Source organism: Phodopus roborovskii, unplaced genomic scaffold (assembly GCF_943737965.1).
Source record: "Phodopus roborovskii unplaced genomic scaffold, PHOROB, whole genome shotgun sequence".
Taxonomy (NCBI): domain Eukaryota; kingdom Metazoa; phylum Chordata; class Mammalia; order Rodentia; family Cricetidae; genus Phodopus; species Phodopus roborovskii.
Window position 1 is genome coordinate 2,794,393 of NW_026126566.1, and position 122,600 is coordinate 2,916,992.

Consider the following 122,600-nt stretch of genomic DNA (forward strand, 5'->3'; position numbering starts at 1 on the left):
TGTTTGGTTGGTTTGGTTTGGTTTGGTTTTATGTGTCTGGATGTTTTACCTACCTGCAAGTCTGTATGAGGGTGTTGGATCCCGGAGTTACAGGCAGTAGCCATCTTTCCAGCCCCATTTTTAAAAGATATATGCAAGCACATCTGGCTCATTTTACTTTTTTGTTTGTTTTGTTTTTTTCAAGACAAGGTTTTTCTGTGTAGCTCTGGCTGTCTTGGAACTCAATCTGTAGACCAGGCTGGCCTTGAACTCACAGAGATCCACCTGCCTCTTGAGTGCTGGGATTAAAGGCCTGAGCCACCAGCATCCCAGTTGTAGCATGGATCTTAACATGGAGTAGAAAGTGCAGTCACTTTGATTATTCAAACTTTACATTCCTTGGCTTTTACTGCAAGATCATTCTTAGTCATTGCTATTTTGTACCCAGCACCCATCCTTGCATTCTCAGACACCCATGCACCTTGCTTCTTCCAAGTCTCTGTTCAAATGTCACCTTTCCTGTGTGGCCTTCCCTTATTTTGTTACCCCTTAATCTATTTTCTGCAAAGCATTTTGCAGCATTGAGGAATTCCCATGAGGGCAGTAGCTCCATCTGCTTTTCACCACCAGAACTTTACCCACTGCACACTCAATAAACATTATTAGTGAACAGTCTTTTGATATTTCATTCACTAATTAGTTTACCCAACACTGAGCCCTACTAGTTATGAGACATTACCAAATACCAGAGAATTAAAGATCAATAAGACCTAAATAAAGACATGCTTTAAGGGAAAGGTTGATAAGCAAAGCTAGCTTAAAATGTAGGGTAGTGGGCTTTATAGATATATGACTAGAGATCCAGGAGAGCTTTGTGGAAGATGAAGGTAATTATGACTTGCTGCCACATACTTAATGTCATCTCCTTGTTAAGCAACTGAATATAATATCATTAATGCTTAAGTTTTATAGCTTAAGTACTGATGTAGCTTTGGGGGATAACGAAGCTGATTCAGAAAAGCCTAGCATTCATAGAACTCAAACTTGGTGGATCTGAAATTCAAACATGGATCTTTCTGGTTCTAGCTCATTCTGCTTTTAAATCCATGTTTCTTTAAGTAACCCCACAACCCCATACTCCTGTAAGTAATCTCAATGAACTCACCGGTTCACCAAGTTGAACTTGGATGATGTCCTTACTTTGATCTGTTGTAGTAGGGGGGAGAGATGTAGGCCCAAAATTAATGTCAAGAATTTTCTTCAGTTGCTCTGCTATTTTATTCTCTGAAGCAAAGAGCTTGCCAGTAGAGCTAGTCTCACTGGGTAGCTTACTTTGAGAATCCTGTCACCACCTTCTTGAGACTGGTATTCTGTGGATCCTCACACTTAGGTGCAAATGCTTTTGTGGTGATATATTATTTTGATTTACTAAAGCTTGCCTGAGAATTCAGAAAGCATAGCCAGCCTCAAACTATAGAGATCGGGCAGTGGTGATATACACCTTTAATCCCAGGACTCAGGATTGAGAGGTAGACAGATCTCTGTTAGTTCAAGGCCACACTGACTACACAAAACTGATCCAGTTCTAAAAGAAACATCTCACTCAAAGTTTAATCTGTGTGATCTCAGCATTAGGGAGGCATGTAAGACAGGAGCAGAGTCTCAAGAGCTGGCATTCAGTCTGAGAGTTGGTTTCTAGCCACGTTGAGGAGAACATAGCAGTCTGAGTGAATCTTGGGAGCAGTTTGAGGATCACCCCTTTGGTAAGAGCTAGTGACTGGCAACTTTGCTTTTCTGATCTCTGGGTCTTTTATTTATCATGCTACATACTTCAATTGCTGAGCAATTTCTGTACTTCATAAAAATGCCTCCTGATTGCTTTTCTTTTAACTTGCTCTGATTGTCGTATTTGGCTTTTAGGTGTGCTTTGTTGTATAGAACACATTCCATGATTGAAGCAGAGGATGGACTAAATCATTGTAATAGACTGCTTGACTGAATCTCTGCCTTGGTGAATAAAACAGGAGAGCAACTGAATAGTTAAGGGATCCTTGATTAGCATAGTATCTGTGAGAAGGGAGGAAAGATGACAGGAATGAAGCAGACCTGTGGCTGATAGAGTTGAAGAGGCAAGAGACTGGGCTTCGGTGAGCTGGGTGACAGTTGTCTTTTAACTAGAAGTCAGCTTGTGGGAGGCCACATGGGAGCAGGAGATGAAGAGTGAGGCCAGCATGAAGGTTCTGTGTCTTACTGAGCAAAGAGCTGCCCAGTACTGGTCTGTACTAGAAGGCTGGAGCTCTGGGTAGAGTCACAGAAACTGAAGAACACCTTCTTGGAATCTGTTTCAGTTACTGCCCAGGAAAAGGCAAAAGGCTGGGCATATGTTCCTTATTAGTCCTAAGCAAGAGAGCTTTAGACTGGTATTAAGTTATATTCATATGCTTTGTGAATATAATGGTCAGATTTATTTAAAACTTTCATGTGTGTTTTTGGCATTTTCTTAGCTTTTTGTTATCTAGAGTTTGGTAATATAATGTTTATGATCTAATAAAGCCACTAAAGATTAGAAAAGCAAAGCAGCTAAGCTACCAGAGAGCTCTTACTTCTACCAGGGCTGGAGCGATCATGGCTGGACAGTAATTGCCCAAGACTGAATACTGAATGCCCTGCTCCTATCTTACCTACCTCTTTACTGCTGGAATTAAAGGTGTGAGCTCTGTTTCTCTTTTAGACTGATTCACTCTCATGTAGCCCTGGGTGGCCTTGAACTCACAGAGATCCTTCTGCCTCTGCTTCCTGAGTTCTGGGACTAAAGTGTGTGACACCACTGCCCAGCTTCTATGGGCATTTTCATCTTCAGGTAAGCCTTATTAGATTATAAACAATATATCATCACACTAGGGATTGGGAATTCATATAGTATATGACTTAGTTTATGAAATACTTGGCAAAAACACTTGAAGACATAATTTTAGATTTTGGATTGATTCTTTAGCGTGGATTCTACACCCATATAAAAATTTGGCTAGACCTTCAAGATGGCTCTGCAGGTGAAGGTGCTTTCTACCAGGCCTGACAAACTAAGGTATTCACATTGTGGAAAGAGAGAACCAACATCCATGAATTATCATCCTTCTACTTCCACATGTGTACGTGCGCACGCGCACACACACACATACACACACACACACACGAAACTAAAGAGTTAAGTTTATTTTTAAGTAAAGTAATACAGTTGTATATGTCTGTAAACCTAACACTGGGTAGGCAATGGCAGGAAGATCTAGGGCTCACTGGCCAGCCAGAATTAGTGAGAGACCTTGTCTCAAAACAGGGTCAAGAGTACCTGAGGAACACCATCCTTTGGTCTCTCTGTGCATTTGCACACACCCTAACTCATACATAGACCACACATACAAACAACCTACATACACAAAGTAAGTTCTGAAGGCATGAGGCCTCTCTCCATTAGTATTAACATCTGAGCCAATGGCAGGGTTAGAAGTTACTTTAGTTAAGGGGGCTTATCTGTTTCATTTGACTGTTATTTTTCCATTTCCTAGTGGCTTCCATATCAAGTATGAAGTCACAGCTAAATGATCTTACTTTTGCAATCTAATTGGAAACTCAGATATACACCTATTCTAGCTTAGTGTCCTTCTCAACACAAGCATATGTCAGGGACCATGTATTAGGTGAGACCCAATCCAGGTCCGTACTGTTGCCCCTGCCAGAGTCTGTCGCTGTTGGTAAGGATTTGGGTTGTATTTTTCTATCCACCCATGTCCACAAAGAAAGTATCTCCATTTGGCACCAGGCAGGACTTAGGCTGAAGTTAGACAGACAGTGGCGTCCTTGTCCTTCCCTCTGTGGTCAACAAGTGGAAGTAATTAGTTAACTTCTCTTGTTCCTATGACAACATACCTGACAAGGAAAGATTTGTTTACAGATCCTGATCTGGTCACAATGCATCTACAGTCAAGAAACAACTTGAACGGAATGCAGGGTGAAAACATAAAACCTCAAGGAAGGGTCCACCTCCTGAAGTTATACAACCTTGCTAAACTGCCATCAGCTGGGGACCAAGTGTTCAAATTCAGGAACCGGTTTCACATCCAGTTTCCAATAGAAAGGCAGTGGGGGAAGAACAGGTTTGTTTCAGAGCATTCCCTGCCATAGGCAGAGCAGGACCATGGCACCATTGCAAATGAAGAAGGGAATGAGTGTCTTTGGTAGTCTTACATCTACGTGGGACCTGGAGCTCACCAGTTAGGCTAGGGTGGTTGACCAGAAAGCTCTAGGGATCTGCCTATCTCCATTTCCTCAGCAGTGTGATTACAAGTGCACACTACTGTGTCTGGCTTTCTTAATGTGGCCTTCTGGGAAATGCAAACAATTTAAACTGTGCTATCTTTCCAGCTACATCTCTCTTAAAATATAGAAACTATTGAAACTAATGTCCATGCTTGTATAAATTTGCTGTTTTAACAGTCAAAGTTTGTTAGCAAGAACATCTGTGTCCTATAACACTTAAAAGATTTTTCTAAGTCTTAGAAATGGGCCAGAGTAAATATTATTCTGCTGAGTAGGGTAGAGGGAATAGCTGGAGAAGCATTATAGCTGAAACACGAGATACTCAATGCTAAACAATGGTAGTCTGCAGAAGCAGACTTGGCTTACTTCATGTCAAGTTGACTTTCTCTTTAGGTAAACACAGGTAGGGACTTAAGAGAAAAGCCGGATATGGGTTTAAAAAAAAAAAAAGTGAGGTGAGGTTATTTTAGTCTTTCAAAGTTAAATGCCTATAGAAAGAAAGATAGAAGATGGCTCAGTCAGTGGTAGAGTATGTGCCCAGCATCACAATTCCTGGGCCAGATCTTCATTCAAAAAAAAAAAAAAAAAAAAACCAAAAAAACAAACAGACAAACAAAAACATCCAAACTGACAACAAAAGTCAGATGCAATGGCAACTAGCTGAAGTTTGGCAAGCTTGGATGTATGGACATCCAGATCATTTTATGGAATGCTGGGCGTTTTAGTTAGGAAATGGAGTAGCCTGTGCTCTGTGAGGTATTTACACTTTCTGTAATTTAAAGGGAAGGTAATGACTTACCAAAGTGTGGGGGGGGGCGGTGCGGAGGAAGGCCCTTGGCACAGTGGCCTCTGGTATCATGATTTTTTTTTTTTAATCTGGCTATCAACTTGACTACATCCAGAACTGGTTAAAACCCAAGCAGCTGGGTACACCTGTGAGAGACTTTTCTTGATTGGATTATTCATTGGAGAAGACCCACCCCATGTCTGAACCACACTTTTAGGTGACAGCCCACACAAAAGGACATGGAAGAAGAAAGCACTTGGTCTTTTATTGGTATATATTAGTTATACATAATTGGTTTCATTACAACATTTCATATATGTATACAATGTATTTGATCATATTCACCTCCTTCCTTTATCCTTTTTACTCGCCTACCCTTCTAGTTTCATTCTATTGTGACTAATACCATGCCCAAGGCATTTGGAGGGAAGAAAGAGTTCTGAGTTGCAGTCCATCCCTGGAAAATCAGGATAGGAGCTGAAGCAGAAACCATGAAGGAATCTGCTTAGTAGTTGGCTCACTGGTTTGCTCAGCTAGCTTTCTTAACCTAGGCCCACCAGCCCAGGTGTGTGTGATAAGTATTTTGAAAATCCCCAGTTGTGGGTTTTTCTGCCAATGCAATTAACCATATCCAGCTGAATTTATAAGACCAGGTTTAATAAACAGAGCAAAACAAAACACTCCCAGGTGACTCTTGGAAGTGGGAGGAGGAGAAATCCTGTGACAGATCTGGGGTTGGACTTAAATATCCTGTTGGCTTGGTCTTGAACATCTCAGGGGAAGGAGCTGCCCCTTGGGCTTTCTGAGGAGTGGGATTTGGAGAGGCAGGGACTGAAGCAGAGCTTCCAGCTAAATAGCATACACAGTAAGCAGCCCACCCCCCATATCCAATCAAAACATGACCATAGGCCAATCTGATCAAGAATTCTTCAATTGATCCCTCTTCCCAGCTGTCTCTAGGTTGTGTCAGGTTGACAATAAAAACTAAGGAAGACAGCCACCCCTTCCCACTGACCCATCCATCTTCCCAACTAGTTCTACTTTTCCTAGGGGGGCGACCTAATGAGTTAGGGTATCTTGTCAGTTTGGGTAAGGGATTATACAGGAGCATTGGCACCTTACCAGTGGCTACACCACTGAAGAAAATGTCTTTCCTCTCCCAGCAACAGTTAACTACCTTCATTAGAGGTTAACAGATTATTTCGCAGATCCTTCATTAGGGCTGGGGCCTTGTGAGCCCCTCCCTCCATTTGATCAGATTTTGGTATATTGTGGTTCATGCTTTTAATCCCACCACAGAGGCAGGCAGATGTCTTGAGTTTAAGGCCAGCCTGGTCAACAGAGAAAGTTCCAGAACAACCAGAGAAACTTTGTCTCAAATAGCCAAAAGAAAGGCAACATCCATGTCATGCCTGGAAGAAAGTATTCTACAACATTCCACAGCTTCCTCCAGCTCTCAGGTTCTTTCTTCCCCTTCTGTTGTTCCCCGAGCATTGGAGGGTGTGATATGGATGTCTCATTATGGCTGAGCAGATAACAACTTATTCTTATTTTGACCAGTCTAAGCTTGAACTTAAGAATTTTATCTCCTTTCCCTCGTATATCATTGATATTGCTGAAAAGAACAAGATTGTGCAGTGACAGGAATGTCTGGTCAGCCACAGTCATGAGCTGTTTCAGAAACCACCGTTAATATTTGCCCAAACTGCTTTTGAAACAGTCCACCAATCTTCTGAAGATGAAAGTACAAACCTGTGTGTTTATCTGGAAGCTTTGTTCATAGAGTAATAAATGCACTTTCCACTCCCAGTAGCATATTGCTTCATACTTAAACCTCAACCCATGCTGTTCCATAAATGGCCCTAGTATCATGTAAAGTCATACTGTTGCCAAAATCATTTTGGAATAAGCATTCTAGTACCAATGTGAGTGGAAGAGAGATCTGACTAGTGATCCAAAGGCAGGACAGCTCCTGGAAGCCTTCAGTACTGTGGCCAGTTTGTATTCTCATTTTATACTCAAACCATCAGGTGAGATAATTTTACAGAAATATGTGAGGCAGTCACCAGGTTGTTAAGGACAGTGGCCTTTCAGCTCTTTCTCCCAGTCATTCTGTTCGAGGTAGCAATGAAGTCATGCTTGGCAAATAGGCGGTACAAACAGTGCTTTAAGTAAATCACTAAATAAATCAATAAACCAGTATCTAATAATAGTTGGTCTTTCCTACTTTATTCTACTTTAATATAAGCAAACATTTTTAAATTGTTTTATTATTCTGTATGTGTATGTTTATGATATATATGTATAAGTGGACATTTGTATACCATGGTATGTATATGGAGATCGGGCACAACTTTCGGGAGTTAGCATTGTTTCTCTTTGTTTTGAGGCAGGGTCACTCTTGTTGTTCTTCCATGCTGTATAATACAGGCTAGCTGGCCCACAAGCTTCCAGAAAGTTCTTTCTTAAAATGGCAGTGTTGGAATTATAGATGCATACTATTCCATCTGTCTGTTTCACATGGGCCACAGGCATGGGGATTTTGTTGCCAGGCCCATGCAGCAATTGTTCTTACCTGCTGAGTCATCTTGCTGCCCTGTAAACATTTTTGAATGGAAAATTCTGTTAAACAAATTTCCTACTTGGGGCTGGAGAAATGGCTCAGCCATTAATGGCACTTGTTGCTCTTGCAGAACAAGGGTTCAGTTCCCAGAACCCACATGCTAGATCACAACCATCCACAACTCCAGTGCCAAGTGAGCTAATGCCCTCTTCTGACCTCTATAGGCACTAGGCACAGTCATGGTGTACATATAAACATGCAGGCAAAACACGCCATACAAAATGAAATAATTCTTTGAAAAGTAAAAACGAAACAACAGAATTAAATATGCTGCTGCTTAGTAAGCAAAAATATGGCAGTTTGTTCTATGTAACTAGAGAATAAACCTTGAACAAACTGTGCCTGTCCAATGCCCTATATTTAAACTCCACAGCCCCTTACCCATCACTGCCATTGCCAAACTCAGTCACCCACTATGACCCACATCCTGATAACTGGGGCAAGGCAGTTTATAAAGACAAATATTTGGACAAACAACTCCAAGAGGGAGAAACTGCAGGCTTGTGTGTAACCGCAGCAGTTGTATTTACCAAATCTCCGACATAAACCCAAAGTATCCCTTGCCCCTTTGGCAGACACTCCTTTACCACTGTGCCTGCCCACTGATGTTTGATATGACCAGTCCAGTTTGTTGAGTCAGTCTCTCTCATTGATTTTCTGCTTCCTGAGTCTTTAAGCTGCCTCCAGTCTAATAAAATAGTGAAGGTTTCACTGATGATTGTTCCATGTTCAGTTGTTTTGTGACTGCACCTCACTATGTAACCTTAACAAGCCTAGAACTCTCTCTGTAGACCAGGCTGGCCTCAAACTCACAGAGATTCACCTGCCTCTGCCTACTAGTGTTGCAATTAAAGATGTGCATCACCATGCCTCGATAACAACAAGTTAAGTCCATGGAAAAGCCACTTTGTTCACAATGAGCCAAAAGTTAGAAAAATCAGAGAATGTGCTCTTTGTACCATTTTATTCCTTTCACAAATGAATAAACATCAGGAAAAGGGTAAAAAAAAAAAAAAACATTCCAGCCAGAAATGTGCATTGATTGTTGCTTGCTGCTTCAGTTCATGTAACTTGGATTTCTTTTCTCCTTTGGAATGGTAGCCAGGGATCGTTACACAGAATATTTATAAATGAGAGCATCTTGAGTTCTAGAAACCAACATATCCCTGTATCATAGTTTAAGTCCAGCCTTTTCAGAACCTGTTCCTGGACACTTCCAGCTATATACATCATACTACAAATTGACAACTCCTATAACAAAGTTGAGTTTTCTCAAGGTCTTATCTTTCATCAAATCTAATGCATTAGCTACTTAGCATGGTGAGTAGGTCATTTGCTACTGGGAGGACAAGTGCATTTATTACTCTATGAACAGAGCTTCCAGATAAACACACAGGTTTGTACTTTCATCTTCAGTAGATCAGTGGACTGTTTCAAAAGCAGTTAGGGCAAATATCAACTGTGGTTTCTGAAATAGCCCATGGCTGTGGCTGACCAGACATTCCTGTCGCTGCACAATCTTGTTCTTTTCAGCAATGTCAATGATACATGAGGAAAAGGAGATCAAATTCTTAAGTTCAAGCTTCAGAAAAAGGTGAAAGAGGCAGCAGGAGACCCCTTTGGGCAGATGGTGCAAAGCCATGGAAAGGATCAGGCAGAAGCCTGGATGTCAACTCCACTGGGAAGCTGTAGCCCAGGGAGAATGAGCAGGCTGCTTCCTGTTATGGAGTATTAGTTTAATATTTGTTCATGCTGTGAAATATTTGTTTCATGATGCAAAGATGTGTTGCATTCTCTTATGCTGCATTTATTTAACTCTCTGAAGCTGTGTTACTCTGCCTGCCTATAACACCTTATTGATGTAATAAAGAGCTAAATGGTCAATAGCTAGGCAAGAGAAAGAAATGGGTGGAGCTGCTAGGCAGAGAGAATAAATGGAGAACTCTAGGCGAGGGAGAAGAGGGAGATGTGAGAAAAGGGGGATGCCAGGGGCCAGCCACCCAGCCACACGGCCAGCTGCATTGTGAGAAGGAGAGAGGTATATAGAGTGGAGAAAGGAAAAAGCCCCAAGGCAAAAAAGTGAATGAGATAGTTTTAAAAATGGGATAATTTAAGAAAATATGGCTAGAAATAATGCCAAGCTAAGACTGGGCATTCATAAGTAAAAAGTATTTATTTGGGAGCAGGATGGTGGGCCCCCAAAGTGTAAAAAACAATATAAACAAAGAAAACCCACTATGTTTTGGCCTCCTAAGGTGGGCCCATACTTTCATGTAGGGCCTGAAAAAGGTGAGGGGGAATACAGGTCCCTTAAGAAACTGTGCTGTACAGTAGGACACTTAAGCAGCCCTTTTCACACTAAGTAGAAAAAAAGTAAAAAGCACCTGCCAGGGTGGCAGAGGACAGCCAGGGAGGCCGAACAGCCACAAGCTGAACAGACACGGTTTATATAGGGCTTCTTAGGGGGTAGAGTTTTCTAGGGAGATTTTCAGGGTGGGGATTGGTCAGATTTCAGTCCTTGAGCTCAGACTGGCTAGACCTTGTGCTCAGGGATTGGTTGGTTTTCTGCACAGGTTTAGGGTCAGATTTGGCTCTGGTTTCAGGGCTAAAGTATTTCTTTCACTGGTCCTTTTTGGCTCTAATTTTAGGACCAGGGTGTATTTCTTTCACTGGCTCTGATTCTAGGGACAAAGTGTGTTTCTTTGGCTCTGTTCAGGGTGTGTTTCTTTGGTTGGCCCTTTCCCTTACATTTAGGAAATTGAGTTTTCCCAAATCCATGTATTTGCCAGTATGTGCTTTGGACATCTTTCTGTGCACAAAGAAAGAAGGAAGGGAAGGAGAGAGGGGGAGGGAAGGCAGAAGAAAGGAAAGAAAGATAAAAAGGAGGGGGAAGGGGAAAAAGTACACTCACCAATGGGATGGGATATAAAGGACCCAGAAATAAATCCACACAGCTTAGCCACACACTTGTAGGCAAGCATGTCCAGTGTACAGACTGGCAAAAAGACCTCTTCAACATATGGAACTTGGAAAACTGGATTTCCACATGTAAAATAATGAAACTAACTCTCCCCTCCTTGAGGATCCACAGGCAGTTAGTGGTTGCTGGTGGAGAGAGACATTTTCTTCAGTGGGATAGACTGGTGAGGTGTCCATGTTCCTATCAGCAATCCTAATAAAACTCACCAGGTCATAATCACAGGAGGAGGAAGGAAACTTGTCTCTAGCCTTCCAACGTGGATAACACTTGTGCACTCAACAGCTCCCAGGTTCTCAGCCTCTTCCGTGTGTAGATGACCATTGCTGGATTACAAAGCCCCTGCAGTGTAAACAATCTTACAAATCCCCTTTGAGGATATAGAGTCATTCTCTAAGCTTATTACCCTAGAGAACTCAATACAATGTCCCAGCAACAGGAGAGAGAGAGGGGGAGGGAGAGAGACCTTCCCTCCCCTCTTAGTTTGACCTGGGCTAGTTGGGTGGAACAACACAGGTGACACAGATCATCCCCCTCAGCCCATGGACTCATACACCTGCCAGTGTCCTCCAGCAGGCACACCCAGCTTCTACAGTTTGGATATGGCATGAACCCCATGTGCTGGAAGCTGGCCAGAGCAGGGAGATGATGTGGCATCTTTAAGAGATGAATCCCAGGGGGAGGTCCTTAGGCTTCTGTAATCATCACCCTTGGAAGGCAGTGATTTTTCTGTCTCAATCTCCTAAACTCTCACAAAGCAAGCTGTTATGAGTCCTTCCCCCAAACTGCTGTATGCCTTCTTGTCAACTCTGTGACTCAGTACAAAGTCTCCTTATGGTGTCGCCATGATCAGCTGTTTTCAGGCCTTTCCAAGAGGCCAAACCAATGGTGAGGTAACAAAAACATCTGTTCTTAATAAAGTTATCCTACCTCAAGCCTTCTATTATAGTAGCCAAAAGTAGAATAGCATACCAGCTCACTGATTATTCCCTAATCCAGTCAAATTGACAACTAAACCATTGCAACCAGAGAAGAAAAGTTTTGCCCAGTTCAGAACCATAGAGAGCTGGACTAATTTCAAGACTACTGTCTAATTATCTCAGCTTTTTTTCCCCTGTAAATCCTGTCTCAATTATGCCTTTTTGGGGCCAGTGAGGTAGCTCAGCAGGTAAGGGAATTGGCTGACAAGGTGACAACCTGAGTTTGATTTCCCCAAACCCACATGTTGGAAGAAGTGACTATTGAAAGTTGTCCTCTGACCTCCACTCACGTGACATGGCACATGTCCCCCATCCCAAAAAACGATTCAAGAGTTTTGTTTTTTTTGTTTTTTTTTTTTTTTTTTTTTTTTTTGAGTCAGTGTTTTTCTGTAGCTTTGGAGCCTGTCCTGGAACTCACTCTGTAGACCAGGCTGGCCTCAAACTCACAGAGATCTGCCTCCTGAGTGCTGGAATTAAAGGCGTGTGCCACCAATGCCCGGCTGATAGATTTTTAAAGCCACACCAGGTCTGCAAAGATCAAGCCAATCTGCATTCTAACTTGAAATGGGAAATGCTCACAGTCCCATCTGTCCTGAGGAGCTACAGCCCGGAGCCGGGACAGGCTCACAGGCCCATCTGTCTGGAGGAGCTCTTTAAAACGGATGGCTGCTAGGCAAGGGGGACAGTTCTGCTCAGGGATGTGGAGTCCGGAAGTTACCCACGCTGCAGTGGTGATCTTACACCAGTGCCAGATGGGCAGCACTAACCAACCAGCCTTACTACTTTCCTCTCCTCCCTTTCCTTCCTCCTCACACTCCACCTCTTCCTTCTTTTTTTGCTCTTTTTAAGGGAAAGTGTTTTGCTGTGTTGCCCAGGCTGTCCTCCTGCCTCAGCCTCCTGAGCAGCAGGATCTACAGGTGCTGCTACTGCACCCAGCTTATAACTTCATTCTTAAACAGCTTCCTCAACAAGACTGGCAGGCTATTCTGAGCAGCACCTTCTGGGAGTCTGGCTACTTCCTTCCTCAGTGGGCTACTGACCCTCTGTCTCTGCTTGTCCTCTGTCCTCCACTCACGTGACATGGCACATGTCCCCATCCCAAAAAAAAAAAAACAATTCAGAGTTTTTTTTTGTTTGTTTGTTTTTTTTTTTTTGAGACAGTGTTTTTCTGTAGCATTGGAGCCTGTCCTGGAACTCACTCTGTAGACCAGGCTGGCCTCAAACTCTGAGGGTGGGGGTGGGGCTCACTGGCCAGCCAGCCTAGCCTATTACATAGATTTCAGGCCAGCTAGAGACAATGGATCAAAAAAAAAAGATAGTGCTTGAGAAACAACACATGGAGTTGTCCTCTGGCCTCTAAGCACACATATGTACATGCACACACATAATCACACACATATGCCAACCCCCATGCCACACCTCCAGCTGCTCCCAGGAGCAGTGGAGAAGAGAAGCTGCTGAGCTTGGGAGTGCATCCTTGGTTTGAATCCCAGGCTCCACTACATGGCCCTTCTGAGCCTTTAAGTAACAGAGGCCACCAGTAAGGTTTTCTGACCTGCAACTAGCATGGGCTCTTTCTGAGGCCCTGAGAAAGGCTCTAGTTTCTTGAAATAACACTTTAAAAACCTGTGTCTATTAAATACTACCCCCAAGTTATACCAGCCTCAGGTCTTACTGCATCCTCCCCTACCCCCACCCCGCCCTCAATCCACAGAACTGCTTTGGGAGTTCAGGTTCTTCTCATAAAGCACCTAGTATATAGTAGATGCTCACCTAATGTTAATTTTCTCCAGAATAGCCCATAAAAAGGATGGAAAGACACACAGGAACTCAGGTGGGTATGATTGTTGCATGCCCCTTTAATGTCCTCTGCCTTAGTATTCACTAGCCCAGCCTCACTTTAAGAGTGAGGTCCAAGGATGAGCAGGGAGGGTGCTACAGCCCCTGGGTCTTCAGGGCAGCATCCTTGTCGTCAATGTAGCTGTGGATCCATTCGAGGTAGCGGCTTACTTTGGTGTAGACACCATAGTTGTTGAGTTGCCCACAGCCCTCACCCCAACTCACCAGGCCCACCAGGAACCAGGTGCCCCGAAAGAAGACCACCATAGGTCCACCACTGTCACCTTCACAGGCATCTCTACTGTCACCAAGGATGCCTGCACACAGCATGTTCTCTGAGACCACATTGCTCATGACCTGCATGCATTCATTTCTTGGGGCCACGGGGATGCGGATGAAGGTTAGGACAGAGGTACGGTTTCTCCTGCCATCTTTGTCTTTGTCACTTTGATAGCCCCAGCCTGTCACCACCGTCTCCCGGCCAGCCTGAGTGAGCTCACGCTCTGCAAGGCCATTGTCCGGCAGGCAAATGGGCACTATAGTCTTAGAGAGAGTGGCTGGCTGGGCCAGGCGGAGCAGTGCAATGTCATTGTCACTCGTGCTCCGACTGTAGTTGGGGTGGATGAGGACCTCTTTGATGTCTAGGTCCAATTCCCAGTGGTCTCTGCGTCGCAGATCATACTCACCTGCAAGGCAAGGATGCTATCAGAGTAGGCTGAGGGAGCTTCTATGCGGCTGCATGAAGCCCTGAACTGGGTCCCTGTGCCTCAGATCCTTAGCAAAGGTGAGTGTTCCTGCCAGGAGCATGAGTAGTGGGCCCTAGGGCATAAGTTCCTAAGGGGCTGGTCTGAACTCAGAATTCCCAGACAGAACAGTACAAGATCAAAAGAGCAGAGACGCCAGAGACTCCTGTAGAGGGAGGGAACAAAGAGCAACACTGCTGGAGAGACTGGCTCCAGGGCAGCAAGATCCAAGGGGAAGCCCCAGAAGGTCCCAGGCACTGCTAGGAAGAATGCTCTGGACCAGAGAAGAGACAGATCCTCCCTACCAGCTGATGGCTGCAGGAAACAGAGCCACAGGCCACTGTTGACACTGAAGGCAGTACAGGAGGCCACTGTTGACACTGAAGGCAGTACAGCGTGTCAGTTTTGTCATTCTCAGCACACCCTTTCTTTTATTATGTACTTGTGTATGTATCATGTATATATGTACTTGTATTCACGGAAGACGCATGTGTGTGAGTGCATACAGAGGCCAAAGGTCAATGATTGGTGTCTTCCTCAATTGCTTTCCACCTTATATTTGAGTCAGAACCTCTCACTGAAGTTGAGGCTCACAGATTCAGCTAGACTGGCTGACCAGCAGGCCCCAGTGACTCTCCTCTGCCTGTCCAGCACCAGGGTTAGCTGTATGCTACCATGTCTGGATTCTATGTGGGTGCTAGGAATTGAACTCAAGTCTTCATTTTAACAACTAAGTATTCCTTGGCTCTTCTTTTTGATATAGTGTCTGCTAAAACCCCTCCAGAAATTGTCACACAGTAGGGCCTAGACTTGGGGACCCTCAGATTCCCAAGGAAGCAGTTAGCAAGGCAGACTAATGTTGCACAGCTCCACCTTGTCAGTCTGTGTGAAGTTCACACAGTGTCATGGGTCTGACCATGGTCAGGAGCTGAGGCTCACATAGAGCTGGATCCATAGGAGTGGGAGTGAGGAGACCTAGCTGTGTGACTCTCCTCACAAACATGTGGACCTAGATGTGAAATGATCACCAGCTGCCTGGAGTCCCAGTGTGAGCTGGGGCTAGCACAGATGCCTCTGTCCCCCAAGCATCCTCTGTGGAGCCTAAGGATATAACTGCCAGGGTTAACCACCCTGGAGAGCAAGCTTGCCTCCCCTGCTCCATCCCAGGCCTCCAGCTGCTCCTGCCTGGCTGCAGCCCTCACCGAGCCTTACGGTGAGCTTCTTGGTGTTCTCCATGCAATGGGCCGCCGTCAGCACCCAGGAAGCATGAATGAGCACCCCTCCGCAGGCCAGCTTCTTCTTGGAGTCCAGAAGGATGGCCTGAAAATAACATCACAGGCTGCCTCTGACTACTCCTAGCGCAGGACTCATGGCTCTCAGCAGTTTTCAAGCACTCCCCTGGCTTCCCAGTCCCACTGGCACACATAGACTTCAAGTCTTTTCCCAGTGCTTTCTTCTGGTTACACTGTCTGGTGTTGGCCTGTGTCAGGGCATCTCCCTGGCATAGCCTGTACAGCTCCTACAGTCACCTGCCAGTATCAGAGTGCTCTCAAGCTGGGGTTTGGGCCAGGTCTTACATCATCTGGGGAGCCTTCAGACTGCTTGGGGTACCTCTCGGGCCTCCCTCTGCTCTGATGGCCATCCTGGTTCTCATCCTACTAAAAAACTATTTCCAGAGTTACTAAGCTTCTCAAATCTGTGAACTATTAGTGTACTCCTGAGTTCAGAGCCTGGCGAAAATGAGAAACAACTAAATGTTTGCTCCATGCTGAAACTGGGGACCCTCAGGGTTAGCAATCCCTTCCAGCTCTCTCCCACACAAGACCCTTCTCCAGAAACATAGTCCCTGCCTCAGCTCCCACCCATATGAGCTCTGTCTCTCCATCTCTTTTCCAACACTGGAGCTCTTCCTTCTGGTTGCTCCCATTTATGCTATACTGGCTAGTTAGTTGAGACAAGCTAGTTATCTGAAAGGAGGGAAACACAATTGAGAAAATGCTTCCATTAGATCCAAATGGAGGTCACCTTCTTAATTTGCGATTGATGGAGGATGGCACAACCCAATGTGTGTGTGTGTGTGGGGGGGTGTCACATGTGGGCTGGTGTCCCGGTAGGCTGAAGCCAGGTGGTTCTGGGGTACAGCTTTAATCCCTACACTCAGGAGGCCAACCTGTCTACAGAGTGAGTTCCAGAACAGCCAGAACTGTTACACAGAGAAATCTTATCTCGAAAAAACAAAACAAAGTAAACAAACAAAACAAAGCATGCTGAGCAAGCACGGAGAGCAAGCCAGTAAGCAGCTCCCTTCCATGGCTTCTGCATCAGATTCTGCCTCCAGGTCCCTGTCCTGCTTGAGTCCCTGTCCTGATTCCCTTTGATGATGAATTGTGATGTAGAAATGTAAGCCAAACAAACTCTTTCCTTTCCAAGTTCCTTTGGTCATGTTGTTTCATCATAGCAACAGTAACTCTGACACATGCCTTTCCCAGCACAAGCCCATTGCTATCCTTACCAGCTTCGACCCAACCCCCCAAACAGCCACACTTCTCTCATGCCAGCAGGGGGCCCGGAAGGCTGTCTGCTCCCTCACCTGCCAAGGGCTGTCTCCCTGCTTCGTTAGAGTTCCGTTGATGATCCTTGGATCTTGGTCTAGTTCATCTTCTGGGTCTGCGTCCCTTTTGAAGTTCTTGCGTTTCTTCTCTATCCGCTTCCACAGCTTCCCACATGGATAATTCACTGCAAGTAAAAGATTGGAGGTAAAGGGCCTCCTAGTCATGACTCTGCATTGCTGGCTCATCTGTTCTCTGAGGAGTGCAGCTTGGAATTCAAAATCAAATAGTGCCACCTATTGGCAAGAACTGGGCATGCACGATCGCTACCAATGTGTCTCATAACTATGAGCAAAGATAACCTGGATTCAGCATATCTCAAAGTAGGTGGACAGGTTATGGAGAAAGAGCTAAGTATTCTCTTATTTTTCTTTTAAATGTGCATGAATCTTTGGCCTGCATGTATGCAAGTACACTGTATTTAAGTACACTGTGTGTGCCTGGTGCCCTCAGAGGCAGAAAGAGGTCGTCAGATCCTCTGGAGCTGGAACTAAGGACAGTTGTGAGCTGCCATGTAGGTGCTGGGAACCAAATCAGGTTCCCAAGTACTCTAAACTGCTGACCCTCTTTCCAGCTCCAGAAGGATGTGTGTGTGTGTGTGTGTGTGTGTGTGTGTGTGTGTGTGTGTGTGTGTTGTACATATGTGCAGCTGCACATGCATGTAGAAGCCAGAGGTCAACATTGAGTGCCTTTCTTGTTTCTACGTCTTATTTTTGAGACAGGCTTTCACTGAGTGTAGAGCTTCATTGATTGAGCAGTGACTCCTAGGGATCCTACTGTCTCTGCCCTCCCTCTTAGCACGCTGAGGTTACAGGTGCATACAACAATGTTTGGCTTTTTTTTTCTTTATGCAGATGTTGGGGATCCAAACTCAGGTCCCTGTGCTCATATGCGAGCTCTTTATCAACTGAGCTGTCTCTTCCCATAGCAATGGGCCCATCATGGAAACACAAGGGCTGATGGTCTGCAAGGTCTGCTCCTGTAAGTGCTGAATGCTAGTTCATCTTAGCTGATGGAGCAGAGGATCACCAGCAGCAAGTAAGGAATGGCAGGATGGAAAGCAGACAGCAGCACTAGATTCCAGAAGCTTCCCGGTAGGTAGACATAGTACCTGACTTGGCAAACTGAGAAGTGAAAGTCTCTCTTGGTAGCAAAGTTCCTAGAAACTGGGATTTCATATACAGCACCCTTTAGGAGTCCTCTAAACCTCTGGGGTGGGGGCAGTCCAGATGGAGCATAGTGTGAGCTGACAAGGGAGTTTTGGGAAGCCCTCCTCATGGCAGAGGCCTCGAGAAAAGGATTACAGACAGTTGTGTAGCAGAATGGCATGGCTAGAGGACCATAGGCTGCAAAGACGACAACGCCTCTGCCCATCCTGCTCCTGAGTGCTGTAAAGCAACTGAGAGCACCCACCAGCTTTGTGGGTGTGCTTTCCAAACCCCATCATGGGGTTAAGACCTAATCAAGTGAACCAAGTGTCTGCCAATGACTCTAGCCTTCAGGAAAGCCTGCAGGAAGGCAGGCCCATGGGGACTTCTTGAAACTTCCTGTAGATATTCAGTCAGTTCAGAATACAAAATTTAGGGCCTGGAGAAATGTCTTAGCATTTGGGAGCACTGGCTGCTCCTCTTGAAGACCCAAGTTTAATTCCCAGCTACCACACAGTGTCTCAAAACTGTCTGTAACTTCAGTTCCAGAAGATCCATGGCAACAAACATGCAAATGGTACACAATTGCATGCATGCAAACAAAATACCCATACTCATAAAATAAACATCTCTTTTTTAAATTACAGTTTAAAAGTGTGTTTCTGTATAGGAACCAGAATATAAAGTTGTAAATAGTTTTCTAAAAAACATGCAAAATCAGGGCTGGAAACAAAGCTCAATTGGTAGAGTGCTTGCCTGGCATGCTTAAAGCTCCGAGTTTCACTCCTAGCACCAAACAAAATAGGATGTGCACATCTGTAGTCCCAGCACTCTGGAGGCAGAGGCAGGAAGATAAGAAATCAGTCATCCCCAGTGACACAGTGAGTTCAAGGCCAGCTTGGGATACATGAGACTATTTCTGGGGCAGGGGAGGTCGGTCAGACACGGAAAATAGAGGAGGCAGGATCCTAGAAGCGTCCACTACCAGGCAACCCATAGCCATAGCACTCCTTAAGAACCAGAAAGAGCAACAGAACAACAGAAACCAAAGAAGAGAACACCACCATCAGCACCTAAAATTACAATCATTCCCCAACCCAGATGCTTAGTGTAAAAATACAACCAATAGCAGCCAGGACAAAAGTCTCCACTAAAGGCCAGCCACCCTAGCAGGCCATGAGCAATGCAATATAGTTAAAGCACCAGACAAGGATCTCAAAAATGGCCTTTATGAATATACTGAGAAGGTCCCTAAAGAGGAAGTAAACAAATCCATTAAAGGAATCTATGAGAACAAAAACAGTTTAATGACAGGAAGAAGACACTTCAAGACTTTACAAGTGTAAATCCAATCAATATAGAAAATTCAAACTGAGAGAAAACTGAAAATTAAAAATTCCTCACCAACAGAGTACAAGAGATGGAAGAGAAAATTTCAGGTATTGAAGATAAGATAGAAGAAATGGACACCTTGGTCAATGAAAATATTGAAGAGCAAAAATAAATCCGGCACAAAACATTCAGGAAATCTGGGATACATGAAAGGACCAAATCTAAGAATAATAGGAATAGAGAAAGGAAGGAGGAGCACAGGACAAAGACACACACAAAAATTTTCTTTTGTTTTTGTTTTTTGAAACAAGGTTTCTCTGTAGCTTTGGAGGCTGTCCTGGAACTCACCCAGTAAAGCAGGCTGGCCTTGAATTCACAGAAATCCACCTGCCTCTGCCTCCTGAGTGCTAGCATTAAAGGCGTGTACCACCACCACCCAGCAACAAAAGGTATTTTCAACAAACTCATAGAAGAAAATTTCCCCAGTCTAAAAAGGGAGATAACTATGTACAAGAAGCATACAGAACACCAAACAGAATGAACCAAAAAATGAATTACCCTCCTCACCTAATAATCAAAACAATAAATATACAGAACAAAAAATATTAAAAGCTGGAAAGGAAAACGATCAAGACATACAAAGGCAAACCTATAAGAATAATGTCTGGCTTTTCCATGAGACTCTAAAAGCCAGAAGGTTCTATAAACTCTAAGAGACAACAGATGCCAGCTAGACCACTATACCCATTAAAACGTTCAACCACAATAGATGGAGAAAAAAAGATAAATAGTGTTGGTCAAATTGGATGGCAGCATGTAGAAGAATGCAAATAGATCTATATTTAGCACTCTGCACAAAAATCAACTGCAAATAGATCAAATACCTTAACATAAAGACAGATAGAAGAGAAAGTATATAGTAGCCTTGAACTCATTTATTCAGGCAAGGACTTTCTGAACAGAACACCAACTACAGGCACTAAAACCAACATTAATAAGTGGGACTTCATGAAACCGAAAAATGTCTGCAAGGCAAAGGAGAATGGGAAAAGATCTTTACCAACTACATATATATACGAGGGCTGCGATTTAAATTGTGTAAAGAACTCAAAAAACTGGACATCAAGCAAATGAATAACCCAATTTAAAAATTGTGTGTGGATCTAAACAGAATTCTAAAAAAAAAAAAAAAGAAAAGAAAAAAGAAAAGAAAAACAAATAGCTGTAAAAAAAAAAAAAAAAAGCACTTAAAGAATTTTTTAACACCCTCAGTTAGGAAGGAAATGCAAATCAAAGCTACTTTGAACTTTCATCTTACACTAACCAGAATGGCCAAGTTCATTAAAAACAAATGACAGCTCATACTGTCAAAGATGTGAAGTAAGGGGAGCATGCATCCATTGCTGGTGAGAGTGCAAACTTGTACAGCCACTAAAGAAATCGGTGTAGCAATTCCTCAGGAAGATGGGAATCAGCTATACCACTCTTGCGCATATACCCAAAGGACACTTCATTCTACCTCAGAGATACCTACTCAACCATATTCCTAATAGCCAGAAACTGGAAACAACCTAGATTTTTGTCAGTGGATGAATGGATAAATATAATGTGTTATGTTTACACAATGAAATATTACTCAGCTTTAAAGTAAATAAATGAATAAAATCATGAAGTTCACAAGTAAATGGATGGAACTAGAAAAAAAAAATCATCCTGAGTGCGGTAACTCAGACCCAGAAAAACAAATATGGTCTGTCTTCTCTTATGTGGATGTTAGCTGTTAAGTCATTGACAAGCAAGCTACAGTTTATATAACCTCAGAGGTTGGGTAGAGAGTAAGGGACTGTAGGGGAGGGATGGGTCTCCTTAGGAAGTGGAAATAGCATAGATAGTTATAGATGGACTAGAAAAGGACTGGAATGGGAGGACCAAACAGGGATGCGAGGGAAGATGGGGAATATGAGGAAGGATGGCTAAAACTAAGGGCCATCTGAGGCATTTTGTGGAAACCTGGCACAGTAGAAGCTTGTGTGTGTGTGTGTGTGTGTGTGTGTGTGTGTGTGTGTGTGTGTGAATTTTTCTTGTCACCAAAGGAAGCTTTTAGTATCACAGATGGATTACATCTAAATGAATTCTTTGCCAAAGTTGTCCATGGGCAACCCTACTGCCAAGGATATTGGTGGTTCTTCACAAACTAATGGTAAAGTAAGTCGGTATTGCTGTGATAATACCTACAAAACTCATTGAGCATGAAGAATTCCAGCTGGTGCCTCGCTAGGGCCTTCACCACTATGGACTAGTGTTCATGGTACTGGAAGGTACTCTGCATGCTGACAAAGGAGAAAGGCAAAACCCAACCTAGCTACAAACCCTTCTATCTACAAGAGTGCCTGCAAGACACACTGGTACAATAGTGGCACAAAGCTTGTGGGAGTAACCAACCACTCTCTGACTTGAGTTAAGGTCCCTCCCTGAGAGGGCACTCACACCCAATGCTGCTTGGGTGGCTAAAAACTCGAGACTAGATAGGACAGGGACTAGGGGAAACCAAATACTACTGTTCTGCCAAAGGAACATACCAATAAAATGACTCCTTAATGACATTCTGTTATACTCATAAATCAGTGTCTTGCCCAGCCATCATCAGAGAAGCTTCCTCTTGCAGGAGAGAAAACAAATAGAGAGACCCACAGCCAGACAACAAGCAGAGAGTAGAATACTCAGCTCTAAAAGGGAAGTCTCTATCAAATACCACCACCACCCCCACCACCCCCTCCAGGGCTCAGGAAACTCTGGAAGAGGAGGCAAAAAGAGTGTAAGAGCCAGAGAGGATGAAGGACACCAAGGAATCAAGACCTAGACGCAACATATGAACTCATAGAGACTGGGGCAGCACGCACAGGGCCTGCTCAGGTCTGCACCAGCTGAGCAGAGAAGACACACACCTCATCCCGAGCTCAGAAGCTATCTCCAATTGATAGCCACTTGCAAGTGAAAAATTAGTTTTCTCCACAGGAGCCTTATTGGAGAAACAAACCACCCTTAATGGTTGGCTGCACACCTGGAAGTGAATGGTCAACACAAAATGAAGTCATTGGAGGGTCTTTCATAATGCTGAGTCAGGCCCCCACCCACCCACCTTCAGACCCTCAGCATATAAATCATGGCTTCCAGTTTGGGGTTCTTGTGGGATTCCTGTGTGTGCACATGTGTGTGTGTCTGCATCTGCATACATTTCTTGTGCTTTTTCTTTGGCTCTTTTTCTTGTTTTGTCATATTTCAATTTTTTAAATTTATCGTATTTTATTTCATTATTATTCTCCTGTTTTCTAAGGAGAGACAGAAAGGATGTGTTTCCAGATGGGAGGGAAGGTGGAGAGGAGCTGGGAAGAGTGTGGGGTGTGGGGTGTGATCATAATATATTGAATAAGAATCTTTTTTTTTTTTTTACAAATTACATGTTCACATATTTACTTTGTACATACAGATTATATTGAAACATTTTTAATTAAAAATTTAAATCTCAGGACTGTAGAGATGACTGCTCTTCCAGAGGTCCTGAGTTCAATTCCCAGCAATCACATGGTGGCTCACAGCTACCCCTAATGAGATGGGGTGCCCTCTTCTGGCATTGAGGTGTACATTACATGCAGGCATTACACTATACATACTAAATAAATACATAATTTTTTTTTTAAATCTTAAAACTCAGCTGGGTGGTGGTGGCACACACCTTTAGTACCAGCACTTCAGGTGCCTCTAGAGGCAGATGGATCTCTATGAGTTGGAGTCCAGCCTGGTCTACAGATAAGTTCCAGGACAGCCAGGGATACACACACACAAAATATACCTTGTCTCAAAAATATATTTTTAAACTCTTGATATTTTAATTCTAGTCATTGTAATACTTTATTACAGGATATTTTTAAAACAATATCCTGCTTTCTTTTTTTATCTTAGTTACTTTTTGTTTGTTGGTTCGTTTTGTTGTGTTTTTTGAGACAGGATTCCTTTGTACTGCCTTGGGTATCCTAGAAATCTGTCTGTCCTTGAACTCAAAGAGATCCACCTGCTTCTGCCTCCAGAGTGCTGAGATTAAAGACAAGTGTGACCACTTCCTGGGTACCCTGACTTCTGAAACTATGCACATAAGTAAACTCATTCGAAAGGAAAATCTTAGAGGAAGGCAGAACCAGGGTTCTGTGAGGAAGTAACACAACCAGAAAGGTAAAGGGAGAAGATCCTGATGACTTCGGTTCCTAGGTCACCTCAGAATGTGTGTGTGTGTGTAACATAGCAAGAGGCAGATGAGTTGTGCTCCAGGGGAGCCTGAAATCTGGCAAATAAGCAAGAGACTACATTCAGGGTTGGGGAGTGGGGTATGTCTACCTGTCTTGGGTCCCCAGGATGTGCTTGCTCTCGGGGCATGCCCTCCCTCCCGGCCTGTGTTAGGTCGGGTGCTCTTTTCAGGACTGCCTTGGCTCACCAGTGGACTTGCAGCGCATATGGTCGTCTGCCAGCTCGTAGCCCGGAGCACAGGTGCAGCGCCTATAGCCGCCCTCCTCTAGGCAGTAGTGCGCACAGCCGCCATTGTTCACCTGGCAGTCGTGAAAGCCCCGTTCTGTGTGAGACAGAAGAGTGCAGATAGCTCGTGGTGGCCCTATTGGTTCCAGATCCCACCTCACCCCACCGCGCTGCCTCACAGAGGTCTCTCACCCTGCTGGCAGAACTTGCCCTCCCAGCCCTTATCGCAGAAGCAGCTGAAGCTGCCCAGACTGTCGATACATGTGCCATGCCCACAGCATGGGCTGTTGCACTGGTGATCCAAGGGTGGAGCTGCACACTGGTCGCCATCTGTGAAAGACAGCGAGATGGGGAAGTAGAGCATGTGGATATCTCCATTTTCCTCTCCTACCTTCACCGACCCAGGAGCAAGCATCTACCATCCATCCATCCACCATCTACCATCCATCCATCCACCCACCCACCCACCCATCCATCCATCCATCCAGGTGTCTAGGACCCACTCACCAAAGTACTTGATCCAGAAGGCCAGCTGTGGCGGGAGAGAGGATAGAGAGTCAGGGCCCAGCACGCCTAGCAAGGGGAAGCCCACAAGGCATTGCCCACCCCTGGATATGAGCTGTCCAGGGAGTAGGAAGGGCTTTCAGACTAACAGCTGCCATAGTGTTCTTGGCTGCCCACCACAACCCCTCTCCATGCAGCAGAACTCTGTCCACTGGCCCATCTATTCTCGAGTTCTCAGTGGAAAAATCTAATTCCCCTTCAGGCTGTTCTGTCTCCGTCAGCCACTCCCACCCCCAGCTTTGGACCATCCAGGCTTGAGATGTGACTTGCTGGCTCAGTCTGTGTTTCTAAATAGGCCTCAAATGACTGAGGCTCAGAGTACCCTGTGGAGACAGACATTAGAAAGTCCTGGTCACACACCTAACCATAAGGTTCAGGGCAGCCTGGAGGAGAGAAAGAGTACCTGATCACAGGGAGGGAGAGACAGGAAGACAGGCAATAGTGGCCAGTGGCCACTGGAGGGTTGCCCAGATCATCTTCTCTCTGAGCTTAATTTCAGGGTCCAGGTTCATATACTCCCCTGTGTCCTGACCAAGCCTTTAAATAAGGCTAACATCTACACCGCCAACCAATTCTTATGACTCCAAATAGGGCCCCGGTGGTAATTGTCATGCCCACTGCTCCTCTAAGGTCTCATCCAGCCACCAGCCCACCCCCGAGTCCCACCCTCTGGATCTAGCCTTGTGGCCTTACTGTGTCCTCCACATTTTGGAAAATCTCCTTGGCCTCCTCAAAGTCACAGATCTCCTCCATACACTCCCGTTCCACGTTGCCTGGCCGCATCTCCTCCAGGAAGGTGTTGGCACGTTTGGCCCGCAACACCTGGTGGGCCTGCTCACTGCTGGAGAACACTGGGTCTGCTTTGGGAGGGGAGTCAGTGTGGTGGAGGCACCCAAGAGGGGTCAAGAAGGATGTAAAGAAACCCAGCTGGAGATAGCCTAGCAAGACCTCACCCTGGTCCCGCTGGTCTTATTCTTCAGAGCATCCCAGGGAGGATGCTGTGTCCTGCGTTTTTGCACTGTTCCCAGGTCCTCCTGGGAAAATAGCAGTATGGATCTTACAGAGCATGTGCTCTGAAACAAACAGATCTTCCTTTGAGGGATGCCTGGAACACCCAGCATTATCTGCAGTTCTTGTGCAGAATGAGGTACTTAGGGGCAAGGCCAGATCCCGGTGCTGTTAAAACTGAAGGTATGTGTACATGAAAATAGCCTTATATAATGTTATCCAATAATAAATAAGTAAATAGTAATAACAGAATCAGACTGCAGAGTGAAATCTGTCTCACACTGCTCCCAGCATAGCTGAGTGAGCCTTTCTTGTCTTACCTCTTGGTTTGCAACACCCTCTATCCTACAGTCCCCATCTCTTGCCCTTGAGCAGGGACACCTAAGAACAGAGACCTGTCACTCAGCTCTGAGAGATGTCTGTCTTGAGTAGGAGAAAAGCTAAGAGGGAGGAGCTGAGACAGAAGAACGCAGGAGGGGCTTGAGCAACGTGTAGAGGAGGACATGTCACCTGAGTTGAGGTGGCAGAGGAGCCAGAGCACTGGCGTGGGCAGGGCAGGCTAGAGAAGGACTTGGTAGGTAGATAGGGCACTCGAAAAAAGGACACAAGTCCAGGGGAGAGCTGAGGCATTCTAGAGAGGTCCTCTTATGCCAGTGACATGAGAAACCAGTGGAGGTTCTGAGGGTCTTGCAGGGGTGGAGACAGTCTTACCAAGAGGGGTCGGTGTGCTAGAAATCCCCCAGGTGGACACGAACAGCAGGAAGATTCTGACTTGCCACATCCTGGAGCTGTTGACACCTGTCTGAAGAGAACCTCTAAGCTCCCAGGACACCCACATCTGCTCTGGCCCCCAAACTCCGAAAGTGGAGCGAAAGGCTCATCCCTGAGCAGATACCTTAGTCACTAAAGCACTTGCCGTGCAAACCTGAAGACTTAAGTTTAATAGACCTCAGAACCCATGTAAAATTAAAACAGAAATCTAGGTGATGTTTGTGTAATCCTAAGACCGGGGAGGCAGAGACAAGCAGATCTCTGTGGATGGATGTCCAGGCAGCTTGAATTGCCAGCCTGCTTGACCAGCTCCAGCTGATCAGCTCCAGGCCAGCAGGAGGCCCTTTCTCTTAAAGGCAAGGTGAATAGCTCCTGAAGAAAATATCTGAAGTTTGTCTTTTGCCTCCCCATGTGAGCATGCATGCATGCTCACACACACAGACACACAGACACACAGACACACAGACACACAGACACACACACACACACACACACACACACACGGGAAAAGAAAAGCAAGAAAGAAAGGGAGGGAGGGAGGGAAGGATATCTCTCTGCTCATCATCTGTGTGGAAGCTGGGGCTGGGGGTGGGTTACACTGTTGACAGGCAGGCAATCATTTGGCCTTTAGAAGCTAGGCACACCCCAGCTACCTGAAAGCAGAAAAGTCACTGGGGGGCAAATTCCAGTTCATTCTGGAGGGAGGGAGGGAGAGAGGGAGGGAGGGAGGGAAGGAAGGAAGGAGGGAGAGAGCACAGTATTTGACAAGATGTATACCCACTCCATGCCTTAGTTTCCTCATTTGTAAAAAGGATAAACTCTCTTCCATAAAGTGTTGCTGGAAAAAAAAATAGTAGCCCACACGGAGCCTGTCATGTGAGCAGAGGCATGGGCATGTGTGGGGACCAAGGAGTGATCTTGGCTGTCCTTCCGCAGGCTCCCCAAGCATTGTCCACTTTCCTGCCAGGTTATTTTGTTTGTTTTTCTATGTAGACCAGGCTGGCCTTGAACTCATAGAGATCTGCCTGCCTCTGCCTCTGCCTCTGCCTCTTGAGTGGGGGAACTAAAGGGGTATGTCCCTATGCCTGGCTTCCACTTTATTTTTTGAGACAAAGTCTCTCTCAGCCTGGAGTTCATGAAGTAGGCTGGCTAGCCAGCAAGCCCAAGGGATCTACTTGTTTCTTCCCTCTAGGACTGGGATTTTAAGTGTGTGCCACTACATGTGACTTTTAAAATAATCAAAAAACAAACAAACAACAACAACAACAAAAAAAAACTGTTTTCTGGGAATTAAACTCAGGTTCTTACACTTACAAGGCAAGCACTTTTTCAACCAAGCCATCTTCCCAGTCTCCCCATACCTCCTCCAAGCTGCTAAATAGGTATTGCATACTGGTGCGGGGCGGTGGGGGGGGGGGTTGCAGCTCAGTACTTAAACATACTTAGCATGTTTAAGACTCTGGGTTCAATCGCCATCACTAGAACACACATGCACACACTGTCACCATTCACTGTTACTGGCTTAGTGTAGGTTTACAACCACCCAAGAGGTAGGCATTAATGTTCTCACCCTCGTTTTATGGGACAGAACCCAGAAGCTGGGAGGAGAGAAGTGGCTTATTACAAACCTACACCTAAGAGGAGGGCAGAGTTTGGCTTCAAGGCCAAGTCTATGTGGCCCTAGCTCTGGAACCTTAACTCCTGCCCCAAACCAATGGTCAATCTGCAAGGCCTCTAAGTCCCCAAGACTAGGTGGGCAGGCCTGCCTGTCCCAGCTGCACAGACCCACCCGGCCTTTTCCTTTGCTGACTTCCTGGTTCATAGGTTCCATCTTAGGGGGCAGGGTGGAGTGGAGTAGTGGGGGTTCTGGGTATTGAGAAGCCTCTGGATCATGGCGAACCCCTCCGCTGAGCTCCATGTGATCCGCAGAATCTGATGTGTGGAAAGGGCCACTTGGATTGTAGGGAACGCTAACTCATGCCTCGGTCTAGATAGAGTCTGGGCCCTCTTTCCCTCGGCCCCAAGTTTCAGTGCGCCTGGAGATCCTCTGCTCAAGGTTCTCCCCTTCCTCACAGCCCGACTCTCCTCCCCACCCCTTCCTCCACAGTCTTGCCTTGAGGGGGACTTACAGGGGTGGGCCAAGCAGAAACTGCGATTTCGTTCTGGTGTCGCCATGTCAGTCTGGGAGTCAGGTTAATCCATAACCACAAATATTTGCTTTAGCCCTTGCTGCTGAACCTCCCTCTCTCCAGACAAACAAACAAGAGGTCTTCCCGATCCCCACTCTGCAAGGCTCCTTGTGTCCAGCACTCACCTCTGCCCACCAAAGAAGTTGTCTAGAAGAGGGGGGGGGGGAGGGAGGATTGAGCATGTTTGGACACATCGGCAAATGTGGTCTCATTTTAGCCTTGTGATGGCTGAGAGAGGAATGGGAACCTTTAAAAACAAACATTGCAGTTTATTCATGGGCAGCACCCTGGGAAGTAATCCCATATTTCACCAATTCTAGGATGCTATAAGTGATAAGCTTCTCTTACTGTCCCCTCTATTTTAAAGGGGGGAACTCTCAGAAGTCTTTATTACTTGTCCAAATAGACAGAGTTGATGGGAAGCAGGCCTGCACTGGAAGGGTTCTGGTTCACCTGGCCCGGGAAAAGGGTGACTCAGAAGAGCTGCAGGGGACCCCCCAGCTAAGGTGTCTGGGAAAGAGAGGGGATGATATAGCCCTTGTTATGTTCTGCAAGCTGTCAGCATTTCCTAAGCACCGTTCTTCCTTGAGACTGGCTGGACCAGGGAGCTTGCCCTAATGCTCTTGGTGACTTTGCCCTGTTCCTACATGAAGTCTTTGTTATGAACTGAATCTTAGCCACATGGGGACGTTGTTTGACCCAGGCAGCCAATCAGATTCTCCATGTCAGTCCTGAGGAATAAGATCTTAGTGAACTAATCAGGTGTGCGGCTGAATTAGAAAATTTGAAGAGCAAGGAGGGCTGGTGTCACAGACACCCAAGGTGGGAGGGCTCCTAAGGCAGGCAGTAGGAAAGTACTGGGATGGGTGAAGCAGAAGCAAGATGGACTGTGAGGCACTTAGAAATAAAGTTATGGGAAGTGGAGAGGCAGTGGCTGTTTGTGAGCCAGCTGTGGTGGCGGACTGGAGAAGAACTTAGTTCCTGGTCACTCAGGCGTTAATGACCCAAATGCAAGACCACTCAAGGGTCCGCTTGTGCACCCTGGAGAACTTTTTGCTTTGTTTCTATGCAACAGTTCTCCTACCCAACTTTCCAGGAACTTGTGAAATAAACGCTAGTTGCCGATGCTCTTGCCCCAGATGTGGCTGCCCCACAATTCTGCTGCCTTTCTCCTGGCCTGGCAAGCACATGGGTTGCAGAAGTCGGCTGTCAGCAGCTTCCCTTCCCTTCACCACTTCCTACTTCACTCAAAAGGTCAGTTCCATTGCAAGTCCAGCAGGGTGCACACACCGACCCACCTGCATGCTGGACTCTGCCCAAGGTGGCAAAGTCCAAACCCAGGACCTTGAGAGTTGCAATACCGAGTGTCTGTTGCCTGGGAGTCATGTAGGCCAGGCAGACTGCCTGCAAAAGATCCTCAACCTTCCACAGCAAAGCTGCTTATGACTTCAGCATCTCTGTGGCCTCTGCACGGTGCTCTGTGGGTTTCTGGCAGGGGACACTGGGCCACCCAAGCACCACAACTACACTGCACCAGGTTGAGGTCCTGGGTGGAGTCAGCCACTGGTCCACCTTGATGGGAGAGTATCTGTCAAATGCTCCCCAATTCAGTCAGGCCTACTGCAAATCTCCAAGCAGGGCTTTGGGGCAGCAAGGCACGTGTGATTTCCCTAGCACAGCCTTGAACTCACCTTAGTAAAGATGTACTAAAGGCAAACGGGAAAGGAAACATTTGGAAGGTGGTGAGTGATGAGGTGGTCTGAAACCTTTCAGCTTGGGATCAGAATCCCACAGTGTTGAAGCTCAGCGTGGCTCCTTACTGACTGGACTTGTCAACTTTTCACTAGACATCTGTAACACCTGGTCAGTAGCAGTATCTGCCTCAGGTGGGGTATTTACATTTTTAAAAAAAGATTTATTTATTTAATTATTTATTAGGCACACAGTGTTCTGGCTGTATGTATGCCTGCAGGCCAGAAGAGGGTACCAGATCTCATTATAGATGGCTGTGAGCCACCATGTGGTTGCTGGGATTTGAACTCAGGACCTCTGGAAGAACAGCCAGGGTTCTTAATTTCTGAGCCATCTCTCCAGTCTAAATAGTGTGATGTTTGTGTATGTGCACGCATGTGTTTGTACATGTGAGCAGTTGTGTATGTGTATATGTGTGCCTGTGCCAGTGTTCATGTGTGCGTGTATGTCCATGTGTGTGCACAAAATAGTGTGTACTCATGCATGGATGTGTGCACATGTGTGCATGTAGGTCAGAGGACAACTTAGACAGTTGATTCTCTCATTCTGTCATCACATGGGTTCCAAGGACTGAACTCAGATCTTTGGGCTTGCCAGCAAGTGTCTGGGTGCAGACTCACTGAGTCATGTCATCAGCACCTAAAGGTTTTAACTAAATGTTTTACACAAAGTAAACGGGGCTTTGACTCAAGTGCTCAGGGGACAATTCTCATCCCAAGGACTTCTGTGGGTTTAAAGGTCAAGTGACTCTCCTGGGTGTAGGCAGAAAGGAAGCTGAGTCAGCATGGACATCTGCACATCCGGGTTTCTTGAGCTCTGCTCACAACGGCCCAGTTGTGAAACCAGCCATGTGTCATGTGTCAATCAACAGAGGTGTGCATAAGAAATGTGACATACATACACACTGTGGAGTTTTGTTTTATTTAGCCACAGAGGAATGGAATTATGTCATTCTCATGAAAATGAATACAACTGGAGAGCATCATATTGAGGGAAATAAGCCAGCTTGGAGGACAAATATCACTTACTTTCTCTTATATGAAGATTCATGCATACACACATATATGCATTTGCGTGTGACATGAAAGTCACATATATAAACATGGGTATGACATGAAGCTAGAAAGGAGAGCCTGTGGGAGGGAGGAAGGGAGGGGCCTAAGGGGAAGGGGGAGATGGTAATGGAGAGGAGTATATGTGATGCATGGATAGGCGGGTAATATAAAAGAGGGACAGGGACTATGAGGAGGAAGAAGGGACTAGGGCAAGGCAGGAGGAGTAAGGAAGGGTATGGGGAAGGTGTGGCCAAACAATGGCATACATGTATGAAAATATCACAATGTTGCATGTTAACTAAAAACATTGAAAATCACTTTTTACAAAAGACACCTGTCAACTGTTGTGAGTGCCTGTGAAGGTCAGGGACAAGGTAAAGGACAGCTGTCTTGTGTCCCCCCCCCCCTTAGCAGCTCACATTTTCAAGTAGCCAGGCACCCTTAATTACACCTGTGCCTCAGGCATGTGGGGGGTTTGTGGTTTGTTTGTTTTTATATTTTATATTTGATGTAGCCTAGGGTGGTCTCAACACTTGAAAATCCTCATGCCACAGCCTACTAAGCGCTGGGATGACAGACATGCAGCATCAAGACAGACTACAGAATGTTCTACATACCTTGGACCACTCTCACTCTGCTGGTAGCCACTAGAATCTCAATTTTGCAGGGTGAGCAGAGTGAGCTGTCTGTGGGAGGGTCAGCTGGCCCACTGAGCCTCGCTTACTCCAAGTTCTTGATCAGCCAATATCTGCTCCCCTGAATGCATTGTCCCTGGCTCTGCTGTGGAAAGCAGGGCAGGAGAGAAGCTATCCAAAGTCCAGTTAATAACTGGCAGTGGTGGCTGGAGATGTGTGCTTAGCGATGGAGTGCTGTCTTATCATGCAAAGAGCCCCACCTCTGGCCCAAACCACTCAAGTCAGGAAAGATGGAGCACAGCGCACCTGTAATCCCAGCACTCAGGCTGTAGAGGTAAGAGGATCAGAAATGAAAGTTCATCCTTGGCTACTACTAAGTTTGGTGGAAAGTTTGGACTATATGAGACCCCCAACACATTGTCTAACAAACAGAAAAGAAGTGGTGATGAATGGAGCCAATTCCAGTGGCATAAAAACTTTTATTTTTAAATTCAGATTGATTGAGGCATAGCTTATATGCAATAAAATCACCCCCTTTAAACACTTATTTCATTTATTTTTTTTTGTTTTATGTGTACTTTCAAATTATGTATATGTATGTATGTATGTCTATGTGAGCTAATATGCCAGTGAATGTAGGTGCCCACGGAGTCTGGAAGAGGGTGTCAGATCCCTTGGAGCTAGAGTTACAGGTAGGAACTGAACTCAGGTCCTCTGCAGGAGCACTCCTAACTGACCACCCTCTCTCCAGCCCCAACATCAGCCTTTTGAGTGTAATACTCAATCTGCTTTGACACAGTTGAACAAAGCCTACACTCAGGATATTATATATTTCTGTCATTCTCAGTTCTTTGGGGCCTGCCCTGGCCCTGACCACCACTGATGTGACTTCTGCCTCTGGGATTTTTGGTGTAAATGGGCTTCTCAGGAGACACCACTTGCAATGGCCTCCTCCATGCATGCTGGTCCCCTCTCTTTTTATTGCTGAGTTGCTCCATTGAGTGAATGCAGCACGGTTCATTTTCCATTCACTGGTTCTTGGCTCCTATTACATACAGATTCCGGAACATTCGTATGTAGGTCTTTGTGTAGGCATACATTTTCATTTCTCTTAGGTAAATATCTAGGAAAGTATTCGATGAATCATGCCATGATTTCATGTTTACATTCACACCATTATTTAAAGGTCAAATTGTTTGCCAGATGGCTACACGAAAAATGCATGCCCGCAGTGAAACACAGCTGTTCTACTTATCTTTTATTTTCCCCAGCATTAGATGTTGTCATTTATTTTCACTTTTTATTCCATTATTATTATTAAGTGTATGTGTGCACAAGTGTATGTGTGTGGAAGTCAGAAGACAACCTTGGCCAACAGAGAACAACAATGGGTCAATTCATCGCCACTTAGGCTAGGCTGACTGGCTAGTGAACTCTGAATCTGCTTGTCTCCACATCACCAGCTCTGGGATAACATGTGCATGCCACGCCCACCCACCCAGGGAATCTGATGATACCTTCAGTCAGCAGGGACTCATGTGGTGTACAGACATACATGCAAGCAAAACATCCATACACACACAATAATAAAATGAAAACTTTTGGAGGGGGAAATTAAGCCAAAATTAAGCCAAATGTCTTCAAGTTATTTTTGTCAGATCTTTTTGTCACAGCAATAAAACAAGTAACTAATACATCTAGGTTAGCCGCTATTGTTTGTGAACTAGGCAATTTCAGATATTTTATAATAGCAACAGAAAATGGACTCAGGGACTGTCAAGTTCAAACATATTAAGTTGTTCCTCCAAAACCACCAGAGGGTCTTGGAAGAGCCCTACAGGACAGAGTGACACTGTGAAAGACAACCAGGACTGTTTACCTATCTGAGACGCATACATGGTTCAAAAGGCCTGGAGACAAGCACCACAGGCCTAAGCTACCATTGCTACACAGTAGCATTCTAAGTGTGGCCAAGCCCACACCCTCTTCTCCAGAACACTCTTCTTGGGGGAAGTGCCAACACACTGAGCTGCTACCAGGCTCATCACTATGTGGGCTTACTAGGGGCGAATAACTGCATTCCCTACCTTTAGTCTGGTGGCTTCTGTGTCAGCTCTGTTTTCCTGTGACTGGGATAAGAAAAAAACACCCTGACAAAAGCAACTGAGGAAGAAAGGCTCATCTGGTTTACAGTTCCAGGTCAGAGTTGTGGGGAGGTCAAGGCGAGGAGTACTTGGGGCAGCTGGGCACATCACACCAACAGCTAAGAGCACCAAGGAATGAACATAAGTGTGTTTACACTCTGCCTACTTTCTCCTCTGTTACACAGTCCAGGACCCAAATCCAGAGAATGATGCTATCCTCTTATAGACTGTGCCTCACCACAGAAATCAATGCAATCAAGACAGTCCTCTTCAGACTTGGCTAGAGGCTAACCTGGACCATCCCTCACGGAGACTCACCTCCCAGATGATGCTAGATTATCAGGTTGACAACAAAACTCACCATCGCAGGTATCCTAAAAAAGAATGAAAATGTCCATCCCGGGACAGAATGACACTTGTGAGCGCGGCGACACTAGTGTATTAGTTACTGTTCTCATTCCTGAGACGGTTTGTTTTGCTCACACCTCCGGTGTGCAGGTCACCATGGTGGGGAAGGCATCATGGGGGGGGGGGGCTTGAGGCAGCTGGTCACATCACATTGTGTCCACAGTCAGGAGGCAGAGAGAGATGAATGCTGGTATTTAGTTGACTTTTCATTTTTATTCAGTCCAGGACCCCAATGAGGGAATACTATATCCCATGTTTTAAGGTGGGTCATCACTCATCTTAGTGAACTCAATCTAGAACATCCATCAAATTCACTATCCTCCTGCCTCAGCCTGCCCAGAGCTTATATATAAAATTTTAAGCATATTAATCTTATTGTATTATATACATACACATACTATACATATAACATATAACACTATATAGTATATAATACCATACATTATTACATTATATAGTGTATGCAATATTTTATATGTTACTATGTATTATGTAGGCAGGGGTTGGTCTGAGTAGCTGAGTATGCATCCTGGGGTTGAATATTTAATTCTGGCTACCCAAACACCAATGCCTCTGTCACAGCCCTGGCCAGCCTGGGAGGTTACAGAGCAAGCGAAGACGCTGTTGTTTCTTTCACTCGGCATAGCCTGGTGAAGAGACCAGAGATAAATCAGGCCAGGTCGAAGGTGCCCTACAGTTAGTTCTCCAAGGGGTCCTGGAGGAGCAGTCCGGACTGCACAGCGGGGTGGCTGTGCTCTAGGGATCAGGCTACAGGAAGAGGGCAGAACCAGCGCTTTAACCTCCATGGATAGTGATTGTCCCACCTTGGTGCGCTCAGGCCATGCTTTGGTCTCAGGTGTGAAATGAGCGCCCCTTGTAGAATCAAGACCCTCCACTCCTAGACACCTCCTAGTGCGGCGGGCATACACGGCTCCGCCAGGCGCCCCCTGGCTGCGTGCCTTGCACTGAGTCAGCTGTGAGTCAGTGTCCCCTGACCGCATCATGTCCTGCTCTAGAGGGACACAGAGGGCTGGAAAGGAGCGGATGGAAGAACAGAGTTACCCATTAACCAGCAAGTCGCCCCAGCAACTTTCTCGGAAGTCAGGCCTGCACATTTATTGCAGGAATGAGCCGTGAGTCCTCATCAGCAGAGCAGAGCAGACAGCCTTGTTGACCCAGGTTGTGGCTGTGTTTAGAGTCCACACTGGGGTCCGGCAGTGTCCTTCAGACTTTCCTTTTAACCCTCAGCCGGCAATCAAAAACACGTTTTTACAATGCAATGAAGTTTCACAAAACCCTCTTTTCTAGTTCTTCTTTAATCATCGTGAATTCTAAATTATGACTTGATGACCTATTAATAAGCTGTAACCTGTAGAATTGGATCCACAAGGCCATTCCCTGTTTCCTCCTGCTGCTCTCAGCCCAAGTTGGCCTAACTTCCTAGATCCTCAAGAGATGACCTTGAACTTCAGTGCCTCCCGGCTCCACCTTCTAAGTCTTGGCACTGAAGGCATTCATAATCACGCCTGGCTTTATGCCAAGCTGGGGTGCAAGCCCGGGCTTCCCGCATCTTGTTAATTCAGCTACATCTCTAACCCTGTCCTTCCATGCAGCAGTGGGAAGGACCTCACCCCTGAGCAGCCTGCTGAGGCTGTCTGGATTCAGTTGCTAGGAGTTACTTTGACTCCAAGATGGACCCCAGACCTGCAGGAGCAGTAAGTACCTGCTTGTGTTGGTTTAATGCACAGGGGAATCCTGGGGAGTGGGCCTGGGGAAAAGACTTAATTTCTTAGTTACACATTCATTGCCCAAGCATTTAGGTTAAAAAGCTTTGCAGACCTACAAAGAGAAGGCAGAAACAATGAATCCCACAACATTAGCCATCAATTCATCACTCGAGTTTTCCGGTCTCTACTCACTCACGGGTAACCTCCTTGGATGGGTGCTTCTCACTATGCAGTAAGAATCTGGCACCCTGGTTTCAGAATGGAATTCCCCTTTGGGTCGTGCTCCCCAAATGGAATGGACAACCTGAGCTGCTGGTCGACTTGTCCTGGAGACACCCATCTGGTTTACATGAAGTTAACTTCCTAGGATTCCCCTCATTGGCTATGTCCTGTTGCATTATCTACACAAGGAAAGGCTCAACCTATAGGATTCATGGAGAAGATGAACAACTATGGCATCCTTCTATGCTTGAACTCTCCGCCTGTGTTAACCTTCCATATACGCTACTGAATGGGATTCCCTCGATTCAAGAGACTGGGGGACACTTTAAAATCACTGGTACCAATTGAACCCTCTCTCTGTGTAAGTTCTTCCTTGCTTCTAAGAGCTCTCTTGCTGAGGCAGACTTCCTTTGATATGGCTGCTGTGTACCTTTATGATATATGATGCCATGAAGAGCTACAGGTTCTCCTTCAACTGCATCAGGCTATTACTAGAAGGCAGAGATTTTTAGGTCAGATTTTAACTAGCATTTTTGCAATAGCCACTGCGATAGCTTCTGCAAATCCTACTGGGAGAGAATAAGACCACTACCACAATTTTTGAGTCAAATTTGAAGCAAGCTTTATTAAATACAGACCAGGACAATGGACACTGGCCAGGTCCGTACCTGAGATCCCCAGAGTACAGCATTAAATTATGTCAGCTAAGGGCTTATAAAAGCAAAACCCACCAGGCTATGCACTTCTTGCCTTCATCCAACCAGGGGCAACCATATACCCTGAGGTATTTCCTACCTACATACCTCCAGCCTAGGTGTGATCAAACACATCCTGGGCAGTTGGGGCAACCAAGCTTGTTTACAGAAGTGAAAACACGTGGCTTGTTATCTCACACAGACAACAGCTCCGGCATTCCAGGAAGTTATCTGTCCTTAGGCAAATTTGGCTTATAGGTTAGAGGTTTTTTCTTTTTTCTTTTTTCTTTTCTTTTCTTTTCTTTCTTTATTTCTTTCTTTTTTTTTTTTTTTTTGTTACTGTTCTGTAGATCTCTTAAGCACAGTAATTTAAACTTAAAACATAACGTTAGCTCTCACACTTCCACAGTGACCCTTACCCAACAAGTGCAAACCACCCATTTTGCTAGTTAGCTTCTTTGGCAACACAAAGAGGCTAAATTAAATGCTTAGGAACTGTGGTGTTGCATTTAGGAGACGCAGCAGCTGCACAAACGATTCAACATCAGTCAACTTCAAAGTATCACGATGACTTTTGAAATGTCTGTGTCACTCCATTAAGTTATAACAAGTCTAAATAAAAATGAGATAGAATTAAAAATCATTTGCAAAGCCAAGTTCGGTAGCTCATGCCTTTAATCTCGGCACTCAGGAGGCAGAGGCAGGAGGATCTCTGTGAGTTGGAAGCCAGCCTCATCTACATAGTGATCTGTCAGGACTAACCTAACGTTTCCTCTTTGAAGAGACTGCAATTATCCCAAGGCCATTGTGTTCTTGGTCTGTGGCACACTTGAGATAATATCCTGTGTTCCCTTTGTGCAACGTTACTTGATGAGCTAGCTTCCTGATGACTCCATCCCATTTTACGATAGCTTCATTTCCCCCTGTGAACTGTATATAAGATGTACTTCTTAATACACTTACTCAGCACCACCACATTTGCAACACCTCCTGATCCCAACTTTCTATCTTTTTTATTTTCTCATCCCTGGTCCTCTCCTTCAGGACTGAAGATGGGCTTGCTGGTCCAGGTCACACCACAGATACATACTCAACTATAACGAGATTTCACAACACATTGTTCTGTCTTGCTATCAAGTGTGGCATTCTAGTTTCAGTTCTATACAGCTTATTTCCTGATAGTTTCATTTCACAACCTACAGTGAAAGAATCAGTACCTTCAGTTTGAAAAAGCTCAGGTAAGCTCATATTGTCTAAATGGAAAGCTGAGATGCCTAGTGCACCTGAGTTTTCAAGATACAGTTTTTAAAAAACCTTGAAAATAGTGACATACATACATACATACATACATATATAGTGTGTTATTGAGGGTGGTTAGGCTTAAATCATTAGGGGTATTTTGTGGATGTGTATTATTAGAGCTAGAACGCAAGCACATTAAGCAAGCGTCCACCACTGAGCTATGTTCACAGTCTGTTGTTTTGAGACAGGGTCTTGTTATGTAGACCTGGGCTAGCCTCAAACTTGCCATCCTCTTGTCTTGGCCTCTCAAGTGCTTTGCTTACAGGATTGCACCATCCATCTTGGGCTGAGCTGATTTTTTTTTTTTTTTTTTTTTTTTTTTTTTTAGTTTTATTACAGCCGGGCATTGGTGGGAAGCAGAGGCAGGTGGATCTCTGTGAGTTCAAGACCAGCCTGGTCTACAGAGTGAGGTCCAGGACAGCCAGAGCCACACAGAGAAACCCTGTCTCAGAAAAATAGTTTTATTACATTTATTATTATTATCTTTGTGTGTCTGTGTACATGTGTGTGTGTGTGTCTGTGTGTGTGTGTATGTGTGCATGAGTACCATAGTATGCAAATGGGAGTCAGAAGGAGTTGGTTCTCTCCTACCATGTGGGTTTATGTCATCCAGCTTAATGGCAAGTACCTTAACTGGCTGAACCATCTTGATGGCTCAAGATTTATGGTTTGGGGATTTTGTCTGTATGCTTGCCTTTTGAATTAGGATCTCACGTACTCCAGGCTGGCCTTGAATTTGTTATGAAGATGAACATGACTTGAACTTCCAATCCACCTGCTTCCAATTCTACAATGTTGGAATTAGAGGTGTGTGCCACCACATCATGTTAATGTGGTACTATGTCCAGAGTCCAGGGTTTTATCTATGCTAGGCAAAGCACCAGACCAACTGAGTCCAATCCCCAGGTTTATTTTTAAAAATTAATTTTATTCTTATTTTATGTGCATTGGTGTTTTGCATTGCATGTCTGTGTGAGGGTTTGGATCTTGGAGTTACAGACTCCAAGCTCCCATGTGGGTGCTCCCATGTGGGTGCTGGGAATCAAACCCAGTCCTCTGGGAGAGCAGTCTTAACCATTAAAGTCATCTCTCCAGCACCTCCCCAAGTTGATTTTTTTAAAGTATTAAGAGCAGAGTGAAATCAGAGTACGAGATCTAAAAACCAGAGTATTCCTGCCTTTACTTACACAGTAGCCCCAAATTTCTCATGCTAAAGGCCCATACTCTTTAAAATAGAACTAATTTGTTGTCCCTCATTGTCATCCATTTATTCAGCAAACACCCTCAGTATATGGCAGAGGGAGGCAGGAAGGAAGATGAAGATGCTGTTGAGGGCGAGTCAATCTAGGAGGGGTGATATTCAAGCACCAGCAATCTAGTGATGGAGGTATGCACAAGTGTGAGTACATAAGGTTCTTGGGAATGCTGACAGGTGGCTGGATGGCTTCAATGTGACTGGAGTATCCCTGAAGGGGTCATAGGTCAGAGTTTAATCACCATGTGAAACATTGTGGGGGAAACAGTCTGGTGTTCAGCGGTGGGCTTTGGGGAGGTGATTAGGATGGGATGGGGTTGTCAGGAGAGACATTCATGATTGGTTCTTGGTGGCTTTGTAAGAAAACACTGCTTACATAGAGCATGCTCCTTATTTCTTGCCATAAAATATCCCATTTCAATATCAAGGGCATCTTGGACTTTGACTCAGGATCATATGCTAAAATAATCCTGTGTTTGTAACGTTACTCTGACAGGCTGAGGAGACAGCTCAGTTGGTAAAGTGCTTGTCTTATGAGCATGAGGACATAAATTTGATTCTCAGGACCCACAAACAAACAAGCAAACCCTCTGGAAGCAGAGGCAGGAGGTTCTCTATGAGTTTAAGGTCAACCTGATCTACAGAGTGAGTTCCAAGACAGCCAGGGCAACACAGAGAAATCCTGTCTCAAGAAACCCCTCCCCCCAAAACCAAAAACAAAATAAAAAACCCAAAGACTTTAGGGAGTCAGGTAAATGCAAGGCCAGCCTGGTCAACATAGTGAGTACCAGGCTGACCAGGGTTACACAGTGAGAACTGTTTCAGATAAAACATAAAACAAAACAAAACCAATAAAATCCAAAATGGACTGTACCTGAGGAATAACAGCCAAGAGTGTCCTCTGAGCTGCACATGCACCTACACAAAATACATGAGACTGTACACACGCACGAAAGTGCATGCACACACATACACGCACACACACTCACAGTCATACACATATATTGTCATAGTAATGCAAAACAGATTGTCGGCCTTAGTCACGACATATTCCTGAGCCTGAAACAGAGATAGAGATCTGCCTCCTTGAGTTGTAGTGTGCAGGAAGCCTCCATCCCAGAACTCAGGTACTACGAGTAAAGCCTCCGGGCTTTGGAAAGCTTGTCCCAGAAGCTTGCAGGCTGAGCTATATTTTAACATTGGACCAGCAGGCCTGAGAGTGCCTGAGTTCAGAAGGACTTGGGTCTGAAAAACAGGTTCCAGTTGCTAGGAATGACAAAGAGCAGGGCTGGAGAGATTGCTCAGTGGTTAAGAACATTTGTTGCTCTTCCAGAGGACGCAGGGTTCGATACTCTGTGCCCACATATCAGCTCACAACTATGTAACTCCAGTCCCAGAAAATCCAGTACACCCTTCTAGCCTCCACAGGCACTAGGAACAGACGTGGTGTACAGACATACATTCAGGCAAAACACCCATGCATATAAAATAAAATAAAAGTTAGAAAAAGAAAGAATTAAAAAAGAGTGAACCAGAGGGCCTGTCATTGCCTTCTACCTCAAGTAGAGTTTAAATCCAGTGTACAGGGTGAGTATATGGCTCAGTGGCTCTTGGATCCATCCTCTTGAAAAATTGGGCACCAGGGGAACTTTTCCAGGATGGAAGAGGAGTGAGAGCTAGTCTTGGAACCTCCACTGACCTAGACACAGCATGTGTAGTCAGAAGTAGTCAAAATTGGACTTTGTGAAGTTCTTGTGAGACATCTGTTGGGTGACTCAGGCATCCAGCATAGGGCTGGCATTTCTAGCCAGTGGCCTACAGTGGGCCGGCAGGCTGATGCAGGAGGGCAGCTACACCCACTCACATTGGGAGGCCAACATCAGGGGAATTCTATAGGTTTCTATCCTTCCTCTGAGAGACTGCCCTGAGCACCTCAGCCCCAGAGCTCAAGATCTCCACAATGGTAAAGGTATGGCTCATGTGGTGCAGCTCCAAGTTCTGCTTCTTTGGATAATTTTGCATAACTGAGAAAGTGAACTTCCCCTGAAACTATAATTTCCTGATTGTCCCAGGGAGAGAATGGCAGCTGTGTGACTCGACCAGGGCATTTAAAGCATACTGTAAGGCTTTGAGATGTCATCTCACATTCTCCTTTCGGAAGGGAACGTTAGAGGTGTTAAATGGCCTGCCCAAGTTCAACCAACAGCAGAGCCAGGCGCCTGGTATGCGTGCTTGCTTTGGCTCTCTGCAAGCAGGTGAGAACTGGCTCTTTTCCATCTGGGAATTCCTCAGCCAGGTGGGTCTGGTCTCCAGGCCTGACTTGAATGTGTGCACCAGGCCCAGAGGAACTAACAACATAGGGTGAGTCATCCTGGCTCATTGCAGCAGGAGACCCCCTCCTCCCTGCCACTTGGGCCAAGGCCTGGTTGCCCAGCAACGAGACATAATATATATAAATAAAATGCAGCTTATTGCTTCAAGAGGGAGGCCTGATGTCTTCTTGCTTCTCCTGTCCATTTGCAGCCCCCTCCACCCCACCAGCTTGCCCTGGCTCATTGATTTGATGCTGAAAGCCCTCACTACAACAACCCATAGTGGACTCCTAATTGTGGGTGCTGGGTTCTGTGGGCACCCAATTAGATAAGTTGCCTCAGGGTGGTACAGAAGGGGATGGGCTTGGCAGGCACACTGGACTTTACCGCCTGGGTGACTGGGCGAGGGCGGTTTGGCTGGACATGAGTGCCTGACGCTGAATCCGAAGGGCAGGAGGTGCCCCAGGCTTCTGCAGGGAAGTGGTGTCCATTTCCCAGGCATGGGTGGAACTTATGCTATCATGGAAGTACCTGACTGCAGGGACAGCCTGAACTGGCACCTGCCCTTGTCACTGGTGACTCATTTTATTCAGGTGTAGAGCACCTGGTAGTGCGGATCCTTGGGTGGGCAGTACCTGAAAGTTAGTACCCAGTTAGAGATGCACATGGACACAACCATTAGTTTAGGAGCCTCTCTGGGTCAGCACTGAACTGGGGAAAACACATATATATCGCTATCCCCATCTCTCTCTCTCTCTCTCTCTCTCTCTCTCTCTCTCTCTCTCTCTCTCTCTCTCACACACACACACACACACACACATACACACATCACTTCATTAATCTTTACAATGGCGGGTCAACTTTACTATGGCTTAGTTTATACCTTGGAGATTTTGTTTTTCGAGGCAGGGTTTCTCTGTATTGCTTTGGAGCCTGTCCTGGAACTAGGTCTGTAGACCAGGCTGGCCTTGAACTCACAGAGATCCACCTGCCTCTGCCTCCTGAGTGCTGGGATTAAAGGCATGCGTCACCAATGCCCAGCACCTTGGAGATTATTCTAGTACACAAATTTGACATCACAGCCTTTGAGACACAGAGCATTGCTGCTTTCCAGAGTTTCCCTCATTGCCTTTCCTAGACAGCCTGCCAGTGGCCTTTAGATAGGTCTTGTTCTTAGAAGAATTCAGTATAAATGAAATCATACACGATGTAATGTTTTATCTGCTTCCTTTCACTTAGCACAATGCACTTGTTGGCTTATTTTTAAAATTACATTTAGCCTATTGTGCGTGCACGTGTGTGCGTGTGTGTGTGTGTGTGCCTGTGTGTGTGTGTGTGTGTGTACGTTCATGTATGTTCCAGGTCAGAGGGTGTGTGTGTATGTGTATGTATGTATCTATGTATGCTCCAGGTCAGAGGATGACTGTCAGAAGTCAGTCTCTCCTCTCATGTGGGTGCCTAGGATTGAACTCAGGTCCTCTGACTTGCAAGCAAACACCACTGAACCATCTCACCACCAGCCACATGAACTCTGTTCATGTTCTCCTTGACTTTTTCCTTTCTTTGTTAATCCACTTGTGAATATTCAAGTTGCTTGGAGCTATATGAACAGGATGGAACACACAGATACAAATCTTTGGACACAGCTTCATTTCTCCTGTGGAAATACCTATGAGAGGAAATGCTGGCTCAATGAAATGGGTATGTTGTAATCCCTATTCTATAGATGAATGGCACAATCTCAGAGAGGCTAAGCAGCTCCCAGTGATCTCTTCAGTCAGAGTTCACCCCACCAATATAATAAAACAGGTAAGTGTGTGTGTGTGTGTGTGTGTGTGTGTGAAAAATGCTCCTTTTTGCTAAATAATTACTACACATAGGCTGAATTCAAGTTTGCAGCTTGCATACCCTGACTCTTCGTGAGTATAAGTTGCAATCACAGCAAGTACATATATTGAGGACAATTCTGAAGGCAATTAGTCAAAGCATGAGCTGGAGGTCTACAGGGGATGAAGTTTTTTTTTTTTTTAAATTAGTTTTGTAAAGATAGAATTTGGTAGTTATATTCTTCTGTTAGAGTGTCTTTGTCTGGTTTTGCATTGCTATAACAAAATATCTAAGGCGGGGTAATTTATAAAGATTATAAATGTATTTGACTCACAGCATCCATGCTGCCAATGTTTGTTGGTAAGGCGCTTCTTATTGCACTACAGTAATGTAGATACCACAGTACCATGCTAGCTCTAGTCTCCTTATACACATGTTCATGTATTTGTGCCTGTGGAGACTGGAGGTCAACTTTGGGTGTCTTCCTTAGTTACTTCTCCGCTTCAAATAAAACAAAGTATTTATTTAATGTGTGTGTTTGCATAAGTTTATGTGTACCGAGTGGGTGCAAGAGCCAGTACAGAAGAGGGTGTCAGACACCTGGTACTGGAGTTATAGTGGCTATGAACCACCATGTGGGTGCTGGAGACCAAACCCAGGACCTCTGGAAGAGCAACAAGTCTGAGCCCTGCTTTTGTTTGTTTGTTGTTTTTTTGGTCAAGGTCTCATGTAGCCCAGGTTGGCCTAAAAGTTAATGTTTAGCCGAGACTAACCTTAAATGTCTCATTTTCCTGCCTTCACCTCTTAAGTGCTGGAATTATAGGCACAAGTCACCACACCTGGTTTATGTGCTGTTGGGAATCAAACCCAGAACTTTGCACATGCTAGCAAGCATACAATCAACTGAGCTACATCCCCCAGCCTATTATCATTGTTTTAATGTTGCACATGTTCCAAAATTGACCAAAACCAGTTCTGTTTCATATCATTTTAGAAGCTCCTGCCTTCTGAGCGTTTCCTTTCTCTTGGCTCTACAGGTTCTAAGTTTGTGTTCTTTTGTGCCACTGTTGGTTCTTTTTAGGGGAAACAACATTCAGAAAACAAGATAGGGTGCTAGATGAAGTTGATACTGAGATATCACAGCTTCTAAACCACCCCAGGCTACAGATTTTTAAGAGCCATGAGCCTGGACTTATGAGCTAAGAGCTTAGGTACACCAGGAGCCCATCAACAGGGAGTCAGTAGTTCACCAAGCTCATACATTTGTAGCCATCCCTGGTGGTTTGGAAGAAAATGGCCCCCAAAGGCAGTGGCACTATTAGGAGGTGTGGCCTTGTTGGAAGAAGTGTGTCACTGTGAGGACTGGCTTTGAGGTCTCTTTTGCTCAAGCTTCCCTCAGCGTGACTATCAGTTGACTTCCTGTTGCCTGCAAGATGTAGGACTCTCAGCTCCTCCAGCACCATGTCTGCCTGAATGCCGCCATGCTTCCCTCCATGATAATGGACTGAACCTCTGAAATTGTAAGGGAGCCTGATCAATTAAATGTTTTCCTTATAAGAGTTGCTGTGGTCATGGTGTCTCTTCACAGCAATAGTAACCCTAAGAGAACATCATTCACTTTTGCCTCAGCTTGAGCTATTTCCATAGAAAAGGACTTGGGTTCTTAGTGGGGGGGGGTGGAGTAGGGAAGGCATGGAGAGAAAGTGTGATCTCCAGGGCTCTGTGGTAGATCTGGGTCCCCCATAGAAACAGAAAGCTTCAGAGCTGTCTCCTGGCATGGAACATCTGCTATTATCAAGGTTATTTGATTGGCTTGCTTAAGAACTAGGGTGACTTGTGTGTGAGGGAGAGGGACTTAACTTGCAGGGCCACAGGTAAAGTCTGTATCCTTGAGAAGAACTCTGTTGTTTGTCAACTGGACACAAACTAGGATCTGAGAAGAGTCTCAATGAGCAATTATCTATACTGGCCATGGATTATCTTAAAGTTCATTGATATGGGATCCAGCCTACCTCAGATGGTACCCAGGGCAGGGGTTTCTAAGCTTTCTAAGAGCTGAGTGATGAAATGGAACACAAGCATATTTCTCTGCTTTTTGTTTGTCTGTTTTTGTTTTGTTTTGAGACAGGGTTTCTCTGTGTATCCCTGGCCATCCTGGAATTCATTCTGTAGACGAGGCTGGCCTGTCTCTGCCTCAATAGTTCTGGGATTAGAGGTGTGCATCACCACCATGGGGCTTATTTTACTGCTCTTAACTGTGGAAATGATGTGACTAGCTATTTGAAGTTTCTGCCTTGACTTCTCCAGAATGGTGGGTTACAAACTGGAAGTGTGAGCTGAAATAAACCCCTTTATTCTCTACGTTGCTTTTTGTCAAGTAATTTAATCACAGCCAATAGACATGAAAGTAGGCCAGAAGGTGACTCATCCTTCCCTCATCTCTGTCTGTATGACTTTCCATGATGGGGTAAGGAGAGGGCCGAGGGCCCTGCAATTCCCAAGAGGCTGGGGATGCTTGGAGTGAGGGGGGTGGGGACTAGTGTTTTTAAGATGGCGAAAATTATCTTGGGGATGAAGCTCCAGTGCTGGGAGAAGCAGCCGTGATGACAAGATGGAGGGGCACCCCAGGGCATTAGACAATGTGCATCTTGAAATGAGGATATCTTCCAGGTGGGTTCTACAGTCCCAAGGTCTTCTGAGTGTTCCAGTAGTGTCTCTGGTGCCTAGTGTGGCCACCAACCTTTCTCTGACACCTTTGCCTATATATCCCCTACAGCAATTGAAAGGACCCTGCACCTTGCCTGGGCAAAACAGAAGAGCATGGCTGAGCCGAATCTGAGGACCTGAGAGCAGGAAAACTGGCTCCACTCCTCGCTGCAGGCTGAATTGGATGAGCTAGATGAGGCAGTGTTAAGAGAATGGGGAAAGCTGGCAGGCTGACCAACCCAGCTACCACCCAGGCCCAGAACCAGAGCTAGGAGTTAGCCTGCCCCAACATCCACCACATCCATGAACTGTTGGAGCATGTGAAGGGGATGAACCTACAGATCCCAATTTGCAGGATCTCCATGACACAGGACAACAGGATATCCAAGAGAGCCTCAGAGACAGCCTGTTATTGACAGTGTAGCAGAAGTCATAGCAATGAACACTTAACAGGTAAAGATGAATGGACTAAAGGGCAAACTGTGACTCAACAGGCCACACTACAGCTCCCATGACAAGATTCTTCTCCTGGTTATTTATTTATTTATGTCTGGCTTTTAGTTTTTCTTTTAAGTTTTGTTTCGTTTTGGGGGAGAAATACTGGGTCAAAGAAGAACTAAAACCCAGCAGAGCAAATTTCAAAACTTGTAGCTTCAAGGCTGATGTCAAAGGGCTTAGGTGACTCTGCCTCTCCAGCTTTCCCGCCTGTAACATACTTCTCTCCTAGGCTGGCTCCACTCTTTGGCTGTAGCCTTCATTAGCAGACATTCCATGCCTCTGGCACCTTGAGCATCTTGGGCTCTCCAGTGCAATCCAGGCTTCACTTTTACAGCTTCACAAAATGGCCTCTCAGGGCTGCCATGCAGAGGCTAGCTTGCCACATGGTGCAAAGACTCACACCTTAACCTCAGAGGAAGATTCCATGACATCTTTACTCCTGCACCCTTCATGACTCTAAAGCCAAAGCCATGTGAACAACATTGCTGCATCTGGCTGCCCGCTGGCTTTCTTGAATCAGTAGGAACTGAAAATTCCTTAGGCCTTTCACTTTCACAAGATGATAGCTTATCTGGGTAGAGTCTTTCCTGAGGGCAACATTTCTACCCCCAATTCCATTTCAGATCTGGTCTCTCCTTAATTTCCTTTCAGCACAAGCCTGAAATCCAGCTACATTTTTGTTTTTCGAGACAGGGGTTCTCTGTGGCTTTGGTGGCTGTCCTGGAACTAGCTCAGTAGACCAGGCTGGCTTCAAACTCACAGAGATCTACCTGTTTCTGCCCCCTGAGTGCTGGGACTAAAAGTGTGTGCCACCACTGCCCAGCCAACATTACATTTTCTGATTCTCTTTTTCTCTTCAAACTGTACTTGTTCTTTTTCTTCTTCTGGTAGTAAAGCATAAGATTGATTACTAATAACAGTGAAAATAGGGTATGTTAGGGTATCTTGAAATCTCTTCTGCCAAAGAAATTAATCCATTATGTTCCAGTTTAGTTTCAGGGGAAAATTTTAGAACAAATGCAGAAACCAGCCACAGTCTTCGCCAAGATGTCACAAGAACATTCTTTAGCCCAGTTGTTAATATTGTTCTCTACTGACACTTGGAATTGGGCATCCATAGTTTACATTGCTCAGTCCTACTGACTCCCACACTCACACTAGCATTGCTCATTAAGCCCTGCTTACAGAATTCAATCATTTTTCTAGTTCAAAGTCCCCCAGAGTCTTCCATATTCTTCCAAAACTCTGCATGGTCGGGCTTATCATAGCAATACCCTACTCCTGGTACCAACTTCCACATTAGTTTCTTTTCTATTGCTGTGACAAAACACTATGACCAAGGCAACTTATAAATGAAGTGTTTAATTAGACTTACATTTCAGATGGTTGGAGTCCATGGTGACAGAGTGAAAGCATTGCAGTAAGAGAAGTTGAGGGCTTACATTTCAAATAATGGGGGGGGGTCACATGTCACATAATAATCAGGGGGCAGAGAGAACATTGGGGATAGCATACCTCTTTTGAAACCTCAAAGCCTCCCTCAGTGACACATGTATTTCAACAAGGCCACACCTTCTGATCTTTTTCAAATAAACAGTTCCTCCAACTGGAGATCCAGTATTCAAACATCTGAGCCTACTGGGGTCATTCTCATTCAGATCCCACAGATCCCAAGCTCACCTAGCAAGCACACCTAGCAAGCGCACTTGGCCAAGATGGTTTCAGTCTTTAATTTCTGACTCATCCCATAGTGGTGACTCATCCCATTGGTTGGAGCTTGACTTCATAACCTTACAAAATTGGTTAATTGGCACAAAGAGGAAAAGAAGTTCCAGGAAATATGAGTCATTGCCAGGCTAAGTACCTTTGACAGAAAAAAAAAAGGCAACATAATTACTTTAATAGAACATGACTTTCTCTAAAATTTCCCTCTTCTTTACAGTTTTTTCAAACATAGACAGCATATGTTGATCATCTGAAGATTCTAGAAAGAGTAAATTATTTAAAAATATTAAATTGTATGTTTATGGATGTTTTGCCTGAATGCACGCTTGATGGAGGTGGAGACCAGAACAGGACATTAGGTTCCCTGGACCTGGGATTACACATGGTTGTGAGCTGCCGGGTGGATACTGGGAGCTGAACTCTGGGTACTCTGGAAAAGTGGCAAATTCTCTTAGCCTCTAAGCCACCTCTCCAGCTCCAGAGTAAATTGTTATTATGGTATGTGATGTTCTAAGCATGTTTAAGGTGAATTTGCCTTAACCTTAGAGTCATTTAAGAACCAGATCTGAGACCAGGGTCCCCAAAGTACTTTTGGCATACCTGGTCTCTGGCAAGGAGGAGGTTTCCAAGAGACCTAAGGACATTTTTGGCGTTTGGCTAACAGAGAAACTGGCTACTTTTCTTTAACTGTCCAATTTATCTAGCCAATACCTACCTCTTCTTTTAATGGCCTGCAAGAGTCATTATAGAATGGCTGATGTGGCTTCTTCCAGATGAATTTAGGGTGTTAGTGTGCCAGTTTTGGGGTACCCCTCCAGCTGGTGTATTTAAACTGTTAGATGTAGAGAGAAAAGGAAGCTGTTGCTTGGTGTCTGGAAAAAGATGTGAGAAGGAAGTAAAGGGAAGAGTTACTAGCCTATGTGAAAATCCAGAGAAGACAGAGAAGGAGGTGTGTCCAAATCAAGGCAAACTTCTTGATGGATGCACATTCTTCTGCTGGCCCCTTCTCATTTTCCAGAGAGGCTGGACTCAACAGTAAACCAGGACTGGCACTTTGATAGCAGAGTGGCTAAGAATCACAGTGGGTGGTCCCTCTCAGATAGCTTCTAGAGAGGCAGACAGAAACAATGTAAATAATGATTTAAATTTAATTTAGTTGATTATTTAAATTATTTGATTTTTAGGTTAAAATAATTGTAGGTAAGTCTCCTTCTAGGAAGCACTGTAGTCTTTTTGTTTAAAAATAAGATTCACTCTACTAATATTTTGTGACAATAAAGCAGGTGCCACCTGCTCTGGGAATAGTCATAATAGATTTGCTGTAGGTCATTTAACCATTGCAGCCTGTGGGGCACCTAGTCAGTCTTTCCATATCCAGCCTCCACGCTTTCAAGGACAGAATCTGAAGGTCCTGTGAACATAAGGCATAGTAATCTGATGGAGTTCTGTAACTAAGTTGTCTTTGACAGAATATTATTTAGACAAACATAGCTTAATTATAAAAACTCTGTTTTCAATTTTATTAATATTTAATAACACTGGGGGTCAAGTGTAGCACCTTGCAAAGGGCTTTATCAATCAAGCACACCCTCAGATTTATTAAGCCTTTAAAAGCACAGTGGGTGGTTTGAATGAAAATGTCTTCCATAGGCTCTGGCATTTGAACATTTGGTTCCTAGTTACTGATGGTGTGGGGGACTTAGGAGTTGCGGCCTTGCTGGGGGATGTGTGCCACTGGGAGAGGTTTTGAGAATTTAAAGAAAGTATTTGAATTTGTTGTATCTGCTTCATGCTTGCAGTTTAAGGTGTGATCTTTCAGTTGCTGGTCCAGCCACCAAACCTTCCATGCTTCCTGGATGTGATAGTAATGGACTCATCCCCTTAGAGCTGTAAGCTCAAATAAACTTTTCCTTTTATAAGTTGCCTTGGCAATGGTAATAGAAAAGTAACTAACCCAGGTGATATCTTTGGCTTTGTAGCAAAAGAGGACATCAGAAAGAGATTCAATACACAGCATTCTCTCTTGCTAGCTAGAGAGGGGTAGGAACGCAAGTGGCTTAATCTAGAACCACAAGGAATTGAATTCTGCTAATATCATTGATAAGGGACGAAAACTTCCTGCAGGGCTTTCAAATGGGAATTCAGTCCCGTTATCTCTTAATTTTAGCCTGTGACACTTTAAGGACCATTTGGGACATTCCTGGTGGAAGACTCTCAGCTCAACACTGTGAACTAATTTACAGGTATTAAATGAAGTCATCAACCCAGTTTTTTCTTTTTTAGTATCTCTCTCTCTCTTTTTAAAATGTGATCTCTCTATGTAACTCTGGCTGGTCTTGAACTCTCCTTGAGTAGCTGGGATACAGGTATATGACAGCACCTCTGGCAGTCTGTGGTAACTTGTCATACAGCAATAGAAAACTCAGGTATCATGCCTCTTGTCTGAAACCTTCCCCTACTTCTTCAGGCACCCCTGTGACATCTTCCTTTTTACTGTGTGTCACAGGCTATCTCTGTCACAGTTCAAGTCATCCCGTGTCATAATTATCTCATCTTTTCTTTTTCTTAAATGTATTTTATGAATATGGGTGTTGCCAGTGTGCACGTTTGTGTACCACATGCATGCCTGGTGCTCACACAGATCAGAAGGAAGTGTGTCACTACCTAGGACTGTGGTTACAGGCAACTGTGAGCCACCACGTGGGTACTGGGAATTGATACTGGCTTCTTTGCAAGAGTAGCCAGCTCTCTTATCTGCTGAACCATCTCTCCAGCCTCCACAAATTTTGTATGTTTGAGACAGGATCTTACTATTCAACTCAGGCCAGCCTCGAACTTGTTACATAGCATAGGTTGGTCTTCAATTCCGAAGGATCCTGCCACTATAGCCTCTATAACGCTGGAGCTATAAGTGTGTGCCACCACACTTGAACTTAAATTTGTAATCACATATACTAAAATAACCAAAGAATTTAAGATTTAATGTCTAAGAGGAAAAATCACCCATATATAACACCTCACCTTGGATTTGTGGGATCGAATTTAGGCTGACATGACCTTTAACCGCTGAGCCATATCTCTGGTCCCCAAAAAGATTTCATTTGTTTTATGCATACATAACTTGAAAAGTCCCACTTTTTAAGCAAATGGAATTAAACTGATTTCCTACTTAGCTCTATATGTTTGGGGCAAATATCCTTCTTTTCCCACAGTTGATATCTCTGGAAGGAGATTCACAGTTTTAATAGAAGTCAACCTTGGCTCCCTGGAGCCTGTGGTCAGGCCAGCTCCTTGACAGTTTGGGTCTTTTCTTATACGTACCCGGGTTTTGTGTGTCAGCTACCATCTCTCTCAAGTCAGAAGCTGAAATGGAAAGGTGATCTGCTGGAAGCGGGAAAGGGGATCAGATAACCAAGAAGGAATGGTACAGGAAATCTGAAGGGGGATACTGGAGGCGAGGTGGGGCGGAGGTGTTTTGCGGGTCTGAGTCCAGTAAAAACATCAGGGTGCAGGTTAATTTGTATTTTATCTCTTGGGCCAAGGAAGACTTTGGTGAGAGGGATTTCACTATCTTTTGGTCCGGGGGTGGGGGGAATGGGGTGGTGGTGGTGTGTGATGGCAAGTCGTCTCCGGTAAACTGGAAAAACAATAACGTACTAGGCCAGCCAGAAAACGCTTAAAATTTCGCTTGCGACCAAGATGGTGGTTTGCGGTCAGGACGGTGATTGCTAAAGTCCTTTAAAAACTTGTGACATCTGTAGACGCGGACGGTAGCCAGGACTGGGAGACAGTCCCCGCCCCTCCGCGAGGTCTCCGCGATGTGGCTCCTTGCTCACCGAGGGGGAAAACCCTTAACTGCGCGTCTCCGACGGTGCACGCTTTGCGCATGCGCGGAACGCAATGCCTCCGCTGCGTGCGCACCCCGTGTGAAGCCTGGGAACGTCGCGCCGTCGGAGCCCGGCCTGAGTGGGCGGAGCCGGGTGTGCGGCGGCGAACCGGCACTGCGCAGGCGCCTGCTCTCTCGCCTCAGCCGGGCGCGCGGATGCGGCGGGTTCCGCTCCCGGCGGGCCGAGGGGTTGCGCGCACACGAGCGAGCCGCCGTGACGTGCTCCGCCGTGCTACGCCAGACATCACGGGTCTCTGTGTAGTGGCGGCCCGGCTGCTCTCAGCCGCATCGCCTGACGAGGGTGGCGCGGCGTTCGCGGCTCGCGCAGCCGGCGACAAAGACGACCCACGGCGGACGATCCCGTGGCAGAGTCGCCGCTTCCGCTTCGCTGCTTCTCCGGCCGCCGGTGACGCGGGCCGGTGGCTTCCTCCTCATCGGCCCAGCTTACCCCGCGGGCCCCGGGGCTGCAGCGATCCTGAAGCGGTAAAGAGGCCCCGGGCTGCGCGCCCGCTGCCCCATGAGAAGCAGGCTGGGCCTGGTCCCCGGCCCGCGCCCGGTTTCTCCTGCCACCCGTCGGGCCTCGGGGTCCCCGTGAGGCGCCGCTCCTGGGGGGGCGCGGTGACAGGCCGTGCGGGGGCGGAGGGGCCAGCTCGGTGGCCTCCTCTCGGCCCTCGGCTCCGTGATCCCCGCCCAGCGGACGGTAAGTACTTCTGGCTCAGCGTGCGACTGGGCCCAGGGACGGGAATTCCATTGCAGGGGGTCGGGGATGGGGGACAGCCCTGCTGGGCTAGGGCTGACCTTAGACCTCCAGGTCAGTGCGGTGTGGGCTGGGAAGCTGTCAGACTCGTACTCCGCGGGAATTTTGTTCAAACCAGAAGGTTGCAACTAGCCGATAGCAGGGAAGCAGGGACCGACGTGCTTTTAGCCACAAAAAAGAAAAAAAAAAGTGCTCTTTTTTGGGTGGTCGGTGTGGTAGGTTAGTGATGAAGGTTGTTTTCCTTTAACTTGGAGTGGTCAGCCAGCTCTCGAGATGCACATACTTTGCTCTCTGTAATTGTATGTCAACTCGTCTCTTCTTCCCAGTCCCCCGCCCCCCCGCAAGACGATTATGTAGTTTGTCAACTTTAAAAATAAAAAATTGAGGCTCAGCGAGATAAAGGTTTAACTTCCCAAGGTCATGCAAGTGGTCATCGAGGAAGTTCTTAGTTCACATAGGTAGATACGTTTCTGTGAGGACTGTGTTTCTCTGTCTTGCAAAAATAAGTATAGACTGAGATTGGCTGGAGAGTTTGTCCCTGTTTGTAAGTTCTAAGCACCTAGCTAGATAACGTCTACACTTTTTGACTTACATTGTTGGATGACTTGTTCCCAGTCAATTTAAGTTTCGAAGACATTATTTGTGAAGAAGTGGCTCTGAGCATCCTTTTATGTGTTAGGACTGTAGAGAAAACGTATACCATCTTAATTGAACAGAAGAAATATACTTGATAAAACTTCATATTTCTTGAGGTTATGTTTTATTTTTGCATGTTGTTGAGATATATGGGGAACTCGCAGGCTATTTTCTTTGCAAACTTTGTTTCAGTATTTCAGAGTTTAATGTCAAAAGTCAGTGTGTAGAATATAACAGAAAGTAGCCATTTGTTATCGTGGTTTATGTGTCTATATAAAATGCTGCTAACCAAGTTAATAAGCTGACAGAAAATTCTCATTTTAGTATCATACTGTAGTGTTAGATTACTGAGTAAGCAGGGTTGGAGCTCTCTGTACAGAAGAAAATGCTGATAAATTACTTTTAGTAATTGAAGCTTCATGTAACTACAAATGCTCCATTATAGTACTCACATTTCACTAGTGTATTACACCTTGAAGGAAACTTGTAGTTAACTGTGCTTGTAATAACCTATAGGAAAGACATTTACAGAGTTAAGAGGTGAATGGCTTAAGACGTGTTTCCTACTACAGTTACCGATGTATCTGTTGGGGCATGGTGGCAATTTCCTTTATTCCAGTGCTTGGGAGAAACACAGGTGGATCTCTGTGAGTTTGAGGCTAGATTAGTCTACATAGGAGTTCCAGGACAGCTAGGGCTAAATAGGGAAGCCTTTTCTCCTAAAAAAGAAAGAAAGAAAGATATTTGGGTCTATGGTAAATGACTACAGTGGTGGTTCTAGCCTGTTCTTCAATCATCTTTTAAGAATTAAGTTTTATGTGCTTGGGTGATTTACTTGCATACTGAACCATATGGGTACTTGGTGCCTGCAGAAGCCATAAGAGGGTGTTGGATTCTTTGAAATTTGAGTTACAGATCATTGTAAGCCATTGTATGGGTGCTGAGAATCTAATCCAGGTTTACTGGTAGAGCAGCCAGTGCTCTTAACCACAGAACCATCTCATCAACTCCTATGCAGTCATTTCACATACAAATTGTTGTAATGTGATCCTCCTTTCCTTGCAAGCTCACATGTGAATTCATTGTAATAATCTTGTGTTGGTCAATAGATGGAAAGAATTGTAAAGTATCCTGGGTGGCTGCTATATTAATTAAAATCTGATTTTGTGGATTTTTAAGATTTTTAGTGATGAATTTAAAGTATTACCTGTTTAGTGATGAATTCAAAGTACACTTGTGAATTGGAAAAGAAACTTGGCATGAGAAAAACTGGAAGAATCCATAACTGCCTTTTCCTGTCATGAGTACTTAGTAAAGAAGTTTGCTTAAATTTTAGGCAGTCAGTATTTGTTGCATAGGAGTATCCAGAAATATGGAGTTGAAGAATTGTAAGTTGTGGGTTGGGAGGAGCGATGTGTGTAGCTCACTGGTTGGGAAAATGCTTTGAGAGCACAGGGCCCAGTGCTTAAACCCTACCACTAAAAGCACAAGAGAAAACAAAAATTGTGGTTTTGAACTTTACTCTTATATTCACATTTCATAATGATTGTGTAAGTAAGCATTTGTGAATAAAGGATGAATGAACTTCTGCTAACGAGGCATATTAACTACATTTAGAGAAGGACCTCATTTTTATTAAGCCAGATATAAATAAGTAATATAAAAAAATCAAATTTATTTTTCAATGAATTTAGTATTTGATTGTTTTAATGGTTTCATAGTAAGATTTCCTTAAGTAGAACATTCTTTCATTAAAAATATTACTTAACTCTTGAAACAATTTTGAAGGTTTTTACATATATTTTTGTAGATCAAGATGGTCTATGTACACAGAAATGAAAAGCTTAACTGTTATTTTTAAAATGCTTTTGTAGTATATCTATATATCTACACACCTATACATGCATACTTAGAAGAAATGCTAACATAATTTTGTCTTGGATCCTTGTGTTCATTTTGAATATTGGTTGAATATTGGTACCATGGTTCCTCATGGTACATATTTGCATTGTGATATTTATTGAATTGTTGCTTTTGTTATTACTTACCTTAGATTTTTGTTTATTACTATTTTAAAAATTATGTATACAGTGCAGTTCAGACCCCTTTGAAGCTGAGTACCAGGCAGTTCTGTACCACTTGATGTGGATGCTGGAGCAAAGTCAGCTTCTCCGCAAGAGTGCTACTTGCTTGTAATGGCTGAGCTGTCTCTCCAGCCCCAAGATTTGCTTTTCTTGTGTGTGTATATGACTTTCAACACATGGAAAGCTAGGAACAAAATATTTTTTTAGATTCCCTATTATAATTAGAAGATTGCTTTTCTTCCGTTTTGCTTTTTCATTGAAAATATTTTTACATCATTTTCCCTCTCCACTTTTCCATGCCTCTCCCTCCCTCATTTATAGTCTTTTCTTTAATCGTCATTGTTAACATACATCAGACTGGTTTTCCTTTACTTTTTCTTTTTTGTTTGTTTTTTCAAGACAGGATTTCTCTGTGTAGCTCTGACTGTCTTGAACCTTGATCTGTAGAGCAGACTGGCCTTGAACTCAGAGAACCACTATGGTCTGGCTAGACTGACTTTTTTATATGTGCTTATCAGTTGTCTGTCTGAAATTTGTAGTACCCTAAATTTAAAAAGCTGTATATAGCTCATAAATTTTGGATTTTTTTTTTTTCTAAAGATAATTCTACCCTGGACATAATGCCACTTTGTATACACCTGTCTCTACCATCATTCTAACCAAATGCACTGTAATCATTTATGTTCTCCAGTGGGAAGTTAGCAATTCAAGGACAGAAGTAGTGTTTTGTTGATTTTGGTACCCACAAATCTAGCACAAGTAAACAGTAAAGGCTTCCTTTTTTCAATGTTTAAAGACTACTTAAAAGACATGAGTACCCCAAATCATTGCAGTATACAGTAGTTTTTTGTCTAATTTTCTGAGTTTCATTTTTCTCTTGTTCGATTTAATATGATTTTATGTAGCTGTATAGGTACTGATGTAAGTACTACTTTAAGTAACTTAATTCAGCTAATCCCTACACTAGCTCAGTGAGCTAGCAACCATTTTTATGTAAAGTTCTTTCCCCAGTCAAGGAGCTTTTGGCAGTTGATGGCTGCTGAGGGAGGGAGAGTCCATTTTCTCTAGGGATGTGGTCCCTGAGGTTAACCATGTCCCTGTAGATGGTTCTACAGCCATGCACATACAGGCAGCCATGTGTGAACTTAGTTAAAAAGCAAGACGAAACACATGAAGTTGGGAGGGGAAAGTGATAATGGGGATAGAGAAGAAATTGGAGGGGGAGGAATTTCATCAAAATACAGAAGTGCATGTATGAAATTCTCAAACAATGGTGTGTTGAAGCAAGAGTATGGCTTGGATGAGAAATGCTCCCATAGTCTCGGGCATTTGAATGCTTGGTCACCAGCTGGTAACACTAAATAAAGCCTTGCCCTACTTCTAGTGCTCTTTCTGCTTCGTGATGCCAGTTGATATAAGTGCTCAGTTTCCTGCTCTGGCTTCCATGCTTGCTGCCATGCTGTGTTGCTATGACAGACTCTTACCCTCTAGTACCTTAAGCCAAATAAATCTTCCTTCTGTAAGTTTCTTTGGTCATGGTGTTTTATCACAGCAACAGAAAAGTAACTAATATAAAAGTTGATTAAACTGGAGAGTGACCATGTCTGTTTCTGGAGAAAGTGGAAGAGTTTGGAATTCTGGATTAGAAAAGCAGTTGAATCAGAGTTTAAAGGGTTGTCCTAGAAGAAACTTGGAAGACAGTAGTGCTGAGAGTGTTTGACCTATGGAGATCCAGCTCAAGTGGTTTCAGAGAGGAACAATATTAGCAACCAGGCTAGAGGCCATTCCTATGAAATTTTGGCAGTCTGGCTGCCTTCTGCCCTTATCCTAAGAACTTGCCCAAGGCTAAATTAAAAAGTAATGGGCTAATTTCTCTGACATAGAGAATTTCAAGGCAGTGTGATACTGAATCTGAAGGGTTGTTATTAATGACTGTTAGGCAGATCCTCAGTGGAAAGAAAACAAGTGGGAAAGAAAGAAACACGGAGTGTTCAGTTTTAAGAGAAAGAATACCACTAAACTGAATTTTGTTTCAAGGCTTGTGCTGAAAGAGATACAGAGATTAAGATCAAGGTTTAGGAGAATCTTAAGCATTGGAATAAAAGGAGCCCCCCCCCCCGCCCCAGGCAAGACCTCCCCCCAGCTTTAAACATGGGAAAGAGTCTAAGGCATTAGCTGCTCCTAGACAGCAACTAAAACAGTGCTGTTAATGTAATGTGGTTCAAGAGACCAGGCTCCATCTCAAGCTGGCAGCAGAACTTGGAAGTGTTACCCGTTTGCTGCTGGCTCTAGAGACATGAAGGATGCAAGAGTGAAAGTGTTGTGGATTCCTCCTGTTTCAGAGAGCTGCTGAGGCTAGGCAATGCATGGGGAGAGCCTCTGCATGAAGGCCATGAGAAGAGCAAGGGGCTGTGAGAGGCCATTGTTGTCAGGTGTGAAAGTGATGCCTGGCTTGCTGTGGAGAACTCAAGACTTTGGAGATAACAGAGTCATGGGATTTCTGTAAAGGAGAGCTTCATACAGGAAGTCGGAGCAGCCTAAGTAGGGAGATGGTACTGTTTAAGCTTTTTTGTTGGTATTTGTTCTGCTGGGTTCTGGTCTTGCTTTGTTCCAATATTTTTTTTTCTTCCATTCTTCCTTTTTGGAGTAATAATGTTTATTCTGTGCCACTGTATGTTGGAAGTATATAATTTGTTTTCTGATTTCACAGAAGGTTACAATTAAGACATTGCCTTGAGTAGTGGTTCTCAACTTTCCTAATGCTGTGACTCTTTAATATAGTTCCTCATGTTGTGGTGACCCCAACTATAAAATTATTTTTGTTGTTAACTGTAATTTTGCTACTGTTATAAGTTGTAATTGTCTTAGAGTTTCTATTACTGTGAAGAGACACCATGACCATGGCAAATTCTATAAAGGAAAACATTTAATTGTGGTTGGCTTACAGTTTCAGAGGTTTAGTTCATTATTATGGAGGGAACCAGATATGGTATTGGAGAAATAGCTGAGAGTTCTACATCTGGATCAGTAGGCAACAGGAAGTGAATGGCTTGAGCATCTGAGACCTCAAAGCTCTCCTGAGTGACAACCTTCCTCCAACAAGGCCACACCTGCTCCAAAAAGGCCACATGTAATATGGGACTCTCTATGGGATTATAGGAATCATTCCTTTTTGTTTGTTTGTTTTTATGTTTTTTTGAGACAGGGTTTCTCCGTACCTTTGGAGCCATTCCTCAAACTTGTTCTGTAGACCAGCATAGGACCAGCCCAGACCCCCTGAATGTGGGTCTCAGTTAAAGGCCTAGGCACTCTATGGGACCTCTGACAGTGGAACCAGGATGTATCCCTGGTGCATGAAAGGACTTTGGGAGCACATTGCCTTTGGAGGGATACTCCCTTAGCCTAGAGACATGGGGGAGGGCCTAGGCCCTGCCCCAAATGATGTGACAGACTTTGATGATACCTTCCTGGAAGACCTCACCCTCCCTGGGGAGTTGATGGGGAATGGGAGGGGGGGTGTTGGGGCATGGGAGGATGGGAGGGAACTGATATTGATATGTAAAATGAGAAAATAAAACAAAAAAATAGAAAAAAAAAAAAAGAATATCCCTTCCCTCACAGGTGTGTCCCAACTGCCTGGGTTTTAGTTGATTCCAGTTGTAGTCAAGTTGAGAACTAACAGTAGGGATCACAAGACTGAAAGACTAAATGCATTTTGCCTTTGATACAACAATGAGGCTGTTGGGACCCAGGGAAGGGAATATGGTGATTTGAATGAGAAATGACCCTTACAGTCTTGAGTATTCAAACAGTTAATGGTGGTGCTCTTTGGGGTCATGTTTTGCTGGAGGAAGTATGTAATTGGATGTGGACTTTCAGAGTTTTAGTCCTCATCCTGCTTCTACTTTGTTCTCACTGTTTTGTGCTTATGGTTGACGATGTGAGCTCCCAGTTTCTTCTGGTTGCCAGGTTTGCTGCTTCTTCCATTCTTTCCCACCGTTGGATCCGTAAGCCTAAATAAATTCTTCCTTTTGTAAGTTTCCTTGGTCATGGTGTTTATCCCAACAGCAGAAAAGTAGCTAATACAGAATCTTTCAGGTATATGCCTAGGGGTGATGTAGCTGGGTTATTTGGTAGTGCTATTTTTAGTTTCTTAAGAAACTTCATATTAATTTCCATAGTGGCTACACATTTACATTCCCATTAGCAGTATGTAAAGATTCCTCTCAACCCACACATCCTTACCATCATTGGTTGTCAGTCCCTGACATCTCCTTTTGGCTGACAGTTTTCTGACTTGGGTGAAATGTAATCTCAAAGGAGTTTTAATTGCATTTGAACCCTTTCAAATATTTATTGGTTGTTTGTATTTCTTCTTTAGAGAGCTATCTGTTAATTTAATAGCCCATTTTTTGCATGGATGATAGCCATGTTTTGGTGTTTGTTACAGTTCTTTATATAGTCTAGGTATTAGATCCCTGTCCAGTGGGTAGTTGGCAAAGACTTTTTCTATACTACTGACTCCCCCCCCCCCACCTCCCATGATTGTTTGCTTTGCAGAATTTTTTTTTTTTTTTTTGTTTTGTAAACTGCATTTGACAACTCTTTGGGTTACTTTCTGTGCTATTATAGTCCTTTTCAGAAAGCCCTTACATCTAGCTATGTCTTTTTTTTTTGTTTTTGTTTTTCAAGACAGGGTTTCTCTGTATTGCTTTGTAGCCTTTCCTGGAACGCTCGCTGTAGACCAGGCTGGCCTTGAACTCACAAGATCCTCCTGCCTCCCGAGTGCTTGGATTAAAGTTGTGCGCCACCAACACCCAGCTATGTCTTGAAATGTTTTTCTAAAACAGTTTCAAATCTTCAGGTCTTAAGGTCTTTTGATCTATTAGAATTAATTTTTGTGCAAGGTTGAGAGAAATACAGACCTAATTTCATTTTTAGCAACAATAAAAGGTACCTGAACTAAGTAACAAAATAAATTCAAAATTTAGCACATAATACATCTGAAATGTTTCTGGTAGTGCTGCTGTCCTTATCACGTTAGGAGAGACCACATTACAACCTAATTTCTGAACATACAACATGTGCTTTCACACTATGTAATACCAGCGAATACTGTCTGGATTTAGATGCTAGAGAATAGTATAATAAGAATTGTGGTGTTTTTAACTGTACATACAAATTTTCTCTTATAGAAGCATAAAGTAAGTACTTGCTGTGTAAGCATGAAGACCTGAGTCAGTGCCCGGAACCTGTGTTAAGAGTTGGGTGTGGTGGCCCTGAGAAGTCCTGGAGTGGAGTGGGGGATCTATGAGGCTCTTGACCAGCTAGCCTAGACTGCATGGCATGTTCCAAATCCATGAGAGATCCTGTCTTAGAAAATGAGGTGGAGACTCATGAGGAATGATCAGCCACACACATGCCATTTGATCTGCTGAGTTGAATTTCATTGAAAAAAATTGTTGAATGAATTTTAGCTTTGGATTAAGGCAATATTTCTAGCAGCTTCTGAAAGGGCCCTCAGTGTACTACTGCCATTATGCATTGCATGTTTATATGAAGTGGCACTCTGAATATTGATAACACAAAATCAGCTTGATTCTTTTTAGCCTGCCGCATGAAATACTCAATCAGTTCTTAAAAGCATTTTATAAATATGAAATGTAAAACTGAGCAAGTGCAACAAATTTCACGAAATGTGTATTTGCTTTCTTCTTTATTAAATGTTAAGATTACATTTCTTCCAAAGAATTATTTTAAAATAAAAATCTGGGAGGCAAGGTGGTTCCTCAGGTAAAGGGGTTTTACTCTGTGTAAGCCTGGTGATCCATGTTTGATTCCTGGAACACTTGTACAAGTGGAAGGAGAAAACAGACTCCACAGTGTCTGTTGACTTCCAGAAACAAGTGATTGTATGCGTGTGCCTACACACATACTCTCAGACACAAAGTAATAATGAAATAATTTAAAAATCCATTTAAAGTAAAGTTATTACAGTTACCAGTACATGTTTAATTTATGTGTCTCTTTTGTATACCTGGTTGTTTAAAATTCTCAGGTGAAAAAGGGCTGTGAGTGGAAAATGTTTAATCACCTGTGAAATAAATTATATTAATTGCTTTCTGTTTAGATTGAAACAGGTGATGCTAATCTCATTTTCTTACTAGATTAAAACAAAACAAAACTCCCAAAATGTTCGCAATAATCTTATGGTCAGATGCTAGGCAGGTGTTGTGTGACATGATTTCATGGGGAGATGCAACATGCATCTACTCACCCCAAGACAGGGAATCCATGACAGACTAAAGTATGGATCACACCAAAGTACAACTTGGTGAACCACTAAGTTTTATTTTTGGGGGTTACTTACAGGAATATGGGTGAAGGGTTACTTAAAGGATCAGAAATGACTGAAAGACAGCTGCATCACCTAAGTTCACCCCAGCATGTGCAACAGCTCACAAAAGCTGCAGTTAGAGAGTGTCATTTAGAAGTGACTTAGTAGATCTAACCTTCTTCCAGGATCAGGTCGGGTCCCAAGAGTCTTTTCTGCGGTTTGGCTTTGGCTGAAAGTGACTCTTCAACAGTTTTTGTTGCTTACTTGGGGAGGGAGGAACCTAGTCATTCTAGTCAGTTTCAGGTACTTCCTGAAGCTATTTTGAGTTGTTTACCTTCAATTTTAAGTAGCTTCCCTGGGAGATAGAGTTTTTTTAATCCCTCAGAAAACTGCAGGTAGGAAGCCTGCACACAGTCTTAAATCTGCTGTTTATTAGAACTGTGAGGAACCAGACTCAATGTCTGGCTGTTTTAGTGTTTTACTACAGAGCTTCCTGACTTCCGGATTCATAAAAATGCATTTGCCTGGGAGTTCTTGTATAAAAGACCTGTTTAGTGTATGATTCTGAGACCCACAGCTTGATAAAATAGAAGAGAGGTAGTTGAACATGATAGTATGAGAATAGATTTGTTTCAAGATAGCACTTGGGAACAGCTTTATTTAATATAATTAATTGATCTGAATGAAATTTCTTAAAAGCATTACATACCTAGATGCCTTACTATGCTTGGTAGTGCAGAACTTTAGGTTCTCAGTGAATTCTTGAAAGAATTCATAGTCACCTATGAGGCCACCAAGAAGTACTGAATCCCAGAAAATCACACAGAATTGAATTATTCTCATCTTATGACTGGAGGAACCAAACTAGTGAAATACATTTCTGGAAATACTTTAGCCAAAAGTGAGGGATCTTTTAAGAAACAAAATAGTATTGGAGAATTACATGCAATCATTTATGCTCAATAGAAATTTCAAATTTTAGGGAGATACTTCGGTATCTACATTACTACATAAAAAGTGATTTTTGAGACAATTATCTACCAACATTTTTTTTTTTCTTAGACTTCATTGTATCCCTTTTCTGCCCTTCCATCTTAACCAGGACACAAAAGTGCCTCTAAGTGAATCTTGCATTATTTGCTAATCTTGCTTTTATTGATGCTTGTTAATCTGGTAGCGGCACTATCTGGTATTCTCACCATGAAGAACTGCTCTTTTTAAATAAGAGGATCAAGTAGGGGGAAGTGGCTTCTTTGGAAGCAAAAATGGATATTGCAGAAGTGATTTGATTGGAGGCAAGGGGGGAAGACCAAGTACCTTAAATTTGGATATGCAAAAATCTCAGAAGGGAAGGTTGCAGGTGTTTCTTTGCAGTAGAGTGGGAAGAGAATTGGTGCTTGCACCATGTGAGAGCTTTATCAAGGACATATAGATACTGTGATAAATGGAATAAAAGATTTAGGGAGACCAGAGATATGGTGGAATCTGTTTGCAACACTCACCTTTGTCTAATCATGTTTTTGAGAGTAATTTGCTCTATTGGCCAACTGTAACCTGGAATAGGATTCTGGGAAATGTAGTTTGAAGTAATCAAGTTGACCTAGTACAACTACAATAACAGTTAAGGGGTGGGCGGAATTCCACAGAGGAGGATGTTGAAGTTGTGGCTGTTTGTAATCTATGCCCATGACAATCTGATAAAGCCAATTGCTTAACCTTTCCACACCTGTTTCCTTATCTACTTTATGGGATTGTTGTGAAAAGTATTTAGCAGTGTCAGCATTTTAAGTATTGAAGCTCTGAGGCGAGCCATGTCCTGGCAGTTGGGAGCCACGGGATACCATAAAGTCACACTGCACAACAAACCTGACACAAGAGATTTATTAGGAAAGACAGAAGAGGTGGGCTGCCTCTGGTCGTGTAAGAAGCAATAGAGAACTGAGTGAGAGCATGCTTTATATAGGGTTTCTTGAGGATCATAACTTTCCAGGGGGAAATTTCCAGGATGAGATTGGTAGGATTTTGACTCAGGGATTGGTGGGTTTTCAAAATCCGGAAGTGAGTTTGGACTTTTTACTCTACAAGCATGATACACACTATGGTAATTAATAGCTTTTATTATTAGTAGTAATTACAAAGGTAATGGCAAGAAAGAAATAGGGCACATTTTGGAAATAGAGATGGAGATGGGATGAGTGGAGATGTAATGTGTAATGTATGGTTCATATTTTGAGGATATTACAATCCAACTGCAAGAACACTTGGAAAGGTGGGCTACAGAGATGGCAAGTGCTGTTATTGAGAGTAATTAGTATTGAGTGATGGTGTATGAACTGCTTAACATACTTACTGCCTGATGTTTCTAGATGGTAGTTCTTCCCCGCTGCCATTTATAGATATCTGACTCCCATATGCCATGACACACTGTTAGATAATGTTAAAAGAATTATCCTTATTTAACAAAAATAAACTGGAACAACCACTAACAAACTGGAATGTATGGTTTCTCTGCATATGTTAAAGTGGGAATCTTTAATATAAAACATTAAAAGCTCATAGCAAAAAAGTAAGCATTTAAATATGTATATAATTATGATGTCAGTAGTAAGGTTGGTATTTTAGAAATGAAGTCTATTTAAATGGCAATCTCACCTAATAGAAACAAGATATAAATAAAAAAAACCCCTCAGTTTGGCCAATAAAAATAAATTCCATATTCCATTTCAAAATAGAATGCAAAAGTGCTCAGAGTGGCAATAAAGTTAATTGAAAACTTTTCTGGGGTAGTGGTAGTGGTAGTGTATATACACAACAGTTTTATTTATTCACCCACAAAGAAAATTACATTTTTGCAGTAACTGGACTTGGAGACCGTCATCTTACGTGAAATAAGAAATAAGCTTGACTTAGACAAACATTGTCTATGGGAAACCATTTCTTGCGTGAATTGTAATGTGTTTAGGCTCTAGCAAGTCTTTTTTTTTTTTTTTGGTGGGGGTGGTCTATGGTGATGTTTATGATTTATTAAAGCCACTGGAGATCAAAATAGCAAAGCAGCTATACAAGCTAGACACACACCTTTAATCTCAAGACTCAGGATTAAGTGGCAGATGGAACTCTAAGTCCAAGACCACCCTGGGCTACCAGAGAGTGAATCAGAGCTTGTGAGTTTAACCCCAGGATTTGAGAGGAATAGAAGGTAGAGTCAGTCAGTCTCAGGATTATTCTCCTGAGGAGATACAGCAGTCTGAGTCTTGGTGAGAGCTCATGGAGAGAAGATCAGCCCTTTCAGGCTGAGGTAGAGGTAAGAGCTAGAGGCTGGCTTATTTGCTTTACTGATCTTCACCTTGAAGCTTGAACCCCAATATCTATCTCTGGGTCTTTTATTTATAGTGCCACAAGGGTCAGAGGATAGCTTGTGAGGATTGGTTCTCTCCTTCAGGTAGATTCTAAGGATTGAACTCAGGTCTTAAGGCTTGGTGTCAAGCACCTCTGACTACTGAATCAGTCATACTTTTTCATACTGGCCTGATTTTAGGATTTTAAAAAGATACTCTTTTAGAATTAAAGAAAAAAAAAACCATTAAATTTTGTAATTTAGTTTTTAAGATTTTCAGTAGGTTTTTTTTTTTTTTTTTTTTTTTTTTTGAGACAGGGTTTCTCTATGTAGCCCTGATTATCCTGGAACTTACTCTGTACACTAGGCTGACCTTGAATTCAGAGATTGATTTCCTGTCCCTACCCAGTGTTGGGATTAAAGGTTTGTGCCACTAGGCCTGGCTTCTTCTTCTTCTTCTTCTTCTTTTTTTTTTTTTTTTTTTTTGTCATTTTGCAGTACAGAAGAGTGTTGAGGGTGGTATAATGGTGTGCCAAAGACATGTATTTCTAGAACTAATAAATGAACTAAAGGCATATGGTTTGTGAGCCACCATGTGGTCGCTGGGAATTGAACTCAGGTGCTCTGGAAGAGCAGCCAATGCTCTTAACTACTGAGCCATCGCTCCAGCCCCTTATTTGGTATTATAGATTGAACTTAAAAGGTCTCAGCATGCTAAGTATAGTAATTACTTTTGATTCATTCATATTGTTCACTGTGTCAGTAGAGTGTCAGTAGATCGTTCTTACATATTGCTGAGTATTATTTATTCCATTGTGTAGAATTACTACAGATTTATCTCATTAATGATAGACAGTTTCACAGTCTCATAGCTAGCTAAAGTTAGTTGTTAAAAGCCCTCCCTTTTGTTTATTGGTATTTTATTATCATTACTGTTGCTATTACTCTTTTTACAAAGCCAGGGATTGCTAAACCGACCACTAAACCTCATCACCAGTTCTGCCATTGACTGATCTTTGTACTGTCTCTGTATTTCTGTGTTATTACATAATTGGAACTATACATTTCGACTTGTTTCTTTTACTTAGCAATATGCATTAAGAGTTCTTCTTATAGCTCTTTTTTTCCTAAGTAATACTCCTTTATTATTTACTTTTCCAATTGCTATGTTAAAACATCGTGACAAAAACAACGTAAGGAAAAAAGGTTTATCTTGGTTCACAATTCCAGGTCATAGTCCATCATGGCAGGGAGGTCATAGTGGCAGGATGTTGAGGAGACAGCTTGGTTATTTTGCATCTACAGTCAAGAAGCAGAGAGTGATGTATAGTAGCACTGAGAATTCTTTCTCCTTTTTATGCAATTTGGGCTCCTAGTCTGTGGAATGGTACTACCTAAATGACCATTGTTGTCATGGTGAGAAGCATGGCAATATGAAGGCAAACGTGATGCTGGAGAAGGAGCTGAGAGTTCTTTATCTTGATCCACAAGCAGCAGGAGACTGTGTACCACACTGGGCATATCTTGAATATGAAACCTCAAAGGCCACCCCTACAGTGACACAATTCCTCCAACAAGTTCTCACCTTGTAAAAGTGTCACTCCCTATGGGCAGAACATTCAAACACACAAGTCCATGGGAGCCATAACTATTCAAACCACCACACCATCTCAGTTAACTCAATAAAGATAATCCCTCATAGGCATGTTAGAGGCTAAGCTCATTTAGATAATCCCCCATTGTTTCTTAAGTGATCTAGATTCTGTTAATTTGACAGTATTATCACAAATCCATTGTGTGATGTGCTGTAGTTATTTTTTAAATTTCACTTAAAGATTGCATTCTTTAAATGTAATTTTTCTTTTTTCACCCATTTCATTTATTTTTATTTTATGTGTATGAATGTTTACCTGTATGTTTGTGTGTACCATGTGCCTGCAAAGGTCAGAAGAGGGCATCAGATCCTTTGGGAGTAGAGTTACAGATGGCTGTGAGTTTCCTTGTGGGTGCTGGGAATTGAGACTGAGTCCTATGGAAGAACAGTCCATGGTCTTAACCTCTGAGCTTCTGTTCAGTCACTAATTTTAAAATTTAAAGTTGTATTTGTTCATTTATTAACTAGCCTCAAACTTTTAAACTTGTGGCAATCTCAAGCCTCTTTAGTGCTGGGATAGCAGGTGTGTATCACTATGTCATCAAAAGCCCTCCCTTTTCCCCTTTCCCCTTCCCCCTTTCTACTCTGTGCTTTTTTGTTTTCTTAAATTTTATTTTATTTTATTTATTTTTTTGAGATAGGATCTCTCTATGTAGTTCTGGTTGTCTGGTTGTCCTGGAACTTGTTATGTAGAGCAGGTTGGCCCAGAGATCCTCCTGCCTCTGCTTCCTGAGAGCTGAGATTAAAGTTATGCACCACCATGCATGGCTTTTTTTTATTTCTTGGAAGTGATTCTGGGAATTAAATTTAGGATCTCATTCATTCTTGCTAAGCAAATGTTCTGCTATTGAACTATGTCCTCAGGTCAGTTGTGCAGACTCTTCCCAACACTTTGGGTCTTCAGTCTTTTGGAATCTTATGACTTTGACTTATATTTGCATTTGTATTATTGTAATGGCTAAAAATAATATCTCTTGTGTTTGATATCTATATGTAGTTGGATAATATATATTTACCTTTTGTATATCAAGTCTTTATTGGATCGTGTATTGGTTACTTTTCTATAAAAGAAAGTGTTTAATTGGATTACAGTTGAAGTGAAGACATAGCAGCTCTAAGTCTATTGATCTTTCTTATTCAAATTCCCATAGATTTGTCTTTGTGGGCTCTAAGAGGTATGCTTTCCAGAGGCAAGTGCTTTGGCATACTTAGGTTTGTTTATGTACATATTTTTTCTTTATATGTGGCGGTTGTGGGATGTTATCTTAAGATATGCCACATTTTATTCTGTGGAATATTTTTTTAATGATGCAAAGATGTGTGGCATTCTTTTTTGTTGCATTTGTTTAACTCTGTGAAACACCCAATTGGTTTAATAAAGAGCTTAATGGCCAACAGATAGGTAGGAGAAAGGATATGTGGGGCTGGCAGGCAGAGAGAGTAAAGAGAGAGGAAAAATCTGAGAAGAGAGGATGGGGTCAAAAGGAGAAAGGGAGGAGGACATCAGGGGGCCAGCCAGCCAGCTACACTGCAAGCCATGGAATAAGAAGTAAAGTACATAGAAAGATAAAAGCCCAAAGGCAAAAGATAGAATAATTTAAGACAAGAAAAGCTGGCAAGAAACAAGCCAAGCTAGGGCTGGACATTCATAAGAAAGAATAAGACTTTGTGTGTGTTTATTTGGGAGCTGAGTGGTGGGCTCCCCAAAGAGAAAAGAGCAAAGAGCAAAAGGAGTAAGACAACCTACATGTGGCCTTCTTATTTTATTTTTATGTATATGGGTGTTTTGTCTCCATGTATGTCTGCATGCCCGATGCTGTCAGAGGCCAGAAGAGGGCAGCAGATCCCATGGAATTGGAGTTAAAGATAGGTGTAAGCAACCATGTGGATGCTGGGAATCAAACTGGTGTCCTCAGGAAGAGCAGTCCTTGTCCTTAATTACTGAGCCATCTGTCCAGTTACATGACCATTGTTTACTGTCTCACTCTAGTGTGTTTCTGAGAGCACTTGCTTTTAATTTTAATGAACTTCAGTGCATATCTTTTAAGATGTTTTTGTTATTCAAAAAACAGTATTGGACCAGTTGTATAGCTAAGAGGTTAAAGACATTTGCTGCCAGTCCTCATCACCTGAATTCAATCCTCGAGACTTACATGGTGTTAGTTGTCTTCCACATGCATATGGTGGTACATGAGCCCTCATACACATAAACATTCAATGAATAAATACTTTAAAAAAAAAAAAAGGATATTATTAAGGAGCTAAACTGAAATCTTTGCCAAGCCATCAACTCCCCCCCACCCTAGAATTTAATGCCTTTTGCTCATTCAGGTTTACAAATAATCATGCATTCTATTTTATACATAGTATGTCCATTCTTAGTGGCACATAACTTAGATCCTAGCAGAGGCAGATCTCTGGGTTCAAGGCCTACATAGTCTGCATAGTGAGTTCTATGAGTACAATATGAGTACTGTGAGTACATAGTGAGTTCTAGGCTAGCTGGAACTATATAGTGAGACCTGCCTTATACAAACAATTCCCACAAAACCAAAATTAACCCGTTATGAGTAGGTTTTTCCGCCAGCTTGGTTCCACAGCTGCACCAGTTCCAAATAACACACAGAGATGCTGTATTAGATATAAAGCTGTAGGCCAGTTACTAGTTTCTTATCGGCTAGCTCTGTCTTAAATATTAACCCATTTCTATTAATCTAAGTATTTCCACGTGGTCTTACTTTACCGGAGACCCGACATTCTTCTCTCTCAGTCCTCTATCTTGAATCTCTTCCCTACTACTTTCTCTCTCCTCCTAGTCCCACCTATCTTGCTTTCCTATTGGCCAACAGTGCCACAAAGCCTGTTCTTCTACCATATGTAGAAAATATTATCCTTTTCCAATTGTATAATCTTAGCACCTTAAAAAAATTAGTTGACTATATCTTAAAAGTCTTGTTTTAGATGATGTATACTTTAAAAATATTTATTTTTAATTGTGTGTTTGGGGGCTTAACCATCAGTTTGTGGAAAGAAACAAACAGCTTTGGCAATGCCTGGGTTGTTTGGGGTTTCCACTTTGGCCAGCAGTGTAACTCATTCCTGATCCTGGAGGTTTTACTTGTTGGTGAGAGACTTTGTCTCTCCTGTTACTTGATGACTCTATTTAAGTTTCTTATATGTATATATTTTAAGAAGCTTCTACTGTCTAAGCTTTAAATGACCCCTGAAATGGCCCTTAGTTTTAGCTGTCTGCCCCTCTATTCCCTCCCTCACCTGTTGTGGAGTTTTCTTGTCCTGCCAAGGTCCTGCTACCCTTCTCAACCCCCAAATAAACACATGGTGACTTAACATTAATTATACACTGTTGACCAGTAGCTAGGGATTCTTATTGGCCAGCTCTGTCTGAATTATTAATTCATAACTACCAATCTATGTATTTCCACATGACCTTGGCTACTGGAGAATGCCTGGACCTGTTACTCCTTTGGCGCCCTGCATTGTGACTCTTTCTTGGTCTTCCTCTGCCTACCTTTCCAAGAATTCTTGTTCTGCCTATCTTCCTGCCTCATTGGCCAGTGTTTTATTTATCAACCAATAAAATAATGTATACGGAATGACATCCCCATTACTCACCCTTTGTTTCTTCCATTCTTCTGTTTAGTCCTCTCTTTCCAGTCCCCCATTCATCCATAACTATATATTCTATTTTTCTCCTTCCTTGAGATCCTTGCTTCTCTCTACCATAATCCCTTATGCTATACAGAACCTCTGTGGTAGTATGGAATGTAGCCTGCTTATTGAAGACTTAACAGCTAGCATCCACAAATAAGTAAATATATATACATATTTGTCTTTTTGGGTTTGAATTACCTCACTGAGGATTTTTTTAAACTTCATCTATTTACCTGCAAATTGCATGATTTCATTTTTTCTTAAACAGCTGAATAATATTCCATTGTGTAAATGTAACACATTTTCTTTATCCATTCATCTGTTGACAGACATCTAGTCTGCTTCCAGTCTCTGGTTATAAATGATTAGAGCAGCAATGAACATGGTTGAGCAGTAGTCTCTGCAATAGGATGTAGTCATTTGGGCCTGTGTCCAAGAGTGTTATAGCTAAGTCTTGATGTAGATCTATTCCCAGCTTTTTTTTTTTTTTGAAGGACTTTTTTTTATTTAATTTATTATTGTACATGTCGATCCCAGTTCCCCCTCCTCCCCTCCTCCCCTCCTTCCCTCCCTCCCTCCCTCCCTCCCTCCCTCTTACCCTCTCTGCCCTCTCACATGCACCCTAACCACCCTCCCCTCCCATCCCCCCACCCCATCCATTTGGGGTCATGTAGATCTGACAGTGGAGCCAGGATGTATCCCTGGTGCACAAAAGGACCTTGTGAACACATCCCCCTTAACCTAGAGACAGGAGAGAAGCCCTAGTCCCTATTCCCAGATTTTTAAGGAACATGCCACACTAATTTCTATAGTTACTGTACAAGTTTGCACTCCCACAGGCACTTGGTTGAGTGTTCTCCTTATTCCACACCCTCAACAGTATGAGTTGTCATTTGTTTTATTGATCTTGCCTATTCCAACTGCTTTAAAATGAAACCTCAAACTAGTTTTGATTTATACTTCCCTGATGACTAAGGATGTTGAAAACTTATTTAAGTACTTCTTAGCCATTTGTGTTTCATCTTTAGAGAATTCTCTGTTTAAATCTGAACCCTATTTATTTATTTATTTATTTATTTTTAGTTTTTTTGAGACAGGGTTTCTTTGTGTAGCTTTGTAGACCAGGATGGCCTCAAACTCACAGAGATTCATCTGCCTCTGCCTTCTGAATGCTGAGATTAAAGATGTGCAGCATCAGTTTCATGAGGTACCATTTATTTATTGTTGATCTTAGTGCTATGTTATCTGTGTTCTGTTCAGAAAGTCCTTCCCTGTACCAGTGAGTTCAAATACTATTCCCCACTTTCTCTTCTATCAGGTTGTATATCTGGTGCTATGTATTTGTCCTTATGAGGCCAGTGATCCATTTGGTCCTTGATCCATTTGGAGTTGAGTTTTGTGCGGGATAAGTATGGATCTGTTTGCATTCTTCTCTACACAACTGTTCAATTTTATACCCCAGTGTGTATTTCTGGCTTCTTATAAAGAATTGGGAGTCTGTAGGAGTGTAGACTTATATTAAATACCTTTGATCAACCTGTCTGTTTTTTATGCCAATACCATGCTGTTTTTACAACCTCTGTAGTACATTTTGACATCAGGGATAGTGATCTCTCCAGCAGTTCTTTTATTATTGAGGACTGTTTTAGTTATCTTTTATATTTTGTGTTTCCATATGAAGCTGAAAGGTGTCCTTTGAAGATCTGTGAAGAATTGTGTTAGAATTTTGTTGGGGATTGCTTTCAATCTGTAGATTGCTTTTGATAGGATGGACATTTTTACTATGTTGATCCTACCAATCCATGAGCATGGGAAATCTTTTCATCTTTTGATAATTTCTTCAATTTCTTTCTTCAGTGTCTTAAAGTTTCTGTCATACAAGTCTTTTACTTGCTTGGTTAGAGTTACTCCAAGATTTTTTTTTTTTTGAGGCTATTATGATGGGTATTGTTTGCCTGATTTCTTTCTCAGTCTGTTTAACATTTGTGTATAGCAGTGGTTCTCAACCTGTGGGTCAATACCCACAGGGGGGTTGTTGAATGACTCTTCACAGGGATTGCCTAAGACCATCCTACATACAAGATTATACCATTCTAACAGTCGCAAAATTACAGGTATGAAGTAGCAATGAAAATAAACGTGAGGAATTGTATTAAAGAATTGCAGCATTAGGAACGTTGAGAATCACTGGTGTATAGGAAGGTTATTACTGACTTTTGTGTATTAATTTTGAATCCTGCTACTTTGCTGAAAGTGCTTATCAGCTGTAGGAGTTTCCTGGTCGACTTTTTAGGCTCACTATCGTATCATCTACAAATAAAGGCACTTTGACTTTTTTCCTTCCTATTTGTATCCCCTTGGTCTCCTTCAGTTATCTTATTGCTCTAGTTAAGACTTTATATACTATATTGAATAGGTATGGAAGGAGTGAACAACCTTGTCTTTTCTTGATTTTAGTGGAAATGTTTTGAGTTTCTCTCCGTTTAAATTGATGTTGATTATGAGCTTGCTGTCAGTCACTATTATTACTTTGAGGTATATATGTTGTATCTCTAATCTGTCCAGGACTTTAATCATGAAGGGATGTTGGATTTTGTCAAAGGCCTTTTCTGCATCGAATGAGATGATCATGTGGTTTTTGTCTTTCAGTCTGTTTATATGGTGGATTACATTTATCAATTTATGTATATTGAAGAATCTCTGCATCTCTAGGATGGAGTTTACTTGATTGTGGTGGGAGACCTTTTTGATATGTTCTTGGATTTTGTTTGCATGTATTTTATTGTGAATTTTTACATCAGTGTTCATAAAGCAAATTAGTCTGTGATCCACTTTTTATGTTGGATCTTTGTGTGGTTTAGGTATAAGAGTAACTGGCCATGTAAAAAGTATTTGGCATTGTTCCTTTGGTTTCTGTTTTGTAGGATAATTTGAGGAATATTGAAAGTCTGGTAAAATTCTACTCTAAAACCATCTGGCCCAGGTTAGTTTTGTTTTGTTTTGTTTGTTTGGGAGAATTAATTACTTCTTCTATCTCATTAGTAGGGATTATAGGTCTGTTTAAATTGCTTAACTGATCTTGATTTAACTTTGGTAGATAGTCTATATGGAGAAAAATATTCATTTCTTTTAGATTTTTCCAATTAGGATGAGTACAGGTTTTAAAAGTATGTCCTTACAATTCTTTGGATTTCCTTATTGTGTATTGTTTCGTACCCCCTTTCACCTTTAATTTTGAATCTTCTTTCTCTGCCTTTGAGTTAATTTGGCTGAGGGTTTGTTCTTTTTGTTTTTCTAAAAGATACAAATCATTGTTTCATTGATACTTTGTACTTTTTGATTGTTCCCATTGATTTCAGCCTTGAGTTTGATTTCTACTTTATTGTTTTCTATTCCTTTTGGGAGTTACCCTTTTTTTTTTTTTTTTCTAGTATTTTCAGGTGTGCTGTTAAGTTAGTATGATATCTCCATTTTTTTTAAAAAAAATAGGCACATAGTGCTATGAACTTGGCTCTTAAAACCACCTTCATTTTTTTCCCGTAAGTTTGGATATGTTGTGGTTCCAGTTTTGGACAAAGTTCCATGTGCTGCTCAGATGAAGGTATATTCTTTTGTGTTTGGTTGAAATGGTATATACATAACTGTTAGGCTCCTTTGGTTTATAATATCAGTTATCTCCATTTTTCTATTTAGTTTTTGTCTGGATGACCTGTCTGTTGGGGAGAGTGGGTATGGAAGTCATACACTTTCACTGTGTGAGGGTTGATATGTGATTTAAGCTGTAGTAGTGTTTCTTTTATGAACTTGTTCTTGTGTGTTTGGTGCATAGATTTTAAGAACTATAATATCTTATTGTTGGATTTTCCTCTGAGTATGTAATGACCTTTCCTATCCCTTCTGATTAGGTTTGAAGTTTTATTTTTCAGATATTAAAATGGCTATACTGATTTGCTTCTTAAGTCCCTTTGCTTGGAATATTTTGTTGTTGTTATTTTTTTTTTCCCCGGAGACAAGGATCTCTGTGGCTTTGGAGCTAGTCCTGAAACTCTCTCTATGGACCAGGCTAGCCTCAAACTCAGAGATCTGCCTGTCTCTGCCTCCCGAGTGCTGGGATTAAAGACAGAGATCCTAGAACATGTTCACAATAGCTAATTTGAAGTTCACTTATTGTGCTTCTGTTATATTGCATTTCTCAGTGCCTATTGTAGTAGGGTTGCTGGGTTCTGGTGGAAATATAATTGGGTGTTAATGATTGTGTTTTTGCACTGCTGTCTAGGCATCTGATTTTAGATGAATGTGATTCCTGGTCTTGTCTTTGTTGTGTGGGTTTCCATTCCTTGGTTTCTGTTGCCCTCTCTGGATCTTAGGATTGCTTGGTAGGGAGTGCTTCTGAGTCCCTACCAGTTATGGCTACTGAGGGTCCTAGGTAGAACATATTTCTAAGTATTGAGTGCTGTGTATGGCGGTTGGGGATTGACAGGAAGGAATGGGGATTTTCTAGAAATGTGGGGTGAGGAGGATGAAAGGGTCCACAGGAAGAAAGAAAGCTGGGTCTGCCAATAGGTACTGCAGTTTCCTGGGAATGGAGGCAGAAAGGGAAGGGCCAATTTTGTTTTACAGAGGTGTCTAACATAGTAGGAAAATGTCTATGTTCTCCATTTCTTTGAGTTCATATGTTAAAGTTTTTTTTTTAAAGTTTTAGACTTATTTATTTTGCTTTATGTGTATGAGTGTTTTATATGCATGTATGCCTGTATATCACATGCATGCTTGGTATCTACTGAGTAGTCAAAGAGGGTTTCATTTACGTACAGTTAATGAACTGACATTTAGGGTCTGAGAGTCTGTCTTGGTTAGTTTTCTATTGCTGTGAATGGACACTATGACCAAGCAAACTTAAAAAAAAAAAAAAAAGCATTTAAGTGGGGGCTTGTTTATAGCTTCAAAGGGTGAGTCTATAACCATTATGGTGGAGGGCCATGGTGGCAGGCAGGCACGGTGCTGGAGCAGTAGTTGAGAGCTTACATCTGAGCCACAGGAGACATAGAGAGAATGAGGTTGGGGAAAGAAACGAGAGCAAGCTATCAAGAGAGCTAACTAGGAATGACTTGGGCTTTTGAACTTCATAGCCCACCTCCTCTATTAAGACCACCCCTAATCCTCCGAAATTTCTGTTAAGGAGTAAGCATTCCAACAAACATGTGAGGGCCATTCTTAATAAAACTACGGTAAAATAGAACTTGTGTTTTCTACAAGGATAAGTTGTCTTTAACTACGGAACCATTGCTTCAGTTCTCCTTAGTTTTCCTTCTGCTCAAATGAATCTCTTGACTTTTTTGCTGTGGTTGTAGGTTTTCTGGTTGTGAGTTCCTTTTGGTTGTTCTGTTTTATTTTTTAGTGTCTAAAAGTCTTTTATTTTCCTCTTATTTTTAAAAGCTATTCTCCCTTATTTTTGAAAAGCATGTTTTCAGGTCTTAGAATTCTAGACTGGGGCTGGTGAGAAGAAGGCTTAGCAGGTAAAGGCACATGCAGCCTAGCTGGTACACCCGAGTGGTCCTTGGGACCTACAAGGTGCAAAGAGAGAACCAGCTCCTGCAAGCTGTCCTCTGGCCTGTACACATGTGCCGTCATCTCAGCATGTGTGCACTTGTACCTCCCTGTAACCCTCTGTACAACTTAGGGTTCCAGGTTGGCTGGGTGTTTTCTTTTTTCTTTTTCCTTGTTGTCTTTGGATGGGGTGGTTGGTCTTGGTAGTTTTCTAGGTAGTTTAGAAATATTTCTGCTGTCGTCCTTGCTGCTGTTCCTGTATATATGATTGCTTTAATTTTGTGTTACATTTATTTATTTGTGTGTGGTGCTCATATATAGTACTTCTATTAATTTCTTTTTATTTCTTTCTTTTTTTCTTTTTTTTTTTTTTTTTTTTTTTTTTTTTGGTAGCATGGGTGATATATTCATGGCATTGTGTACTATTTCTGCCAGCTTGTCACTTCTGGACCCGTTTATATTGCTTTTCTTTAAGAAGTTTTAAAAAATGTATTTATTTAGCTTGTGTGTATTAATGTTTTAACTGCATGTATGTCTGTGTGAGGGTGCCAGATCCTTTGGAAGTGGAGTTACAGACAGTTGTGAACTGCTATGTGGATGCTGGGAATTGAACTCCGGACCTCTGGAAGAGCAGCCACTGCTCTTAACTACTGAGCCATCTCTCTAGGCGCCCCCTCTCTCTTTCTCTCTCTTATTTTTGAGACAGGGTTTCTCTGTGTCTTTGGAGGCTGTCCTGGTATTAGCTTTGTAGACCAGGCTGGTCTTGAACTCACAGAGATCTGTTTGCCTCTGCCTCCCGAGCGTTGGGATTAAAGGTGTGAGACACCACCACCACCACCACCACCACCATGCTTCTCTTTAAGAATTTTAAGATTGTTAGGTAGAACCAAAGCAACATTTTATAATTTTTGTGCAGAATTTCCCCAGATGCTTCTGGTTACTTTTGTCAGTATCCTGTGATTATGAGATTTTCCATTTTGGTGATCTGACAATCTTTGAGGGAATCCTGAATGTAAGAGATAAATTTAAGGAGTGATGACCGAGAGACTTATCTTCTCAGCATATTGCTATATCAGAGATTATGATAATCTGTGTAATAAATTTGAGATGTTAATCAAATAAATTACAGTTTTCATAAAATTAATCTGGAGACTCAGAAGTCATTGTGGACTCTGACATTCTCTTCAGGTGGCTGACAATGGAAATACTTAAGTAATAGAAAGCTGAGTTTCATCTGGACACTAGAGGTATATTTGGGGATTTACAGTTTGCTTGTGGGAGTTCGTGGTTGTTATCATAGGAAAGGGATGCTTCTTGAAGTCTTGGTAGGATGAAAATAACAGTAGTGTGAAATGTAGCTTCAGCATGCATGTGTCTCAGCCTTGCAGGAGAATAGATTCTGAAGCAGAGTAGGAGGAAATGCTGATGAAGTGCTAATACATGTTTTGCTTTCTTTTGCTAATATTAAACAGCATTTCATTTTTTATATATGTAAGCTGTTGAACTTAGTTTTACAGGCCCGTGAATACTAACAAAATATTTCTCCCACAGGACTATAATCATACAGTGTAAATATATGGCTGAAAAATGTACATCAGAAATTTATCAGTATTTTATTGGTTATATAAGAAAACAAATTATCAAGTACCCTATTACTAAGTTACATAGCTCTTAGATATCTGCTCAGTTCATTTGCAGAACCAATCAACTCCCACCTCCCCCCCATCTTGAGAGTTTAGGGAAGAGGGGGAAATCATAATTCAAACAACTAAGAAGTTAGAAAACAACTTCTGATAGTATGGAAAAATTTACAAGAATTCACGTTTTGATTAAGAATTGTTGCTGGATGGTGGTAGCACACACCTTTAATTCCAGCACTTGGTAGGCAGAGGCAGGCTGATCTCTGAGTTTGAAGCCAGTCTGGTCTGCTGAGTTCCAGGACAGCTGGGGCTACACAGAGAATCCCTGACTTGAAGAACCAAAACAAACAAACAAAAACAAAACAACAAGAAAACCATTAGCTACAAATGTCTGTGAATCATGACAACAACCAGCATGATATGATGATCCTTGGATGCAGTAGTGGCATACATGCCTTGATGGTAACCAGCAACATTAAATTGTACTTAAGACCTACTCAACAATAGGAAACTCATGTCCAGTACTAAAAACCTAACCAGCTACTCAGGGCTAGTGAAGCCGTAGATCTTGGAGGAGAACCTAAATCCCCACTCTGCTAAACCATCACAATTCCTAAATATCCTAAATATTTGTCCTTGTACCCAGACTGGCCTTACCAAGGATTCAGAACTAACTTTCCCTTTGTCCATCAGGGTTTCTAAGAAAGTCTTGGGTCAATCTGACTCCAAATAATTATCTAATACAAAACAGTCATACAAGTAATAGGTATAGATCAAGCAAGTTGTGTTTAGGAACACACACACACACACACAGCCCTACCTATTTTAAAAGGCCATGAATCTGAAAAGGGAGAGGGTTCTGTGGGAAGATTGGAAGATGGAAATTATGTAATTATATTAGGGTCTTAAAAACTAAAATAATTTAGCTACATTTCATTTCTACCTTTAAAAATATTACTAAATTGAAGAGCATTTCTACATGATCTGCCCAAGGCAAAGACAACTCTCATAATTAGAATTCTATTGCTGTGAAGAGACACCATGACTACAGCAACTCTAACACAGGAAAACATTTAATTGGGGCTGACAATCAGTTTGGGAGTTAAGTCCATTATCCTTATGGTGGGAAACAAGGCAGCATGCAGGCAGGCATGGTGTTGGATAGGTAGCAGAGAGTTCTGCATTTGAATCAGCAGGCAGCAGGAAGAGAGAGTGACATTGGGATTGGTTTGAGCATCTGAAACCTAAGTGTACCCCTAGTGACATACTTCCTCCAACAAGGCCATACCTCATAATAGTGTCACTCCCTGTGGGTATATGGAGGCCATTTTCATTCAAAAAACTACAACATTTAGTAAAAATATTTAATAGCTCTCTTCCAGCCTGAGTGCAAACATATTATTTACTTCCCCCCCCGCCCCCGCCCTTGAGGCAGGGTCTCACCATATAGTTCTTGCTGTCCTGGAACTCTTTGTAGACTAGGCTGGCCTTGAACTCAAAGAGATCTTCCTGCCTCTGCCTCCCAAGTTCTGGGATTAAAGGCATGTACCACCATGCCCAGAACTGTATAGGCTTTTTGTTTGGAGACATTACTGAAGATAAGTGCTTCTGTAACAGAGTAGATTTTCAGAATGAAAGTTTCCCATAATAGCACAGAATAAGACATAGAAAATCACTAAATAATCATAAAACTTGCTAAAAAATTATCAGTGGCTAAACAAACCTGGTGTGTATGTATATGGAGTGTGAGAGATATAAACATAGATTGGTAACAAAGACAGCCCTGTAGTGTTTGAAATGACTGAGAAATAAAACACAAAAGGTCTACGGTGTTCTCAGTTTCTAGAACTTTGATTCTGTATGATGCAAAAAATATGCAAGTATTGTGCTGGGTGTTTGGTGCCTATCTTTCTAAATTTCATATGTATTGGTAAGGTTCTGACACTTATAGTACACTTAAAGATGTAACTCAGAACAGTATGGCTTCAGTTAATAAAAGTTATAAGCACATTTTAAATGTTGAACAGCAGATATCTTTTGCTAAGTGTCTAAATAGGTGGAAAACAACCTAAACATAGAGCAATTTAAGCCAAGCTTGTGGCTTGTAAAACTGGATATCAGTGTTTCCATGAAAGCTTCAGTAGACTATTCACCAGGCTGACACATTGACTAATTATGCACAACAAATTAGGTCTTACCTGAAATTCCACCTTAGGGCAGTGGCACCTGACACCCCAGGTTTATTGAAACAATAGTTATTTCTATGACCATTGGAATCTTTGAAGCAAAGCCATATTTAAGGATAGTGCTTCTCCAGTTACAAAAATTGCTTGCTGTTAAAAGCTTTACACTGCTTTTGTTATGAATTGTACTTGTGAATTATACTTGCATCTTCATATTTCCTTCTACCTTCAATGAATGCTAGTCCAAAATGCACTGAGCTCTCCCAAAGCCTGTAATATAGTAGACAGCAATAAAACATCCAGCCTTTTTCATGAAGTCGTCAACAATCTAGTTGGATGGTAGTGTACTGTCATTAAAAGGCCAACCACGTTGTTCTACCCCCCCCCTCTCTCTCTCTCACACACACACACACACACGTACATACATACATATGTACGTTTGAGTTTTGAGACAGGGTCTTACTATATATTCTGGCAAGCCTGGAACTTGCAGTGTAGACCGGGGTGGCTCAAGCTCATAGAGATCTGCCTGCCCTTGTGCACCAGGCCAGGTAAACACTGTACGTAAATTCTTGTATAGATTTGTTTGAGGTTACATTGGTTGGATTGTGTGTAAGTAGGGCAGTTCATTCAAACCATGTTAATTTAGTTTAACAAAACAAAAAACTGAAACCCTCCAATTGGATTATGGAAGAAGAATTTTAAAAATCAAATGCAGAAGTGATGTAGTAATAAACCCACCCCTGAAATCTACTGCAATATTCATAACCCCACCACCACCCATTTCTTTCTTCTGAGACAGTTTCTCACGTGGACCTGCTTGGGTTCTTAGATTAGGATAGGCTGGCTGGCCAGCAAACTCCAGGCCCCTGCTTTTCTCTGCTTCCTTAGCACCACGGTTGCAAGTGTACTCCGTCATGACTTCTTGGAAATGAGCTCAGGTTCTCATGCTCATGTGACAAGTACTTGACTGAGCTGTCTCCCTAGCCAAGTTTACAGGCTTTAGTGTAGTTCCGTTTTCAGGTTTTTGTATGTACGTGTAGAAATGGAAATGGTTTCACATTTCCCCACCACTTGCCATTGTCTTTTTGTTTGTGTTTATCCTGCTGAAGTGAAGTGGCCTAGCACTGTGGTGTTAGTCAACGTTTCCCTGATACTGAGCATCATCATAAGTGCTTCTGCCCTTGTGTACCCTCTTTGGAAAAAATCTCTGTTGAAATCCTTTGTCCATCCTATAACTGATTATCTTATCATTGACTTATAATAGTTTTTTATGTATTATAAACAGTGGACCTTTAAAAGATACTTATTTTGTATTTCTTCCCATCCTTGGGATTATATTTTGGTTGTCTTCATGTCATTTGGTACACAACTTTTAAAAGTTTTGATGAAGTACAGTTTATTTTTATATAATTGCTTATCACTGTATTAATGATTATGGTATGATATGGTACTTAAGAAACTGGCTTACGTCTGGTGGTGGTGGTGTACACCTTTAATCCCAGCACTTTGGGAGGCAGAAGTAGACAGGATATCTGTTGAGTTGGAGGGTAGCCTGGTCTATAAAGTAGGTCCCTCCCTCCCTCCCTCCCTCCCTCCCTCCCTCCTTCTCCTTCCCTGTCTCTCTCTCTCTCTGTGTTTTGTGTGGTTTTTCGAGACAGATTCTCACTGTAGCTCTGGCTGTCCTGGAACTCACTCTGTGAACTCAGAGATCCAACTGCCTCTACCTCCCAGTGATAAGATTAGAGGCATGTGCCAACACTCTCTGCTTTAAGTGTAATTTCATTCAATGATGTTTTGTAGTTTTTAACTATGTATGTTTTGAATTTATTAAGTATATTCCTATGTTCTTTTTATGCTATTGACAGAATTGATTTCATTTCCATATTATTATTTGTTAATGTATACAAATAGAACTGACTCGAAAAACAGAAACAAAAACTGAAACAAAAAACAGCTGATGTTGGAATTCTAACTGTGCTAAAGGAGGTTGAATTTTGGGACCTGCATTTTATGTTTGTGCTGAGGCGTTACCATGGATTTTATCCTTTATTCCATTAATGCAGTTTGTTGTGTTGATTCTTGTATGCTGAACCTACTTTGTTTCTATGGAATATATCTCATCTGTTTATGCTGTATAATCCTTGAAAAATTAAAAAAATATATTTCTTGTATTTATGAGTGTTTTTTTCTAGCATGTATGTATGTATGTGTGTATGTGTGTATGTATGTGCATGATGTACATTCCTGGCCCCCGGGGAGGTCAGAAGAAGGTGTCAGATCCCCTGGATCTAGAGTTAGGAATGGTTGTGAGCTACCATATGGGTGCTGGGAAATGAACCTGGGTTCTTGGCAAGAGCAGAAAATGCTCTTAACCATTGAAGGATCTCTCTATAGCCCTTGTGATTCTTCTTTTATGTTCTGGGTTATGTTTGCTAGTATTTTATTGAAAAATTTTTTTTTTTCATTTGTAGCCCAGGCTGACTTGCCTTTTTTTTTTTAAAATTTTGATGACAAGTTAGAGCATGTTTTTAATCTATTCTGGTAATCTTTGTTTTTATCCCATTTATATTTAATCTAATTTACATAAAGTTTGTCTGCTGTGTTCTGTATGTCATGTTTTCTTTTTCCTCATTTTCTCCCTTATTACCTTTTTTGTGTGTTTTTAAGTGTTTGTCTCCTTTGCTCTATTTTAGATTCACTTTTTGGTGGTTGAACCAACCTACATGCAAGAGTATATACAAACATATATAATTGTATCTTCCCCCCTCCTTACAATTATACAAATTGTATTACATAATTTATGCCCAGGAACAATTATAGTTGTTCTTTATATGATTTTCTTTAAAACAAAGATTGGTATGGCAGGAAGACTGCATGTCAAATGGCACCTAGGAGCTGAGATTTGAGGAGGTTATAATAAGGGCTCATTGTGTCTAAGCTGTTTGTACAAACTATGTTTGCTGGTGATCACCTGCTTTCCTTGGATCTTGGAAGTTTAATGTGTTAGGAAAGGGTACCTACACGATCAGGTCCTAATGTTAGGTATTCTGAAAAACTCAAATTACTTCTAGTGTATATACATATATCCTTCATTAGTGTCAGTTATACCATTCTTTTTCTTTTTTTTTATTTTTATTTTACATATCGATCCCAGTTTCCCCTCCCTCCCTCTTTTCCTCCTTCCTACCTTCCTCCCTCTTCCCCTCTCCCCCTCCCTTCACATGTACCCTGACCACCCTCCCCTCCCACCCACCCCCACTCCACATGCAGGGTGATGCTACCCAGGTGGAGTCATCTAAACCTGTCAAGTCATTTGAAGTAGGGACTAGGACTTCTCTCCTGTTGCTAGGTTAAGGCAGTATCCCGCAAGGTCCTTTTGTGTACCAGGAATACATCCTGGTTCCACTGCCTGAGGTCTCTTAGATCGCTCAGTCCTTCTAGCTGAGACCCATATTCAGGGGGGCCTGAGTCAGTCCCATGCTGGATTCCCAGCTATCAGTCTAGGGGCCATTAGCTCCTCCTTGTTCAGGTCCGCTGTCTCTATGTGTTTCTGCAACCTGGTCTTGTCCTCTCTGAATCTGGTTCTAGTTTGACTCAGTGTTTAGTTGTGGGTGTTTGCTTCTGTTTCCAACAGGTACTAGATGAGGGCTCCATTATGTATACCATTATTTTTCTTTTTGTGGTTGCCTCTTCTGGTTTTTATTAATGTGTTTGTCTTCTTTCCTTTTAAGGCAATAAAGAATGTTGATGGGAGAACCATTTTCCTAATTTCCAAATTATTAAGCTGGTCGTCATAATGGGTAAGTTTAAGCTAAAAGCATTTTAGAAATAATTATGACTTAAAGAATAGGGTGAGGAAGAAAATATTTACCTTATAATAAACATTTTATTTAGAAATTTATGATATCGTAAGTTTTTGTCCGTGATGTAGGAGATTTTAGCTAACATTTTACTTAATAGATTTTAAGGCCTAGGGAGAAGTACAATCTTGAATAAAATTAGCATATGTGGGGCCCTGCATTCGGTCACAGGTGTCACCAAAACCAAAGCTAAACAAAAGTTTTGAGTTGAAGTACTTTGAGGCAGTCTGTCTGGTAGGGATGAATTACCAACGTTCAGTTTGTACATCACTTTTTCTAGTTTGCCAACTCCCTCTCCTTCTCTCATTAATTGAGGGTTCTACCCTAAGGTAGTAATTACATAGACACTAGAAAGAAACAGAGCACTGGTCTGCCCAACACTAGATTAAGAAGGGTGGACCAGGTAATTGTATGCTGATTTAAAGCTGAGATTGATCCTGACAGCTCCTCTCTGACGTTTACTTGCTAAAGTTTCTTACTTTTTAACCAATTGCTTAACACACACACACACACACACACACACACACACACACACACACACACACACACACACACACACATCATTATAGGTTCTAGAGGTTTAAAAAAAAAACATTTAGAGGGTCTTGTTTTGGGGGGTATAGCATAACTCCTTACTGTATGTGGTTGGACTGAATGCATAAACCAGAGCTTCATATTTCTACTTTTTAAATTCCTCTTCCACTTATTGTAGTCTTGAATGAAGTGTCCTCTGGTAGCCCAGATTATCCACTCTAAGGTTTCTAGTAGCTCTAAATTGGACACTTTCATTGGCTCCTGTTTGCATCTCACTTTTGTTTCTTTCACTTGTACTTCCACTTATATATTAAGTTGATTTATAGCCCTTCTGAAACAATATCACTGCAGTTAGCAGCAAGACAAAGAATAGCCATTGCCTGAAAATACATAAAAGAATGGGGAAATGATATAATTATTATTTCAAACAAACAAAACATACATACTAGGGTACTCACAGAAAAGTTGGCATCACAAGCTGGATGGATGTGTCGGATCATGTTATTAGTTCTAGCACTGAGGTAGAGGCAGGGGGAATCTCTTGAGTTCAAGACCATCCTGGACTACATAAAGTTCTAGGCTATATAATGAGACCCTGTATAAAAACAAAGAAACCATACACACATACACACAAAAGGAATCCCCAGTATTGCGAATATTAATGTATAATGAATATGTATATAATCTATGAAATTCAGTATTCCTTTTTGTTTGTTTTGTTGTTGCTGCTGGGTTTTTTTGTTTGTTTGTTTTTGTGTTTTGTTTTGTTTTTGAGACAGGGTTTCTCTGTGTAGCCCTGGCTGTCCTAGGACTTTCTTTGTAGACCAGGCTGGCCTCAAATTCAGGGATCCTCCTGCCTCTGCCTCCCAAGTACTGGGATTAAAGGTGTGTGTCCTGTCATGGGGCCTCTGGTAGTGAATCAGTATTTATCCCTAGTGTACAAATGGACTTTGGGAGCCCATTCCACAGAGGGCTACTCCCTTAGCCTAGACACATGGGAGAGGGCCTGAGCCCTCCTCCAAATGATGTGACAGACCTTGAAGATCCTCTAGGAAGGCCTCACCCTCCCTGGGGAGCAAAAGGAGGATGGGATGGTAATTGAGGGGGGGCAGGGGAAAAGGGGAAGGTAAGGAAATAAGCTTGTTTCAGATTTAGATTACAAAATTTCATAAAAAGGTGTGTGTCCCCATGCCAGCTCCAATTCAGAATTCTTAATAAAAGTTTTTTTTTTTTTTTTTAAATTTCCCAAGCCTATTCTGTTTTTATGCTCAATTGAGTGTCCTTTTAGCAGGTGTCAAACATCTGCTTCTTTTTTGTGCCTATGCTTAATCTGTGATCCTCACTCCCTGTTTGACCAATCCATGACCCCTCTGACACCTGTTAGCTGTCTCATGTGCCTGGCATCCCATGACTATCACAGTCATTCCTAACTAGAGTTGTAAAAACAATAGTGTGTGCATACTATGTTGATATTTTGTGGACCCACTCTTTGGTAAGATGAGACCACGTGGAAATACTTAGATTAATAGAAATGGGTTAATAATTAAGACAGAGCTAGCCGATAAGAAACTAGTACCTGGCCAACAGCGTTATATCTAATACAGATTCTCAGTGTGTTATTTGGGGCTGGCGCCTCGGTGGGTCCAGGCTGGCAGGAAAAACCTTACTCCTAACACTCTTCTATCTGGTCAGTATCTGCAGTTTCTTTCCACCTTGGTATGTCATCTTTCTAAGACCTGAACTTTTGTTAAATGACCTTTTCCTGTTTTACATATATGATAAAAAGTATTCATTTTCTTTTTTTCTCTTTCTCTTCCTTTCACATCCATCCATCCATCCTTTCTTTTGTGAGACAGGGTTTCTCTGTAGCTTTGGAGCATGTTCTGGAGCTCTCTCAGTAGACCAGGCTGACCTGTTCTCATAGAGATCTATCTGCCGAACTCTGCCTCCAGAGTGCTAAAATTAAAGGTGTGCACCAGCTTTGTTTTTCTTAACATGGAAATAAATATATGTAGGAGTGAAAAGAGATTTGAACTAAAGCTTTCTTAAGTATTTGTTAATTTGGACACTTATACTAAGTATATGAAAATTCCTAAATTCTAGTGCTAGACATTTTTCTAGCAAAAATAATCAGAACAAGATAGGTACATTTAAGTACTAGATTCTCATTCCAGTGTGGAATTAAGGATCCTACTCCTCTGCACCCCTAGACAGGTTTTCTCTATGTAATAGCCCTGGCTGTCCTGGAACTCACTCTGTAGTCCAGGGTGGTCTTTAATTCACAGAGATCCACCTGTCTCTACCTCCTGAGTGCTGAGATTAAAGGCATGCACCACCACACCCAGCTGGATCCTAACATTTTTAAAAAAAAACGTCACATCGAGTGATTTTACTCCATTTGTGATCAGTCAGAGCTTGTTCAGACTTACTTTGAGCTTCTATGGTCACCCACACACATGTGGTACACATAATCTCAGGCAGGTACATATACATACATTTAAAAAAATCTTAATTTTTTTTTCTCTTGGAGCCTGTGAAATGACTTTGCAGGTAAAGTCACTTGCAGCCAAGTATGACAACCTGAATTTGATTCTCTGGACTCTTACGGAGAAAGGAGAGAACCAGCTTCTACAAGTTGACCTCAGACCTCCACACAAGCACTGTGGTGCACCCCCCCCCCATAAGTAAATAAATGTAATTAAATTTTTTCTCTTAACCTAGAATTTATTAATGAAAGTATTATAGTCTTTACCTTAATTATCAGTATATATGTACACATATATATACATCTTAATTTATAAACTATTGAATATTAAAAAAAATTAATGAAGTATGTATTTTAGCTATTTATATAGTCAAGTGACTGTTGGAACTATTCACTTACTTGATGATGATGTTGATAATTTATTTCTTTTTGGTTTTTCAAGACAGATTTTTTTTTTTTTTTTGTATTGTTGTAGCATCCTGGAACTAGCTCTGTAGTTAGGTTGGCCTTGAACTCACAGAGATCCTTCTGCCTCTGCCTCAGAGCACTAAAATTAAAGGTGTGAACCACTACTGCTCAGCTAGATTATTTTAATAATTTCCTTTACAGAACTTTTTTTGTTATTATTACTCCAGGAATATAAATTATTGCTGAACAAAATGGCTACATTTAAAAAAATATTAATTGTAAAGATGTTTGGTACTTTATTTACCAGTTTATGGTCATTAGTAGATGGGTTTACTAGCAAAAATATGTTGTTTCAAAGATTCCACAGAGTTTATAATTGGTATTACATAATGATACATGTTTATTATTTTAAAGGGAACCTTGGATCTATTTGGAAATGACTAAAAGTTTATGGTTTGGAGTCCTCGTTTTAGTTTTCTGGACTCTGCTTTCTTTTTCTTTTATTCATTTATTTATTTTATTTTTGAGAGTTTCTCTGTGTATAGGTTTGGCTGTCCTGGAACTCACAGAGATCCACCTGCCTCTACCTCCAAAGTACTGAGATTAAAGATGTGTGTTACCACTGCCTGGATGGAATCTGTTTTCTAAGGAATGAAATTTTTTGTTTTGGTATTTTTACTTTTAATTAAAAATTTTTTGTGTATGGGTATTTTGTCTGCATGTATTGTTTATTGTGCATATCTGTGCCTGGTGCCTATAGTGGATAAAGAGGCTGACGGATTGTCTAGAACTGGAGTTACAGTTGTGAGCCACCTTGGTCCTCTGCAGGAACAGCCAGTTCTCTTAACTGCTGAGCCAGCTCTCCAGCTCCACATTGTTATTTTTATTTTGCTATTGGTCTTTGCTGGTAAATACTTGTACTTATTTTTCTTAATAATTTATTTATTTTATGTGCATTGATATTTTGTCTGCATGTATATCTGTATGAGGGTGTCAGAAGCCCTGGAACTGGAGTCATAGACAGTTGTGAGCTGCCATGTGGATGCTGGGACCTCTGGAAGAGCAGTCAGTGCTCTGAATCACTGAGAAGTCTCTCCAGCCTGATAAATACTTTTATGTTTGTAGTCTTGGGAAGAACTGTGAGAGAACCCTTCAGAGTATTAGTAGGCCACTGTCCACTGAGGGAGCTTTTCTGTTTCTTCCTCTAAGCATCAGTAACAGGAACACATTTCTAAAGTGAAGTTTGTGTTTTAAATATAAGTACTAAAAGAAGATGGTATTTACATAACGTTTCTTTTTTCTCTTTTTTTTATTAAGATTTTTGATGTGTGATATTTTGTTTGGGAGTCATAGAAAAGAATTTATTCTAGCTGGGCTGATTTGACTCAGGGCGTTAAGTCACTAAACGAATTAGAATGGCATTTACTTCCTTTATAAATAGCACATGTGTAGGGCTTAGAGAGAGCTCATACTGTGAAGAGTATATACTGCCCTTCCAGAGGACCTGAGTTCTATTCCCAGCCCCTACATTAGATGGCTCACAGCCACCTGTAACTATAGTTCTAGGGGATCTGACACCTCTGGCCTCTATGGGTATCTGCACTCATATACACTTACATATATAAGCACATACATACACATTTAAAAATAATAAAAAATAACAAATAAAATAAATGTCTCCTTTGTGAACACTTAGTTTATGTTGAGCTTGAGTCTTACTCAGTGTGATGTTAGTTCTCAGAGGTGGTTGGTTTTTTTTTTTTTTTTTTGGTATTTACCTGTAGCACAACATTTTATTTTATAAAAAGAGGCAGGTGGATTTTTGTGAGTTCAAAGCCAGACTGGTATACATAATGAGTTCCAGGACAGCAGGGCTATATAAAGAGACCCTGTCTCTAACAGCAACAACAACAGATTTATTTTGTCTATGAGTGTGTGCCACATGTGTGTGTGGGTACCCAGGAAGGCCAGAAGAGGGCACAGGATTCTCTGGAATTGGAGTTGTAGGTGGTTGTAAGCTGCTCAGTGTGAGTACTAGGAGCTAAACTTGGATCTTCTAAAGGAGCAGCAAGCACTCTTAACTGCTGAGCTATTACTTTTAAATTAAATTCCATTATAAATTCTGCTTGATGTCTGTGATAAATATATGTTGAAATTACAGTTTTGTGTATGTGTTCTTTTAAAAATACCCAGATGATCAGCAAGCTTTGAATTCAATCATGCAAGATTTGGCTGTCCTTCATAAGGCTAGCCGGCCAGCATTATCTTTACAGGAAACCAGAAAAACAAAACCTTCATCACCAAAAACCCAGGTATTTATTAAGTGATACTTTAAAGACTTAATTTTATTATTTTAAAATTATGTGTATTTGTGTGTCTGTGTGGGTATGTGTGTGAAATTGTAGGTGCCTGTGAGACCAACAGTACTGGATCTCTCTAGAGCTGGAGTGATAGGTGGTTCTGAGCTGCCTGATGTGGGTGTTAGAAATTGAACTCACATCCTCTGAAAGAGCAGTATGTAATTCTTAACCACTGAGCCATCTTTCTAGTCCAACTGTCACTAATATTTTAATAAGTGTATTTTGTTCTATGAATTACTTTCATTTCACAGCCTGAACTTGTAAGGATTCCTTTTAAACTTTGAATCAAATGTGGTTAGTACATTTTCTGATAAGTTTGCATTTTTAGTTTTGTATTTACATTTAATAGGTGGTAAAATATAAATACTATATGTAGGTAGAATGTTGAAGAAATAATGACAAGAAAAAATGAATACTTTTTGTTTGTTTGTTTTTGTTTTTGGAGACAGGGTTTCTCTGTGGCTTTGGAGGCTGTCCTGCAACTAGCTCTTGTAGATCAGGCTGCTCTCGAACTGACAGAGATCCTCCCGAATGCTGGGATTAGAGGTGTGCACCACCACTGCCCAGCAAAAATGAATACATTTTTTAAAAGCTGTATGATAACTGCTTAAGTTTTAACCATTCTTTAAGCATTTAAGATAAACAATTTCTTCTGTTTGTTTTCCCCAGAAGTCTCTTCTGGATATTTAGCAATGTGATGATTTTGACTTCTGTAAACAAGATTAGTATGAGATAGAAAGCATAGAAAGTAGAAATATTAGAGTTCTCCCTTATCTCTGTTTTTCCCTCCCATAGTTTCAGTTACTCAGGGTCATCTTAGGTCAGAAAATAACACATGGAATGTTGTAGACATAAGTAGATCATAAGTTTTAAATTTCATACCATTTGAAGAAACATAATGCAGTATTTACTCTGCTTGGACATGAGTTATACCTCTGTGTATTGTATCCATTGTATGTTACCCATCTGTTTATTACTTAGAAGCTAAGTTATGGGATCAACTACTGAACTATGAGAGTGAAGATAATGACAATTTGAATATGCACCAAAGAAGCTTTAAAGTACTTCCTTTAAGAGATAAGGAGAAAAGTTCTGAACTTCATTAAGGAAAAACAAGCAAACCAACCTTGAAATTGAAACCCCCTTTGTTCTGCTCTGTGTTAATGAGTAGGCTAAGGGAAAAAAATGACTCACAAATTTGTCTGGTTTTTGCATGATTATGACTGGTATCTTCATTTTATTATAGAATGATGTCCGAGTCAAATTTGAACATAGAGGAGAAAAAAGGTAAGTAAGGAAACATTACACATCAATTAAATTATATAATAAAATGTGTATTCCAATTAAGTTATTAAAAATTCTTTTTAGATTTAAGTGACATTTTGTGGTTTTGAAATTAAAGATGGAATAGTCTATGGTAATGTGTGACATTCACTTAGGCTAAAGAGAGATAGAATATGTCTAAATGCCTGCTAACCATTGGAAATACTGAATGTGCTTGCTTTGCAGTTTCAGGAAGTAAATAAGATCACTTTATATAGACACTTTAAAATTTTACTCTGTACTTTTATTTTTACTGAGTAAAAATTTTGACTCTTCTCAATGCTGTGACATGTATTTTGTGAGTTAGAATGGTGACTTGCGGGCTGTGAATTTAGCAGGATGTAAGCCTAGCCCTCTCCTCTGTACCTCAGGGCTAAATAACTGACAAGAAAACTTAATAGGAGTTACAGAAGATAATTATTTTTGTTCTTAGTGGTGACTCATTATATTAATGGATGCCTGTTAGACTTAAGGAAATTAAATGGCTTACAAGTCATATAACTTGAAGATGTGAACATAATATTCCAGAGACACTGAAAAAAGAAAAGTATGCTTGGCACATTTGAAATTATGTTCTGGGTATTTGCTAGCTTTCCATTCCCTCAGCTTTGCACTTAGTGTGTGATAGGCCCTAAGGTTGTATAAAGTGATCATGGAAGTAGCTTTTTCTTTGAGAAGCTAATAATTCTAACATGGTAATTTATAGACTTAAGTGTATGTTCTTAACCAACAGGCCTTAGGAATAGAAGAAGCAAATAATTTTATTTTACTTCAGTCTCTTTAAGGTGTCTTAGAGATGTATATAGACTATATGTGCTAAAATGTTGAATTGATAAGGACCCAGAAATCGAAATTTGATTTCCACAGGATGGATAGCTTGTTATTCTTAACAATTTCATTACATTCCGTTCACACATATGTCACATAATTACATTTAAACACTTTCCTAAGTGGACACTTTATACTGGTCTTTAATATTTATGTGATTATGAATTTAAAACTTTGAGAATCTTCTTTTAAAAATTATAGTATAGAAAAAAGTTTAGTGGTTCTATTCTAAACTTTGTATGGATTTTTTTGTGTGTTTTATTAAAAATGTGTTACAATTTTTACTTTTGGTTTTCCAAGGCAGGCTTTTCCTGTGTATTCCTGCCTACTCATTTTGTAGTTCAAGTTGGCTTTGAACTCATAAGAACACCTGCCTATGTCTCCCAAGTGCTGAAATTAAAGGCGTGGGCTACCACTGCCCAACTTTTTTTTTAAATTTATTTATTTTTATGTGCATTGATGTTTTGTCTGTGTGTATGTCTGTGTGAGGGTGGAATTACAAACAGTTGTAAGCTGTCATGTGGGTGCTGGGGATTGAACCCAGGTCCTGTGGAAGAGCAGCCAGTGCTCTTAATTGCTGAGCCCTCTCTACAGTCCTTTATTTTTTCACATAACAAAACAGAACTGTTGTAAGTATATTGTTTATGACAAACAAAAATAAAATGTCTTAAAATTATTTTCATGTAGAATCCTGCAGGTTACCAGACCAGTTAAACTAGAAGATCTGAGATCTAAGTCTAAAGTTGCCTTTGGTCAGTCTATGGATCTACACTATACCAACAACGAGGTAATGTGTGCCATTTCACTTTTGATGGTCTTTATTTTGGAAAATGTGTTCATGTAAGAGATTGTGTTTTTATTTGGTGTCTAGTTAGTAAAAGAGTATTACATTAGATGAGTGACACGTTTGTAAATTTTACCCTATTAAGTGATGGTGCTACTGTGCAAATAATTAAGAATATGCATTATGAAGAAATAGGCATCACCTTGCCATTTTCTGTTTTCACTTTTTCTTTTTACTCTGTGTACTTAGCAAATACTTTTCTTGGGCCCTTAGAACTTTTGGAGTCAGACAACTTCATTAAAACTTGGGATCATTGTGATATTGGTTAGGCTACTTTTTTATTCCTGTATTTTTTAAAAAAATATTTTTTATGTGCATTGGTGTTTTGTCTGCATGTATGTCAGTGTGAGAGTACTAGGTTCCTGGAACCGGAGTTACAATTGTGAACTATTTATGGATGCTAGGAATTGAACCAGGATCCTCTGGAAGAATAGCCAGTGTTCTTAACCATGGATCCATCTCTCCAGCCCCTATTCCCATATTATTTATGTTTGGGGTCAGCACATGGGATCTTGAGTTGAGGGCTCACTGTGTTTTCAGGAAGCCCCTTTTAATCTTGAGATTAGAATTGTATTAGTCAATTGTTTTAATCTTTGGAAAATACTTCTTATTGGCCTAATGTTATAATTTATGAGTTGCAGCCTTTTATTGGTTAGGCATTACAGATTTGTAGAAGAAGCAGACAGTAGGTGAGATGAAGGTGTTTGAAGGAAAAGCATAATAAAGTCTTGTGAAAAGTCAAGTCTGGGAGTGTGCATGCTTTGATCCCAGAACTTGGGAAGTAGGGGCAGGTTGGAGGCAGAGGCTGACATTGGTGAATTCCAGGACTGCCAGGGCTTTGTAGAGACTCTGTCTCAAAAAAACCCCAAACAAAAATGTCAGTGAGTGTCCTCTTTATGCTATTAAGGGAAAACCAGGTGAAGTAATATTTATACTGAGACTTTAGTATTTAAAACTAGCCTTACAAAGAGTTTCAAGGGAAGAATGGAAGATGGATCAGCTTGAGAACAGTGCAAATAGAAAGTGTACCAGTTGGGGTGGAGTAACAAAGGAAGTCATAGTAAAACTTTGTCTAAGAAAATACATGAAACCCTGTGCAAATAAAATACTTCAAAATAGCTTAGAGATGAAAATAGTCTTTTAAACATGAAAGACACTGAATTCACCATAAACACCACCGTCTGCGCATGTACAATATAGAATACTTTTTCTGCTGTATACAAGATAGTTCATTGCTCTAGGAGCCCCAGGGACTGCAGCAACACCAGCCAACCTGTGTCAGCTTCTTCTGCCTGCATCAGTTTACAGACACAGAGCCACAGCAGGATCTGGATAGGAATCCCAAGAAGTCAAAAGAACTTGTTTTCATAAGTATAAATCTATGTCTTAAACAGCATCCTTGAACAGAGTAATAAATATTGTGCTATAGTCATATCTTGAAATTTTATTTTTCAAGTAATTTGGGGTTTTAATTATTCATAACTATATGTCATGCCATCTTTTCTGGGTACTGTATCATATGTCCATGCTGGCCAGGTTTTCAACAGCCAGCCTGGGGTTCTTGGGGTTTTCTAGATGTACACACAGGGTGAATCACATAGAAGGTAGATGGTTAACTGTCCTAAAGGGTCAGCTCTCTGGATAATGAACTTTTCATGCCCCCCTCTCATTTTTTCCATTTCCCTACCTAGACTATTTCCCCATGTAAATAACTTGACTTTGTGTCGTTATCCCGTAACATGTGTCTCAGGGAAATAAAGACATCCTACCTCCTAACCCCTTTGTCTACCTCTTCTTCCTTCCCCTCCCTCCCAGGGTGTTTTGTGAGCAGTAGGAAATGAGAGATGATGCACACTAGCACAAAATTAGCTGCACATAGAAATTGGGAGTAAACTTTTAAGTACATAGTAGAAAAATGTAAACGCAGTAGAAGACACGGTTTACATTAGTTCTGGCTTATAGTTACAGTTGGGAACTTTTCTTTTTTAATTTATTTTTTTGGAGACAGAATTGAGTCTTGCTGTGTAACCTTGGCTGGCCCAGCACTCACTGTATAGCCTAGAATGGCCTTAAACTTCAGCCAAAAAGGGGAAACAAACAAACAAACAAACAAACAAGCAAACAAAAAACCAAAAACCCATTGTTTTCATAAAACACTTGCACCTCTAGTTCTAACCCTTTGATATGTACAGTATTTCCTAAGGGCCAGCTCTTTGCTGTATTCTGCTGGAAGGGAGCATATCTTAGGGATTTATACTGCAGAGGACTCTCAGCTAAGTAGGCTTTACATTTAAATATGTTTCAACCACTTTGCTTTTTAGAGATGGTTAATAAGTATGGCTTATGTCCATTTGTTTTACTGTGTTCCTCTTCCACTGAAATAATACATACATTTTTATGTCATTGACAGTTTTAAGCTGCAAGAATTCTTTTTTATTAAAAAAAAAAGTGTTTGATATTTGTAAATTATGTAAGTCATACTTTTTTCATAGACCTCTTGGGTGCTTTTGTCCTTTATAACATCTTAGCCATGAGAGTATTGATGAAAGTAGGTTTCACATTGAGGGTTTCCTGAGATGATTACTCATTTAACTCACGTGTTATAGGGTGTAGTGATTAGGTACCAGGATCAGAGATGAATACAGGTGAGCTGTGGATTGCAGATATGTGGCTGATAATGCCTTCCCTTGACAGCTGTCATTGATACTGAGCTTGTTATGTTGTAAACACCAGGCAGAGTGTAAATCTGTGGTTACTACTAGAAAAAGAACGTAAGAATTTTATTTGTGCAAATGAAAAAAGTAGTACCTTATTTTATATAATTTGTGTGCATACCCTTCAGGGTTCTTAGGCATGAATATACTTTAAATTAAGCAGTGTTATAAATATCATAGAACATTAATTTTTAGGTATATTTACTAGAAGAATAAAATGATTAATAAGGAAAACATTTTAACTCTTTATATTCATTCTGAGACTTTAGTGGTTAGTGGGGTTGGAATAGAGGATAGAGATACATATACTCCTTAGACTTTTATTGCAATACTAAAGCACAAGATGTTTTGAGATTTACAGTTCCCCAGCAGTGGAGCTGCTTATGGAAGATTTTGACTTTTTGTGATGTCTGCATGATTCCTGTCTCTTTGTTCAGTTGGTAATTCCGTTAACTACCCAAGATGACTTAGACAAAGCTGTGGAACTGCTGGATCGGAGTGTTCACATGAAAAGTCTCAAGATATTACTTGTAATAAATGGAAACACACAGGTATGAATTGGGGTTGTATTTCTTATTGAAGATTATAGTCATTTAATATATAGAATGTGAATTTATATAATTTTCATTGCTATGGCTTAATATCTTGTTCTTCAAAACTATATAGTCAAGAATTACAAATAAGAATATGTTATACATGTGAAACAAATAGAAACTGGCAACTTGTGAAAATTATGTTAGAATGAAATGTCCATTTTGTATTTTTTCTTTTTATATTTATTTTATGTGGATAGGGTGAGGTATACACGTGCCAAAGGCACATGTATGAAGATCAGTTCTCTTCTTCCCACATGTTGGTTCTGGGTTTGAAATTGGGTCATCAGGGTTGACAGCAAGCACCCTTATCTGTTTAAGCCATCTTACTAGACCTGGAATATCTTGCCTTGTTCATCTTCTCCCTGCTTCAACCACTCTCCCTCCCATTCCTTCCTCCGTCCCCCTTCCTTCCCTCCCTCCCCATTCCTGGGCACAAGTGTTCTTCCTGATCTTCATTTTCTTCTAGCTGGGGTGGTAGGCTTGTGTCACTCTTCTGGTAAATTAAAATTTGTAAGAGTAGATTTGAAAAGGCCCAACAAGAATTGGAGAACAGCTAGGCTGTATTTTAGTAAGAGGAGGATTCTGTTGAAAGCCTCAAATGGGAAGAATAGCATTAAGTGCCCTTTTTTTCTTCTAGGCTACTAATTTAGAACCATCACCATCATCAGAAGATTTGAATAATACACAACTTGGTGCAGAGAGGAAAAAACGGCTATCTGTAGTAGGTGAGAAAACCAGGGTCTGAATAACGAAATGAATGATTTCTCAAATCCTTCTCTTTTAATGTAAGGTAACATGAAATATATCTCTGATAAAATAGCACCCTGTCTCTATGCTCTTTGCAATCATACACTTTAACTACTTTGCCCTAACTGTTGCTCCTGAGAAATTAATTTTACATATTATAGGGCTAGCAATATCCAAATTAATGTTTTTGTTTATACACAGAATATTTTAGTACTCAAGAATTCAAATAAAATCATGAAGAGGTTTTAATGGTATGAGTAGAGAGAGAAAGTAACTATAAGTTATTGAAATGAGTAGACTGGACTCTTGTTTCTAAGTTGTCTAGATATTGCCAGAATATGCTATCAATATAAAAATGGCTAAGAATAGCTAGAATGTGTTTTATTTTTGCTTTCTTCATATCCAGTTTTACTTACCATGAATAACGAATTTCTTATACCTAAGCTTATGATGTGAAGAAATAAAGATCCTGTGTGCTATATTGTAAGGTGGCCTTCTTGGGTCTGTGTAGGCAGAGTTGTTCCGAATCTTCTATGTTTTTTGTTGTGAAAACATTGACAAGGAGCTGAAGAGAGATGACTCGGTTGTTAAGTGTTGTTCTTATAAAGGACCAGAGTTTGATTCCCAGCACCAATGTCAAGGGGTTCACAGCCACTTGTGACCCTTGGTCTAGGGGACCCAACACCATCTTCTGGCCTATTCTGGCACTCACATGTACATGCATACATGTAGAGTCACTTGTACACATAAATAAAAGCAATAAATTCTTAAAGTATCATTAAAAATACAAAAAATAAACATTGACAAGACAAAAAGTGGGTTTTTTGTTTGTTTTGTTTTGTTTTTCCTTAAAGGACAGCTGATGTAAATGTTTTCCACAGTTAGGGCAGAGAATATAGTCTTTCCAGGCAGCATGGGTTCTTGTATTGAGACATAGATTTGAAAGGGAAAGTTGAAGAGGGAGCCAGGTAAGTAGAGAACAGAAAGCAAGACAACAGGACAAAGTAAGACATTTGGGTGAAAATTTAGAAATGACTGCAATGGAAGAAGTGTGTTAACAATAAATGAAAAGATTAGATTAGCATGTGAGTAACTAGAGCTGTTGTTAATGATCTTTTATTATCTAGACTAAGCTGTTTTATGAGCATTCTATTTTTGTGTCTTGTCTCACATAAGTCTATTTCACAGAACTAGAGATATGACCACAGAGATGATATATAAATAGACATAGCTTGTCCTCACTCAGATATACTTGATATTACTTAAAAAAAGAAAAAATGAAAATATTTTAGCTGAATTTAAATAAAATAAAACCAGTAACTTTGCCCTTGCCTTTTAAACAGTGGGATTAAAACCACTTGTTTCACTTCTCAATCTGAGGCACAACTGCTCTTCATTGTGCAAGAAGTAAAGTACAAACAGCCACTTCATTTTAGGTGTTAGAAAGAAAAAGCTTGAAAACTAAATTGCCATTTTGAATTCCTCAATATTAACCTACTAGTGTTTTTGTTATTTGACTTTGGTGCCAGGATAAGAAAAAAAAACTGATAATTGTGCAGAATTTCTGTGATTGTGTTAACATATGCCCATTATAATGAAGGTTAAGAAATAGGATTTTATAGCTGCCTTCCTTCTCAGTCTCCTCTGAGAAGCTGAGTATATTGGTCTTTTATTTATTTTTTTTTAAAGAATATTCAAAAAGAGTAAAAAATATCAAGGATGCAGTGATGACTGTGGCCATAGCTATTACAAAGCCTACATGAGCCCTGACTCAGAACTCAGTCCACACTTCTTTTTCAGACAGCAGATAAGGTCTCTGCATGTCTAATAAGTGTTCTCTTACTCCTCCCCACTTAACACAGGACCCCTTTAATATGCCCTTTCCCCTTTAAACTTAAACAGAGCTTAAATGCTTACACCATTGATATATCTGTTTCTCCCCACTCAACAAAGGACCCCTTTAATATGTCCTCTCCCCTTTAAACTTAAACAGAGCTTAAATGCTTACACCATTTATATATCTGTTTACTTTTTAAAAACTGCAAGGAAGGTAAAAACTGTGTTAATAAAACATAGTTTCCTGTGAACCAGGAAAAAAAATAAGGCATATTATTGTTTCATAATTATTGTGAGTAATTAAATGAACTATCTAAATGGATGCCAGGTTGTCCTCCTTTTTTCTTAAAGTGTGAATGTTTTGTTTTTTTTCTTTTTGTTTTTGTTTTTTTTTTTTTTTTTTTTTTTTTTTTTTTTTGGTGGAGAGGGATGGGCAGGGTCTTATATAGGCTGGCTTATCTGGAACTCTATGTAGATTAGGCTGACTTTGAATTCACAGAGATCTGCCTGCCCCTGCCTCCTAAGTGCTGGATTAAGGGTCTGTGCCAGTACAGCTGGGGAATTATGAAGACATTTAGATGCAAGGAATATAGTTTGCCACAAAAATGTAGTAATAAAAAAATAAGTTCAAGATCCTAAATACAAAATAGGAGGCAATTGATTAGGAAGCAATTTCACTAAAGATTAAAGAGAGTGAATAGAAAGAATATCATGGAGCCAAATGTGCATAACATGAATTTACCCTCACAGTATTCTTACCAAGAAGTGATGTAGTACTACTGTGTTCATTGATGTGCAAACAGACCAGTTGCCAGAAACACTAAGAGGGTAACTTTCTCTGGAATTTAAACCATGCCTGATAGCAAAGCCCTTATTCTTTTAACTATACCATGATATCAGTGACAAATATGTCAAAAGCTAGCAGATACAAATTATCTTTGGAAATTCAAACTCTGGCATTAATTTAAGATTCACTTGAGTGTTATCAGCCCATGATACAGTTGTCAACGGTCAGAAAAACTTGCTTGAATATAAATTAGCATATTCCCCCTTTTTTGTCTTTCAAGACAGGGTTTCTCTATGCAGCTTTGCAGCCTGTCCTAGAACTCATAGAGATCTGCCTGCCTCTATCTCCAGAGTGCTGGGATTATAGGCATGTGCCACCACCACCCGCCTTCAATTAGCATATTCTAATGAGGTTATAGATAGTGCATTTAGAGAGCCTGCAAAAAGCTCTGAATCTGAATATTCTGGCTAAGTTTTTGTAAACACTAGATTTCATTTGCTAAAGTTTTTTTTTTTAAATATAGTTAGAAATATAACCTATTTAATTGAAACAAAAATTAGTTTACTTGCTGACTTGCTGACAGTGTTAAAACTTAACAATTTTTCTTTTTGAGGTCCCACTAATAGAGATAGAAGTTCCCCACCCCCAGGATACATTCCAGATGAGCTACATGAGATTGCTCGAAATGGATCATTCACTAGCATCAACAGTGAAGGAGAGTTCATTCCAGAGAGCATGGACCAAGTAAGCCAGAACTGGATGCTGTTTTTCACTCTATGTAAAGATATTACTTACTGGTCAGGACCCGTGTGATTTGGCAGGCATCTTGGGTGTGGTGTGCATGTGTGTGTGTACGTGTGTACGTGTATACATACGCAAGTGCTCACAAGAGTGTGCAAGAGTGTGTGTGTGCATACATGTGTGTACATTTTCTCTAAGTGAAAAATTGCATGTTCCCCATGGAGGGATACTCCCTTAACCTAGAGGCCTAGTACCTACTCCAATGGCTTTACAGATTTAGACTCCCCTCCAGGAAGGCATCACCACCCTACATGTGGAGTGGGGTTAGGGAGGGTGTAAGAGAGGGAGGGAGGGACAGAGAGGGAACTGGGATCGACGTGCAAAATAGAAAAATGAATAAATAAAAGAAAATACAAAACAAAAAGAAAAAATTGATAGAAACTGCTCATTACTTTATATATGCCTTTTTGTGTTAGTATGTTAAAAAAAAAAATACCAGAACAATTTGTTTTTCTTGTAATGACCATCTATGACACATTTGGTTTGTAATCTGAGGTTCATATTCAGATTTTTTAAAATGAGCATTCTATCTGTCTGTCTGTCTACCTACTTACCTACCTACCTATTTTCATTTTTCAAGATAAGGTTTCTTTGTGTTGCCTGGGCTGTTTTGACACTCACTCTAGATCGGGCTGACCTTGAACTCAGAAATCAACCTGCCTATAGAGGGCTAAAGACTTGTTTATACCACCACTGCCCGGCTTAATGAACACTTTAAAAGTAGAATGAAATTATAAAACTTTATGAAGCTGAGATTTGTGAACTGTTTATAACATTTTAAAAATGCTTCAGCTTTGAAGTATTGAGATGTTTTTGTGGAGTTGCTGTTAGGTCCTTACATTGTACTGAATGCCCACAGTATTGTAGCTTTTACACCTCCTAATGTAACAGTCACTGTACTATTCATCTCAATTGAATAGGGCCATTGTTCAGTTTTCAGTAAGCAACATTATTTTAGCTTTAATTACTTAACTATAGAAAAACTATATGTTTCCCTTAGAAAATTTTGTAATCATAGCTTGTTTATTCGGTGACTACTTGTTGCAGAGTTTCTTTTGAAGAGCCTAAAAGAATTCTAAAATTGTGGGAGAATTTGCATACATTTCTTGATATGCTAAAAAGCCATTGACTCATATACTTTAAGTGAATGAGGTTTATATTATATTATACCTCAAGTAGTCTTTTAAAAAATAGCTTATTGTCAGGAAGAGTCATGGTAGAACTCTTTTATTTTCCTAGATGCTGGATCCATTGTCTTTGAGCAGCCCTGAGAATTCTGGCTCAGGAAGCTGTCCATCACTTGACAGTCCGTTGGATGGGTAATGATTGTAGTTCTGCTTTTTAGTACACATTGGTACATATGGAGTTATCAATAATTCTTTTATCTACATTCTGGAGAATGTAGTTGATTGATAATAGCCTATACTGACAGCAAGTAAAGCTTTCTATATTGTGAATAAATGTTTTAACCTCATGGAGTTCAATATCTTTATTAGTTGTCACATTATGTTTTTCTCTAGTATTTCTGTCTGTCAAAATCTTGTTTGAAGCAAGTGCAAATTTAAAAGTTACATATGTTTATTTTATTTTATGGCAGCTCTTGAAACTTACAAAATTTCCTATGTTTGGTTTTGGCAGTTTCTTTTTAAAAATATTCCTTTTATGCCTGATGTGCATTTGTAAGGGATCCCTCTTTTGTTCTCAGAAGGACATTGCTCTTTGCAGTCTTTCTGGAGCACAAAATTAGTATTAGATGCTTCACTTGTTTATTTCCTCTGACTTCTTTATGAAAGCAGATATAAATTTGGAAATTAATGTACTTTCCTCTATCCATACCTGTGAAACCTGTTAGTGTTTGCCCCAGGAAATCTACTCTGCCTATTCCCACCCACTCTCCCCAAAGAAAGAAAGTTTGTAATCACATCCTGAATATTTGTTGCTAATGTTTGATAAGTTAAAATTATATGTCTTTTGTATAGATTCAGAAACAGTTTCAGAAGAAAAACATATTTTTCACAGGTTCAAACCTCCATGGCTCCAAATATATCATTCTCACCCCTATATGTAGTAGTTGATTTTAAAAGCTTGGCTTTCTGTCTGTGTGTGCCAAATGAGTGTTTCAAAGAAGTTTCTCTTTTCAAAACACAGATTTAAAAAATGTTTTATTATATAACCCTTTTTAAATTTAACTTTACATTTTCTATTTATAGAGAAAACTATCCAAAGTCACGGATGCCTAGGGCACAGAGCTACCCAGATAATCATCAGGAGTTCTCAGGTTAGGCTGTAAATCCTACTCGCTTGAATGTTTGTTTTGTTTTGGTTGGGAGGGGAAATTTTTTGAAATATTTAAAAATAATAAATATGCTTCTCATTATTAAAAGTATTTGACTTTTTTAATGGTAGCATTCTCATATCTTAACAGACTATGATAACCCTATCTTTGAGAAGTTTGGAAAAGGGGGAACATATCCAAGAAGGTATCATGTTTCATATCATCATCAAGAGTATAATGATGGTAAGTTTAGAAAATCAGACTACAAGAACAAATTATTGTTACCAAATATTTTAAAAATGAGCACACATTTAAAAAGCCTCATATTTATGAAAACCAATTTTCTGGTTAAAAAAAAAAAAGAGAGAAGCCTTTGCCAGGAATGGTAGTACATACCTTTAGTCTTAGTACTGGGTTAGGGTTAGGGTTAGGTTAGGGTTAGGCAGATCTCTATGAGTTCAAGGCCAGCCTGGTCTACATAGTTAATACCAGGACAGCCAGTTACACAGAGAGACCAGGCTTCAAACAAAAATAAAACAACAAGCCTTTTTGCTGGGGATGCAGCTCCGTGGTAAAGTACTTGCCAAAGGCCCTGAATTTGACCTCTGTCAATCCTCTAAAAAAGACTTTTTGAGAAAATCAGGTTATAAGTAGATCAAAGTAATAGAATGGCTTTATGCCATCTTGTGATATTTATGTTTCACTACAAAGCAGTAATTGGAAATGATATAAATTAGAAATGTACTTCCTGAGGATAGAATTCATATTTGCTTTGTCTCTTTAAGAAAGCAAATTGGGTCTGAGAAGTTAGCACAAGAGCCTGAGTTCAGACGCCCAGAACTTGTGGAAAAGCTGGGCACATCAGCATATGCCCCTAACCCTGAGCTTGGAGGAGAGGACATGCAGCAAGTGGATCCCTGAAGCTTAGTGTGGGCCAGCCTAGCTGAATCAGTGAACTTCAAGTTCAATGAGAGACCCAAAAATAGTGCTCCAATAAATAAAGATGTCATCTAGGCTTGTTGCCCGTGCCTTTAATCTCAACAATTGGAAGGTAGAAGCAGGTGGGTCTCTGTGAGTTTGAGGCTACCCTGGCCTAAAGAGCTAATTCCAGGCCAGCCAGAATTGTACCTTGTTTTAAATAAACAAACAAATAAACAAATAAGTAAGTAAGTAAAGTAATGTGGTTATTCCCTGTACACAAGATAATAAAGGTGGAGCGTGATTGGAGAAGATATTCATTGTTGATCTTGAATCTCCACATTCATGTATATACATATGTGTGTACCAAACTTGTCGTAGTCAATGTTTTATTGTTTGTTGTGAAGAGATACCATGATCATGGCAAATCTTCTAAAGGAAAACAGTTTCAGAGTGTTAGTCCACGATCATCATGTTGGGGAGCATGGCAGTAGACTGGCAAGCAGGCATGGTTCTGGAACAGTATCTGAAGCTTACAGATCTGCAGGCAGTAAACACAGAGACTGAGCCTGTTGTGTGATTTTCCAGCCTCAAAGCCCACCCCCAGTGACACACTTCCTAATCATTCCCAACCAGCACATCAACTGAGGCCCAAGCTTTCAGATATATGAGTCTATTGGGGATACTCTTATTCAAACTACAGTATGTGCATTACATTTTCATTTCTATTTATCTCTTGACTATTCCCATTTCTTTGTATTTGGGAATAAATGTGGCTGTGTCAGTATCTTAGTGTGTGTTCTGCTACTGTGATAAACACCATGACCAAAAACAACTTGGAGATGAAAGGATTTATTTTACTTAGCATGTTTCTTCTCTTCAGAGAAGTCAGGGCAGGAACTGAAGCAGAAGCCATGCAGAAATTCTGCTTGCCGGCTGGCTTTCAGGGTCTTGCTCAGCCTGCTTTCTTATACAACCCAGGATCATCTGTCCAGGGGTGGCACCACCTGGACCCTCCTACTTCTATCATTAATGAAGAAAGTGTCCACAGGCCAATATGATGGGGCTAGTTTCTCAATTGAGATTTCCTCTTCCCAGATGAATCCAGCTTGTGTCAAGTTGACAGAACAAACAGAAAGAGCCAACCAGGACAGACAGTATGTCTCTATTACCTATAACTTTCCAATTTGGTTTTATGTTTATTTTAAAGCCATTATTGGAAATGGAAATTTTTTTCTTCTGTGAAAGTAAAGGTTTTCTTCTGTGGTTTTCTTGTGCACATGAGTGTAAGTGCATTTTCCCATAACAGATCACTTGGATTTGTATGTACTACCACCCCTCACACCCATAATCATGTTATTTCAGCTTTTTCCAGGCTATTTTGCAGGGCTGATTCTTATTCTACATTTTAGATGTTTATATATATTAAAAGTAAAGTCAATTAGTAAAAGAAATAAGGTAATTCTCTTTTCTCTTTGTAGGTCGTAAGACTTTTCCAAGAGCTCGAAGGACCCAGGGCGCCAGCTTCCGGTCTCCTGTGAGTTTCAGTCCTACTGAGCACTCCTTAAGCACTAGTAGTGGAAGCAGTATCTTTACCCCAGAGTATGACGACAGTCGAATAAGAAGAAGGGGAAGCGACATAGACAATCCTGCTTTGACTGTCACAGACATCAGCCCACCCAGCCGCTGTAAGTAATAGAAATATACAGCACAACATTTGCATAATTTTCTGTTAACAGGAATAAATGACAAGTCAGAACTCAGGGGAAAAACACTCTTCATAAAAGATAATAGTATGATTTTAAAGGATTAAGTGGGTATCTCGACTATTTTAGCTAATTGTTCTTCACTTTATTAGGAAAAATGTTCTTATCCATTCTATTCTATATGTTCATGTTAAACACTGAGACTTCTTTTGTAACTTCTAAGAAATAGCCTAGTGAGGAGATTGGCTTGTGAGAAAGAATTACAGCATAACATTTGTTAGATTCTACATGTAAAATATACAAGTTGTATGTATCAGATTTTCATCACTGACAGAACCTTGCTAAAACCACTTAAGGGAGGATGGATTTATTTTGGCTCAAGGTTTTAGTCTGTAGTCCTTGGTGCCATTGATTCTGGATCCATGATGGACAGAGTACTGTGGTGATGAACACGTGGGTAGAGGGTACATACCTCATAGTCATGAGAAACAAGATTGGAGTTGTGGAACTCGGTTCCCGCCTGGGTTAGGGTTAGGTTTTGGGAGATGAGGTTTGAGCTTCAGAAACACTCCCTCCCTAGAGGGATACACTTTCTTTAGCAAGGCTTCACCTTCTAAAGTTTCCAGAACTTCCCCAAATGGTTCCATCAGCACTGGCCCTATTTATCTTTTAGCATATCAGTGTGCGTGCGTGCGTGCGTGCGTAGTTTGTCTAAATACCTGACCAAAGTAACTTAAGAGTTTATTTTGACTTAAGAGTTGAGGGATAAAGTCCATCATAGAAGGGAAGGCACATGGTGGGAACTTGAAGGGGCTGGTCATGTTGATTCTACAGTCAGGAAGCAGGAAGAATGGTGGTCCTGAGTTCATTTTGTTCTTTATCTTGGTCTGGGGTTCTCAGCCCATGGGATAACTGATACCCACATTCAGGTTGGGTCTTCCCTCTTCAGTCTCTGGAAACACTCTTACAGACATTTTTACTGACATGGGGATATCTTTGTTGTTGTTTGAGACAGGTCTTCTCTTTGTAGCTTTGTAGACCAGGCTGGCCTTGAATTCACAGCTCTGTGTGCCTTTGCCTCCTGAGTGCTGGGATTAAAGGCATGACATAGTGATATCTTATTGAAATAGTACAACTAGAGTAGTGGTAAATGAGATCAAATTGCCAAGTATTTGAACTTTTTTCTTACAGTATCTTTACCTGCTCCAGCTCAAGGATAAATATTGTAGCAAAATTTGTGTGATCTGAACCTCTTTTTTCTAGTATTGTCCTTTACTTTTACATCTATAACCCCACACTACATTGCTATTATGCTGTTCTTGGCAGATGTCTTTTAAAGAGATTGAAAATAAGAAGTGAAGGGATCTAGATAGTTGGTTCAGCAGTTAAGAACACTGGCTACTTTTTCAGAGGACCACATTCAATTCCTAGCATGCATGTGGCCACTCACAACTGTCAGTAACTCAGGTCCCAGAGAACCTGGTGTCCTCTTCTAGTCTCTGAGAACATTAAGCAAACATATGATGGACTGACACAGCTGCAAGCATAACACCCATACACATAAAGTAAACAATGAAAAAAAGAATAGGAAGGAAATCTTTTATAAGTCTTTTGTACATACCTTCAGTTTAGTTGTTTCTGTACATCTTTATATAGAGTCAAGATTCAGTATCAAACTCTTCTTACTTAAAGAATTGAATTTAACCTTTTTGTGTGATAGAAGTCTATTCATAATGCATTCACTTAACATGTATTTGTTTGAAAAGGCCCTTTTTTCCCTTCATTTTTTTGAAAGATATTTTTCTGTATATTGATTTCCTTTAAACAAGTCAGTACTTTCAAACCATTTCTTGTCTTCCGGCCTACATATTTTTCAGAGAGAATTCAGTTTTAATTTTTTGTCTTCTTTCCTCAGCAAATAGTGAGCTCTTTCCTGTCTGTGGCTGCTTGTCAGTTTCCTCATTGGCCCTGTACTCTACACGTATGCCCTTGTCTTTGTTCTCTCACTCTTGTTCTCTTTTGAGAAATTTCTCTTTTGATTTGTGATGCAAGATGTTGAGATGTGTTCCAAGCTGACCTCAAATTCCCAATGTACTGGAAGATGGCCCTGAACTCTTAATCCTCCTCTCTTCACTTCCCAAGGCTGGGATTTAAGGGGTTGCCTATTTATGATCTTAGTGAAGGAACATCTTCATTTTCAGCAGTTTCATTTGACTCTGTATATCTGTTCTTCATGTTGTCTACCTTCTCATTTGGACCTTTAACATGGTTTTTTTTTTTTTTTTTTTTTTTTAAGATTTTTATTTTTAGGGGTGTGTGTGAGAGACAGGGAGACAGATGTGTGTGTGTGTGTGAGAGAGAGACAGACAGACACACACATTGAGAGAGAGAAAGAGAGAGAGAGCGTGCTAAGCACATGCACATTAGTGCAGTTCCAATGGAGACCAGAAGAGAATATCAAATTTCTTGGAGCTGGAGGAATTACAGGTGATTGTGAACAATCCAACATGTGTCGTTTGCAAGAACAGCAAGCAGTCTTACTTGCTGAACCATCTCTTCAGCTATTTTTGTGTTTTTTTTTTTTTAATTTTAAATTGTTTTTGTAGTTGTGGAAATTAAACCAATTGAAAGTTGTGTGGTGGTGGCACACACCTTTAGTTCCAGCACTTGGGAGGCAAAGGCAGGTAGAACTCTTTAAGTTTGAGGCCAGCCTGATCTAGAGAGTTAATTCCAGGACAAACAGGGATATACACAGAAACCCTGTGTCGAAAAACAAACAAATGAAAAACCCAGAAACCCAAAAACAATGCTTTGTGTACTGTATGACTGAGCTACATCCCCAATCTATTCAAAATTAAATTGTCTGAGTTATCTTGAGTCTGGTTATACTGTTTACTTTCTTTTGTGATATCTAGCCCCCAACCGGGACAGGGTCTGTGGCCTTGGCTAGCCTGGGACTCACAGAGATCTATGTTCCTGTGCCTTCTAGGATTAATGGTATACACCACTTATGTCTAGGGTTTTGTTTTGTTTGTGGGGGGTTGGGTTTTTTGTTTGTTTGGTTTTTTTTTGTTTGTTTTTTTTTTGAGACAGGGTTTCTCTGTGCAGCTTTTAAATCATGTCCTGGAGCTTGCTCTGTAGATCAGGCTGACTTTGAACTCGGAGATCCACTTGCCTCTGCCTCCAGAGTGGTGGGATTAAAGGGGTGTGTCACCACCACTGAGCTTGTTTTGTTTTTCAAGTTTACTTTTTTATGCTTTTTACAATTTTACATGAAGTGCCAGATGTCACTTACAGGATCATGAAGACTGAGATAAATAAAATTTATGCCTGGGCATATGTACAACTCTTCTACCTAGTTCATTTTTATGATAGATTGAGTCAGTAGATGGCTAATTTACTGGCTTGGTTATTTTGTTTGCTTCCATACCTAGGCAATATAGACTTCAAATTCCTGAGCTGGCTTTCTAGATGGTTTATAAATATACTGCTCTAGTGCCAGCATTTAATACTTTTTTGTGTCTGCTTCTCAGAGAGGGAAAAACTTTGTCCTCACCCTGCTCCCTCAGCAGTAGGTTGCTGCTACTTATAGAAGCCTAGGATAAGAGATAGCTTATGACTTCAATCTTTAGTAGGCCCCATTCAGCTCTCAGAGATGGGCTTTATCACAGATCCTGCCCACTGTTTGGGAGGAGGAAAACTCTTAATGGTCAGGGCTGCAGGTTTCCAGCCCTTATTCTCAAAGTTTTTTTTGTTTCATTTTCTTTTCCACTGCTCTAACATAGTGATAACAGGTTTTCTTACTCTTCTTCAAGAAGTTTCGGGCTGTTTGTGGATTTTTTGTGTGTGCGGGTTACGGATCTCACTCTGTATGTAGCCCTGGTGGCCTGGAACTCTCAAGGGAAATCTACCTGACTCTGCCCCCTTAGTGATAGGATTAAAGGTATGTGTCACCATGCCAAGCAGTGGCTCTTACTTTTCAGGGTGACTATCACAGGGCCATTCCATTCTCTATCCTTGACCACAAAGGCTATGATCTCTGGCTCCTGTGAGGACAGGGAGGAGGATAGTGAAGTTGGGCAAGTTGGACCCAATATGTTCTGCTTTTTCTGTAATTCAGTGCTATCATGGCAGCCCACACTTGTTCACAGTAATGATTAGCTTTCCTTACTTGCTGGAATGGATTTTCCTGTGCTTCACTGTTTATTTTCTTTCCTTGAAGTGCCTTCTTTTACTTAGATTTCAGTAAAGGTTATCATTTTTTTCCCCAAGGGGCAATACACATTTGTAATTCCAATACTTGGGAGCAGAAGTACCAGAAATTCAAGGCCAGCCTGAGCTACATAACAAGTTACAGAGCAGTCAGCTCTACATAGTGAGACCCTGTCTCAAAAAACAAAACTAAAAAAAAGTTATAGGGGCTGAAGTAATGTTTCAGTGGACAAGTGCACTAGCTGCTCTCCCAGATGACCTAGCATTGATTCTCAGCACTCAGGAGGTAGTTCGCAACCATCTGTAACTCCAGTTCCAGGATATCCCATGCCCTTTTCTGGCTTCCAGCACTGTATGCATGTATTACACATGTACATATGCAGGGGAAACACCCATAATTAAAACTATAATTTTATTGATTGATTGCTTTTGCCTATGGACGTGGGAAGTGGTACTCTTTCCAGATTTGTGTATTATAGATAGGACTGAAAAAAACTATTTACAAATATTTGTAATTTGCTGCCATAAAAATTGGGAAATAGGGTATATTATAGTTGGTGGCATCTTAGATTAAGTGAAAGATCGCTGTCACTTTGTAGCTGGGAAAAGAAAATCTTCCTGAGAAGAAAAATGTCATGAGATATAGACTTTTAGTTAGAATTCTTAGAAGAATAGGGAGAACATTTTTGAAAGATGGAGACCGTTATAAATTAAATGGTCATACTTTTCTCTTGTATCTAGAATGTTGAGTCAGGGATGTCACTGCATAGCACTTGACTACTCCATTTTAAGAAAATATTCTTTTTCAGCACCTCGAGCTCCAACGAACTGGAGATTGGGCAAACTGCTTGGCCAAGGAGCTTTTGGAAGGGTCTACCTCTGTTATGATGTTGATACCGGAAGAGAGCTGGCTGTTAAACAAGTACAATTTAACCCTGACAGCCCGGAAACCAGCAAGGTAAGTCACCCTGCAGATTACTTAGTCGGCCATCACAAAGCTTTTTTCCTTGGAGGGGAAAAAACCAAAACTAAAAACAGGACCATTAAGATTACTCCAAGCCTAGAGACCTGATTCAGTCCTAAGAACCCACATAGTAGTAAAGAGCCAGCACTCACAAGTTGTTCTCTGACCTCCACAGTTGTGTTGTAGCATGTGTGTGCACCCCCCAAAGCCCAGAAACAGACTAAATGTACTTAAAAAGTTTTAAAATGTAATATAACAACATGGTGGAATTTGTAGGGTATAGTAAATGATCAGCTGTTTAGTGCTTCATTTGTATTCCCAGTTTGACCTGGTGTTACCATTAGCAAACCACCAGGGGCTTTTAAATAAAAGATATTGAGGGTCTAGAGAGATGGTTCTGTGGTTGAGAGCATCTGTTGGGCTTCTAGACAACCCAGGCCCAGTTTGTAACACCCACATGGAAGCTCACACCTGTTTGTAGCTCTAGTTCCAGGGGTGGTCTAACACCCTCTTCTGGCTTCTGAGGGTAATGCACACGCATGGTCCAGACAAGCTCAGGCAAATTAAAATAAACACATTAAAAAAAAAAATGATTAGAGACTAAAATATTCTATGTACAGTGAATATTTCATAAGGAAATCACCATGATAGTCTATGAACTAATAGTGTTTTGTATTTACTGTGATGCTATAAAGACTTAATGTAGGGCCAATGAAATTGTTAACAAGTAAAGGCGCTTGCTACCAAGCCTGTCAACATTAGGTCAGTACCCAGAATCCACCTCCTGCAGACCCACATGGTGGGAAGACAAAACTAACTTCTGCAAGTTGTTCTCTGACCTCCACTTATTTTTGATGGTGCAAATATGAATGAATATGCACACATAGACAGAGAGACACATATGGTAACATTTTATTAAAAAGCCTTAGCAGGAGTTCTGTCTTTCAGGAAGTAAATGCACTTGAGTGTGAAATTCAGTTGTTGAAAAACTTACTACATGACCGAATTGTTCAGTATTACGGCTGTTTGAGGGATCCTCAGGAGAAAACACTCTCCATCTTTATGGAGTATATGCCAGGGGTAAGTTCATGAATCCTTTTTAAAAGATACATTATTTATAAAATAAGTGCCATAGATGAAATTCTGGACCTGATATTGCTGAGTCAGGATGTCTGGTTACTTAGTTCACGGTAGCTGTGCTAATTGCTCAAGAGAGGAGAACTCGTTTACTGTAAAGTTTTAGTTTTTCTTATAGCCAAGACAAGAATATTCAGTTTATCTTTAAATATTTCTCAAGATGGCAGTTAGCATTGTTAATCATTAAGAGATAGTGCCTTCCTCCAGGCATGGTAATGTACATCTGTGATTCGAGCACTCAGGAGGGAGGGGTAGGAGGATTTCAAGCTCAAGGCTAGTCTAGACTTGACCAAAAAAAAAAAAAAAAAAATCCAGGTGGTGGTGGTGGCAAACGTCTTTTTAATACTAGCATTTGGGAGGGAAAAGTTGAAGGCCAGCCTAGTCTACAGAGGGCAGCCTAGTCTACAGAGAGACATCCCTCCTACCCCTCCCCACTTCACCCCCATCTAAAAAAAATAAGAAATGTATTCTCATAACTTAATAGAGCAAGTTAGGAAAAAGAAGTTTGATTTATGGGTCTTTATGGGAGTAGATGCCTAGAGTTCCATGTTGAAGTTCAAGGTTGCCATTTAAGCTTATAGATCAGTACCTAGTAGCGCTGTTGTTGACCATCATCAGTGTCCTGCAAGCACAGGCACTTTCACCATTATGTATAGCTCTTTATCATACCGTTGCTACTCACTGGATTTACTTACTACTACTTTTACATTTTCAATTACTCTGTTTCTTGTGTAAGTTGGCTTAAACATTGATTTTAGAAAACAAATTTGGGTTATAGTAAAGGTACTACAAATATGGAAAACTTGTAATTTGTTGATTTCAAAAAGATTAGCTCAACATAAATACTCTGAAAGAATTCTGCATATTTTTTACTGAAAATTCTTACCCTTCCTACTTAGAGACTCCTAGCTGTAAGCTAGGATTCTCTTTAAAATATTTAGTAGCAGTTTTTAATTTAAAAGGAAAGTTTAATTGTTTTCTTTTATCTTAGGGTTCAATTAAAGACCAGCTAAAAGCATATGGAGCTCTTACAGAGAATGTGACTAGGAAATACACCCGTCAGATTCTGGAGGGGGTCCATTATTTGCACAGTAATATGATTGTCCATAGAGATATCAAAGGTAAGTCATGGATTCCTTTTTACTTTAAATACAGTTTTTTTTTTTTTTTTTTTTTGTGAGTGTGGATGAAAGAAATATCATCAAAGCATTGAACACTAAAACTATAAACTACCATAGGGAACTGGTTCTCTCCAGCTTTCTCATGGACTCTGTTAGTGTCCTGTTAGAATAGTTCTGAAATCTGGGCCGCCCACTAACAGTTTGAGCTTCCATGGAAAGGCTACCATAAATGCCCTTCCTTTATAGTGAGATCAACAACTAACTTATCCATGGAGCCCTCATCTAATACCTGTTGGAAACAGGAGCAAACACCCATAACTAAACACTGAGTCGAACTAGAACCCAGATGCAGATGGAGAGGACAAGACCAGGCTGCAGAAACACATAGAGACAGCTGACCTGAACAAGGAGGAGCTAACGGGCCCCCAGACTGATTGCTGGGAAGCCAGCATGGGATGGACTCAGGTCCCCCTGAATATGGGTCTCAGCCAGAAGGACTGAGCAGACTAAGGAACCTCAGACAGTGGAGCCAGGATGTATCCCTGGTGCACAAAAGGACCTTGCTAAACTATAGTTTAAAAACCAGAAAACTGTGTTGGAAACCTAGCTGCCTATTTTTCCTCAGCTCCTCCTGTGGGTGACCAGCCAGGTTCCCATATGTCTGTGTAGGGAAGATGACCTCTGCTTGTAGCCAGTAAAATCCAGCTTATTAACCATATACAGTCTGAGTTATTCAAGAAAACTGAAATAGGATAGCCTAAGAGTTGAAGTTGCCAGCCTGAACAACATGGCAAGACCACATTTCAAGGAAACAAAAAGGTCTGCTTTGCTTCTCTGGTTAAATAATCTAGAGATGGTTGGATGTTTTTCTGATCCTCTTTCACATACTAGATGGTAGGAGGTCATAAGCAAGCAGTGCTACATTAGCAGATTGCTGGTGGGTCAGACAGGCTTATAGCTTTTGCTGATAAGGATCCAAGATTCTGCTGTGGAAATTACTGTTGGTAAGGCTGGGGAGTTTTCTGGGCTAATAGAAGGTTGTGGTGAAGATGGAGAGTCTGTATTCTCTATGGTCTGTAATTGTAGATAGATTATCTGTACTATTCAGCCTCTTCCATAGAAATCATTAAAAGAAAACAGTGTAGCATGGTGATATATACCTGTAATCCCAATGCTGGAGTGGTGAGTCAGAAAGGTCTCAAGTTTGAGGCCAGTCTGAGCTACACAGTAAAGTCTTAAATTAAAAGTAATAGCAGCAACGTAAAAGAACACCTTAAAGTACAGGTAACTAATGCTTCAATAATATTGAAGTAGGGAATTGTGCTAAAAGTTTTGATTATGAAGGTCCTTTTGGAAGTCCCTGAGGAGAAGCTGGTTTATCAGGAAAATAATCTTCAGCCATTGGACTTTTTGCTTTACAGCAAACAAATGGAGCCAGAGCCTTTCTTGGTGTTTCACTAAGCTTTTCTTATCCTCCTCCTTTCTCTTTTCACCTCACCTGCCCTTACCCCATCCTTTATATGAGAAGCTCATTAGTTCTGAAACATCTGAATAGGTAATGTATAAATAGCAGATGCTTAATGCAAGGTCATAGAGGCTTGCCAGGCACTACTGGGAGTAGACAGGCAACCTCATTCTGCAAAGTCATTCTGTGCCACTTATATACATTCTAAAATGCCAATAAAACCATTGAAATGAGACTATTTCTTATTTTTAGGAGCAAATATTTTAAGGGATTCCACAGGCAATATCAAATTAGGAGACTTTGGGGCTAGCAAACGGCTTCAGACCATCTGTCTCTCAGGCACAGGAATGAAGTCTGTCACAGGCACACCATACTGGATGAGTCCTGAGGTCATTAGTGGAGAAGGCTATGGCAGAAAAGCAGATATCTGGTAAGTTTGGATGTCAGATTTGCCTGGAAAATTACCTTCTTACTTCTACTCACATTTGAAATTGCCAGATTTAAATTATCCTGTGTACTTTGGAAGCAGGGTAAATGAATTATAAGGATTAATGCCATTTCAGCTATAACGTATCAAGGCTAATTTGACTAAATATTTGAGTCTTTGAACATATTTTTCCTTCTTTAGGAAGGATTTTTGTCTGAAGCAAACCTCAACATTAGAAAGTTCTTATTTCTCTGAGTAACTTTTAAAGCATTCTTAGTTGTCAATGTCTTACAAAAATAAGACAAAATTAAAAAAAAAAGAATTAGTGATTTTCTTTTAAATCACAAAGGTATGTATAAACATTTGAAAACAGACAATAGCTACCTGTATGAGGTAAGTAAGGCTACAAGTAACGACTTGGGGTAAGAGTGGTTTATGAGATTACCTGAGGAGATAAATTCATCACTTCTTATCCACCACCTACCCTAACATGAATCTTGATTCCTTACCACCACCCTTGGCTGGGATGTATCAGATACTACAAATGTATCCATTGCTGGGATATTTATTTAAAAATGTAAAAGCTTACAGTGAAGCAGTGCAGTTCTGAATGGGTCATCATGTAATTCTACTTATGTGTTTGAAGAACAAGGAGATCTCCATTAATAACTGAGTTATGTGTTGATTGCAACATCAGATTTTCCAAGGATCTTGAATGTGAAGCATATAATTGTTTACAATAAATTGATAATTGCTTTACAGAAATAAATACTGTTGCTGTGGTGGTGGTGTGATATGGTATTTTCATAATATGCTTAGCTCTGTTGTTTTTTGGAAAATACATTATTGGATTCTGGATGATTTAAGGTATCTGCAAGTCTTCCAGGTAAGGAAGAAGAGAAATTATGCTGGTGCCTATACCTCTGGCAGGGGCTGTTTGGTTAGTTGTTAGTGTTTTAAAATTAAATTAATAAGTTATATGATAATTTTAGGATAGGTCATAAAATGGCCATTTCTCAATTCCCAACCCCCACCCTCCCAAATACCATTTTAGGAACTTGAAGGCAAATAATTTATAATATTTATATCCTTTGTAGATAGGGTGGAGAAAAAATTAACATCAATGATAGAAAATTATCTAAAACAAAAGTAATAAAGTCTGTTGCCTAATCACACATTTTTGATCATAGATAATTATGCATATTTTCATTGAAATGTATACTAGTTGCTCCAGCCTTTCATTGATTTTTATGTTTGGATTACAGTTTTATTTAATTAACCTTTGAGTGAAACTTCGTGTTTGAAATAAGTAATTTTAAACTATATGTGGACTTATCCCAGCTTCTCATTTTCTGGCTAACCAGCTTTCTTTCCTAAAGTTATTACTTGGATAATGCTTCTTTTTATTTCTTTTTAGGAGTGTAGCGTGTACTGTGGTAGAAATGCTAACTGAAAAGCCACCTTGGGCTGAATTTGAAGCAATGGCGGCCATCTTTAAGATTGCCACTCAGCCAACAAACCCGAAGCTGCCACCTCATGTCTCAGACTATACTCGAGACTTCCTCAAACGGATTTTTGTAGAGGCCAAACTTCGACCGTCAGCTGAGGAGCTCTTGCGGCACATGTTCGTGCATTATCACTAGCAGCCGGTAGCTGTGTCCCACCAGCTCCATCGAGTTCACCTTCTCTCTTACTGCACTTTCCTTTTTTATAAAAATGAGAGATGGGGAGAGAAAGACAAGAGGGAAAATGTTTCTCTTGATTCTTGGTTAAATTTGTTTAATAATAATAGTAAACTAAATTTTTTTATATTTAATCTTTTTTTCTTTACAAGAACTTGAAACTTCTTTTTTTTAAAAAAAAATTTTATAATGTACTGATGTGGTTCAGAGATATAAAGCACTTTAGTACATAGTTGCTCTTTTTAGTACAACAAATCATTTGGAATATATAAAGATTGTAGTCTTACCCTGTATCACTGACACGGAAGACAAAGAGAAGAAAGTGATGTACAATTTGTAGTTTTTAGTAATAGTATTTAAATAGATCCTTATTTGTGGTGTTGAGCTCTAAACTTGAGTTTAGGGTAGGTACTCAACTTAAAGAATATAGGTTCCTTCTTATGTCTGTATTCTTTAGATGCTAACCTCTGTCTATCAAGCTTTTTTGCTCAGTAGGAATCTTGAATAGAAGATGCGAATCTCTAAAAGGTATGTTTGTTAATCTTAAACAGTATAATAGGCAAATACACTATAGTAGATCCATGTTACTGGATTCTATAAACCTTGAGAGAGAGCTTTCTGCTTAAAAATATTGTTATATTTGAAAGCAGATTATGTGAAGCCAATGAGTAAATTCAACTAACACACAGACGACTGCTCATTAAATGTATGAGCAGTAGAAGAGACCAGTAGAAATAATGAACAAAAAGAACCAAGTATCATTTGGTTATTTACTTGAGGGAAAAGCCCCAAAATGAAAGGAACTGAGAAATAACTGTGTGTAGTATCTTCCTATTTCAAGCCCCTTGTTTCCCATAGGAAAAATTCTTTAGCTCAAGTACTCATCTGTTAAATCTCCATCATGAAGTAAAACTATTGTTCTTGGGATCACAGAGTACTAAGTCAGAGGCACCTCTGAATAGCAAATATCTATCAGGCAAAACCAAGGTCAGTGGTGGGCAGTCATTTCACTTCATTTGGCAGTGCCTGGAGACACTTTGTTGCCATAACTGGCAAGGTACTACTAGCATCTAGTGGGTAAGGGTTGGGTGATGCTGCTAAACAGACTTTAGTACACGAGGACTCCCTTCCCAGGAATTATCCTGCCACAGATGGCAGAAGTGCCTAGAATAAAAACCCAGTTATAAGCTGAAAGCAGCCATTCACAAAGCAGTAAAACCAGATTTCAGAGGCAAGATGTAGGGTAAATGAGGGTTATAAGAGAGGTGATGATTAGTCAGGGATGAACAGCCTCTAACACAGCAGATTACAGTTGGTCCTTGACAGCTGCTGATTGCACTTGAATCACTAACTCTCACTTTAGAAATAATTCAAGTATTGAACTTTGAATTTAGCATCTCTTTATATTTTTTCCTTAAAAGTCAGTTCATTCTTCTAGGTCCAGGAAAAAAGTACACCAAAACAAAGTGTTCACTGGCAGTGGGAAGGTTAAAACACTGCCAGATATTTCCAGTGTATGCATCTACTTAGAGCCAGGTCATTAAATGGAAAGACTAAGCTGGAGAGGATCCAGCTGTCTCTTGTAGAATTATGAGACCTGAAAAACATGAAGATGTCAGTAATTTGGCCACTTGTAAGTTTTTCAGCATATTAAACCAAGTGCTAAGTAGTTTATTTTCAAAAGTCTAGACGTTAATAGTCTTCCAGGAGACCCTAAATGTGATACTTTTCATCAGAAGGGACTTCATAAGATTCTGATTTTGTTGTTGTTACAAGGTATGTTTATTTAAGTATTTTTTAAAAAGTACTTTGCTTCTGAAGTTGTGTAGATCTGGCTTTAAGTATCAAGATCTTATCTGGCATATCCTGTAATAAGTTTTGAAATTCTAGTAGTCTGAATCAAAGCACAAAATATTAGTTAGTACTTCTGTAAAGCAAAGGAAGTCCCTTACAAAGTACAAGCATCAGATGCCTCTCACCTCAGCAAATGAAACCTAATGTGTGGGTATGTTTTAATTTCTTTATCTTTTATGACTGAGGGCATCTTTTCTACTTGAGCAAAATCATGGTACCTGGATTGCTGGGGTTTTATTTGTTCTTTGTTTTACTGTTTCTTTGTCTCTAGTCTGGTTATGATTTCCCTTTGGCTTATTTTTGGTCCATCAGGGTAATGTGCAGTACAGAAGAGAGATAAGCACTCTTCAAAAAGATACCTGCACACTAGAACTCAAAGCAATTGTTAGCTTTTTAACAGTCTCCCATTTCTTTCCTAAATTCAGTAGTAAATAGCTGCATCAGAATACTTTTGCTTTATAAGAAAAATAAAATTATAAAGACTTAAAAATAGACTAATAGTTTACAGAGTTATTATATTGACTATGATGTGAATTTATTTCAGACCAGTTGTGAAGGTACCAAAACACAATGGAACTTTATATACATACATATATATGCACTTATATATGTATAAAAGTATACACACATACACGTGTGTGTGTGTGTATGTGTGTGTGTGTGTGTATGTATGTATGTATGTATGTATGTGTATGTGTGTGTATAAAAGCAAACCCTGCCAGAGCAAAAAAGCTTGAAGTAGATTGGGGTATGGGACATGGAAGGTCAATAGTAAATTTAAAAGAATTTTTTTGAAAGGAAACAATTTTGTTAAAGGAAGTAAAATAATTACACTCCATTTTTTTCTGCTTAATAGTATGGACTAACACATGAAGTTTGAATTTTTAAAAATTACTCTAAATGTATTTTGCTTTTTTAAATAACTGATTCTTTTGGTACTGCAATGTTTTCTTTGTGGCTGGAAAATGGCCAGACTGCTGACTTTGTGCCTTTAAATGCATTCTGCATTGCCAGTAGCAGACTTCCGGTGCTGGAGCTAGGTCCATAAGCAAGATCAGATGTGCTTTCAGTAAGCACCTTCTGCCTAGGCCCTAAGATATTCAAAGTGGCATGACAGAAATGAGTTAAGTGAAGACCTTTTGTAGTGCATACCATAGTTGTTGAATAAGGGTCGAAAAACATAACTAATACAATTTTTGATGGATTGGTATTTAAATGTATTGAAGTTATACGTACTTTGAGGTTTTCAGAATGAATGCCTTGACAATTTTCAGCACTTTTCCTTGTTTACAAAAATATATTTCTAACTTTAAAAACATCTATAACTATTGCCTTAGAAAGTATTAAGAGGCACAATCTACAACATATGAGAAGTTGAATATTAATGCACATGCTGGACTATAAAAGAGAAATTAAAACTTTTATTTCAGGATAGATTGAATTGGCTTTCATTTGAGTCTTAATTGTTCCCAATAGAAATTACATCTTAGAATGGCTTTTTGCTACTAAGTTTTGACATTGGTCAGGTCTGATCTGTACTATTTCTGAAATATAGTTGTTATAAAATATGTGAAATCACTAAAAAAAAGAAAATCAAACCTTAATAGATTGGCTGATGACCCAGCATGATGCAGACTCCGCGGCTAATGGCAGAGTTCATGCCAAAGGTTTCATTTGGGGTCTGAGAACCTTTATATAAATTCATCTGGAGTCGACCAGGTATACAAATCTATCAGTCTAATTTTGTGTTTTAAGAGTCAGGGTTCTCAGTGTTTCAGGCTGGCCTGGAACATCAGTGCTCCTGCCTCTGCCTCCAGGTGCTGGGGAAACTGGTGCACCACCACACCCAGATGTACCACCACACCAAGCTTTGTCTGTTTATTTAAAACAAAACAAAACAAAAAGGTCAGTCTTTATCATTTTCTTACTCAATAATTGTAATGTGCTATGTCACATTAAATTAATTCACTTCAGGAAGTTACAGTTGAAGAGGAGTATGGGCAGGCAATTACTTTATGGCATACCCTAACTCTGAAAGTTTAGCAGTATGTTTAAAGTGTTAGGATTTTTATATGAAATAATAAGGAAGAATTTTTGGGTAATTGCTGGCTAGTATAGACTCCAAAAACATTAACAAGAAGGATTAGAGTAAAACTATCCCCATATCCCATGTTAGGCAACCTCTGTCAGAAACTGCTCTTACTATACAACACAGCCCCAGAATGTTCTGTGACAATGGAGCATTTATTCCTTAGTACACTGTATTGGGGGTAACAGCATTTGTTACTGTTTTAGTTTGGTTTTAAGGGGGAAAAAAACCCTCAAAAGTTTATTTTAGTTTTAGGTGTTAAAATACCCAAAAATATTTGTTAGAGGTTGAACTCATACCAAGTATTTCTTACACTAAGATCAGATTTTTTTTGAGACCCTATTGTTTATCATTAAATTTGGCATTTACTTTTAGATATAACATTCATATTTATTTGACTTTAACACTGATTAAACTTCAGTGAAAAGCAATTTGTTAATTTTTAGTAGTGCCTTTTTCTCTGTATGCCTTAATTTTATTTTATATTTGTAATTCAAATTACCTAACAAAATGTTTTCCAAAATCACTAGGCCTCAAGAGTTTATTTGGCCTTAGACTGTGTGTTGGCACCTGTGTTTCTTGATGCTTATTTCCTCCTCTTACCCTTTCTACCTCCTTTTTAAAAAGTTAGGAGAGAAACAGTAGCATTTATCTGATTGCAATCTCCACTAGATGTGAATTCCTAAAATAAACTATAGAAAGGTATTCTCATTCTAAAAGACATAGTAAATTGATGTTTGGCTTGATTACTTGATTTTCAGTCATATTGGCACTGTCCAAGTTCTTTGTGCATTATTGTTTGGTTATGATTTTCAAAGAACTAGGATTGTTGTCTTGCCCTAAAGCACTCGTTTAAGTGTTTTACAAAGGTTGAGGCAATGAGCAAGAAATCCAGGGACAGCAAATTCTAATCCTTAGTGTTTAACATTTTGACTATTACTCTAGCTTAGTGTTGTGTGAAGTGTGTGTGTGTGTGTGTGTGTTTGTGTGTGTGTGTGTTTTGAGCTGGGGCAGGGGTAGGAAGAAAGGTGTAGTTAGATGTGTCTTTGTTCTTGGAAGAACAACTGAAAATGTGTGATCTACTAATGTGAGATGAGAATAATCATCCTCAAGTAGGCATGTCAGTATATTTTCTCTAAGTAGGTAGTGCAAATGATGTTTTAATAAAGGTATTTGTTGTAAATTGCCAAGCTCTTAGTTGCTAAAAGTAGATTAAAATTCAATTTGTGTGTGTGTGTGTGTGTGTGTATGTGTATGATAATTAGCTTATATATAATTCTTAAATAGAAAATATTCAGTCTTAGATATTTCTTTATGAACTCTTTGGAATAGGAATTCTGCCAGACATTATCCAACCCAACCAGCTTCCTTAGCTTATCAAGTCTTCAAAAGGAAATATTCTTATACCTCTTTTTGGTTAGCTAAGGAAGGAGTTCTGCGATGCCACTGTTCCTACTTCATAGGTATCTTTAATGTTGCTTTGACTTCTCCCATAAGAGCTGTGGAAATACCAGGGCCATCCTTTTCTCCATTCTGACCTTTCAGACCTGGAGATGATAAGCTTTCAGGGGAATCTAGACATTTTTTTTCTCAGAGGTACTACGAGTGGTAAAGATTGAGCTTCAGGAAGACAAGGGAGGAGTCATAGCTATAGTAAAGAAATGAATAAATTGTATCCATTGCCTATATACAATCTCATATAATTCTTGATGGTTTTGTGTTTGTGTATTTTAATAGACAGTCATAAGGTATTGTTTCCTAACAGCAAAGACATTAAACAAGAGAATACTCCTGTCCTTCTGCCTGATGATGTTTGTTTGTATCTCAGCCTGTATTACCAGAATCACTTTAAACCAAAGCTTTTGTATTCCCTGCACATATAGCCAAAATGATTAGCCCTGTTAAATCTGCCCATGTGTAAGCTAATAGTATAGAGCAGATGCTAGTAGAATTTTATGCCAATCTGTCTTTCAAGGAAAAGGACAGGTGATCAGTGTTTGCATTTAGTAGAGATACAGAATTTCCTTAAACTATTGTGGAGCTATATAGATACTGCAGACTTAAGTTTGTATGTGTGCCAATCTTATTAACATCGTTTGACCACTGATGTATGTACATTTGTACTGACATCTGATCCCTCAGATTGGTGACTTATTTTCTTTATAGTGTCTCAACATTTTTGAGCTTGTGTTTGACTTAAGGGACATTACAACAATGCTGTGAAGAAAAGTAGGTTATGAG

General features: G+C 40.9%; 2 protein-coding genes across 3 annotated transcripts; one reads left to right on the plus strand and one right to left on the minus strand.

Annotated features, from left to right (window-relative positions):
• Positions 1-13,495: 13,495 nt before the first annotated feature.
• Positions 13,496-28,417, minus strand: Proc (protein C, inactivator of coagulation factors Va and VIIIa). 2 transcript variants are annotated; one of them, XM_051202309.1, is made up of 9 exons: positions 28,328-28,417; positions 26,139-26,225; positions 25,113-25,279; positions 24,363-24,387; positions 24,048-24,185; positions 23,818-23,952; positions 16,833-16,978; positions 15,445-15,562; positions 13,496-14,185 (listed from the first exon to the last, which is right to left on the minus strand). In XM_051202309.1, exons 1-9 carry the CDS (start codon positions 28,371-28,373, stop codon positions 13,596-13,598), a joined length of 1,452 nt encoding a protein of 483 aa, XP_051058266.1. In that variant the 5' UTR covers positions 28,374-28,417; the 3' UTR covers positions 13,496-13,595. The 2 variants fall into 2 exon arrangements, with proteins under 2 accessions (XP_051058266.1, XP_051058267.1); XM_051202310.1 differs by having other exon boundaries at positions 25,113-25,276; positions 28,328-28,416.
• A 24,741-nt stretch (positions 28,418-53,158) lies between these two features.
• Map3k2 (mitogen-activated protein kinase kinase kinase 2) lies at positions 53,159-116,550 on the plus strand. The gene is made up of 17 exons (XM_051202308.1): positions 53,159-53,236; positions 84,118-84,186; positions 89,867-89,985; positions 91,280-91,320; positions 92,872-92,971; positions 96,180-96,293; positions 96,976-97,063; positions 100,322-100,452; positions 101,749-101,828; positions 102,720-102,787; positions 102,935-103,027; positions 105,184-105,390; positions 110,430-110,578; positions 111,533-111,664; positions 112,713-112,842; positions 114,560-114,737; positions 116,152-116,550. The coding sequence occupies exons 2-17, from the start codon at positions 84,183-84,185 to the stop codon at positions 116,375-116,377; spliced, it is 1,860 nt and encodes a 619-aa protein (XP_051058265.1). The 5' UTR covers positions 53,159-53,236; positions 84,118-84,182; the 3' UTR covers positions 116,378-116,550.
• The last annotated feature ends 6,050 nt before the right edge of the window (positions 116,551-122,600 follow it).

Coding starts and splice junctions, on each gene's coding strand:
- Proc (XM_051202309.1), bottom strand. CDS start 28,373: ATGGCGACACCAGAACGAAATCGCAGTTTCTGCTTGGCCCACCCCT. Junction 26,226..28,327: donor TTTCTGCTTGGCCCACCCCT/GTAAGTCCCCCT, acceptor CTCTTCAGACAG/GTGTCAACAGCTCCAGGATG. Junction 25,280..26,138: donor TAGCACACCGACCCCTCTTG/GTAAGACTGTCT, acceptor CCCCTCCCAAAG/CAGACCCAGTGTTCTCCAGC.
- Map3k2 (XM_051202308.1), top strand. Junction 97,064..100,321: donor AAAACGGCTATCTGTAGTAG/GTGAGAAAACCA, acceptor TTTCTTTTTGAG/GTCCCACTAATAGAGATAGA. Junction 101,829..102,719: donor CTTGACAGTCCGTTGGATGG/GTAATGATTGTA, acceptor TTCTATTTATAG/AGAAAACTATCCAAAGTCAC.